At 43.9% G+C, this 111,889-nt stretch overlaps 1 protein-coding gene, 2 long non-coding RNA genes, 10 other non-coding genes and 1 pseudogene across 13 annotated transcripts; 9 read left to right on the forward strand and 5 right to left on the reverse strand.

The window, feature by feature from the left end:
* Positions 1–4,196: 4,196 nt before the first annotated feature.
* On the forward strand, positions 4,197–6,315 carry LOC148664188 (zona pellucida sperm-binding protein 3-like). The gene is made up of 6 exons (XM_088630900.1): positions 4,197–4,945; positions 5,047–5,162; positions 5,235–5,341; positions 5,421–5,595; positions 5,673–5,790; positions 5,989–6,315. The coding sequence occupies exons 1-6, from the start codon at positions 4,310–4,312 to the stop codon at positions 6,313–6,315; spliced, it is 1,479 nt and encodes a 492-aa protein (XP_088487026.1). The 5' UTR covers positions 4,197–4,309.
* Positions 6,316–6,411: 96 nt separating this feature from the next.
* LOC148664189 (uncharacterized) lies at positions 6,412–81,308 on the forward strand. The gene is made up of 2 exons (XR_015937145.1): positions 6,412–6,590; positions 81,217–81,308. It is a non-coding gene; the product is annotated as an uncharacterized LOC148664189 (long non-coding RNA).
* On the forward strand, positions 13,972–14,082 carry trnal-caa (transfer RNA leucine (anticodon CAA)). Its single transcript has 2 exons — positions 13,972–14,009; positions 14,037–14,082. It is a non-coding gene; the product is annotated as a tRNA-Leu (tRNA).
* Positions 18,929–19,065, forward strand: LOC148664191 (U1 spliceosomal RNA; annotated as a pseudogene).
* LOC148664192 (5S ribosomal RNA) lies at positions 20,600–20,718 on the reverse strand. The gene has a single exon (XR_015938344.1). It is a non-coding gene; the product is annotated as a 5S ribosomal RNA (ribosomal RNA).
* Positions 22,397–22,469, reverse strand: trnaa-ugc (transfer RNA alanine (anticodon UGC)). The gene has a single exon. It is a non-coding gene; the product is annotated as a tRNA-Ala (tRNA).
* Positions 26,545–26,657, forward strand: trnal-caa (transfer RNA leucine (anticodon CAA)). Its single transcript has 2 exons — positions 26,545–26,582; positions 26,612–26,657. It is a non-coding gene; the product is annotated as a tRNA-Leu (tRNA).
* trnal-caa (transfer RNA leucine (anticodon CAA)) lies at positions 29,374–29,486 on the forward strand. The gene is made up of 2 exons: positions 29,374–29,411; positions 29,441–29,486. It is a non-coding gene; the product is annotated as a tRNA-Leu (tRNA).
* On the reverse strand, positions 67,280–67,351 carry trnad-guc (transfer RNA aspartic acid (anticodon GUC)). The gene has a single exon. It is a non-coding gene; the product is annotated as a tRNA-Asp (tRNA).
* Positions 68,374–68,446, forward strand: trnaf-gaa (transfer RNA phenylalanine (anticodon GAA)). Its single transcript has one exon. It is a non-coding gene; the product is annotated as a tRNA-Phe (tRNA).
* Positions 80,222–80,786, forward strand: LOC148664198 (uncharacterized). The gene is made up of 3 exons (XR_015937144.1): positions 80,222–80,334; positions 80,533–80,633; positions 80,711–80,786. It is a non-coding gene; the product is annotated as an uncharacterized LOC148664198 (long non-coding RNA).
* A 7,127-nt stretch (positions 81,309–88,435) lies between the features above and the next one.
* trnal-caa (transfer RNA leucine (anticodon CAA)) lies at positions 88,436–88,546 on the forward strand. The gene is made up of 2 exons: positions 88,436–88,473; positions 88,501–88,546. It is a non-coding gene; the product is annotated as a tRNA-Leu (tRNA).
* A 10,324-nt stretch (positions 88,547–98,870) lies between these two features.
* trnak-uuu (transfer RNA lysine (anticodon UUU)) lies at positions 98,871–98,943 on the reverse strand. Its single transcript has one exon. It is a non-coding gene; the product is annotated as a tRNA-Lys (tRNA).
* Positions 98,944–100,260: 1,317 nt separating this feature from the next.
* Positions 100,261–100,332, reverse strand: trnaa-cgc (transfer RNA alanine (anticodon CGC)). The gene has a single exon. It is a non-coding gene; the product is annotated as a tRNA-Ala (tRNA).
* Positions 100,333–111,889: the final 11,557 nt, after the last annotated feature.

The following is a 111,889-nucleotide window of genomic DNA, read 5'->3' on the forward strand; positions in this document are numbered from 1 at the left end:
AGTTCGATTTTGGTTTCATCTGACCAGAGCACCTTCTTCCACATGTTTGGGGTGTCTCCCAGGTGGCTTGTGGCAAACTTTAGACGAGACTTTTTATGGATATCTTTGAGAAATGGCTTTCTTCTTGCCACTCTTCCATAAAGGCCAGATTTGTGCAGTGTAAGACTGATTGTTGTCCTATGGACAGACTCTCCCACCTCAGCTGTAGTTCTCTGCAGTTCATCCAGAGTGATCATGGGCCTCTTGGCTGCATCTCTGATCAGTCTTCTCCTTGTCTGAGCTGAAAGTTTAGAGGGACGGCCAGGTCTTGGTAGATTTGCAGTGGTCTGATACTCCTTCCATTTCAAGATGATCGCTTGCACAGTGCTCCTTGGGATGTTTGAAGCTTGGGAAATCTTTTTGTATCCAAATCCGGCTTTAAACTTCTCCACAACAGTATTACGGACCTGCCTGGTGTGTTCCTTGGTCTTCATGATGCTCTCTGCGCTTTCAACAGAACCTTGAGACTATCACAGAGCAGGTGCATTTATACAGAGACTTGATTACACACAGGTGGATTCTATTTGTCACCATCAGTCATTTAGGACAACATTGGATCATTCAGAGATCCTCGCTGAACTTCTGGAGTGAGTTTGCTGCACTGAAAGTTAAGGGGCCGAATAATTTTGCACGCCCCACTTTTCATTTTTTTATTAGTTAAAAAAGTTTCAAAAATCCAATAGATTTCGTTCCACTTCACAATTGTGTCCCACTTGTTGGTGATTCTTCACATAAAATAAAAAAAATTATATCTTTATGTTTGAAGCCTGAAATGTGGCAAAAGGTTGAAAAGTTCAAGGGGGCCGAATACTTTCGCAAGGCACTGTATATATATAATTGCTTTGATATGGATGTTCATTTGAAGGAATTGAGGAAACTATGAAGGATCGCAGAACAACCAAAGATACATTTGGGCATCTGCTATTGGTAAAGATTAACGAATACAGTAAGTGTGAAGCTTGCACATACACGAGAGAAAAAGATCAGTTTAAATACACTTCATTAGACTGACGGTGTGTATAGCAATGGATGGTTCCGATACATCGACCTCTGGGTTATGGGCCCAGCACGCTTCTGCTGCGCCACTCTGCTGACAGCTGTCGTAGTGTGATTCAACACAACTGCTCTATCTTTGCTTTCTAAAAGTGCGCCCGAGATGAAAAGTTTCAACGGCAAACACAGACGTCACTTTGAGCACTTGGTCTTTTATAGTACGAATCATCACACGCTGCTCTACATGGGCGTGTCTTCAAGATCGTTGAGAACCAAACCTTCTGCTTTCCGAGGCAACTGATTCTTTCCTTGTTAATTCACAAATCTTCAATGGGAATCAGTGAAACGAAAACCAAACACATGTACACACTCGCGTCCTAGCCTGAAAGAAAAATGATGGAAGCATTTGAGAAATAACAAGAGTAGTCTGAACAGCTCCAGTCTATCAACTGCTCTACAAAGTGATCGCTACTTCCACACCCAGTTTATAACGCTGAAAATGATTCAGGAAGCACAGCAAAGTTCTAAAAGCAGTGGTTGAAAAGCGTCTAGATACATAAAATGACAGTTTCTCAAAAGTAAAATCTTAAGCTTTTAAATATTGTCATCCATATATTTTCGTTTTTCTCTTTTTTACATAACACGCTTTCGAGAAATAGACTGTCTTGTAATGAAGGCTGCATTAGAAAATGTGTGTCTAAATTAAAATCGGGTTTATGACTTCTGCGTTTTTCAGCTTTCTTAGCGCTTGGGTCTCGATTCAGATATTGCAATGAAAGCAACAGAGGAGTAAGTTTTCCTTTTCTAAATCAAAGGTGATCTGCTCACAAGGAAGTATAAAAACTTCAGCGTTTACTTTTTGAAGACCGCAAATTGTCGAAACACTATTGCTTCATAAGCTAATAAGTAAGGTTTCTGAGCACGCATTGTATTACTAATGCTGTTATTAATAAAAAAAAAAGCTTAAATTCACATAATGGAATTTGGACGGCTCAAAGTAGTCTATTCTTTGTACAACTTTACTTGCCTGCTGAGTAGAGTTTAAAGCAACGGCAGCAGAAGTAGCAGTAATAGCAACAACGTGGTTAGAGTGTCATAATACACTCTATGAAATTATTGCGGCTTCAGATCGTTTTGTTCTGTTGAAGCTGCCTACAGGCTCTGAATTGCTGACATTGGCTGTGATCTTTTTTCAGGTTTCATGAAATTCTTCACATATTTGAAATATTTAATTCGGGTTCGCCTAATACACGGTGCAAACCGTACCTGTAGCAGAATGCTGTGGCACATGAAGCCGTTTTGTTTATCGGTTGTAAGGATTTAGGAGCGTACTACAAATCGAGCAAGCGAAAAGAAAGTTAAACAGGAGTCACTTTTTGGATTGCTAATTCATTGTGCTCTGCTCGTCTAGGTTCAAATCCTATCCTTGTCATGGTTAAGGCCTGAGACGTGTGTGTTTTTTCTAAACGGTGTTTGCATTTGTTTCCTCTTTACTCCTGTAAACTCAGGATTTTTTTTCCTTGGTGGCAACAATACGCTTCTGTAAATGGTAGACTCTGCTTTCAAATTAGCTGCACCAGGCATTCGGATACAGAAAAACACAGGGATTTAAAATTCAGGAATATGAATGGCCAATTGCTTACAGCTAGGGTTTTTACGTTTTCTTATTTAGCGATTTGTGTATCAATCTTTTAACAATTCATTAAAATGCTAACAATATGTAAAATCAAAACAACAGCACCGTTAAATGCTGGGGAGACAGGTAGTTTTTTTTTTTCCATCAGATGCCAATCTCTAATGCTGTGTGTGAGAGCTTACGTACCTTTCCTTTTCTCACATTTTCTGACAACTATTCCAAAGGGGCACCCTGTCAGCTCCTAATACTTTTTAAAAGTCTGCCTGCATGTTTGATTATTGTCGTTTTATTTAGAAAAAGTTCAATATTGATCATAACTAAAGAAAATTAGGATCACGAATAAAAAAAGGGCTGAAGATGCGAGTCGCTCTTGAATCAGAGCTGGGCGACACGGGCTTCTGTTCTGATATGATTGTACGAGAAGCAGGAGGAATCTCTTCTCTCCTATGGAGCATGAGCTGAATCAGGAGTGAGACATTTCGTATGCTCGTGCATATGTTAACACATGACCTACATCGTAAAACTAAATTAAAAACTAACATTAAGTTGTCAAAGACATTCATTTATATACAAACAAGAGACAGACATAGTAATGATTCTACATTAACTTGTCCTGCACTGATCAGACTAATTGAAATGTATGAAAGCCCGTTTCCGCCAGGGAGTTACAAAACAACGCGCTATGGTATCGCAGACTTCCGACTAAGTAACTCAGAATTGCGACTTAGTAACTCACAACTCCGACTTTATATCTCACATTTGCAACTTCGAAATAGCCCATATTTCATTGTCTGTCCTTTTGTTATTGTAACGGATTCGGGTTCTAGCTAGCAAGACCTGGGTTTGAGCCAATAGAGTGAGGCACGAAGTAGGGTGGGAGCGGCGAGGGCACAAGCCCTAGAACCCGAATTCGTTAAAATAACAAAAGGTCAGACAATGAAATATGGGCTTTTCGAAGTCGCAAATGTGAGAGATAAAGTCAAAATTCTGAGTTTTTAGGTCGCAATTCTATGATTCTAAGTCACAATTCTGAGATACCATAGTGCGTTTTTTTTACTCCCTGGCGGAAACGGGCTTCCATAGGTTCTCGGTGCTGCGAAGCAAAAGCAATCTCTGGAAAATCAGACAAATTATTATCAGATCATGTCAAAAGCTGATCAGTATTTCTTTACTGGGAAGCAAAGAAATGCTTGTATTACACATTTTAATATGACATGCAATTACACATGAAAAATAGTAAAATTATTTTCATTGCGGTACGTGTTGATAGAACAGCCCCCTCGATAAAAGAAAGTGTGGACGGACGTGTCGCATGTTCCGTACTCTGTCTGACAGCGAGTTTAACACACTTTCCTCGGAAATTAGAAACTAATTGAACAATAAATTAATCTGAGCAAATTTTACACGTGTGGGTGATTTAATTCTGTCGAAATTGCGTGGAACTCCTCCGCTGAGGTCAGATACACACGGGAAAATGTTCAGGCGGCTTCACGGAGTCCCGCCTCAGACTGAAATCAGGTTCTAATTAGACGCTGAGAACAATCCGGATCTCTGTATGTAATTGATTGTGTTGATTGTGTGACCAGGTGTGCGGTAACAGGTCCTGCCAGTATAAAAACCTAGTCACCGCGTTCACACTTTATGCTTTCTTGCTTCAACACAGTTTTGTGGTTTACTTATTTTACTCCTGTAGCAATTGAGCGGGACGTTAATTTGGCGATGCGCTCGTTTCTCTTTATGCTGTGCCTGTGCACAGGGGCCGGGCTCCCCGCACTGGTTTCCGCCGGGCCGGCTGGCTGGGACTCTCGGGAAATGGCGCTCCAGGCCGACCTCCCGGCTCCTGAAGACGCAGCCCAGTTGGAGGACTTGAACCTGGCAGATGCGCCCTCCGAAGACCTGTCTGCAAACGAGAACGACTCGCAGTCCTTGGCTCCCGACTTTCGCCGCCTTCCCGTGTCCAGAGACGCGTACTCGCCCTACTTCGACAAGGAGAAGATGAAGCCCGAAGCCGGCAGCCGCCCCTTACCCGCCTACATCAAGAGCGTCCTGTTTCCTCCCCAGCGAGGGCGGCAGCCGGCTCGCCCGGCCATCGGGGGCACTCGAGGAGTGGCTGTGTGGTGTGACTCCAGCAGGATGTATGTGAGGGTCAGTCGGCTCCTGTTCGGCTTCAGCTGTCGGCCATCGGAGGTGACCTTGGGCAACTGCAGCGTCAGCCGAACCACACGCCGTTACTTCTACTTCATCTACGGGCTTCACGAGTGCGGCACCGAGCGATCGGTAAGCAGGTCTTCATCTACAGGCAGTGTATCGATGTGAGCTGTAGGGCCAGTGTCGGGGTTGCCTTTCCTGGGAATATCCCTTCCTCCGTGACCCTGCAGGTTGTCCAGGGCCGCCTGGTGTACTCCAAAACTCTCCGCTATGCCCCGCCCTCCTCCAGTGCACCTGTGCATCGCTTCATTCCCTTCTCTGTGCCTGTCAAGTGCTCCTACAACAGGTAGGCAGGGCTCTGCTGCTGAGAAGCCGCTAGGAAAGTGTCCAGATGCCCCTCATCCCCTCTGTCCTGCAGGTTCCACTACTCCTACAAGGTTGGCTATGTCCCCACGTGGGCCAGGAGAAGGACCTTCTTCAAGGACCTGAAGAACAAACACAGCTTTGTGCTGCTCACCACCAACTGTAAGCTCCTTGAGTGAGTGGCTCCTCCTGCCTGCAGGGGGTGCTGTGTGCAGGTGTAATGCTGCCTCTCTCTCTCCAGCCCGCTGGGTCCGGCTCTCTCCTAAGGATGAGTACTTCCTGGGTCAGCCCATGTACTTCCAGGCCACTGCCTACTTTGCCACAGCAGAGCAGAGGCTGTACATCCACTCGTGTTACGTAACGGAGAAACCAGACCAGCACTCCCAGCCCCGTTTCCCTGTGATCGACAACTTGGGGTACGGCCCCTTCTGGGAGGAGAGGTGGGCAGGAGCCCCGAGAGCCTGCAGGGGTTCATCCTTGTCCTTGTCCCCAGGTGCATGGTGGACAGCAAGGCAGATGGCTGCCTGTCCAGGTTTGTCCTCTCCAAGCAGAAGGATGTGCTCCGCTTCACAATTGATGCCTTCCTCTTCCAGAAGAAGCTGTCCAGGAAGGTACTGCTCTCAAAGGCTGCTCAGCCTTCTTGCTCTACTGATCCATGGTCTGCTTTCACATCCATGATCTAGATGTGAACCAGACTGTGGCAGCTGTAGTGCCTAGAGCTCCCAGCTTGCCTTCACTGATGGCAGAAGGTCCTTCTCTGTCCCTCTATTGGCCTTGATCCCTTAATGCTGTGACTTTCCCTCTTACAGCATGAAGTGACTGAGCTGTACATGCACTGTGTCATGGCTGTGGCTCCTGCTAAAGCAACACCAGGGACCAAGTCCTGCACCTACAACAGGGAGGCGAAGAGGTACTTCTGTGAGGAGCCTGCTGAGGGTGCTCTGGGACATGCCAGGTGGAGGCCTCACCTGTCCTCCTCTCCTCCAGGTGGGAGGAGCTGTATGGTGACCATGAGGTCTGTGCCTGCTGTGAGTCCAGGTGTGCTGGCAGTTGGAATGAAGGTGGGTCTGGTTCTCTATCCCTTGTGGATGCATCTCTGCCCAAGAGACAACCATGCTTGGACAACTGAGGAATGATCCCATGCTGGACAAAGGGACTGTGTAGATGAGTAGACTGTGGGTCTCTGGGTATAGCGGATCCCTCACTCCTGGGTGCTGCTTGTCCACAGGTACCAGGAGCCTGGTGACCAGTAGTCGGGTGGCTGTGGCACCAGTAGAAGCTCCTCTGGATGTGGGAGCTGACTGGACTGAGGATGAGGAGGGAGACCCTCAGAGCTCCAGTGAAGATGCAGAGAGCACCAGTGAGGATGTGGAGGGAACAGAGGACTTTGGAGATGTTGGCCAGTGGACAGGTAGGGTCTGGCAGGAGGAGCTCCTGTAGGGGTGGTGTCCTGCAGTTCAGCTGGATTGTTCTCCTTCTTTCTCCCCAGGTGCCTGAATGAAGGCTCCAGCCTGGCCCTTGTGACTCTCCTGCCTCCACTTGCCTTGTAATGGCAACATTTCAATAAAACTGTGAAAGACCCTTCTGCCTGCCCTTGTTTCTTTATGGTTTATAGGTTTGAATGGGGTGGAGGAATTCAAGGGAAGTGAGACCCATTAATCAATGGAAGTATTTGTGGGGGTTCCCCTTTCAAGAATGCTTCCCGTATTGCTGCCAATGAGGACTGAAAATGGCTGGAGTAATAAAGCGTTGTAGTGGGGGAAGATGGCCGCACTATTCCTTGGGCAGGGCAGTGTGATCTTTTACTGTGAGAGAGACGGAGGTGTTCAATATACTGGAAATCCTCCTGTTTCCGAGATGGGTAGTGCTTATGGAGTGTGAGTTGCTACTGTAGTGCCCAGTAAGAGTGAGATCTGGTGTCCTATTCTAGGCTGCACAAACTGACTAAAAGAAACGCAAGGAAGGAATTGTCAACAGGGGCTTGGTGTAAAGTAGGCCTTCCCATCCTTAGCAGAGGAACAATTCTGGTGCACAGTGAATAATTGTGCAGTTAGAATCTCTGAGATCTTGTCTTATGGGTGTTGGTTTCACAGTAGTGGTATTGGACAGTCATGGGGAAGTATTAGGAGTGAGACTGGAGATCCCAGTACTTGACTGGGAAGGCGGGTGTTCACAACTACCTCTGCCAGCAGCACAGACTGTGTAGATTGAGACTGAACGCTTACTACACAAAGCCTCTCCCCTGTTTCAGTGTCCCATGTCATGAATTTCAAGTGAATCCTAGTCTTCCTTTGTGCCTACCTATAATTTGCACAAATCCTGCTGGCCCACTAACACTGTCAATTCTTAGCCCTACTGCACTGCCCTATTAAAGCTTCAAGGATTTAGGATAAACTATTTTATATAATGGTTCTGAAGGTGGCTTCTCAAAGCACTTGACAGAATTACAATAAGAATACACAGGATAAAACAATTCCAATAGACAGAGGAGACCATGGATGGTGGTACTAAGGAAAGTAGAAGCAGAGGGCTAAAGAATGGAACCAGTTCAGTAAAGGCTCTTCTACAGAAGAAGGTGTTGAGTCTGAATTTGAAGGAGTTTAGGGAAGCTGACTCTGCTATCCTTGGGCAGAGAGTTCCAGAGCCTGGGGGCATAACAGGAGAAGGCCCTGTCACCCATACAGTGTAGACGGGCTTGGGGGACAGTTAGGAGACCAGAATTAGAGTGAAGGTTATGAAGTGGAGAGTAGGGTGATAATAGATTAAACTGCAACTGAAATGTGAAGGCACGTTCTACAGTTTATGCAAGAAAGGGTAATGTTAGGCTTTTATGGGACGGGGGTAATGGCAGCACTTTTGAGGACTGTTGGTACAACAGCAGTGCTCAAGGATTCATTTCTAATATTGAGGACAATGGGTTATATACCCATCGTTATTACCAAAGGCTCAGAGACCTTTTGATATATAAAAAGACTCCTTTCCACCACTAATTTATTCAGGTTTGGTTCATTTGGGTTTTATCAGTTAAACATTTAATATTGTATGTCAGTTTGTTGATGCCTGTATATCACAGTGATCTGCACACACACCTTTGACTGAATATAGGCTGCCAAACCTCTCCAGCAAACTTATGTATCACGGTAGGTACACAAGAAGTTTATTTGTAATAACAGGGTTGTTGGTGCCAGTAGTCAGATTGGGTCAATTGCAAGGTAAGAACAGCATCGCATTAACTGGAAATGATCCAGAGATTAGCATGCAGCTCTGTACGCCAGATTAATACCGATTTGCAACTCGCTCGTCTGCTGACTTTAGTCCCCTGCTCAGTAATCACAATGTTCCCAATTGCAATGAGCCCAAGGAAACAGCTGCTGCTCTCTAGAGGACACTACAGGACAGGACTAAGTACAATTCCTGCAATAGACTAAGCAGTTTAGTGCCAAACTAATGGAACACTGAATCCTATTGGACAGTTCCGAATGTAGTAACAGCTTAATACTGAAATAATATCGTAAACACCTCGTGATCTTAAGAATCTGTCGCTGTTAAAAAGTATTATAATAATAAGCTAAAATTGTACTGCAGCCACAACACAGTGGACTTGCAGCTCCTGTCCTGATCATACAGAAAGATGTCATTACTATAATACCTGTTAACAAACAGCGCCTGCAGTCTGTGAAAGAGAGCTCTGAGGTGAATATTCCTTGCAGGGAAGTGAACTGTAAACAAGGCAAATACATCACTCAGATGAGGAGCAACGACTGTTGCTAAAGAAAGTGAGCGAGGGTACACCTATAGTAGTTCATCCACAGAAATTCAAACATAAATTTGTGACGCACCAGAGTACCGCAAAGCTAGAAGCATGCCTTCAACTGGAGTACTGTAGCACGACTGTTTATTTTTTAAAGTAATATTAACTTATTCCAGGCGTTCATCTGGTTTAAGAATACAAATCGATGCCTTCAAATAGACCTTTAACAGTCCTTTGATGTAGAATTAAGAAAATGGGGAATTATTTGATCCCATTCTCAATCCAGTAGTTTATGGACAGGCGCTCTCAGCGGACTGTGCGCAGGAGTGATGGGTGATATGGAATTCTATGGGCTCAGTGGGACTCCGGGAGTCAACTCAGGGCTCTGCTGTAGATTCCTGTAGAACCGGTGTGAAATGATAATGTATCGTTGGCTGGTATTGTTAATGTAAAGTTTACTGGTACGTTTCGGCCAAAACATATTTTCTTTCTTCTTTTTTTCAGCATGGAATAAACCTATTACTTGTTCCTTTGCAGCCTACGCATGCTGACGCAGCTACCCACCTGAACTACAAATTGTATGTTGGCCGTTCCGTTACACTATATTGATGAATCGTACAAGATCATAGGATCTATAAGCCTGAAGACTTGTCTTGTACAGTGCCCTGATAAAAATCAAATTAATTACACTAATTTTTATGGAATCCCATTTCCGGTAGTGAGGCTTCCATAGTACACGGATGGAATAGTGGATGGTGGGCTTTTAAATTCTTTTTTTATTTAAACACCAGAAATACAAAAACGAAGAAAGAATATGAAATAAGATACAGAAATAGACACTTCACATCCAGAAGAATTCACAATTATAAAAGCTGAAACTTATACTTTTTAAATATTTCCATTGTATGTCATTTTTTACTTAAAAAAGAAACTCTTCTTTAGCTCAGCTGGCAAGGCCTGGGTTCGAGCCAATGCAGTGAGGCACGAACTAGGGTGGGAGCGGCGAGGGCACAAGCCCTGGAACCCGAATCCGTTACAATAACAAAAGGACAGACAATGAAATATGGGTTATTTCGAAGTCCCAAATGTGAGATAGTCGTAATTACGAGATATAAAGTCGGAATTCTGAGTTTTTAAGTCGCAATTCTCAGTTACTAAGTCGGAATTCTGAGATACCATAGCGCGTTTTTATTTTTACTCCCTGGCGGAAACGGGCTTCCATAGAAATGGTCAGATTCAGAGCCATTGCAGTTCGTGCTAATTAGAACAACGCCAGAACTGAACCCTCAGCACCGTACTGACTACTGAGCACAAGATCAGCTGCTCGCCAGCTTTGTTTCGCACAGTTTTGCATTGCTATTGAGCTCAGAGCAGGAGCTGATCTTCAGACAGTCAGATGCGTTATACATTACGTCACTGGCCCTAATCTTACGGTGCTCAACTGCACCATAGTGACCTCAGCGCCACTACTAGTAATGCATCGCCCCCGGCCAAAATTGCTTAGTAAAAAAAAACGTTTTCTATACTGTCTGTTTAAAAATATTATATCTTTAAAAATGACAAAGGGTTTGTGTGTCGCGCTAAAGTTTCGATTCATTTCGAATGCAAAGAAAAAACATTTTCTTCCAAGAAATCATAAATTTGTCTCATCCTCCATACTATAATTCTCTCTTGTAGTAGTAAAGCATTTTGAGTCAAACCGAACAATATATTAAAGGAACAAGTAATAGGTTTATTCCATGCTGAAAAGAGAAGAGAGAAAACACAACGTTTCAGCTGTGAAACCTTCTTCAGGTTTGTTTTCTCTCTTCTCTTTTCAGCATGGAATAAACCTACAATATTACTTGTTCCTTTGCAGATACGCATGCTGACGTAGCTACCCACCTGAATATATTAAATGTTTCATCTATATGATTAACATAATGTTCTCCTGAATAACTACAGTAAATGACAAAGCCTTAGAGCCACAGAGAAAAACAAATTGCATTTAAAGTAATTTTAAAGGCTCGAGATAACATTGCACTATAAACGCAAATGTCTGTCTTCTTTGTGGCGCTTAGTTTTTGTTGCTTTAGCAAATTTCATGCAGTTTATTTCTGACACAAGACATAACAAGCTTGTGTATTTATGACAAAAAAGCAGGGCAACAATTTATATCGGCCTTGAAATTGAAATTGTTAAAAAGTGAGTTAAATGCAGATATAGTAAATATATTTTCTCATATAATGGTGTGTTTTTTTGTCTAAAAATCCTTCATGAATGGTTTAACAGACACTTTGCATAATAAAAAAAATATATATTTACGAATTTTAACTTTTTATACAGTAAAGTTTTGTTGTGAACATGAGCCCTGTTTATCGATATAACCAACACAGTTCTGGATTTTATTCTGCCTTCCTATGGACATTGGAATTTTCTTTCACACAACAGCTCGCATGTATGGTAGCTTATTAGCGCCAGGGAGAAAAAGAATATTGTTGGCTTTTAAATGAGAAACCATTTGCGTTTATACAAAATCACAATGCGTTGTCCCAGACATTGGGACATCCTCTGTTTAAACACCTGTCGTTTTCTCTAATATTGGCTCCTGTGCTTCGGTCCATTTGAGAGAGAAGACACTGAAAAAGTCTTGTGAAAGTGGATTTTGCACCTGCGCCAGTGCTGTAGTGGTATCATACAGACACCCATACAAATCCATCACACGTTGGAAGCTCTGGAAGGCAACGTAAAATATTGCTCTGTCCGTTGGTGGATTAGGTATGCATGCTACATTTCAACGTAAAATGCAATGTAAAAAGATCAAATTTGTTTCAAAGTCGATTAATGTAAAAACCGATAAAGCTCATGTTTTTTATCTAGTTTTATCTATATCTATATCTATATCTAGTTTTTCAAAGGTCTTAAAAAAATGTTTATCGCAATTGTGAAAGTTAGAGAAGGTGTACCAGCGCGTGCCTTTATATCGCCAGCTTCAGTCTCGCCTGTAGCTGCGAGAAGGTTAAAAGCGTACAAGTGATCTGTCTTTCGTTAAAATAATTGCTGGAGCAGCAGGACGTAGAGTACCATCCAGCAGCTGTAGATGGTGCTCGGGTAAGCGCTAATTCTGTTTTCAGCACAGGGAGCAAGAATGAGCTCAGTCCGGCTCCCAGCAGAATCCATTCTGGTTTGGTTGCTGTCAGACTGTGCATCTGAGGCTTTTTGGATCGCAACGTGAAAAAAAAAGAACAAAAAACAATTGCTCACATCGTGTTACTTCCACCAGAGGAAGGGAAGATATCACTTTAAAAAAATCAGAACTGAATATTTGGATCCGGGGCCTCATACTTATCAAATTATTAAAATAATAATTATTTAACTATCAGATTGTGTTTCTGCAACATTTCGTGCATAGTACGCCATTTTAATCTAAAACAGTCACAACGAGGCCTTTACACCCAGTCTGGGGTATTTTCCCCTTTTATATTTTTGCCACTTTATATCGAACCTGTTATACTCCCAGAAGTGCGCAGTAGCTTCTACTTAATAAAATATACAATTCACCGCTGGTATAAACAGATGTGTGCCATGTCTGCTTTTGTAAGCATTTGTTTCAAAAATAAGTTCACAATATGTTAAAAACACAAAAAGCACAAACTTAATAATACAACGATACAAAATCAAAACCAAATCATAAAGCCAATTAAGTACCTATCCTTTGAAAACAGAGAACACCTTTATATCTACAATAAAAAAGTGACATTTGTATCTACTTTTGAATTACTGTACAAAGCAGACAGAGTATTCCCTGAATTCAAAGATCAGATCTTGGCCAAAACAAGACAATCAGACATGAGCTGAATTCGGAACAAGAGCCTCTGCTTCGTCGTTTATTGAGCTTTTGATCTAAGTCTGAGTGAAAAAAGATCAGCTATTTTAACAAAATACACAAAGGGCACCTTCCTTCAAGCCGGAGTCAAACTGGTGACCTAAGGATTCCCTCTTGTTTCAACTACAGTCCTCCACTCTACCAACTGAGTTATCAACAGATGTCAGGAGCTGCTCTCTGGCACATACTGCCCAATGTAGTGAAATGTTCCGGATGATTTAAATCCCAGATTGACATCGTTTCCAACTCGTTTCCTTAGTCTTGTTTACCTTGAATTTAAGCCACAAACCAGGATTCTACTGTATAAACTTCCGGAGATATTACAAAATGTTTGATGGAGCATCAATCATTCCAGGCGGAAATTGACTCCTTTTTCTTTCTCGAGGGATCATATTAAACATTTAATTTGGATCGAGAAGAGGATCACCATGAGACACAAAACAAACAGTTTCATTCTGTCTTTATTAGAATCTGTATCACAGCTAATGCATGTAAAGCCTTTAGTATGCGAGAGTGAGAGTTCAGTTATGCCAGGGAGTGTGAGAAAAGAGAACTGAAATTTAGTAAATTAATATTTAAATAGAGTGTAAATCTTCAAAGTGTCACTGCAAAATTATTACAGGGGTCTACCAGCTGCCGGACGTACTTGTTTTGGGACTATTTCCAATAAGTACCGCATTAGTAGTTGTGTGTCCTTACTGGTATCTTTTAAACATTCAGTTATATACAAACGGGACAGAGACACAGTAATAATCCGATTTTAACGTGTCCTGCATTTTAACTTACTGAACAGATAAATTGAAATGTTCTGATTCAGAGCCCCTGCAGTTCGTGCTAATTAGAACCACAACAATACTCCTGAGTCCTGACCACCACACTGAGCAAAGGTTCAACTCAACTCTGACTTTGTTCAGCACAACGTGTTGTTGCAGTTGAGCTCAGAGCTGGAGATGATCTCCATATTCTACCACACTAACTAGTCCTAAACGTAGTACACACTTTTTTAAAACAATTTAAAATATTACACAAAGGCTGTAAAGCACACTCTAAATCGATCCGAATATTTGATTTCCGTGATCCGTTTAGGCAACATTAGGCAACGTGGTGTTTCTCCAGCAAAACATTTCTCAGTTTTGTGAACTACTGGTGCTTTTAACACCCCAACTTACATACCTCGTCAGGATGGCCGAGTGGTCTAAGGCGCCAGACTCAAGAACTCCTGTCTTTCCATTGCTTGGGTGTTCTGGTCTCTGAATAGAGGCGTGGGTTCAAATCCCACTCCTGACAGCTTTTCCCTCTCTTGCATTTTTCCTGTCTTGTGCTCGCTGACAACGACAGAAAGAAGAAAACGGAGAAACCGGCTTGCGGGCACATGATGGGCAGGGAAATGCTTCGTGAACACTTCAATGTGATTAGCAGAAAGTCAAATAGGCTTCGATTTCTCCCTTAGGAACTGTTTGGGGTGCCTGTAATCGAGTAAAGATTTACGGTCAAGGTATGCATTCAAAGGTGAAAGACCGAAATATAAATCCAGAAGAAGATGTATTAAAACATATTGTTTTCCCTGCGGTTTCCCCTGTATTTCATTAAATGTGGCATTGTGAAATCAGCCTGTAGCCCTACGGAATACAGCCACTCTCCCGGTGACAGCGGCAGGAGCCGAGAGGATTAAATCAGAGCTCGAACAGAGAGTTTAAAATATATGGGCAACTAGAACATAGATCATAGAACATTTTTATTAAACTTTCCTTTGTGCTCGGCCTTACTGAAGTATTTTAGCTGCATTTTAGCTTCTATTTATATACTTTACAGTAGATAGTGTTTAGTAAGAGAAGAGAGATACAAGCGCTAAACCCCCACAATAACCAAACCTTAACTAAAGCAGGAAGATCAGTTTCTGCTCAAGACAGCCGTTTTCTGAACTGTAAATCTCCAACACTGGCTGGAGACGCTGTGTGTCCGGACTCAGAGGTTGTATAAGAAAAGACTCTGAGAGCTGCAGGTGCGGCTCATTGCTCTGCGCTCCCCGTGCGGAATGCGCGTGTCCTCCCTCCTTCATTACCTTCATACACTCCTCTCAAACCACAGCAAACTCCTGAAATATTTTGGTGAACAGATACTGGGTCTTTCTTTCCGAGATATCATAGGCAGAAACAATAAACACTGTGAAAACAGGAAGGTATTCTGATCGTATAGAGAAATGCGCAAAAATACATTTCCTAAAATCCAATAAAATCTAGTTACATTCTGATGCTATTCTGATGTATCTGAATAGTTTTGGCACAGTTGTTACAGCAAAGAGACAAATAAACTTTTTTTTTTAATTTCATTCAAACTGTAGTTTTGAAAATGTTTTTTCAGTTCTCTAAATAATACAAACACAAACACCCGTTGTAAGCGTCTGACCATTGATATTCTTGAATTATAAGCCCGTACACACGCTGGCAGGCAGTTCAGCGAATATGATGCCCCTGCAGGGGCCGAATATTAGACAGACGTATACATACAGTCATCGTGTGGAGTTTATTCCTCCTCTACCGCAGTCTTTGCCTCTTGTCACATTTGCGCTTAATTGTCGATTTTTTGTATAGAACACCGAATATCTTGAGGAAGCCTGTCAAGCGAAGACTGATGGATTATTGAGGTGCAAACACTGGTTCAAAATCAACACCTTCTGCTATTGCCGTTGTTTCTTTGATAGTTTCTTCAAATTCCTCATCTGACCTTCAATATCGAGGGATATTGAGCATAATACCATACAAATTGTAACTTTCTTTTGATTGCCAGTTTTATTAAAATGCCATCCCCTTTTACAGTTATTTTAGATGTTTGGCAAGGCGTAATATCCCCCCTCTCACCCTCAGCTAAAATATTTTAAAAGTACAACAACATTACATTATATTGAACAGCACTTCGGTTAACATTTATATTCAAATTAAGGTAAATATACGAAAATAGTTAAATAGTAAAATAGAACTCCGGCGATCTGTTGTTTTTGCTTGTCAAGTTCTCGAACAATTTTGCATTGTTTTTTAAATTACTTTAGCTGAAGATGCAACGGGAGTAGAAGTGAATTTTCCAGCCACCCATTGGAACATAAATGAACATGGGTGAATACTATCTGCTTGGAAGTTGCCGATGTCGGTAATTATTGGAAATTCCCGGTAATGTTGACTCTTTTCTCAATTGTTTACTACTGCAAATATCAAAATAGTTCAGGTTTTGCGGAAAAATAAAATTTTTGCGGTGATGATGTTTACTACAGGAAGAAGTGCGTCCCTGGGTGGGTTCAAAACACCCACCTTTGGGTTAATAGCCGAACACGCAAACCGATTGCACCACAGAAATGCTTGCACCTTGCTTTTTTTTTTCATTTACATGCTTTTGGTGAACAAAAAATTCGCTCACATTTCATCTTTCGTAAGCTATATGGTTAAAAAAAAAGCAAGATGGGTTCCGCAAAGGAAATAAATACACGCATTAAACCAAATCAAGACCTCTGTGAGTGTCCCAAATTACATGTTCTGTAAAACAAGACAGGAAGAAAGGTACCACTGGAATTCGGATCCAGTATCTCCTCTTTATTAAACATGTGTTTTACTCAACTTTGTCATGGCGCTGGCAGAGCGCTCTTCTTTTATAGCAGCTTGGACACACCGCAATGAGACATCTGCGTTCGGTGTGCGTTGAGCCTACTCATCAAGCAAGTTGCCTCCTTTAATGCACTAGCAGCCCCGATGGTAAGAGACAGGATGAGAAATGGCTTTTATCTGTCACTTTTCATGTCCAAGGAGATCAATGTGCTTTCCGTGTACAACAGGGTGTCCTCTACACCCGCCACTGAAGCATAGCACAGGCTTGGTGACTTGACATCTCCCAAGGAAAATAGTGAAATTACAGGTGGAAGAGGAAAATGACCCTCAAGAATGCAGAAAGATGGTCATCTTAATGGCACCAAATCATGTCTGAAGGGAGTGGGTTTCTAGGTGAGGTGGCTGAGTGGTTAAGGTGATTGACTACTAATATATTGTGCTCTGCATGTGTGGGTTTGAATCCCATCCTCATCAGTGACAATTTCTTTTTCTTTAACGTAACCTTACATTTGCCCATAAAGTTCATATATTTTTCTGTAGCCGCAAATCCCCAATATTTCTGCTGTCTCCCGAGAAACACAAGCGTGGAGTCAAATCATATTAAATAACACAACACATCTATTACTTTAACACCCAGATGTGACAGAACACATGTAAGACTTACACACAATGTGTGTATTTTTTTAAAAACAAGTTGTGCCAAAAACTAAATGAACACCTCCATTAAACTTAATGCAGAAGCATGTTGTCTATAATGATAAATGGTGCAAAAAGACAGGAATAAAAGTACCACTGGGATTTGATCCTAGGATGTCTTGTTTACTAAGCAAACACTTTTACCAAGTGAGCCACAGCAAAGCACTACCTTTTTTTAATTGGTTGTGTTTTCATTTCATTTTTCGCTTTTGTACTAGAGTAGTAATGTTTCTAGATGTGCACGAACGTGGTATAGTAGGCTGACAGCAGGAACACGTGGCCCACAAGCAGTGACGGTATTAGAGGTGCCTGCAGTATGTTGGTTTGTGAGAAGCGATAAAGTAACTTGCCGAGGAAGCAGGTGTGCCTGATTTAATAGAGGCCATCGAGCAGAAAAAGTAACAGAAGAACCAACATAAATTCAACAGCGATCTTCTGCAGCTGAAAACACAGGCGAGACTTCTCCAGGAAACTCACAACCTGGGCATGACTTCACTGCACACTGCTGTTAGAATGATTGGTGCAGTGGTGCACTGGAGCTGTGCAAGTATTTCTCTCGACACTGACTGACACTGCAGAAACACAGGGTTTGGGCTGTGGATCCATTTCCTCGTGGAAGAAAGAGACAGTAAAATAACAAGGAAAATACAAGAGAAGAAACTGAAAGATTTGTGCCCCCTGCAAAGTAGGAAGGACAGAGGTGGCCGGATACTTAAAACAGCTCAGCAGATAATTTGTAACGACATTCTTCGGTGACAATCAGCAGATGGATTCAGGTTCTGTTGCGCAGTTTGAACGTTTGTTCTCCAAAATCTGGTTCGTTATATGAAATGAACTGATATTAGATAGGAATAATCATTGATATAATAATTGATGTCTGGCGAAGGCAAATAACCTTTGTTCATGATTTGGGATGTGACTGGTTACATTTCAACAGTTACAACCCCCTTTATAAAGGGTTTGCACGTTCCCATGTTCTCTCTCTTCACTGCCTTCGTCCCCGCTCTATTTCACTTCAGCCTTTCACTCTTGCTTCCTTCGAATGAGGACGGAGCTGCGGGAGAAAGGGCGCTATAGAGGATCGCTGTTGAGAGCTGCTGCTGTGCTTTGACATCTGAGCTCTGTGGAAAACGATCTCAATACAATTCTGAAAAACGCGACTCCCCGAACGCCAGCCGAACAAGTCTCCACAGCCGAAGCGCTGTGTCTCTTTTCAGCTGGCGATAAACCTTTCCTCGATCCTTTGCGGACTTGTAAAACTGTTCCTGATCAGAATAAAAAACACTCACGCTAATACACAAGCACCACAGAGATGGAGGGTGAGATGGGGCCTCATTTAGGACAGCATACCACCGCTTAATTCTGTCTAATTAACAAGCATTGCCGCTACAACGGCATCTCTCCTGTCAAACTTCCTCCTGACGTGTTTGACAGGATCTGGGCCGTGGTGAACAGTGGGAAAGACGCCCTGTGGAGAGTGAGGAACATGGGGCTGTTCAAAGGCATCGAGGTCCCAGTCAAGGCAGCAGGTAGCCTGGCCCTGTTCATCACCCGAGAGAACTACTACCTCAGAGATCTGTGGAGAGAAAGGAGGGAGGAAGCAGAAAATCTGTGGGAAATAGAGAGCACAGGTCAATATCTCAAGAAACTGTGAAAAACATTATCATTTTTAAGTAAAGAATGTGATTTGCACCAGAAAAAAAGAAATTGTTGCTATGTAACTGGTATTGTGTCAAAAAGTAATGAGATGTGATCAAATATACTGTTTTAAGTATGTATATTAATGTAAAGCTTTCTAATTTGTGATGTCCTGTATTTTTTTTTAAAAGAAAATAAAGTTCTTAAAAATCGAAATCGGTTCACCCAGAGCGAGGCTCGGCCATTGCACTCTGGCTGTGCTGACCCCTGCGAATTCCCCAAATGTGGGAATCTCGACTGCATAATTTCTGGTAGTGGGGGACTGCATTCGCGCTCTTCCCTGATGTTCTTGGTCCAATATTGGATACGGAAGAGTTAAGATTCGATGCCACTGCTGGTTCCCGGTTTCTTTTAGTTAGAGGTCCGGAGAAGCATTTCAGGCTGGTTACACTACTCCTTCCGGACATTCATTCCCTTTTCAAAGTCAGTCGTTTTGCTGTAGTCTGCATTATTTAGGCTGATTATAGAGGTTAGCCTTTATTTGGTCATGGGGGCCTCGGTACTGTATGCTAATTCTCAAGACAGTTTCACCCGTTTTCTGATTGCTAGGTTCTGTACCAGTGCAGACATGTCAAACAGTGAATGGCTGTACCTCTATTGGTGCTCAATGAATGAAATCAGTAATAAAGGAATATATGTATAGTTATACGAAAAACAAGTGGTTTATCGACTCATCTTCATTTGCAGATTTAGAGGCAGCTTCGATATTCGTTTTACAAACGGGTTTTTTTTTTATATGGGTCACACACATGCCATAGCAACAAAACATCTCTAGAGATAAGGCTACAGATTACCTTTCCATCCTCCAGGTTTTCCTCCCAAAGCCTACGGTACCAACGGTGACCCCTGCTGGATCGTTCGTGTGCAACTCTTTGGAAAGGAGCCTCTTTCCAAATCGCATTGCGTACCTGGATGTTGGCGAATGTGCTCCCTTGTGTTGGCTTGTCCCGCACTGGAGGAGAACAAACAAACTGCTCGGAGGAGCACAAGGCAAGTCTTCACAAGACAAAAACCTCCAGTGCACAGCACTCAAAACATTTCTGGGCTGTCGCGTGTTTATTTCAGCACATAAAGCGCACCAGTCCAACACGTCGGCCGGGCGTGCGGCGCCTCCGCCCTCCTGTGGCCTTGCGGCGTCAGAGCAAGAGGCTCCTTCTCGCTGCCTTTCCGCTGTGTTGCAGAGCCCCGAGAGGGAACCTGGAGCGCACACTTTGTGGGGGGCGGGGGACCGCGTTCGCGCTCTGGTGTGAGTACTAAATCTCACGGCGCCAGCCAGCGGCCAGGAGACAAGTACAATATCGCGGGACAGGGGGGCCTCGTCATTGATTGTTACATATGAGACGGGGATTAGGAGGAGACCCCGACTGATTGGTAAAGGGGAACACTAACACCAGAGTGACACCCCCGGCGTCTCTTTTTGAGAGATGCCCTGGGATTTCTTAATGGCCAAGGAGGGTCGGGACCTCGGTTTTACACCTCCCCCGAAGGACGGCGCCTTCGTGCAGCAGAGTGTCGCCATCAGGATGTTGGGGCATAAGAAAGCCACACAGACTGCAGGGTGAGCGCTCCCTACTGGTCCCAGTCACACCTCTTGCAGGAGCAGCAGCAACCTGAGCTTTTCCGGGGGGAAATTTGCAGATTTAGAGGCAGCTTCGATATTCGTTTTACAAACGGGTTTCTTTTTTATATGGGTCACACACATGCCATAGCAACAAAACATCTCTAGAGATGAGGCTATAGATCACCTTTCCATCCTCCAGGTTTTCCTCCCAAAGCCTACGGTACCAACGGCGACCCCTGCTGGCCGAGAGAGCAAAAGCTTGGAGCACCTGGTATTCCCAGGCGGTCTCCCATCCAGGTACTAACCAGGCCCAACCCTGCTTAGCTTCTGAGATCAAACGAGATCGGGCACATTCAGGGTGGTGTGGCCTCAAGCGAAAGCCATGGCGCCTGACTCGCTACTTGAAGCTGTGTGTGGCTGGGGCTCCGTGCCCCCTGAGCGGGACTGAAGGAACGTTCGTGTGCAACTCTTTTGAAAGGAGCCTCTTTCCAAATCGCATTGCGTACCTGGATGTTGGCGAATGTGCTCCCTTATGTTGGCTTGTCTGGAGGAGAACAAACAAACTGCTCGCCTGCCCACAAGGCTCCGTCTCTTACCCGCTCTCCAGAGCCTGCTGCCTTCTGTGCTGTTCTCTCGGCACCGCTGCAGCGCACACAACCTCACCTCGTGTCGCGTGTCGCACCTCACCTCACCTCGCACAGCCCCCTCCTTGAATGTCTGGCGCTGGGCATGCCCCGCTCTCCTCCACCTTATCTTATGGTGTGTGACCACCGACAATGGCCACAATGCCGGGGAATGGCACCTGTAAAGTGTTAATTGGGTCACAGGAACAGCCCGTCTCGTCTCGGGGGCCGGCTTCAAAGACAATACAGCAAACACAGCGGGGCGGGGGAAGTAGACGACACGACACATGCAGGTACATTCAGCTCCGGCGGGAACGAGTCATTTGTCGGTCTTTTCAAGTGCTGGGAGCCGAGTAATCCTTCGCTTGTATCGTTTCTCCCCGGTGACTAGATCTCACCCTGCGACTCTCGACAGGGCTCACCCATGGCAGCTCAGCAGGTGTGAGCCTAGCCGGCACCCGGATGGAAGATTCCCCCTGGAAAAGCTCAGGTTGCTGCTGCTCCTGCAAGAGGTGTGACTGGGACCAGTAGGGAGCGCTCACCCTGCGGTCTGGGTGGCTTTCTTATGCCCCAGCATCCTAATGGCGACACTCTGCTGCACAAACAGGCGCCGTCCTTCGGGGGAGGCGTAAAACCGAGGTCCCATCTCTTCTCCAAAATACACCCCCAGGACCTTAATTCTCTTCTCTTGCAGCCTGAGATCATGTCCTTCTTTTGGCTCCCTCCAGTTCTGATATAAAATCTCACTCTTAGATTTGTTAATTTTTGCAGAGGAAGCCAAAGAGAACCAATCACAGCACTGCAGAGCTCTGCTAATTGAGGCATTGTCAGAGAGGAGCAGGGTGACGTCATCCATGTATAGAGACGTATTTACCTCCATTTCTTTCACAGCGCCGTGCACCTTTTCATTGCTCTCACTTTCAGAGCCTCCGCATGGCACACGACTCAACATCAGGACGCGCATTGAAGTGAAAGCAGGAAACATGCACTGTGCAGATCCCTCATTAAGAGGTGAGTGGGTCTGTTCGATGCACAAAGAATGCTTTGAAAAGCATCAAAAGCAAGTCATTCCGAGTTGGTCATTTGTGTTTTCCATTCACATGCGAAATGCTGAAATGATCTCTCGGCTCTTCGGTTTTCATTTCTGCTCCATAAAGGAATCACAGCACGCGTCGGCTTCCAGCATGGTTGGTCGGGACACAATGCCGGGGGTCGGAGAGAGCGATGTCTTCCTCGTTAGTATAGTGGTTAGTATCCCCACCTGTGACGCGGGAGACTGGGGTACATCAGGAAGCACATTGAGGTGAAAGCAGGATACGCTGCGACATGCACTGTGCAGATCCCGCCACACTAAGAGGTGAGTGGGTCTGTTCAATCACAGCGCTAGGCGAATCCCCAAACAGTGTGCGTGGAGACAAAAGAAGCCGGTCTGTTTCCACCTGGTTTTGAACCAGGGACCTCTCGCGTGCAAGGCAAACGTGATAACCACAACACTACGGAAACGGTGGGAAGCTGTTCCCAGTGGCCCAGTGCCGAGCTTCGCCAATGCGATTCAGCAGCTTCCAGTGCCTTTATTGGAGTGCGCTGATGGACCTTGCTCATTCTCCAGAGACCAGCATGCCTGTCATGGACAGAGCAGGAAAGGCGGTGCCACATTCTACAGCCCTCTCCACGCAATCGACGAAATCGGGCGACTGAAATGGAGAAAATCTCCTCTCCAGAAAGTGCAAATATCATCTTGGAGAGTATAAATCCTCTTGCCGAAGGTCAGCACTGTCTACGAGAGTACCCCTCCCACCTCCTGCAGGTTTCCGAGCTGCAGCAATGATCAGTTCGTCTCACATGCGAGAAGTCTTCAGGTGGAAACAAGAGCCCCCTCTTCTCGCACGTTTTGCACATGTTTGAGTGGTTTTAATGCGTCTCTTTCGTACATGGTGCTGATCTTTTGGAAAGCAAGAGCAGGTGACTCCTGTCACACGAGAGAGCACAACCCTTTCCACCCCCAGCGTGTGTTTTGGTAACTTGCCACGATTGTATAGTGGTCAGTACTTTGTATTGTGGTCGCAACAACCTCGGTTCGAATCTGGGTCACGGCACAATTGGGCATCTGCCTGTACTACTTGCATGAATGAAGGCAAAAAAAAGCCAATCGATGTGAACAAACAGCACTTTACAGAGGAGTGCTGCCTGAGTGGATTGTTGATGAGGCCACTCTGACATCTTCTGTTTTCTTCAATGACTTACTCAAAGTGAAAATATTCAAGGCGATCTTGTCACTGTACTCCACGTAGATGATCTAAATGAAATCACAGTAGAGTACAGGACACATAGTGAGGAGCTCACGCAGTCAGTACTCTTGAATACGACAAGAGGAAAGGCACATTGTACATCTGTAGAACAGATTTAGCTTAATTGGCTTAGCTGGCTAGTAAACACGAGATCCTGCGTCCAATTCCCAGCGGTGCCTTTCTTCATGTCTTACTGTACAGAGTTTATCGTTATAGGCAAATCCCATGCCTTTTAATTTATGTGAATGCAAGTGTTCGTTTCCTTTTTCCAAAACTTGTTTTTAAAGAAATCTATACAGCTTGCGAAAGATGAAAGACAAATGTTGAACCCATGCCCCCAAAGAACCTGGAGCCTTAAGCCAGCACCTTAGACTGCTCAGCCACACTACCCGCTGTGCCTTGTCTCTTTGTCTAATTACTTGCCTGGAGGAAGCCGGGTGGCTCTTGCTCTTGTCATCCAACTTAGTGGCTTTATGACTGTGGAACCGACTGCACCTGCTTTTTCTGAGATGCTTCCCCTCTCATGGCGAGATCTCGACTTCTTTAACATAAAGTTTCTGGATAAAGTTTTCCTGTGGAGCAGGCTTCAGACCTCTGCGTACAGCACCCTTGATTTTTTTACAGCAGCTGCATCCGGAAAATTGTGCTTTTTACTTTGTATTTGAACAACAAAAATACATACAATACAAACAAGAGCACATATAACGTATCAAGAAAATCGCCAGGGGTTCATGCTATAATACAATTACATTTTATGAAAAACGATTGCACAAGGTAAATAAGAAGTGGGCAGTGATTCGTTGAATATACGTATATATCACGGCGAAAATACGACTATATGTATACAAATGCAGCCACTCAAAGTACACGGCACAGACACATACCGCGGGTAATTGGCTACGGCCTCACGCATCATGACGCAAAATACCGCGGTACGTGATTGGTTGACCGACAGTGGCACTCGTGGTGCGATATTTTGCATCATCGCGCTTCGCGATGCGCGAGGCCGTAGCCAATAACCTCCGGTACATGTCTGTGCCGCGCACTTTGAATGGCTGCATCTGTATGTATTGTACTATGTTTATTGTATCATTCGTTACACTGTGGCTGTGTTGTATATGCATTAGTTCATCGGATTGTGATGTTGTTTGATCCTGTTTGTAGGCTTTAAATTCTTTTAAAAGACATAATGACACAGGCTTCCTGGTTGACATGTGTAGCGGCAATGCTTGTTAATAAGACAGAATTAAGCGTTGGTGTGCTTTCCTAAATGAGACCCCATCTCACCCTCCATCTCTGTGGTGCAGCCACAGAGAAAGTATTCATGCAGGCTGATTTAAGATGTTTTCTTTTGATAAGGGACAGCTCCCAAACGGGGATGCATTTAGCTAAGCCTGGCTATCATGATCAATGGTCATCCATTGGCGCCTATCTGTCTAGGGAGTGCCGAATGGACATCTGGACTGCATTCCTAAGTGTCAGGAGTAAGTGACTCATATCTCACCTTGATCAATCAATCAGGGACTGGCAGGGCGTGGTAATACCCCGTGGGTCTCCAATGCCCGCCAAACTCTCAACCAATCAGCACACATCTGTGTCTTGGTCAAAAAAGGAGTGCAAGCCCAGATCAGGGCTCTCCTTGGCCATTTTCGCGCATCCTCAGAGACAATCACGTCTCTTTGTTCTAAGCGCGAGGCCGAGGATCCCGTACGTACTCAGAATTCTACCAATGTGAATGCTCCGCTTGATCAACGGCAGCCTACAGTTGGACCCTCGTCGACAACCTGAATAGCTTATTCAGAAGCAGCGCTGGACCGGGAACGAACCAGCTTCTTCCCGGGCAAAAGAGTGACTTGTGAGGACTCGCGGTCACACTCTGTGCATAGATACTTTCTACTAGCCAGCCGGACTGCTGGTAGATCCCCTCGGAGCAACGACTGCCCTGCGCGCCGCAGTCAGATTCCTCCACCCGTCCTACTCTGAGCTGCACCTCGACTGGTTGGCCCGTAGCCAGAGGACGCCGGGACAACGCCCATTGGACAACCGCTGGAACCGAGGCTGCAATAGAGCCTGTCAGCTGGTTTGGTGTTCGTGCCGGGAAATTCCAAATCCATACACAGTGGATAAGTAAACCCCATGTTCTACATTGCGTCTCGAGAATTCAATTGTACCTCAACACAAGTTGTTATCAATTTAATTCATGAGTATTGCATTTACTTCCGAATTTAGAGTAACAGTGGGTAATAACACTGATTAGCGATTTGGTAACCGAACGATATATATTGACATATATTCTTTGTTGTGTATCTCTTTGTGTTTGCATCTCTTCGAGATTATATACCTTGTATATTGATAACCCTCACAGTAAGGTCTGCCGCTTATATCCAGGCAGACTGGTATATGTTTGGTGCACAATTTATATTAATAACTGTATCTCGTGTATTGAACCCGTGTGTGTGCGTTGTTAGTTGTTCTGACGATTGATTTTCTAAAAGCCACAACGAACCACCTCGTGATTACTGCTACAATTAATAATTGTCTCAGTAAACCCATCAAACCTCTACACAGCTAAGGAAGAGTAGCTCGGAAAATACCCAACTCAACAAGCGAGCGCGTTGGTTGCTCTTGCTCTTAATGCAAGGAGCTATTTTTTTTTTTCGCATTAATCATTATTAACCAGAAACAGCTGCATATCTGGTCGCATTTGTGATTATGTCACTTCTCTGCTTCAGCAAGGTCAATAAAAGACTCTGAAAGTAGTAGAGAAAAACTTAATTAAAATCATATTAGCAATTCTGAGCGATATCTGCATACAGGCAATCCAATAAGAACGTTGAAATCTTTGAATATCATCTCTCTATATATTGCGATGCTTTTTACTTGGAGTAAAACTATTGGATTGAAGGGTTAAAATGTATTGTTGTTATTTGGAGAAATCAATGAACTTGTGATTTTATATGTTTTAAAAGACGGTCATGTGCACAGAAAAAAGACAGTTCTGATTATTTTTCTGGAGACGGAGCACTGATGACTTATCGAGCCAATTGATAAAGCCCACCCAGTGGATACTCACCTTGTGCAGCCTCCCGACAGACTAACAAAACGTGCCTTTTCACCAACTCAATTTATAATACGCCCCTCAAAACTCACAACCGAATAACAATCCATCCGTATATTTGTTTTCCAAGATCCATTCAAGGCAACTTGGCTCTTCGCAAGCAAATAATTTCAGGGAAGAAACTCAGTTTAGTCAACTACTGGTGCATTCAGCACAACACTTGCATGTGCTTGTCAGGGTGGCCAAGTGGTCTAAGGTGCCAGACTCAAGGACATGTGTCTTTCCAGCTGGCTTGGGTGTTCTGGTCTCCAAATGGAGGCGTGGGTTCAAATCCCACTCCTGACAGTTCCCGTTTTTACCTCTCTTGAATTTTTCCAGTGCTAGCTCACAGTGAATGACTGAAATATAAAAGCAGCAGAAGAAAGCAAGCAACTCAGTGCAATTTGTGAGTATTCTGCACTGTTAAAATGCACAGGTTTTCATACTTTTTGGAATTCGTAGCTCAAGAAGTGACTCCTGTTTCATTTTCTATTCACCAACTCGATTTGCATTCCGCCCCTCACACCTCACAACAGAATAACAAACGGCTTCATGTGCCACAGCATTCCCCTGTAGATTCGGTTTGCACTATGAATTAGGCGACCCCGAATGAAATATTTTAGTGTTGGCTCAAATGTGAGGAATTTCATGAACCCTCAAAAAGGAACGCTTGCAGAAAATGCCAGCAATTCAAAGCGTGTAGGCAGCATGAACAGACCAATTCTGCAATTTCTTTTATCGCGGGCGGTGCTTTCCGAGTCGATGGCTCTGCATTAGAAATGAGAAGTCCTGAACTCTAAACACGTTCTTGCCATAACTGCTACTCCTGCTGCTACTCCTTCGTCCTCGAAAAAAGAAAAGACAGGCATGTTTTGAGTCTCAAAATGATCTTCTGGATCCACAAGAAACATGTAAATTTGATTGATTCCGCAGTATTTTGGATGTACTGTACTTATAACTTCCATTGAAGAGAGATTTCATCAGTTGCATGAAATTGAAACTTTCGACTTTTTGTCTGGTATTGAAAATATGTTTAAAAAAAAACATAAATAATTTTCTAACAAACAACTCATGAATTATTGCCAGGATCTATATTTAGTGTTCGGTAGTGATAACACTGCTGATATTGATTGAGTAGAAATCTATGATGTATTGACAGCTTTATCTGAAGCGAGAAGTCCTAGAACGCCATCTATGAAGTTTAAGGATTCATACCAAGAAATGCCTTTTGTTTCCCACCCCAACTGCTGCTTTTGCATTACACATTATGTGAACATTACCAGTTTTGGTAGCTTCTGGGCACGATTTTCCTAAACTGAAACTTATTACAAAATTCTTTAAGATGAACCATGTCCAAAAATCAGGACTAATTTTAATATCAAATGAAATTACTACCGAGGAAAAGGCTTAACTGAAATATGAATAAGACTATGCAAGCCTGAAAAATAGAACAATTCAATTTATAGAACTTATTTTTTTATTTTTTGAGAGATGGGCTCACACACCGGAAGACACTAACGTTTCTCTTCGTTAGAGTATGTGAATAACAGTTTAACCCCATTTGTTTGTAATTGTGATTCTGTTAAAATTTAAAAAAGCATCTATCAATAGTAAGAAAGTAAGAAATTGTGTTATTTCATAAACTGTAAGACATGAAGACATTTACAGGTTATATCCTTTGCTTTGTCTTTTAACGCAAGCGGTCAGGATCCAAGCCCATGTTTGGACGGTTGTGTTTCTCTTGTAATCATCAAATGTCATTATTTTGTCCTTCAGTTCTTTCTCGAGTTGTACCATGGATATTTTATACCATCGATACTTTTCATGCTCTTTTGCATTTTCCTTCACATACGGAAAAAAACTCAAGGCGTTCTTGTCACTGTGCTACACAGTACAGGACACGCAGTGAGTAATTCGCGCAGCTTTCAGAGGAATCCAGAGGGAGGACTCTTAATGCAAGGAGCTGTTTTTTTTTTTTGCATTAATCATTATTAACCAGAAACAGCTGCACAACTGGTTGCATTTGTGATTATGTCACTTCTCTGCTTCAGCAAGGTCAATAAAAGACTCTGAAAGTAGTAGAGAAAAACTGAATTAAAATCATATTAGCAATTCTGAGCGATATCTGCATACAGGCAATCCAATAAGAACGTTGAAATCTTTGAATGTCATCTCTCTATATATTGCGCTGCTTTTTACTTGGAGTAAAACTATTGGATTGAAGGGTTAAAACGTATTGTTGTTATTTGGAGAAATCAATGAACTCGTGATTTTATATGTTTTAAAAGACGGTCATGCGCACAGAAAAAAGGAGCACTGATGACCTATCCGAGCCAATTGATAAAGCCCACCCAGTGGATACTCTAGCAGAACGTGGAAGAACGTTCACCATTGTAACCAAGGCAACCACAGGAACAACATCAAGAAGCACAATCAATTCCCCATTTAAATCTTTCGTGTAAGGTATGCCATGTGAAAGCATGAAGTAAATCCCCTGATCTCTTTTGAACATGGACAAGGTATTTCTGATGGAGCGCAATGAGCAAAGATTTAATAAGCTACTCCTGCCGATGATTCAGCTTAAAGAAGTAAAAGCTTCACAAACAAAAGCAGCTCGCTACCACAGCCAATATTAAATGTACTTGGTGGCACATTACCATTTGCATTGGCTCAAAAGTGGTCTCGGCAGACGTTGTTCCCTACGTAAAGCTGAAAGCGCCAAAGAGCATTTCCATTGAGAAAAAAAAATCTTTCTTGATGTTAAACATAGAGAGCCTGCCTTTTAGAAGTTCTCCCTCTAAACACCTTGTGCAGCCTCCCGACAGACTAACAAAAAGCGCCTTTTCACCAACTCAATTTATAATACGCCCCTCAAAACTCACAACCGAATAACAATCCATCCGTATATTTGATTTCCAAGATCCATTCAAGGCAACTTGGCTCTTCGCAAGCAAATAATTTCAGGGAATAAACTCAGTTTAGTCAACTACTGGTGCATTCAGCACACCACTTGCTTGTGCTTGTCAGGGTGGCCAAGTGGTCTAAGGCACCAGACTCAAAGACATGTGTCTTTCCAGCTGGCTTGGGTGTTCTGGTCTCCAAATGGAGGCGTGGGTTCAAATGCCACTCCTGACAGCTTCTGCTTTTACCTCTCTTGAATTGTTCCAGTGCTACAGTGAATGACTGAAATATAAAAGCAGCAGAAGAAAGCAAGCAACTCAGTGCAATTTGTGAGTATTCTGCACTGTTAAAATGCACAGGTTTTCATACTTTTTGGAATTCGTAGCTCAAGAAGTGACTCCTGTTTCATTTTCTATTCACCAACTCGATTTGCATTCCGCCCCTCACACCTCACAACAGAATAACAAACGGCTTCATGTGCCACAGCATTCCCCTGTAGATTCGGTTTGCACTATGAATTAGGCGACCCCGAATGAAATATTTTAGTGTTGGCTCAAATGTGAGGAATTTCATGAACCCTCAAAAAGGAACGCTTGCAGAAAATGCCAGCAATTCAAAGCGTGTAGGCAGCATGAACAGACCAATTCTGCAATTTCTTTTATCGCGGGCGGTGCTTTCCGAGTTGATGGCTCTGCATTAGAAATGAGAAGTCCTGAACTCTAAACACGTTCTTGCCATAACTGCTACTACTGCTGCTACTCCTTCGTCCTCGAAAAAAGAAAAGACAGGCATGTTTTGAGTCTCAAAATGATCTTCTGGATCCACAAGAAACATGTAAATTTGATTGATTCCGCAGTATTTTGGATGTACTGTACTTATAACTTCCATTGAAGAGAGATTTCATCAGTTGCATGAAATTGAAACTTTCGACTTTTTGTCTGGTATTGAAAATATGTTAAAAAAAACCATAAACAATTTTCTTACAAACAACTCATGAATTATTGCCAGGATCTATATTTAGTGTTCGGTAGTGATAACACTGCTAATATTGATTGAGTAGAAATCTATGATGTATTGACAGCTTTATCTGAAGCAAGAAGTCCTAGAATGCCATCTATGAAGTTTTAGGATTCATATCAAGAAATGCCTTTTGTTTCCCACCCCAACTGCTGCTTTGGCATTACACATTATGTGAACATTACCAGTTTTGGTAGCTTCTGGGCACGATTTTCCTAAACTGAAACTTATTACAAAATTCTTGTAAATCAGGACTAATTTTAATATCAAATGAAATTACTACAGAAGAAAAGGCTTAACTGAAATATGAATAAGACTATGCAAGCCTAAAAAGTAGAACAATTCAATTTCTATAACTTATTTTTTAATGTTTTGAGAAATTGGCTCACACACCGGAAGACACTAACGTTTCTCTTTGTTAGAGTATGTGAATAACAGTTTAACCCCAAATATTTGTAATTGTGATTCTGTTAAAATTCAATAAATCGTCTATCAACAGTAAGAAATTATAAAGAAAGTAAAAAATTGTTTTATTACATAAACTATAAGACAATGAAGAGAGTTTACTTCGCTTTTGTTCTTTTGACTTAAGCGTTCAGGATCCGAACCCATCTGCGGACGGTTGTGTTTCTTGAATCTCTTGTAATCATCAAAAGTCGCTGTTTTGTGCTTCAGTTTTTTCTCGAGTTGTACCATGGATATTTTATATGATCAATACTTTACATGCTCTTTTGCATTTTCCTTCACATACAGAAAAATTCAAGTTGTTCATATCACTGTGCTGCACATTTACGCTGGACCACCTGTAACAGTACAGGACACACAGTGAGGAATTCGTGCAGCTTTCAGCTCAGTGCGGAGTCCAGAGGGAGGACTCGCTCACTGAATGATCTCTCAGGAAATCCCGGGTGAGATTCAAAAGGTAAACCTGGCTCTCATGAACACGAGCAAAGAGTTCTCACTCAACAGAAGATTTCGATGTGAGTACAGTTATATAAAACACCTGAAGATGCCAGGGATTGAACCCCGGTCCTGTGGAGCAGTAAGTGACTTGTAGCGCTGACATAAGAGATACTTACATAAAGTGCTTTTACTGACCATATTACAAATCACAGGAAGTAAGGTCTTGAAACATTGGGCAGTAGTGGGATTTAAACCCACGCCCCTGAGAGAGTGGAGCCTAAAATCCAGCATATTAGACCATTCAGCCACACTACCTCTGGCCCCTTCTCCTTTCCTCTCGTTGCTGAGTATAGGTGCCTTCATGCAATTGAGCCAGGTTTGAATCCCAGCCAATGCATCTCCAAATCTTTTCAAATGAATCTGTGATCTTGTAGCACATCCTCTGAAACCAGCAATCGAAATTGGAAACGTCTTCTTCAACACTGAAAAGCTCAATTAGGATGAAGCAGTAATACACAGGACAGCAGTACCATATGTGTTCTTGATTGATTCAGACTCGTTCTCAGTGGTTCTTGCTCACCAAATAACTAAAAAGCTGAGGAAGAACTCTACGAAAAATACTAATCAAAATACAAAATAATAATCAGTATTAACCAGAAACAGCAGAAAAACTGGTCACAATTGTGATTATGTCGCTTCCCTGCTTCAGCAAGGTCAATAAAGGACTCTCTGAAAGTAGTAAAGCACTAAAGCACTGCAAAACTGAATTCAAAATCATATTAGGAATTCTGAGTGGTGCCTGCTTACATGCAATCCAATACAAATGTTGTCTTTAAATAAGAATTCTCTATGTTTCCCTGCCTTTTCCCTGGAGTGAAACTATTGGATTGAAGGAATTCTTATGACAGGTTTACAAGGTGCCGTTGATATTTGGATAAGTCTATGAACTCGTGATTTTTATATACTTTAAATAACGGCCATACACACAGAATAAAATGACAGTACTGATGATTTTTCCTGAGATGAAGCACAGCTTATCTTTCCAAGACTGCTTATAAAGGCAAGCCAGTGGATACTTTAGCAGAACATGGAAAAACGTTCAGCTTCGTAACCAACAAATTCCCCATTTAGATCTGACATGTGAGGTATGCTTTGTGATTGCTTGAAGTGAAACCCACAATCTCTTTTGAACTTAGACAAGTTATTTCTGATGGAGCGCTATGCGGAAAGACATAATCAGCTCTACCCCTGAGGATGACTCGACTTGAAAATGCAGAACATTAACGTTTCACAGAAAAAAGGAGCACAACCGACATTAAAATTGAGGGCGCACTGTGATTTGCACTGACTCAAAAGTGATCTTGGTAGACAAACTTCCATGCCGAAGGTGGAAACGATAATTTGTGTTGAGAAGAAGAAGCACTTTTTTCTCCCTGCTTTGATGTTAAGCTGATAAAGTAGCTTTTAACACATTGCTCCATTTGGTGGTTGTAACACAAAAACTCCTAGCAGCAGTGGGATTCAAGCCCACACCCCAAAAGAGACTGGAGCCTTAACCCAGCGCCTTAGACCGCTCGGCCACGCTACCCGCTGGGCACTGTCTCTTTGTCTCATTACTTACCCGGAGGAAGCCAGGTGGGTTTTGCTCTTGTCGCCCGAATTAGTGGCGTTATGACCGTGGAACCGACTGCACCTGCTTTTTCTGAGATGCTTCCCCTCTCATGGCGAGATCTCGACTTCTTTAACACCTCTGGATAAAGATCTTCTGTGGAGCAGGTTTCAGACCTCTGCGTACAGCACCCTTGATGTCATTTTATTTTTACAGCAGCCGCATCCGGAAAGTTGTGTCTTTTACGTTTTATTTGAACAACAAAACTACATACAATACAAACAAGAGCACATATAACGTATCAAGAAAATCATTAAGGGCACATGCTATAATACAATTACACTTTATGAAAAACGATTACACAAAGGTATTCGGGTTTGCTTGAACCTTTAAAAAAAAGTGATCTGAAACTACCCAGCTTACAATCTCTGAGGTAGTTGTCACTAAACTCGGACGTGATGTGCCACACATGTGCCATGTGCCATGTGCCTTTACTTTTGTAAAAAACTGGTATCGGGAAAATTAAAGTCGAAACCCAAAACAGTAACATATTTAAGAGTAAATGCCTCCTAATAGCTAGCAAGCGCTCCTAGTTAGTAAAGTTGTTTGTGTCCCAGCCTGTCACGCGGGAAACCGGGGTTTGATTACCGACGGGGAGCAGCCTCTACTAGTAATACATCGCCCCTGTCCAAAATCTCTAGGTAAAAAAAACACATTTTATACATTTGTCTGTTTAAAGATATAATCTCTTTAAAAAAGACAAAGGGTTTGTGTGTCAATTGTTTCGAATTAATTTCGAACGCAAAGAAAAGTAGTTTTCTTCCAAGAAATCACACATTTGTCGCATCCTCCATACTATACTTCTCTCTTGTAGTAGTAAAGCATTTTGATTTAAACTGAACAATATATTAAATGTTTCATCTATACACTTACGATTAACATAGGCAGCCTTGAACGGATTGCGGAAATCAAATATACAGATGGATTCAGAGTGTGCTTTCCAACTTTTGTGTAACATTTTCCTTTGATAGGGCGGAGTTGTTTTTAAAATCTGGATTAAATAAAAAGGAGTGACGTCAGTGTAAAACAGCTTTCCTCCATGGGAAACAACAGTTGTGTTCCATATTTCTAATTATTTTGGTTTCAAGATAGCAATTTAGTATGAAACATAAAAGCCAGCTGGATAAATCTGTTACACGTCATTTACAATGGTCTTTCAACTAATAGCCCGTGCAGGGATCAAACCCCAACTGTTGTTGCGAGTTGCATAAGGCTCTGTAACATGCAGATGAGAAACTAACCTCCGCTTCTTCATTATATACACAGTGAGCTATATTTGCGAGCCTACTGCCCCCTGCGGGCTCTGTATTTGATTGCGGTACAAGACCGGCCGTGGAGGTAAAGTGAGACGGGTGTGTACATTAAAAGGCTCATAGCGTCCCTGGGAAGGCTCAAACCACCACCCTTTTTGTTAACAACCGAGCCACAAAGACTCATGTACAGCTTAACACTCCTCGGTCTCAGTGAAAGTGATACACTCCGTAAAATTTCTGGAGAATCATTTGTCAATTTCCCTACGGGATTAATAAAGTATTATCCATCTCTCTTAAAGGAAAATCGCCAACAGTGGCCGATATCTATTGGAGTTTTTTTCATTCTATACTGCAATTTCTGAAGGGTACAGGCTTGGGGAATTGGACCTTATGGTGAAGGCTGCGGGCTCAGCAGCAGCAGAACCTGATCAGTATCGGTTGACTCCGATATACTTTGACAACTTAACTTCTGGATTTAGAGACATTTACCTTAGTCTCGGTATACTAAGATGTTTGGTAACGAGGAAGGACGGACAAAGCAAATTGGCAAAATGTGTGCTATTTTGTTGACTACAAGTCCTCACATGCCAGAGGGTCAAAAATTAAAAAAAAACGTAACAGTATAATCTCTTGTACTTCACAATTTAATAGTGTCTGTTACATTGTGTCTCACACCTCAGTCTCAGAATTGTGAGACGAGTTTGTAATCAGGAGGGAGGGCCATAGCAATTCAGCAGAAATTGCATTCATCTTTTCCCAATGCATTCTCACATGCCATTTTCTCACATGCCATGCTCAGAGGGTCATATTTTTAAAATGGTATCATAAAATGTCCTGAAGTTCAGGATTTTGACAGTCTGTTATATTGTGTCTCACACCTTGATGTCAGAAATATGAGACGATTTTAAAATCAGGAGGGAGGGCCCTAGAAATATAGCAAACATTGCATTAACCATTTGACAATGTATTCTCTCATGCCATGTTCAGAGGGCTGTATTTAAAAAACGGTACAGTACAATGTCCTGAAGTTCAGGATTTTGATAGTCTTTTCCATTGTCTCTCACACATCTGTGTCAGAATTTTTAGACATTTTTATAACCAGGAGGTAGGTTCGATCACCCTCTGCTCATCCTCAGTTAACCATATAGTCTCATATACCATGTTCTAAATGTCCCATTTAAAACTGCTATATTAAAATTTCTTGTAAAATGCAAGAGTTTGAGTCTTTTTATGATCAGAAGGCAAGGTCGTGGAAAATATGCAGAAAGTGCCAGTGAATTTACGTTTTGCCTTTGTCTTATTTACTCGTGGTATAACATGCCAGTTTGTTTTATTGTGAGTTGTGTTTCTGAAATGTGTTTCATACAAAAATGCAATTTGGACAGTCTCTACTTACATATTCCCCTTTACTGAGGAAATATACAGTAATACATCCGGATAAGTATTTTTAAAAATGACTGTAGAGAGCCATCTACAGGCGAAAGACGACATAACATCACAGCAGCAGCATTTAATATGGAACGAAAAACGCAAAGCAGCAGCTGGCGAATAAGAAGCCAACTTCAGCCTCGTTAATGCAATAGCATTAGGTGAGGTGGAAAAATATTTCTTGCTCTGAATCTTAACATTTTTATAGGAGGTGTTCTAGGACTTCTTGCCTCAGAAAAAAAAAAACTGCCAGATATTTCTACTCCATCAATAGCAGCAGTGTTATCAGTACTGAGCCCTAAATGTAGGTCCTATCATCATATAAAAAGTCGAAAGTATCGACTGCATTCAACTGATAAAATGTATCTTCTATGAGAGTTATATCTTATCCAAAATACATCGGAAACAAATTTGCACGTTTTTTGGGGGGGATCCTGAAGACTGAGACTCAAAACTTTTTTTTTCCTTCTTTCCAGGAGGAAGGATTATTCAGATGCAAACATTGTCCCAAAATCAATGTACTCTCCATTGATATTCAAATCCTCAAAATCTTCATCTGAACGTCGATATTGAAATATGATATCGTAAAAATTGTGGTTTTCTTTTTAAAGCAAATGTTATGCTTTAAATTAAATTTTATTTATTATGAAAGTGCCGGAAATTTTTCAGTACTTTAGAGGGTTCTGCCATTTTAGATGTTGTACTGTGCCTGTCTGATTTATCAAACGTGTCATTTAAATCTCCCGTCATTTCTATATCAGTCTGAAGGCCTTGCAGTAAAGATTGCAATTCATCCAAAAATGCCAAGTTTCCCACTGGTGATACATACAAGGAAATGAATGTATATTTTCCCCCCAAATCAACAAATTTAAAATCAAATACCTCCCTCATCTGCAGGTGGAGAGAATAATGTCAGAATAAATACAGGTTTAAAAGTCAGGACCATTGATAGTCCTATTTTAAAATGACACTAAAATGCTCACAATATATTAAAAAGCTCTGTAAAATGCAAAAATAATAAAAAATATTAAAACAAGGTAAAAAGAAATAATACACAGTTATAAAGCTTAGGAATTATCAATGTGAAGTTACAATGGGTTGATTGTGTTTCATGTGATTTAAAAAATAAAATGTTTGCAAAAAATCCACTTACAATATGCTAAAAATGGCAAGAATACTTAACCTTTTACTACCAGTGACATATTTAGCCAATGTCTGCCTGGAATTTCCTCCCCCTTAAACATTTGTTATATCTCTGCAGCAGAACATAGCAGGAGCCTGGTTCAGGTCTTAAATTGAAGCTAACCCCCATAGCTTTGAGTTTGAATAGTCAAATGTCTTGTATTTCTTAATGTGTCCACTCAGCAGACAAACATATGAAAAAAAAAAAAGCTGGCGAACATTTTTTTTTTGGTCTTCAGATGTCAGATTTTTCAACTATATGCATGTCAAGGGCCTGGGAATGATTTGAAAACCTTGTTCTAGGTGGCTACTAGCTTGGATAAAATTTGGGACAAATTGATCAATTAGAAAAAATTCTACATCATGTTTTGTGAAGACTGGACCTGGAATGAAATTTCACGCCTATAATAAAAAATCATAAAAATATTGAAAATAATAAGAATAAAAACCATTGCAATTGCTATAAAAACCTTAAGACACTGCTAGAGAGCCTTTATCTGCTGTTATGCAATGAAAAAAAACCTCAGAGTTGCCTTCTGGTGTGAAAAAAAGGAGCACTGATAAGAAACTGATAAAAAACTGATTGATTATCCCTTCTGAGTCAATGATTGACAGCTAAAAATGCAGCCTGAAGCTTCTAGAGGAAGTCTCACCCCCTAAGGGCTCTGAATGGCTGAAAATACAAAGAATGACAGCGATTTTTACCAATCAAATCGCCTTATTTCTGGCGCTCGTTCTTCAAACATTTACTACGTAATCAGTAACGTTTACTAGTCTCTAGCTCTTGAGATAAACTAGTCTGGGTTATTTTGGATATATATCATGCTCCAGAATAAGGTAAAAACATGGGATATATATATATTTGCTGGTTTTTGCTTTTGCGGTTTTGTTGGTAAAAATGTATGATATTGACATGCTGTGCTTGCCGGGTTGCCATGTGTTTTGGGATTCTGCTAGTTCATTAATTTATTGGTTTATTGCATAATAGTGTCATGTCTGTGGAAACAAACTTTATGGTTTTGTTGTGGTGATATTGGAGAATACGTGCATGTGAGAAAATTTGTGGAGCAGTTTCAAACAAACGTTTATCTCGCGTTTATCTTAAAAATAAAAAGTGTCATCTGGGGAGACAGGAGTGGTCCTCGGTGACCGCGATCCGGACTACGTTAACAGGTGTGTAATTTAAAAAAAATAAAACAAGTTAAAAATAAATAAAAATAAATAAATAAAATAAATATAAGACTAAATGGGTTTAACATTCAGCAATGTAATTGGTCAGATGCTTACGATAAGTGATGCTGGTGTTTCGTGTGATTTAGCTAATTCAAAAAAATATTCATTTTAAAAATGGCAAGAGCTCGTATGAAAAAAAAGTTCGTAAGTATCTTTGTTACAACAGCCGCGCCAGAACTATTCAGATACTGTACATCAGAAAAGTACCTGAACTTGACTGGTTTATATTCAGTTATGTGCATTGGGAACGAAAGGGAGACTTAGATGGATTTTATTAGGGTTTTAGGAATCAGAAAATGTATTTTTACACGTTTATGCCTACGAACAGAAATAACTTCCTGCTTTCAGCGCTTTTTTGGTTTCTGCTTGTAATCTCGAACAGAGAAACCCAGTACTGACTCACAGAAACCCCGGAGTTTCTGTGTTTCTGGGATTTAAGAGGGATGTACAGTATGCAGCGGTGTTACGAGTCTGGAAGGAGGAGACGTGCATTCCGCACGGGGAGCGTAGAGCAATGAGCCGCACCTGCTGCGCGCTGAGTCCTGTCCTGTATAACCGCTGAGCACGGACACACAGAGTCTCCAGCCAGTGTTGGAGATTTATGATTTCAATGTTTTTTTTCTTTTGAGCAGAAGCTGGGTTTCTTCCTCTAGTTAAAGTTATTGGAGTTGTGGTTACTATCAAGCAGTCTGTTGTATACTGTACGTGAAATAAAGATAAGAGTGCTTTCTTGATACTTCAGAAGAGTATACATAATTCACGAGCTGTATTAAAAAAAATGAACTGGAAGAAAAGCAATAGGGCTGGAGTTTATAGACTGTGATGCAAATACGAGAGTAGGAGAGGAGGGGACTAGTTCAGGAGCACAACCGGCCCTCTCCTGCCCATTCTCCCACCAGGGTCTGTTGTAACCCAGTGTGAAATTCAGCTCCTTGCAGTTCAGCTTTTGATCACTCAGCTGCTTTGCCCTGGGAATATAGGGCAAATAAAGGAGATAGCAACCAGACTAGAGGGAGAGTTTTTATTCCTAAGGGATGACTTGTTTTACAACAGCAGACAACTTAAAGAAACAAAAACCTCTGTTCTGCTGCTCCAGGTTGGTTCCACTGGGAACAAGTTTGGCCAGGAGCTCATGAACAGTAATTAGGGGTTGTTTCCACAAGGGGGGCTGGAGTAAGTTAGATGTCAAGGGCAATAAAACTCATTAGTGTTACGATCCCTGCCTCCCGGCAATGGAGGAGGCAGAAATAGGCGTAGCCCCTATCCATCAGTTCACCTATCAGTTTTCCCATTCACCACCACACCCCCGTCTCATCCTACTTAAACACCTGTCCTTCCCTACCTCGTTGCTCAGTATTGGTTTTCCCTTTCGAGCTTCCTGGTTGCGCTACTTCTACTCTGTGTTCGTCTTGGCTTTCGGTTTGCGGTTTTTCCCTTTGGACTTCGGCTTTTCGGATCTCGGCTTGGATTGGTTACTTTCGCTCTGTTTGGATTACTGGCTACCCCTGGATTCTCGGATTGCTCTACGGACTACGACTTCGGATCTCGCTTCGGCTTCGGTACTCGTTCCCTTTCGGATTTCTGGCTTCCCCTGGACTCTCGGCTCGTTCCTACGATTACGGTTTGCTTTCGGATTACGACTTGGTTTTGTTCGCTCCTGCAAGTGGGTTCACTCACTGGTTCGGTCCCTATTACCGAACCCATAACAATTAGACCTAATTGACCAGTTAAAGTGAGTTGTTCTGCTTTCTGCACAGAAACCAGTGCTCTCTTCTCAATGTGTGGGTGAGTCTGTCAGTGATATAACAGCTAGGCAGGACTGCCATTGTGGTCTATTTCATCACCTGTGACCCCATCTTCCAAAGACAACAGTCCAATCTAGCATAGAGTGTCCCGGACTGCTCCGTCAGTGACAGTGAGAGGTTTATCTTGTCTCTTGTTCCGCCAGAATGTAACAAATAGTGACCCCTTAATGGAGGAAACTTTAGCTTTTGTAGGTAATTATACCACTTGACAATGTTACAGGTGTTGGGGGGGGGGGGGGAACCCCTAGTGATCCCACAGTCTCACATAGACAATGGCCAGTCTACACATACCTCCAGTCAACACAGCCCTAACCCCTGTTATGTCACCCAGGTCTACACTGTAAGACAATGATTATTTAGGAAAATTGTAAGAAATGCATTCCAAAGCAGTCAATGGAAGTATGGAATTAAAATAGTCAAGTCTTGATAAATAGAGTATATTATCTATTTATTATACCTTTACATTGTGACAAAAACAAATTTCAAGTCCATTATGAGCACACACAGCATATTAAAGATGGGTCTCTGCACTGTAAAGGAATCTGTTCACTTATAAAAACTTTAGCTAATAAACCTGAAATGTCATTTCTTTTACTGCTTGTTCTTTAAGGTACTAACTCATTGACATTATGTACATTAAAATAAGACTATTCACAAAGAAAAAGCATTTATCACAAATGTATCATGCCAAATAAACTCTAGTAATCAAGAGCAATTAAGAAAAGGAAACAAAACCATCTTTTGAGGATGCCAGATAGAAATGTAAACACACACTCAAACGTGGGGCCAATCTTACCAGAAATCAATTAACCCACCAATAATCTTGGACTGATGTCTGAAAACCAGAGCAAACAGTACAATATTGAGGTACTAAAGCTATTAGTAGAACAGATCTAGCTTCTCAATATAATACTTATGTCTGAACTTCATTGAATAGTGACACTTCAATCTTTCATATTCAATATTTTTCACAAAATCAACAGCTGAGAACAGACCGCCATGTACCTTTATCCAGTGGTTTTCAGAGCAGAGACATCCGTGTGGGCAAGAGTTCTTTCCCTGAGGTCCACTGCACATCAGCTAGCCATGTTCTGGCTGGGTCGTGTGTACTCCTGGGAACGTCGCCTGTAATGAATATTGGAGACTTTGTACAAATTAATAATGTGAGCATATTAATATGATTTGTGTTGAGGCCAAACATAGACAATCACTGTTAAAACTTGAATTCAACCTCCAGTGTCTGCTTTTGAAATGCTGATCATCACCCGTCTTCTGGCTTCTAGATGCACGTGTTAATGGATATTTCTTGTCTTCTTTTTTTTCCCCCCATATGCTCTTCTCTGTATCATTAAGTACTTCTGGGTCATTTCATGTACCTCGTGGCATCTTGGCTGGTGGTGAATGGCAGGCAGCTGCTCTAAAAATAACATGCCTATTAATATGATGTTGAAGACAAAACCAAAACAATACAACTTTGTTTTGCACTTTAAAATTTATCACAAGCTTGTCATATTTACAGTCATCAACTGATTTAGGCTGCTGTTCCTGTGAAAAAAGTCCTTTGTTTAAGAAAGATTCAATTTAAAATCTTTAGGTTTTAAATATAAACCACTGGCAATATGGTAATCACTTTTACAACTTTTAAGAAGTTGCAAGATAGCTCTACAACTATGTTGTCCTTAACCTATTCAGAAACTACCACTAATATTGTAAGAAATTGTTCTCTAGACTCTAGATCTTGTGGGCTCTGTTCTCGATGAATTGGAAAGGTGTTGTTCATGAAGTCCAGTACTCTGTCGATCTCTCTCTTACCAAGAAACTACCCATCTAACGCTGCAGGAAACTCCAGTGCCTGGTCTGGGAATGCTGTGCTATTCAGATTCTGTCAATAAATTTCAAGAATGGTTCACCTTTTTGTTTACACTGTGGCATTTCTTTGCAGTAACAATTGAGTGGGATAGTTATCTGCCTTCTATACTCTCCTGAAAATCATGTATCTTTTTAGCAGTCCCATATCCCTTCCTTATATCCTTGCTGATGAGAATGAGAAATGCTATTTTCAAGACATTAACACGAATATAATTTTTACATTAATTCCAAGGTACAAGAAAATGAATATCTTCAAAATATGCACTTTAATATACTTACTTAGTTTCTTTTTTGGAAATGGTCAGTGAACCAACCACTCCAGAGCTTGTCCTTCACCTTGAAATGATTTCCTGGAAATGCTGTAATCACAGAGGAGCTCTTCTCCCCTCAACAATGTCCCTTTTTGTCACAGACAGAATTATGACAGGCTGTTCGTTGATTATAAATGACTTTCTTACAGCCCTTACATTGTCTTTTCTCTTTGATGGATTTATCCATCTTCCGATTTGCCTCCTTATCCAGGAGGCAGGCTCAGTGTTTTTCACGAGCATCAATGCAGTTTTTGTGCAGGTTCATCTGAAAAGAAAAGACATCTCATCTCTCCCTGTGAGCTTCAGCAGTTGTCTTTGTGATGACCTTGCCATTGTTATCACACACCACCTCTCCCTTCTGGAAACACCTGGAAGTCACAAACTTCTTCCCCTTCACAGGATCGTCAGTGATGCTCAGGCCTTCCCAGATTTGATACTTTATCAACTTTTTAATTTGCATGTCATTTGGTGGCAGTCCTGTGTTGGGCTTCCAATTCTCTAGCACTTCGACACTGTTGATACATTGGCTGACCAGTCCATCTTCTTCGTCTCCTTTCGCAGCTGCTGACCTGGGCATTACAGCGTAGTTTAGTGAAGTAAAGATGAAACGGCTGATAAAACACAAATAAAATGCAATTAAGGTACATTCCAGATTTTCTTAAATACTGTACATGATTGGAGCTATGCAGGTGGAGGTCTTTTGTTCGGTATTAACATGGATTTTAATTGGCTTCTATGAAAATTGGCCATGGTGTGAGTGAGTCCTGTGATGGACTGGTGTCACATTATGGGTGATACAGTACTTTGCATCCACTGCTTGCCAGGATGGTTCCAGTTCTACCACAACCCTGAATTGAGTGGATGGGTATATCAATGTAGCCATCAACTTGCATGTTCCCCTTCTTCACTAAATGTAAAGGAAGCCAGCTGCTGTTTTAGGTTTTGTGCTCTTTAACAGGAATTATGACCATTTTTGTGCCCACTTGTTGAGACAACACTTTCTTTGCACCCACTTCTCGAACTGTAATAGCGAGAAAATAAAAATGAATACACCAAACTGTAAAAATCCCATATATGTAATTTATTACTTTTGTTGTATGAAAGTATCCTTACTCTCATGTTCTTTACCACCCCTGGGTGCTGCAGGTGCTTCAGGTGGAGAAAGGCCTGCAGGTAATACAGTACAAGAAGCTGCTCAGGCAAGGTGATGTCTTGCCCAGTCTGTGCAACACATCTCTCTTTGCAACCATCAACACCTTCCAGCAATCCTTCGTACTTGGTTCTGGACTCTGCAACTGTCTATATCTGTGGGAGAAATTCGTACTCATCAACTTTTTTTGTATTCAAATTAAAAGTACAACTGAAAGAAGTTTTATAATGAAAATGACCTAATTTTAGTAATCTCTTGGCAACATTCTTACTGTTCTTCTTCTGAATATCCTTTAGGATACTTTGGAAGTTGATGATGAGGTTAGCCAGGCTGGGATCCTCTACTTTCACACTGATATCATTTAGGATGTAGCCCGGAAAATGGTTTATGTTCTTAATATAATTAGCAATGATTTGGTGAGACAGTCCAGTGGTCTTCATTTGGTTACAATAATTGTTGTTTTGGATAGGCCCTTTACAAAGTTTAAGGAAGATGCAGATGGATCCATAAAAACAGGAATCTGGAAACATTTTCTACCTGATAAATGTAGAGTCACTATGTTTATGGCTGAGATTTCACATGGGTGAATTTTAAGCTAAGGAGTAAAAACATGTGCTATGGAAATATCACTGCTCAATTTTAAATGCCTTTAAAAAATAAATACCTCCTGAGAGCAATCTGCCACTCCAAGATCCTTGGTAAGGTCCTGTTTAAACCCAGCCAGGTGAGGAGCATCCAGGGAGTGCGTTCTGTCCAGTCCAGCCTGGGTCACCATCTTCCTGAAAGCCTGCTGATGGCTTTTAAGAACTGGGGGGACAGAAGGAATACAAAATACACATTTAAACATTTTTACTTCTAAGACAAACTAGAATACAAGTATAAAACAAAAGATACATTTGGAAAAAATAGAAAGTTCTCCAGAACTCACATCTTCCCCTTCCTCTTCCACTTCAGTCTCTGGCATCTCTTCCTCCTGGACAGCAGCCTCTTGCTCAGGGCATCTGGACCACTGGTATATCATTTTAACATACCCTTACATAAAGGTAAAGGTTAGAAATGAAACAGAAGAACCCTTATAAATTCTAAATATCTTACCTTGCTGATGTGTCTTCAAGATTCCACATAAAACAGTCCATGGACTCCGCCAGTCTCACATTCTCACCACACATGAGCCCTATGCTCTTGCAATCCCCGACCTGCCGATTCCTCAAGTGATTCAACAAGTCCTTCCTGGCCGGGAGAAGGACCTTGCTGATCTCCTCTGCTGAGGCTCATTTCATACACACCCTCTTTAGGTGAAGAGGAAACTGGTCAAATGTCTTCAGGCAGGTCTTGCACACCAGAGGAATCCTCATGGGTCTCTTTTGAAAATAAATAACTTTTGTGTAAAGGAACAAGTCAAGACTGTTTCAGTTTCTTAACCGAGCCTTAATTTTCTCTCCAATAGCTTCACCATATTGTTTATTGTATTTTTATCAGAATTATACCTTGCTCTAAAATAATGACTTTATAAAACAACTTAACTCTTACTTGGTCTTGTTCGCAGTCTTTCCAGTAGAAGTCGTTGTAGAATTTAAAAACTGCTGTGATAATTTGATCTGCCCGAGTGTCCTTCCCTAACCCAGTATTGATAGTTTGTGTACTGTAGGGTCCAAAGGTGGTGTTCTGCAATTTCCTCCCATAATGTTTCTTTGATCAGTTGGAAGTAAGTGTGAAAGCTTCCTCCCAGTGGGGAAGCTCAAGATCCTCTAGTTGTATGACAGATTTTCGTCCTAGTGCTCTTCGAGGATCTGCAGTGTGGTGTGAAGCCAATTTTTGGCATTGCTTACCAGCTTCAGATATGTGAGTTTAGGTGGCTTGGCAGGTTTTATAAGTTCCTCAGTCTTCCATCGTAGGCTGGCGGGTGCTCGGTTCTACCGTCCAATAAAACTGCTGTGTTTTGTAAATGGTGGACTGTTTGGATCATTTTGTAGATGATCCTGGTTCCTTGGTGGAAGGTATCCTGTCTGACATGTTTGTTGTGTAGGCAGTGTGGAGGGTGACCATACGGTTGCGTGCATTGTCAACTCTGGATTGATCCATACTTACCATTTAAATGCCTAAAGCTTCGTTGACACCGTTAGGTTTCCACTGTTACGCAGCTTTAACTCTGTAGAATCTGTGGCTCCATAGGAAGACTATCTTGCCTTTCTGTGTGTCGCTATGTTTCTGCCTGGGTCTTCTTCAGGCATTGTTCTGGAACACTGTGTCCATGCTGGCTTGTTTTTATCCTGTTTTGTAAGGGGCAGTGTGTTGTAGTTCCTCCTAGGGGGCTAGTTTGTATCCCATGGTCTGTGTTCCTTCTGTACGTTTCTGTATGAGTAGGTGCAGTTTCAGTTGGTGAATGGGTTTCTGCTTTCCCTGGTGGGGATTATGCATGGACCATTAACATCTCAATAGGCAATCAGGGTCTTTTGTTTTCCTCCCTAGTAGGACTGTGCAAGCTGTGTGAGTTTCCATAGCTGATTGGTTTCAGTTATTCTTCTGTTTGTTGCGTGTTAGTATGGTGAAGAGTTCCAGTCCCTGTAGGATCTGGCTAGTTAGGAGAGGGGAACGAAGCTCCTTCTCCCAGACTTTATCCGAGAGGGGACCATCTGGGACAAGGAGAGGACTCTCCTTCCAACGACTAAAACCCTCCCGGTTTTTCTGATGTACAGGTCTTGTGTAAAGATAGTATTAAGTCTTTTGATCCACTCCCTTTCCTTTTTCTTTCTTTCTGTCTCTGTCCAGTTGGGGTTGCTTTCCAGTCCCATGGTTCCTGATGTACCTGTGTTGTGTCAGCTGGGTTCGGATGGAGTTACCCGTTCCCCCCACATAGGTCACCCCGCACTTTTTGCACTGGATGCTGTAGATGGCGTTATTGATGTTTTCTGAGAGTGCCCTTTGCAACTGGAAGATTTCTTTAGTTTCTTTGTTTTGGATAGTTGTTTTCTGTTATGAAATGTTTGGCTCTTGGTGTATATGATCTGTTGTGTACAGGTTTTAGCTTGCTTTGGTCTAATTAATGCTAAAGGTTTTTGTTTTTTTCTGTGTGCAGATATGATTTTGTGCTCCCTCAGTATGTTTGTGTTTTCTAATATCATGGTTTTTGGTTGGTTTTTATGCTGAGTTGAAAATATGATGTGTTGAGGGGTATTTTTCTGTCATCTGGAGTTTTTCTATTTAGAAATGTTTGTGCCACATTTTTGAGGAAACTTTGTGTGTATCTTCTCTGGCATAAAGCTTGGAAGAGTGTTTATTTGGCTTCCTCAAAGTCTTGTTGTTGTGTACAGATTTTGTGGAAGTGTAGGAGTTGTGATTTTACCAGTTCTTTAAAAGTATGTTTTGGGTGGAAGCTATCCTTGTGCAGTAAGCCGTGTGAATGTGTCTTTGAAAAATACCTTGATGTCCAGTTTGTCTGTGTTGTTGAAGGAAGAAACTTTGTATGTGGTGGTGTCTAGGAAGTCTATCAGGCTACCATGCTTGGTGTATTTGAGTTTAATGGACCTGTGGTGTGTGTTGAGGGTGTTAATGATTTCTTGTAAGGCTTGATATGTGCTGCCTATATGTTTATTTTTTATATCTTTGCCCTGTGATGGACTGGTGTCCTTTCCAGGGTGTAGCCTGCCATGTGTCTATTTCTTGCCACATTTTAAAATGGAGTTATAATCTTACTATTTGTACAGTTTTAAATTGACATTTACAAATGTATATTAAAGCAGCTACCCACCTGAACTAAACTATGTCAGCATGTGTAGTCTGCAAAGGAACAAGTAATAGGTTTATTCCATACTGAAAAGAGAAGAGAGAAAACTCAACGTTTCGTCTGTGAAGCCTTCAGGTGTGAGAAAGACAGGGCAGGTTACAAAGATTAAATAGCACAGAAGAACAAAAGCTGGGAGAGGGGAGGAGGCAGGAGCGGCAGAGAGGCCACTCAGGAAGTGCAAAGTGGAGAGAGGTGAAGAAAGGTATGAAGTCAAGACCTGCAAGAGAATAGAGAAGATTACATTAAAATAAGTCAGTCATTGAGAGATCCTGGCCATTTGAGGTGAAAAGAAAAACTATGGGCTTGGAGAAATCTTTAACCTTCCCAGCCCTAATATGTTCTCTGAAGCGTTCTCCTAGACTCCTTTCGGTTTCCCAAATGTAGATAGCTGGGCATTTTTTGCAAGCGATACAGTAAATGAGATACAGGATGTTGTCAGGGTTATCCGGAATTGTCCTGTGATGCCTTGAATGTCGTTAGATATGTATTTGCAAGTGATGCAGCGAGTGCTGTTGCAGGGGAAGGTGCCAAGTGCGAGGGAGCTGTGAACAAGAAGCTTATGTGGTGGTCAGCGATAAGAGATGATTGGGCGGTCGGGAAAAAAGAGTACCGATGGAGGGATCGTCCTGTAAAATGGAGTCATTGTTAATGATGGTCCTGGGGATAGAAATTGGGTTAGGGTGGTAGGAAAGCACCGAGGGAATGCGGTTGTGAGACCAGGAGTTCCGGATTGAGTTGATGAGCCGAGGGCTGTTTTTGGCCTGGGAGTAGAATAAAGTGACACCTTTCGTCAAACTTTTTGACAGGTACCACGCCCCCTTTTTCAGGCAATGGGAGGCCGCCATGGGCAGATGTCCTGCCCCCTTTTTGGCTATTGGTGCATCATTACGAGAGGATGTCCCGCCCCCTCCAGAGCCAATGGTGTGTCATTATGAGTGTTGTAGTCCCGCCTTCCACTCCCTGGGCCTCAGGGTCCAAATACCCACCATCGCATCCCCCTCAATTTATAAATAAGTGTATGAAAGCACGTATTAGCGACGAGGGTTGGAAGGTGATCAAGTCTGCCGTAGGTTTCAGCGCGCTCTATTATAACCCTAAGGAATCGGGGCGTTACGGCGGTGTGTGGGGAGTCTGGTGAGGGCCGCGAGTTCCCGGGGTGTAAGCGGCACCAGCCGCAGCCAGGTGTCAGACTGGTTGACCCTGATAGCATGTCTCAAAAAACATCAAGCGCGCGCGCGCGCACACACACACACACACACACACTGAGTAAAGTGGGCCGCGAGATCCCGGGGTGTGGGCTGTTGCAGCCAGGGTCCGGTGACAGTGTGGTTGACCCTGACAGCAAGTCTCAAAATACAGCAAGGGCGTGTAAACACACACACACACACATACACACGCAAAGTCTCACGGAAAGAACTCGCAGGACAAATAACATGTGAAATGTGAACCACTTTACTTCATCAGTAGGTTTTCAAATACAGAAACATCAAAGGAAACATCCCAGTATACACTTTTGAACTTTTCACACACGTTACAGACTACTGCTTGCAATCACCAATTAAATGTTGGTGCAGAAAATCAGTTGTAGCTATCACCCCAACATTGTTCAGAAACTCAGCAGCATCTGAAAAAGCATTCATAAGGCCCTTTCCCTCGCCATTTCTATAGCCATGAACACCAAACTGGGCAACTCTGTCTAACAGATCAAATAAATTTGCCTGAGTGATCAGAGGGACGGTGTAACCACAGGTTCTATATAAAATACGTTGTATTTTGGAATACACACCGCTGAATCCGCCAGGCTTCAGTTTCTAATCTGAAAACATCAGAATCACAGTAATTTCACTCATGCTCTTTACATACACATCTATCTCTTTAACAAATTCAAGGACATGAGCATTCTGTTTATTGATTTTAATTTCAAGCTTTGCAGAAAGAAGGGTGTAAAGAACTCTTTGTAAGAATTCTAACGTATATATTCGGAATTCTTCATTCTTTGGACGATGGCTCACCCGTCTCTAAAACACAGCCATGGTTTTACATAGATCTTTTTTTCTCTTGTGTAAAAATAAGTATAATGTTTCTTTTGCAATGCACCAAAAGTCACGTCTAGTATTTTTCCATCTACCTTTTCAAGTAAGGAGCGTACACACTCATATGGCGATCGGTTGTCAATTATGTTTCTCAGCAAGTGTTTTATACTCCGCTCAGTATGATTTGTAATGGTATAGGCACCCAGGTCCCTGGCGATGTACAGAACAGCCGATAAAATTTGGGCTAAACTGAGAGACGTATAAATTTCTAACGCAGCAAACGACACATCTTCGTACCCATCCGCGCACCCGTCAACCAGGCATGTGTGACCCCGTTGACCTGGATGATTAATCAAACAGGCCTCGCATTCATCAATCAGAACCCCCTTTAAACAATGGCTGAAGATGCAACATTCCACCGACTTTACAATCTGATCCATAGCATCAGGCTCATTAGAGCCATCATTAGCTAAACTAAGTTGAACATCATCATTATTAACATTTTGGCGAATACATATGCACAGACACGAAACATTCAAGCTCGATGGTAGTTAGAAGATTGATGCGTCAACCTCTTCGTTATTCTATTAAAGGAAAAAAGAAAAGGAAGGCTTAACAAAATAAATAGGCATGCTTTTTACCTAAACTATTTACCATTTTAATGCCTCTTTTGTGTTAGAGTTTTTCGTTTCCTCCAAACTCGCCGCGGTTTAATATTGACTATTTGTAGCGACTCTTTATCATCAGTCGTTGACAGTTCACCAACACCAGATTCCCCGTACGTGCTCACATGACAGCCACTGTCACACACCACTGAGTGTGGGGTCAGCTTTTGCTAAAAAGAAGACGAAGTGTTGAAAATGATATACGCTAAGCGCAGATTGAAACAACAATTCCATTATCAGAAAAAATATTTTAGCAACTTACCTCTTCAGTTTGCATAGCAGAGGAATCCGATGATTCACTACTCAAAGAACCCATCTTCGCAGCAGTCAATATCGGGGCCTGACAGCTAAGGTGTCACACTTCAAAACCGGCAAGTCGGCTCATTTAAGCATAAACTCCAAATCCGTAACCATGCCTACATAGCTCAAGACAGTTTTCAAATGGTTGTGATGTTTTAGAATGCCCCACCATATCCCCCTGCCCCAAAATCACACGTGTTTTATCGAGAGCGAAAAGTAATCACGTTGAATTAAAATACGTATAGCTTATTTTTAATGAGAAATTCTCAACAGCTTTACAAAAGTTTGAAATACTTTTCCACATACCGTGAATGTAAAGTCTTTAAACCTTAAAAATATTCACATGCAACCCAAACCTCAAATGATGTGTGTTTGCCTAGAAAAGAAATTACATTGAATCAAAAAATGTAACTTATTTTATTTTTTGAGAAGAGCATTGTGGGGCTGGTCTTTATATTTTAATGGATAGGTCATAAAAGTGTTAAAATAATTGAATAAGACACATTTAGCAGCGATAACTTTTAAGCACAAGCAAAAAATTGATATTTATAATGCTTTTAGATTTTAACAATATAACGGACTTTACTAAAATGTTTACTTTTAAAATAAATCCTCACCCAGGCATCTGCCGTTAAAGGTTATGGGATGTAGACCCACGGTATCCAAAGAGGAACAGCTCTTTCCAGGGCACCCCGTCAAGAACAGCTCCTCGGACAGCGTGAAGCAGGCCATCCAGCAGATCCGTCAAGCACGCCCTCAAATCCTTCAATCCATCACAACTGAAAAAAAAGAGGTGCAGCAGCCCCTCCGTCCACTTCCTGCACACAGGGCAGAGGGAGTCCTCCTCAGCATGGAAGCGCTGCAGTACCATCTTGGTGAAAACGCAGTTGTGACGGATGAAGTCCAGCTGCTTGCATCTCTAGGGCAGGAAAGGCAGCCTCAGACATGCCCAGATCCATGTCGGCTCGAGGTGGCGGAAGATCTTACCACAGAACTCCTCAGAGATTGGCACACTGAACCGTTTCGCCACCATCAGCCTGTAGAACATGCTGGTGGTGCACTCCAGGAGGTCCACCCCACGGTCCCCCCACTTCACCCTCAGCTCCAGCCAGGCTGGGCCTGCTGCCTCGTCTTGTGGACGGAGCTTCTCCAGCCAACTGTCCGGGAGACCGAGTTTGAGCTGCTCGTAATCCTGATGGATCTTACTGACAGGCAGCTTGTTGTCGACCTCTCGGACAGCGTCGACAATAGCCTGGGTGGGCAGAAAACTGTCCTTTACTTCATAAAGAAGATCCTTGACCTTGGATATGCCAGCCTCGTAGAGCCGCCTGTTCCATCGAGACCCCAGCAGGGGGTTGAGGAACAGAGGCTGCTCCAGAAGCTGGGCCCGGGTCTCCGGCGTGTAGGAGACATGCTGGGACATGAACTCCCCCCACGCCAGCAGGACCTCCCTGTAAAAGGGGGGCAGATGTTTTACCAGCCCCGGAGTCAGCCTCATCAGGAGGGTCTCCTGCCCCAAGCCCCCACAAGTCATCGAGGTAGCGTACCATTAAAAATCTTCCAAATGCCGACATTATCCAGGTCAAGGAATTTCTTCACTACTTTCAGCCTAAAGCTTTTCAGCTTCAGGCCTACATCACACAGCTTCAGCCCACCCCTGGAGATTTTCCCAATGAGGGTGTCATGAGCAACCCGTGGAGGCTTCCCCTCCCACACGAATCCCACCACAAGTTGCCTAATCTCGTTCTCTACCCATTCAGGAAGAGGCATCACAGACACTGGGTACCACAAGAGGCACAGGCACAGTGTGTTAACGAGCAGGACCCTTCCCTTTAGGGTCAGGGACCTGTGTCTCCACCGATTTAATTGGCCCTCATCTTAATGAGCTTCTCCTTCCACAGGAGAAGCCCAGTGGCCTGCTCATCAGCGCTAATGTAGACGCCAAGGACCTTCAGGTGACCCGTCTCCACCCTGAAAGGGTAGCCGAGGAGCGGGGCAGGGTCTGCCCTCCCCACTGGCATGACCTCAGACTTCTCCAAGTTTACCTTGGCGCCCGAGGCAGCGCAGGGGGCCTGCACCACCTCCAAAATGGCCGAGATCTCCGCCACCTCTGCCAACGTCAGTGTGGTGTCGTCAGCATATTGGTATATCAACGAGGTGACACCGCACACCCCCTCCTTACTGGGGATCGCCAGACCCAGGGGCTCAGCCACTAAGGAGTAGAGCAGAGCTGACAGAGGGCAGCCCTGCTGCACTGACCTGGTCACTGGAAAGAAGCTCGTGAGGGAACCGTTCACCTTGACACAGCTCATGATCCCCTTGTACACGAGCCTCACCCAGGAGATGAAGGCCTCGCCAAAGCCGAAGCTCTTCAAGACCTCAAACAAGAAGGAATGCTCCACACTGTCGAAGGCCATCTCCTGGTCCAGTTTCAGGACGTATCCGCCCTTCGGCTGCTCCCGCATAAGGTCCACGACATCTCTGATGGAGCACACCGTGTCCGCGATGTCTCTCCCCTTGACGCAGTAGGTCTGCGAAGGCGACAGGATCCTGGGCAGAACCTTCCCGAGCCTGAGGGAGAGAACACGAGTTAGGATCTTATAGTCCGAGTTCAACAGGCTGATCGGGTGAAAGTTTTTCAAAAGCGAGGGATCCCCCTGCTTTTTGTAGACGAGAGATCACCCCCCTTCTCATAGATGGGGTCAGAGCGCCGGTCCTGGCAATCTCCTGGAACACCTCCAGAAGGAGGGGCCCCTGGGACTGCTGAAAGTGTCTGTAGAGCTCGGAGGAGAGCCCGTCCCACCCTGGGCTCTTGTTAGGAGACGAGCCCCGAAGTGCCTCAAGCACTTCCTCCAAGTTCAGCGCACTGTCACAGAGCTCACGATCGCTCTGTGACAGGCAGGTACTCACCCTGGCCAGCATGGCCTGGGTCTGCTGCTCATCCACCCATTCGGACCGGAACAAGGCGCTATAAAAAGAAAACACCTCATTCCTAACGGCCTCAGGGGCAGAGAGCCGCACACCGTCCTCTCCCACCAGCTCCTTGATGAAGGAGCTGCGCTGCCTCTCCTCCTCCAGGACGAAGAAGAACCTCGTGCTCTTCTCGCCCTCGGCCAGATACTGGGCTCTGCTGCGCACCCTGGCTCCTCTCCACTTCTCCTCCTCCAGGGCTTGCAGCTCACCCCTCAGCTCCAGCAAGAGCTCGCAGCCCCCGCCGTGATCTGCCAGGAGCCCGAGCTCTGAGGTGATCCGAGCCCGAAGCTCTCTCTCCCGCCTGGCCTTCTCCCGCCCCCGGGACAGGCCATACGAGATACTGAACTCTTTGATGGCGTACTTGAGATTATCCCACCAGACCAGCTTTTCTGACCTTATTAAAGCACCAGAGGCCGGGGCCCCGGTCCTCCTGTGCCCCTGCTAGAGAGAAGTGAAGCACAGCATGGTCGCTCAGGGTCGTGAACACATAGTGCATCCGGCTCAGGCACGGGAAGAGACTCATGTGCCCCAGCAACAGGTGTCTCAAGACACCTTCGACGACCTGCCGCCGAGAAAAGTCCCTCCGTGCACCATAAGCCTGACGCCACGCATCCACGAACCAGTGAGCTTCCGCACTGCGCTCCAGGAAGCTGCGAGCAGCGCTGCTCTTAAAGGTCATCCCAACCGCGACATCGAGCGCACTCAGTGCACAGTTAAAATCTCCGACGACCAGCCCTGGCTGCTGAAAGCAGCTCGCCTCCAGCTGCTTGAAGAAGGCGAGCCGCTCAGCTTCCCCATTGGGGGCGTAGATGTTGCTCAGCAGCACGGACTGTCCAGGAAACCCAAGACAGACCTGCAGGAGCTGGCCCTACGTGTCGCGGTGCAGGAGCCTTACGCTCTCGTACACTCCCCTCCTCACCAGCACAGCCACCCCCCTCCTGCACAGGCTGGAGGCGTTGCTGTAAAACAGCTCCCCGTCCCACTGTGCTCGCACCTTCCGGACACACTCCTCGTCCCAGAAGGTCTCCTGGAGGCAGACAACATCCGTCCGCCCCAGCAGAGCTAACACTGCCCCCAGCTTTGCTCAGTCCCTCAGCCCGTTGGCGTTTAAAGAGGCGAAAGTTGCCATCACGCATATGGCCATAAGAGTGAAATTAATTCTCCAGCCCGCGCGACAGTTCCCCCGCCCTTTCTGCCACATTCTCATTGCCAACACTTGCCGCTTCCTCCCCACCTCCTGTCTCCGCCACCGCAGAGACATCAGGGATGGGTCTGCGGACAACTCTTGAACTGGGCTTCAGGTTGGGCTGAGGCCTGACGTGGTGCCACTGGATCCCAGCCTTCGAGGGCCCAGGCGGTTGTACCCCGGCTTGCCCACTCCCCTCCCCCTCCTCCCTGTCCTCCCTCTCCACCCCATCCATCTCCACCACCTCCCCTTCCCCCTCCATCTTCATGCCCTGTAATACCCCTCCTCCGTCCCTGCCCCATCCATCTCCAGACACCCATCCTCCATTCCTACTTCCACCACTTCCCCTACCTCTCCTCCCATGACCATATCCAACTCCCCTTCCTCAGTCTCTGCCAATGGTGCCTGACCGAGTATTGAAGAGGCTCCCTCACCTGGCAGGCCGGTGTCTTGTGGCCACTGCAGGGCAACCGGGCGCTTCCCCTCAGGCTCCTCTGGGTCCTCGGGCGTCTTTTCGTCTGGGCCTATGTCCACCTTGCCAGGGTGTTTTCGCCGTTGCCGCTGCCGCTTGGTCACACGCCTCGCAGCAGCGCCTTTGCTGACCCCAGCAGGCTTCTCATGCCTGGACGCAGAAGAGGGCCCTGCTGGCTCACTGGTAAGCTGGGGAACCGCTGACGGTGATGGTGGTGGTGGTGCTGGTGCCGTCGCCTCCTCCCTCTGCCTCTCTCCCTGCACAGGCTGGGGTGTCAAAAGCCCACTGGTACGCTGAGGGGCCGCCTCTGGTGGTGGTGGTGCCCGTAGGATCTCAGCTGCACCACGCTGCACCGCCGCATGTTGTGGAGCAACCTTCCTCCGCTTCTCTTGCGGCACAGAGTGGGATGCAGCAGGATTGTTAGGGCAACGGGGCGCCCCTGCTGGTGGAGATGCTGGCTGGTCCCCGGCTCCTTTCTGCTGCGCTGTACCCAGGATTGGAGGGGCCTCCCTCTGCCTCTCCCCTATCACCGGCTGGGGCGTTGCTGGCTCACTGGGGTCCTGGGGCGCCACTGCTGGCAACTCTCCATGCTCAGCTGCAGCGGCCACTCGTAGTCCATCTTCAACCCCCTCGGCGTTGCGGGCAGCTGCTCCTGCTCCGGCTGGATCTTCCAGCTCCGGCTCGCAGTTGCAGCTCATGAGCGCATGGAGGCAGTCCGGGCACTTGGCAGCGGTGCAGTTCCTGGCGCAGTGGCCGGGCTGTCTGCACTCATAGCAGAGGAACTCGGGGCAGTCCTTGGCAATGTGCCCCGAGTCCAGGCAGACATGACACACCCTTTGTTGCTGGTCGTGGAGGACCCTGAAGTACTGGTCCCCCTCTGCCGTGGCGAAGCGGGTGCTGTATGGCAACGAGGCTACATGCCATCAGCAATGGTGGTCCCAGGGTAGTGGCGCATCCTGATGTCCGAAATCACTCTCACCCCCCAGCTACTCAGCTTCTCCTTGATAGTCTCGTCTGAGATATATGCCGGGAGGTGGAGGAAGGAAACCACTACCTCCTTCTGCTCCAGCCAGCGGCAGGGTCCGCGTGTTCTTTTGAGTACAGAGTCAGTTCAAACTCTTTTGGCGTCTGGGGGTGGCAGGCAAAAAGAGAGCCCTCCCCACAGACGCCATGTACCACTGCGATAATAGCACCCGCAGATGGTTTCTCCACACCGCTCACATCCACCACAACAGTATGCGCCCTTGCAAAAACCCGCCGGGGGGGTCGATCCGAATTCCTCATCCTTCTCTTTCCTACACCACTCTCCTCCTCCACTACAATAACATTCTCTGCCTCCATGTTTTTTCCTTCCATTAAAACACAAACAGGACTCAGAAAGCAACAAAAAAGCAATAACAAAAAACCAAAAGTCTCTCCCCTCCCCAAACAGCGCTAGGCTGAAGGGGAGGGCTTCAAAAATCAACCAAAAATTCACAAAAAAACACAAAAATTCACAAAAAACAAAGTCTTACTTGAGACAAACAAATGCTCTATTCCTCTCCTTCTTCCTGCTCTCACGCTGACCACGGCCCCTGTGACGTCAGAGGGCCTGCTCAAGGGGGTGTGGCCGTAAGCGAGAGCAGGGCTCAATGGCACCTTTCTTATAGAGAGGACAGCTCCGTCACCTCTTTTACGACGCTGATTTTTTCCCTTGCGTTTTTCTCTTCTTCCCACGTTCTCTCTCTTCACTGCCTTCATCCCCACTCTATTTCACTTCAGTCTTTCACTTGTAGCGGCAATGCTTGTTAATAAGACAGAATTAAGTGTTGCTGTGCTTTCCCAAATGAGGCCCCATCTCTCTGTTCATCTATGTAGTGCAGCCAATGAGAAGCTATTCATGCAGGCTGATTTAAAGATGTTTTCTATTGATAAGAGACAGCTCCCAAATGGGGATGCACTTAGCTAAGACTGGCTATCATGATCAATGGTCATCCATTGGCGCCTATCTGTCTAGGGAGTGCCAGATGGACATCTGGACTGCATTCCTAAGTGTCAGGAGTAAGTGACTCATATCTCACCTTGATCAACCAATCAGGGACTGGTAGGGCCGAGTAACCCACGTGGGTCTCTGATGCCAACGAAACTTTCAGCCAATGAACAAGCTGAAGTTCCTCCAGGTAAAAACAGGCAACACAGAACTATTCAAAGGAGAACTCCAGGGGTGCGAGACAGTTCCAGGGCAGGACAGCCCAGGTGCAGAAAGGCTCCCAAGGGCAGGACATTCTCGCAGCGCGCCTCCTGACCGTCCTGAGACTCAGCCCGGACAACCACGGAACGGCCAGTGTGTCAGAGTGCCAGAACTTTCCTCTATTCTAAGAGTCTAGAGCGGAGGTTACCAGAGAGTAACCAGAGGATCCACACGAGGTTAGCACCAGCAGCAAGCCTCGTGAACAGGTCAGAACTGTGGACAGCTGAATCACTATTCAGAACTAGCGCTTCATCAGGAACGAACCGGTATTCTTCCTCACCTGCTGGGACCCACACTCATCTTTTCTCCTGTGCACAAACTTTGCTAGTTAAAGCCAACACTAACTAGCCGGTCAGTGAGCATCAGCAGCGCACAGTCGCAAGCCACACAGCACAGCCTGGCACGGAGCCAGAGAGCCCGCAGGATATCTACATCCCCAGAGATTGGATGAGCATTCAACTGCACTGCATCACAGCTCGAGAATTCAATTGTTATTCCAACCAGTTGATATCAATTTAATTCCTAAGAGTTATGTACTTGTTTTGAGTATCTAATGTAGAAGTTATAACCAAGTTCATTTACGAAATGGTCTAAATGAATGATATACTGAACGTATGTCCTCTTGATATATGTAACTCTTCGTAACTGATTGAATATATACCTTTTGTATTCTGATAACCCTCTCGATAAGATCTGTTAGGTTTACATGCATATTTTATGTATAAATATTTTATGTATAAATATTTTATTAATAAATATTTCCTCGTGTATTAGTACCTGTGTGTATGCGTTGTTTGAGTTATATCGCATGGTTGGATTCTAGCCATTAAAATAATCATTTTATTATTTACTGCTACAATTAATAATTATCCCAGTAAATGCCCAAACCCTACAGAACTGGTGCCTCGTGAGAGCACACTACAACTGTATTATTATTATTATTATTATTATTATTATTATTATTATTATTATTATTATTATTATTATTGAGAGACAGGCTCACTGTCTGTTCCTCAGGCTGGGACAGGAGATCACACACTGTATTTTTATTATTGAGAGACAGGCTCACTGTTCCTCAGGGTGGGACAGGAGATGACATACTGAATTATTATTATTGAGAGACAGGCTCACTGTATGTATTTTTATTACTGAGAGAGAGGTTCACTGTCTGTTCCTAATGCTGGGAAAGGAGATCACACACTGCATTATTATTATTGAGAGACAAGCTCACTGTTCCTCAGGCTGGGACAGGAGATCACACTGTATTATTATTATTGAGAGACAAGCTCACTGTTCCTCAGGCTGGGAGAGGAGGTCACACACTGTATTATTATTATTGAGAGACAGGCTAACTGTCTGTTCCTCAGGCTGGGACAGGAGATCACACACTGTATTTTTATTATTGAGAGACAGGCTCACTGTTCCTCAGGCTGGGACAGGAGATCACACTGTATTATTATTATTGAGAGACAAGCTCACTGTTCCTCTGGCTGGGAGAGGAGGTCACACACTGTATTATTATTATTGAGAGACAGGCTCACTGTCTGTTCCTCAGGCTAGGACAGGAAGTCACACACTGTATTATTATTATTGAGAGACAGGCTCACTGTCTGTTCCTCACGCTGGGACAGGAGATCACACATTGTATTAATATTATTGAGAGACAGGCTCACTGTTCCTCAGGCTGGGACAGTAGATCACACTGTATTATTATTATTGAGAGACAGGTTCACTGTCTGTTCCTCAGGCTGGGACAGGAGATCACACACTGTATTATTATTATCGAGAGACCTGCTCTTTCCTGACTGTTCCTTAGGCTGGGACAGGAGATCATAATCTGCTTTATTATTATTGAGAGACTGGCTCACTCCTGTCTGTTCCTCAGGCTGGGACAGTGGATCACATACTATATTATTATAACTGAGAGACAGGCTCACTTTCTTTTCCCCAGACTGGGACAGAAGATCACACACTATATTATTATTGAGAGACAAGCTCACTGTCTGTTCCTCATGCTGGGACAGTAGATCACACACTGTATTATTTTTATTGAGAGACAGGCTCACTGTCTCTTCCTCAGGCTGGGACAGGAGGTTACACACTGTATTATTATTATTATTGAGAGACAGGTTCACTGTCTGTTCCTCAGGCTGGGACAGGAGATCACACACTGTATTATTATTATTGATAGACAGGCTCACTGTTCCTCAGGCTGGGACAGGAGATCACACTTTATTATTATTATTATTGAGAGACAGGCTCACTGTCTGTTCCTCATGCTGGGACAGGAGATCACACTCTGTATTATTATTATTGAGAGATAGGTTCACTGTCTGTTCCTCCGACTGGGACAGGAGATCACACGGTTTATTAATATTATTGTTGAGAGACATGCTCACTGTCTGTTCCTCTGGCTTTGGCAGGAAATGACACACTGTATTATTAGTAATGAGAGACAGGCTCAGTGTTCCTCATGCTGGGACAGGAGATCAAAAACTGTATTATTATTATTGAGAGACAGGCTCACTGTCTGTTCTTCAGATTTGGACAGGAGATCACACACTGTATTATTATTATCGAGAGACTTGCTCTTTCTTGACTGTTCCTTAGGCTGGGACAGGAGATGATAATCTGCTTTATTATTATTGAGAGACTGGCTCACTCCTGTCTGTTCCTCAAGATGGGACAGTGGATCACACACTATATTATTATTACTGAGAGACAGGCTCACTTTCAATTCCCCAGACTGGGACAGAAGATCACACACTGTATTATTATTATTGAGAGACAGGCTCACTGTCTGTTCCCCAGGCTGGGACAGGAGATCACACAATGTATTATTATTATTATTGAGATACAGGCTCACTGTCTGTTCCTCAGACAGGGACAGGAGATCACACAGTTTATTAATATTATTGTTGAGAGATATGATCACTGTCTGTTCCTCAGACTGGGAAAGGATATTCCACACTGGATTATTATTATTGAGAGACAGGATCACTGTCTGTTCCTCAGGCTAAGACAGGAGATCACACACTGGATTATTATTATTGAGAGACAGGTTTAGTGTCTGTTCCCCAGGCTGGGACAGGAGATCAAAACCTGTTTTATTATTATTGAGAGACAGGCTCACTGTCTGTTCCACAGGCTGGGACAGGAGATCACACAGTTTATTTATATTATTGTTGAGAGACATGCTCACTGTCTGTTCCTCTGGCTGGGGCAGGAAATGACACACTGTATTATTATTATTGAGAGACAGGCTCGCTGTCTGCTCCTCAGGCTGGGAAAGGAAGTCACACACTGTATTATTATTATTGAGAGACTGGCTCACTCCTGTCTGTTCCTCAGGTTGGGACAGGAGATCACACACCGTATTATTATTATTGAGAGACGGGCTGACTGTCTGTTCCTCAGGCTGGGACAGTGGATCACACGACGTTGCGCTGCTGATGCTCTCTGAAGACCGGCTAGTTAGTTTTGGCTGAAACTAGTGAAGTTTGTGCACAGGAGAAAAGATGACTGTGGGTCCCAGCAGGTCAGGAAGAAGACCAGTTCGTTCCTGATGAAGCGATAGTTCTGAATAGTGATTCAGCTGTCCACAGTTCCGACCTGTTCACGAGGCCTGCTGCTGGTGCTAACCTCGGGTGGATCGTTTGGTTAATCTCTGGCAACCTCCGCTCTCGACTCTTAGAACAAAGCAAAGTTCTGGCACTCGGACACACTGGCCGTTCCGTGGTTGTCCAGGCTGAGTCTCAGGATGGTCAGGAGGCGCGCTGCGAGAATGTTCTGCCCTTGGGAGCCTTTCTGCTCCTGGGCCGTCCCGCCCTGGAATTGTCTCACAGCCCTGGAATTCTCCTTTGAATTCCCTTTAGAATAGTCTTGGAGCTCTGTGTTGCCTGTTTTTACCTGGAGGAACTTCAGCTCGTTTATTGGATGAAAGTTTCATGGGCATCAGAGACCCACGTGGGTTACTCGGCCCTACCAGTCCCTGATTGGTTGATCAAGGTGAGATATGAGTCACTTACTCCTGACACTTAGGAATGCAGTCCAGATGTCCATCTGGCACTCCCTAGACAGATAGGCGCCAATGGATGCCCATTGATCATGATAGCCAGACTTAGCTAAATGCATCCCCATTTGGGAGCTGTCCCTTATCAAAAGAAAACATCTTTAAATCAGCCTGCCTGAATAGCTTCTCTGTGGCTGCACCACAGAGATGAAGAGAGAGATGGGGCCTCATTTGGGAAAGCACAGCAACACTTAATTCTGTCTTATTAACAAGCATTGCCGCTACAATTAGTAGGAAGAAAGATACAATATTTTAAAAATGTAATATGTTTTAAAGGATTAAAGGGAAAAGAAATACTTTATATACGCAAACTAATTCTACTGAGCTCCTCTAAACAATATCGCCTGAAGAATTGTCAAAGCACAGTGTATCAATTTGGGTGACAGTGGGGGAAAAGGATCACAACATTGAAAACCACAAGGCTTATTTTCAACAAAAAAAATTGTGCTTGATAATATTTGACAAAAAAATTAATATTACACGCACGGAAATCAATATTTACCATTAGGGTAGAATGCAGCATAGAACAGTTGGATAGAAGGTTAGTGTAACTCTATAGTGCATCACAGAGGCTGGTCTCTTCCCCTCATTATGCAGGCTGACTTGTTCACAGTGAACTGTCCTCCAGCGATAGTCAGCTGTAATCACTGATGCAGACATGATGTTAATACTCTGACAGCATCTTGGCTGATTTGGTTAAAGTGTTTTCCTATTAAACAGGAGATTCTGTGTTCAAATCCCAGCAGTGTCTTTCTTCTCGTCTTGTCTTACAAAATGTATCACTATGGATGATTACATGCAGCTTGATTTTGTTTAATGCAAGTTTTCATTCCCTTTCTGATGGCTCTCTACAGTAATTTTTAAAAGTACTAATCGGGATGGATTACTGTACATATCCTCAGTAAAGGGGAATATATAAGTAGTGACTATCCAAATTGCATTTTTGTGTGAAACACATTTCAGAAAATCGAAAACCAATTTTCAAAACTCACAATAACAAGACAAAGGCAAAACATAAGTTCACTTGCACTTTATGCATATTTACCACAACCTTGCCTTCTGATCATAAAAAGTCTTAATTTTAATATAGCAGTTTTAAATGGGACATTCAGAACATGGTATATGAGAATATATGGTTAACCGAGGATGAGCAAAGGATGATCGCACTTTCTGCTTATTGCTATGAACCTACCCCTGGTTATAAAAATGTCTCAAAATTCTGACACTGAGGTGTGAGACACAATGTAACAGGCTCTCATAATCCCGAAATACAAGACATTTTACTGTAGCGTTTTATAAATTTGACCCTGTGAACATTGCATGTCCCTCCTTCCTCATTACCAAAACATCTCAATGTCCCGGCACTATGTACATTTGTAATTACAACACTTCACTGTTTCATTTATGAGTTGTGACATTGTGAACATGGCATGTTAAAGTATATAGAAAATCTAGATCAGAACAGGCTAAATGCAATTCCTAGTGATTTATCATTTTCTTACTTTCTAAATGAAAAAAATATTTTTTCAGTGATTATGACACTTCAGTATGACATAAAATATGCTTCAATGACAGAATAAATAATAATAATAAATAATCATGGAAAAAATACCCAAAGTGGACATTCATAGTTGTGATTATAGAATGTTAGATATCGGGTGGGTAGCTGCGTCAGCATGCGTAGGCTGCAAAGGAACAAGTAAAGGACTATTCCAGCTGAAAAGAGAAGAAAAGAATCACAATGTTTCGGCTGTGGAGGCTTCTTCAGGTGTGAGAAAGACAGGGCAGTAAGCAAAGATAATTTTCTTTTTATCTTTGCTGAATGCAGTTTATCGCTGATGACAACATCAAAGACATTAAGGACATTAAGGAGTTTTTACGGCTAACAGCTCCACATCAACTTCCTTTCATAACTTTCATAACTAACCTCATCAGATCCTTCAACTCTTTTCTTGGGTGAATATGGTTTTCTGGGGAGTTGCGATGTTGGGCATACAGTAACTGGACATTTCCCGGTGATTCTGACACGTGTTAAGCACTCGCATTTCCTGCAAATATTAAAATGGTAAAGGTTTCGCTGAGAAATCCAATCGACCTTTGCGAAGAAAATGTTTACATCGCAACAGAAACCCGTCCTTTGGTGGACTCAAACCACCGACTTTTCAGTTAACAACCGAATGCGCCACACAGACGGAATGGTGGGTGCGTGTCTCACATCACAACTTTCCGGTTAAAAAAAAAATATTTTTTTGCCAGCTGGCAATATTTCTTCTGCACTGATAATCAAGAATTGAATTTAATTTCTCGCAAGCTGTGTGAATTTCTTGAAATACAAGTTTTCCAGAAAGGAAATGAATACATGCATTTAACGAAATCAAGCCCTTTGTGATAGTCCGAAATGGTACGTTATGTACCACAAGATAGGAAAAAAAACATGACTGGGATTTTAAGATACTGTACGTGACCTATGGTACCAGACCGGGGTAAAGTTAGCTTGAAGTTCGAAAACGATTTTGGCACGCCTGTAGCGTTTACACGAAACCTCTTAGAATCGCGAGAATACTTGCTTTGTGCATAAAATACATTGTGAATGCTTTCTCAGCCTTTACTTTTTCGTTTATATTACATTTTTTTGGACCAAGCACGAATATTCTTTTGTCCATATCTTCGCAACGGAAGCACAGAACGCCTTCAAACCAAATGCATTTTAAAGACCACGACGTGGATATTTCCACAGCCTCTACATCAAAGTATCAGTGAGCTAATTATCTTTTTTTAAACCTCCGGTTTTTCATCGATGAGTAATTACGCACTAACTGGAACCCGGGGGACCGCTGTATACACAAGTTCACAACGCGAGAAATACTGTTCAATACGGCTTCATGCGAAAAACCCGTATATGACCATAGGAAGCATAACTGTGCAGTCTCCAATTACCCAGACTGTAAGCACGGGAATAAAGCTTTGTCTGAATTCTGAAACCCTTCCTTTACGTCCTGTTTTCATTCAGGTAAGAGTCAACTATATGCAAAATACTACTGACAGCAAGAAGATTAAAATATTCTTTACTCAGCAGCTTATTAAACACAGCTCCCATGATGTTCAAACCGATTTTTTACACAGAACACTGACACAGCTTTGCGTTCTGAATCTCTTTTTCTCGTGTGTTTATTTAATGTGGCACAATGTACTGGGATAGGGGTATTCTGTTCACAAACCAATAGCATTTAAACCACAGCACCCACAATGCTGCAAGTAAGTGTTTTGCACACTAAGCAGAGAGCGATGTCTTCCTCGTTAGTATAGTGGCAAGTATCCCCACCTGTCACGCGGGAGACCAGGGTTCATCAGGACATGCATTGAAGTGAAAGCAGGATGCGCTGCGACATCCACTGTGCAGATCCCGCCACACTAAGAGGTGAGTGGGTCTGTTCGATCACAGCGCTAGGCGAATCCCTAAACAGTGTGCGTGGCAACAAACGAAACGGGCCTGTTTCCGCCCGGTTTCGATTCGGTGAAATCGGGCCCAGTAGTGGCGGGATCTGTACAGTGCATGTCGCAGCGCTTCAATGTGCTTCCTGATGTCCTACCCCGAGTGCAGAAAAGACAGCATCCACAGCAACAACAGCTCAGGTCTCTGCTCAGGAGCTAAGCTGCCCTCATCTCCTCTGCTCTGCGGCTCCTGCGGAGTGGAGTCCTGCCTGGAGCCGTGTTTGCAGGCGGCGGCTCCCCGCGCCCTGTCTGTGCGTCGTGTCCAAGAGCTCCTGGGAGGAAGAGAGAGCCCTCCCACTCGGGGGCTTTTCCACGGTCTGTGTGAGGAGGGGCGGGTGTGTCCAGTAGCTTATCGAGCGGAAGCCTGGGGCGGCGGAGAGCTGTGATCGTGCAGACCTTGAGGTGTCACCTCTTTGTCTGCTTTCCCGCCCCCCCTCCGCCCAAGCTCTGCTCCAAAGTAGCCCGTCAACCCCTCACACCTGCACTTGTCACAACCTAAGGTGCGGTCATGAGACACCCATGGGGTGTCGTTCTGTTCTTGCTAATTGTTTCCTACCCGTCGCAGGCAGGAGTCCATGCGAGGAAGATGCGCTGGACAGAGCTCAGAGGGCGCAGCTGGGTGGCTTTCCTTCTGAGTGACGTTCCTGCAACACTCTCCCGCTACTCTTGGTGCGCTCATGCCACAACACAGGAAGGCTGGAGCAGGTGGCTGTGGGCTTTGCGCACCGCCGAAATAGCTCAGTTGGGAGAGCGTTAGACTGAAGATCTAAAGATCCCGGGTTTCGGTATTTTGTTTCATCGCGCCCTTTGTTCCTCTCTCCAGCGCCCCCTGCCTAAAGTGACGCGTCCCTTTCTCAGCCCGAAACGCAAGCGAGACACCAGCAGCGGTCCCTGCAGGTTTCCGTAGCGTAGCGGCTATCACGTTCGCCTAACACGCGAAAGGTCCCCGGTTCGAGACCGGGTGGAAACAGCCTCGTTTTGCACGCTCCTGTACTTCACAGAGGTCTTGAGCGACCGGTCATTTGTTCCCAATGTATTTCCGGTGCCTTCGTGCACTCTTGTACCAAACGCACGTTCCTTCTGTACGCGGAGCCGATCATTTGCAATTGGGCTGTGCCGACAGACCAGGACGAGCTCTGTCGGCTCAAAAGCAGCGCAGGACCTGCAAGAACAACAGAAAGATTAGCATCCAGCGGGGGCCTCTTAGTGAGCCCAAGAGCTCATCAAGAATCGGCTCCAGCAACAGGGCTGGGCGCATTGTTCCATTCTCCGCCCACTCTCGGTGTAAACAAGTCCCTCCTGGTCTCTGCTTGAAATGCACTTTCCTGCGTTTGCTTTGGTGTAACTGGCTTCCCCTGCATGGGCGAATGTGAAGAAGATCCTTAGTAAGTCATTGAAGAAAACCGAGAAGAGGTCGGAGTGGCCTCTGTCGTTCATCAACGATCCAGTCAGGCAGTACTCCTCTGTAAAGCGCCGTTCGTTCACATCGATTGGCTTTTTTTTGCCTTCATTCGTGCGAGTAGTAAAAGCAGACACCCCTATTCTGCCGTGACCCGGATTCGAACCAGGCTTGTTGCGGCCACAACGCAAAGTACTGACCATTATACGATCACAGCGAGTTACCGAGACACACGCGGCAGGGCGGAAAGGGCTGTGCTCTCTTCGTGTGACATAATTCGGAAAAGTCCTGACGTTGCATTTCAACTGAGCCCCAGTATACATCGACCCTTCGACACTCTGAGTGACAACTCTCTTGCGTGTTTTCTAATATTTATGTAGTTTACTTGCATGATGCCGGGAACAGCATGGTTGTTCGCTGCCATATAGTCTAGCGGTTAGGGTTCCTGGTTTTCACCCAGGCGGTTCGACTCGGTTTTGCCTCCTGCTTTCCAAAAGATCAGCACCGTGTACGAAAGAGCCGCATTAAAACTACTCGAACGTGCAAAACGTGCGAGAAGAGGGGGCGCTTGTTTCCAACCGAAACTTCTCGCGTGTGAGACGAGCTGATCATCGCTGTGGGAGGGTTACTCTGGTAGACAGGGCTGACCTTCGGCAATAGGATTTATAGTCTCCAAGATGATATTTGCACTTTCTGGAGAGGCGATTTTCTCCACTTCAGTAGCCCGATTTCGTCGATTGCGTGGAGAGGGCTGTAGAATGTGGCGCCGCCTTTCCTGCTCCGTCCATGACAGGCGTGCTGGTCTCTGGAGAGAGAGCACGGTCCATCAGCGCACTCCAATAAAGGCACTGGAAGCATCTGAATCGCATTGGCGAAGCTCAGCGCTGGGCCGCTGGGCACGTCTTACCACCGTTTCCGTAGTGTAGTGGTTATCACGTTCGCCTCACACGCGAAAGGTCCCCGGTTCGAAACTGGGCGGAAACAGGCATCTTTTGTCGCCAGGCACAAAAGGGGATTGGGGATTCGCCTAGCGCTGTGATCGAACAGACCCACTCACCTCTTAGTGTGGCGGGATCTGCACAGTGCATGTCACAGCGCATCCTGCTTTCACTTCAATGCGCGTCCTGATGTACCCCAGTCTCCCGCGTGACAGGTGGGGACAGGTGACAGGTCCTATACTAACGAGGAAGACATCGCTCTCTCCGACCCCCCGGCATCGTGTCCCGACCCACCGTGCTGGAAGCCGACGCGTGCTGTGATTCCTTTACGGAGCAGAAATGACAACCGAGGAGCCGAGAGATCATTTCAGCATTTCGCGTCTGAACGGAAAACACAAACGACCAACTCGGAATGACTTGCCTTTGACGCTTCTCAAAGCGTTCTTTGTGCATCGAACAGACCCACTCACCTCTTAGTGTGGCAGGATCTGCACAGTGCATGTCGCAGCGCTTCCTGCTTTCACTTCAATGTGCTTCCTGATGTCGAGTCGTGTGCCGTGCGGAGGCTCTGAAAGCGAGAGCAATGAAAAGGTGCACGACACTGTGAAAGAAAACAGAGAAGTGAAAGGCAGTCATTTCTCTAAGGAGGTGAAAGAAAAGCTACTCCCCGTCGGGGAATCGAACCCCGGTCTCCCGCGTGACAGGCGGGGATACTTGCCACTATACTAACGAGGAAGACATCGCTCTCTCCAACCCCCGGCATCGTGTCCCGACCCAGCATGCTGGAAGCCGATGCGTGCTGTGATCCCTTTACGGCGCAGAAATGACAACCGAGGAGCCGAGAGATCATTTCAGCATTTCGCGTCTGAACGGAAAACACAAACGACCAACTCGGAATGACTTGCCTTTGACGCTTTTCAAAGCGTTCTTTGTGCACGACGACTGCGCCGCCTAGCAGATACAAATGGGTTGTACAACTTTGAACTAGCAAATGGAAGAGGGCTAAGCCCCCTCTCTTTTAGCCCAGGTTCGATCTGTCTCCCAGAATCACCAGGGCGCACACACACACACCCGTGCCGTTGAAGTGCTCTGCTTCATTTCTAAGGGCAACTCAACATTCACTCCTACCCCGAGTGCAGAAAAGACAGCATCCACAGCAACAACAGCTCAGGTCTCTGCACAGGAGCTAAGCTGCCCTCATCTCCTCTGCTCTGGGGCTCCTGCGGAGTGGAGTCCTGCCTGGAGCCGTGTTTGCAGGCGGCGGCTCCCCGCGCCCTGTCTGTGCGTCGTGTCCAAGAGCTCCTGGGAGGAAGAGAGAGCCCTCCCACTCGGGGGCTTTTCCACGGTCTGTGTGAGGAGGGGCGGGTGTGTCCAGTAGCTTATCGAGCGGAAGCCTGGGGCGGCGGAGAGCTGTGATCGTGCAGACCTTGAGGTGTCACCTCTTTGTCTGCTTTCCCGCCCCCCCTCCGCCCAAGCTCTGCTCCAAAGTAGCCCGGCAACCCCTCACACCTGCACGTGTCACAACCTAAGGTGCGGTCATGAGACACCCATGGGGTGTCGTTCTGTTCTTGCTAATTGTTTCCTGCCCGTCGCAGGCAGGAGTCCATGCGAGGAAGATGCGCTGGACAGAGCTCAGAGGGCGCAGCTGAGTGGCTTTCCTTCTGAGTGACGTTCCTGCAACACTCTCCCGCTACTCTTGGTGCGCTCATGCCACAACACAGGAAGGCTGGAGCAGGTGGCTGTGGGCTTTGCGCACCGCCGAAATAGCTCAGCTGGGAGAGCATTAGACTGAAGATCTAAAGGTCCCTGGTTCGATCCCGGGTTTCGGCATTTTGTTTCATCGCGCCCTTTGTTCCTCTCTCCAGCGCCCCCTGCCTAAAGTGACGCGTCCCTTTCTCAGCCCGAAACGCAAGCGAGACACCAGCAGCGGTCCCTGCAGGTTTCCGTAGCGTAGCGGCTATCACGTTCGCCTAACACGCGAAAGGTCCCCGGTTTGAGACCGGGCGGAAACAGCCCCGTTTTGCACGCTCCTGTACTTCACAGAGGTCTTGAGCGACCGGTCATTTGTTCCCAATGTATTTCTGGTGCCTACGTGCACTCTTGTACCAAACGCACGTTCCTTCTGTACGCTGAGCCGATCATTTGCAATTGGGATGTGCCGACAGACCAGGAATAGCTCTGTCGGCTCAAAAGCAGCGCAGGACCTGCAAGAACAACAGAAAGATTAGCATCCAACCGGGGCCTCTTAGTGAGCCCAAGAGCTCATCAAGAATCGGCTCCAGCAACAGGGCTGGGCGCATTGTTCCATTCTCCGCCCACTCTCGGTGTAAACAAGTCCCTCCTGGTCTCTGCTTGAAATGCACTTTCCTGCATTTGCTTTGTTGTAACTGGCTTCCCTGCATGGGCGAATGTGAAGAAGATCCTTAGTAAGTCATTGAAGAAAACCGAGAAGAGGTCGGAGTGGCCTCTGTCGTTCATCAACGATCCAGTCAGGCAGTACTCCTCTGTAAAGCGCCGTTTGTTCACATCGATTGGCTTTTTTTTGCCTTCATTCGTGCAAGTAGTAAAAGCAGACGCCCCTTTAGGGAGCCTGTCAGCACCCGGAGTTTTCCCCTTCTGTAAGCTCTCCATAGCCTCTCAGCTCTTCTACTGTCAAATCCCCCTCAAGTACTTCCCTATCTTCTTCACTCAAAATGTTTTCTAGCTTTGAGGTAAAAAAATGAATTTCTTCATCCTTTACCTCTGTAGAGCTTCTCTGTCCTGTCCCTAGTTTCTGGTCTGCTGTCCTTCCTGTCCCTCTCTTTCCCTTGGGCTATATATTTCCGGTTCTTGCACTCTGTCCTCGCTCAGCACTGATGTTCGGATGTCCTGAGACCCGCCTAGCACCAGGGCGCCCCACGTCCGCTCCCTGAGGGCACAGGTTTCTATACGGCATTCCTGAACTCTTTGCACTAATGAGCCCGGGCCTTTTTCCCGTCTCGCCGCTACACATATGGGTCTTTTTCCGCTCTCCTGCTCCCCACGGTTAGTCCCTTTGGACGTCCGTGACAAGAAGGCCTCGATGCAGGAGAGGATAGCACTCAGCTCTGTACTCTCTCTTCCCTCCTCATCAACTACACTTTCCATGACAGACTTGGAGCCTACCACTTTCCTGAAAAAGAAGCGAGTACACTTCTCATTTTCTTCCAAGAACTGCACTCAGCTTCTTAACAGCACTCCTCAACTACTTTCTTCCGCTATGCTCCGGATGTCCTTTTTTAAAAGGGCGATATCCTCAAGCACATTGAAGCCACTGTGCAGCATCGTGTAGGGACGCTGCAGCTGCCTCTGTTTCCTGGCTAGCACTCCTCTCCGTCTGGCAGCAGCCTTCCTTCCCTCAGCCATGAAAAAGGCCCTTGTCCTCACCTTCACCTCCTCCCACTACTCTCCTACTGACCCATACAGACACTGCAAGGACACCCACTGTGATAGTTTCTCCTTGTAGCGGGATACTACCCCCTCGTTCTCTAGCAGCTTTGTGTTGAGTTTCCAGAGGCCTGGGCCAAAGACAGTCCCACCCTTGAGTTCCACTCTACACCCTAAAGCCTGGTGATCTGAGAAGAAGACAGGCTGAAGAGTGACCCCAACAACTTTCACTCTCTCTGAGACAAAGCAATAGTCAATTCTGGAGCTGCTATTCCCCTCTGACCATGTATATCCTGCTGTTGTGGGATATATACATCTATATGTGTCTGAGAGTTTAAAGTCTTGAACTAAGTTTTGCAGGGCCAGTGAGCTGGAATCCAATTTTATCGGGCTTTTGGCTAAGATCAAGTTCAAGTGGCATGCCCGTAGTTCCTGTCTTTCCAAAGTTCTAGAAGGTGATCGAAGATCCTGAAGAGTGCTTGAGCTGGTATCGCCCCAGGTTGAGACTAGGGGGTTAAGGCCAAGCAGCAGCTGAGCTGGGTGGGATCCGGCAGCAACGTTCTCTCTCTCTGCTCTCTCCTCTCCCCTCCCCCTTTCTCTTGCTCCGCCTCCTTGGCCTCTTGGCTGGGAGTAGGTACTCGTGGCCTGCCCGCGGTGCTTGCTTTCTTCCTCAAGACTCGGAAGCGCTATCCGCTCCCTCTCCCTCTCTCTCTCTCTGCCTCCTTGGCCTCTTGGCTGGGAATAGATACTCGTGGCCTGCCCGTGGTGCTTACTTTCTTCCTCGAGACTCGGAAGCACTATCCGCTCCCTCTCTCTCTCCTCCTGCGCCTGCACCTAGCTGGGCTTTGCCCACAAGGACAAAGGCCAGGGCTCCCTTGCTGCTCCTTTAGGAGGGCAGCTAAACCGTCCTCTCCACAGGACCTTGCTCTCTCTCTTTCTCTCCTTTTTTCTTTTTTCTCCTTTCCAGATGGCAGACAAGAAGACACTGATCCGGTTCCACTGGACTAAGAAAACAGATACGATGCCAACTGCGAAAATCCTTTTTCATTACCTTCCTGAGAAGGATCCTGCAGTTGGTGGCCGGAGATCTCTACTGCCTGCAAGACAACAAGGCAGAGAGATACATGGAGGCCTACATGGCCACGGTCGCCTCATATGAAAAGGCAACGAAAATTATCAGAGAAAAAGGTAAGCACCCCCGTTTCTCTGATTTCAGGCCGGAGCCTATGAGGAAGACAAACCAGAGGACCATCACAGTCCTCACAACCAACCCCTACATACCAATGGAACTGGTAACAGCTTACCTAGAGAGGTATGTAACTGTGGTGGGCAAACCGACGGAGATCAGGGACAGTTGCGGCGTCTGGTATGGCAAACGCCAGTACCGAGTCCTCCTGAAAGAGGACCTAGAGGGCGTCAACGGTTTCCAGCACCCCCGGCCCGCTTAAACATCGGAGACGACAGGGGGTACCTTTACTACCCCAGGATGCCGGATTTCTGCAAGAAGTGCAGACAGTCCGGCCACAAGGAGAACACGTGTGACATCGTCAGATGTCACAACTGTAACAAAGAGGGGCACCTGGCAAAAACCTGCCGGGCAGCCAAAAAGTGCGATGGATGCGGCGCCGAGGGACACCTCCTTCACTAATGCAAGGTAAGCAAACCTTCGTTTGCGCAGGTGGTGGAAGCCGACCAGCAGAAACCGGTCTCAAGACAAAGGGAGAGAGGTGAGAACAAAGAACCCGCACCTCCCCCACAGAGAACCGAAACTGCCGAGGCCACACCCCAGCCGCACCAGTGCCTCAAGATGGCCGCCAGGACGACGGACAAAATGGCTGACCGGAGGAAGGGCCCTAATAACTCCCAGCAAGAAGGGAAAGAGAAAGCGGAAGAAGAGATGCAGGGCGGATCCGCCTTCGGAAGGACAAAAGAAAAGAGTGGTAAGGGAGAACCGTTTCCTCGTCCTAGAGGAAACGGAACTTTCTTCCCCCGAGGCCCAGGAACAACCGGAGGAGGCAGCCCAGGAAGAGGTAACCCCCTCCCCCGAGGCCCAGGGACAACAGGTAGAGGCAGCCCAGGAAGTCGGAACCCCCTCCCCCGAGGCCCAGGAACAACAGGAAGAGGCAGCCCAGGAAGTGGAGCCCCCCTCCCCCAAGGCCCAGGAGCAACTGGAGGTCCCCAAAACTCCTGGAGAAAGGGAAGAAAAAAGCCTTCCCGAAGCAGTGGCGGAGAGTATCCTCGAGGAAGACGAGGATTACTTTGAAGCCGCCGTGGAGCCGGGACTGATGGTAGGGCTGGACCTGTCCAGCTTGTTTACCTTTCAGTCCCCAGCGAGACCTGGAGGGAGCCCAGCATATTCCCCCCAGGACCCAAGGAGAGGAGTTACATCTAGGCTAAACAGTGCCCAGATGTAGACTCCCAAGTTTTCCACTGTAAGCACAAAGAGAGGAGGTTCAACTTTCACTTGTTTAATCATGACTGTGAAACTTACCTTTCTAACAACTAACGTGAGAGGGCTAAGAGACCCGGTGAAAAGACGGGGAGTCTTTCATGATCTGGCCTCAAAGTCTTTCTCAGTTTGTTTCTAACAGGAGGTCCACCTGAAGGATGAAAGTGACAAGCTGACATTCACCAGGGAATGGACGAAGGGAGAATCATGCTGGAGCGTAGGAGGGGTCCACTCTTCCAGAGTGGGAATCCTCCTCGGAAACCAAGAGATGACGCTGGTTTCCTCCTTCTCGGTGGTGCAGGGCAGGATCCTGGTTGCAAACATCGACTGGAGGGGGCAGAAGTTGAGAGCAATTAACGTCTATGCTCCGATGGAACCCTCTATCCGGAAGGAAGTGTTTGCTGACCTGGCCAGCTGCTGCACCACCAACAGACAGGTGGTGCTTGGCGGGGACTTCAACGTCGACTGGGAGAAGGGGAGCGCCGCTAGCTTGGCAGAGCTGGAGTCGCTACTCAAGCAGTTCTCCCTGGTAGACGGTTTCAGACGGTGCCGCCCTAACGACGCCGTAACGACATGGAAACACTCCCGGGGAGTGTGCAGCCGCCTGGACTACATTGATGATGGCAGCTGAGTATCGCTGGAGGACAGTTCATCATGAGTGGGTAAGCCTGCATAATGAGGGAGAAGAGATCAGCCTCTCTGATGCAGTGTCCAGTGACACTAACCTTCTGTCCTACTGTTCTCTGCTAATGTAGAGGGTGAATGCTTATTTAGGTGAATGTAAGGTTTCATTCTTGTAAAATATTTCCGAGCACTTTTTTTGTTGCTGAAAATTAATCTTGTGCATTTGAATGAATTCCGATATTGTCACCTAATTCTATACATTGTTTCATCAGACTAGAACTTTTATAGGAGTTCAATTGCATTTATGAATTGCATAGTGATAGTATTTCTTTCCGTTTAAATACTTCAGTCAAAAATGTAGAGAAGGTGCTCCTGTTTTCACCATTATAAGAACTGTGATGCACCAGTAATATTTACTCTCACAAAAGTATTGTAATTGTATTGTTCTGTTCTGTAACAATCTTGAGTGACACAAACCTTCTGTTTTACTGCACTACACTTCTCCAGAGGCCAGTTCAGCACACAAGGATCCTCAGTCAAACAAACACTGCAATCGCTTGATAAAAGCCATTCCTCATCCTTTCTCTTAGTATTGGTGCAACTTTTGTATCCAAAGAAGGCGATTTGACAATGAAAGGTGCAATCATCTTAAAGAGAGTCTTCATGAAGGCATGCACAGCTTAAGGCACATGAAGCTGAATCTGTGAGCTGATTGACACAAAACAATGTCACTTCACATTATCCGCAAAGCTGTTTTGCTTGTCTGACCACCTCTTCGTACTTTACAGTGAGCGCATATATTTCAGTTTCTTCTTTTGTATTTTCCTTACTATTTTACTGTCCCTTTCCCCCATGTGGAGATGTATCCACTGCCAAAACTGCTGTCTGATTATTTAAATTATCTGTAAAACTGTTACATGACTTCATCTAATTGTAAATTTATAAGACAGTCTGTGAGACATTTGTGAGAGTAGCTGAATCCCAGGGCTGGTGTGGAATCACACACAGACAGGTCTTCTGTGTGATCTGAATCCCACTGCCCAGAGCTACAGACTGGTCAAATGGTCACAATTGTAGACACGACCATCGGACAATCGGCTACAAATAATCAATATACTGATCATATTGTCACTACTGGTGTTTATTACATAAATACTATATATAAATAATAAGATAATTCCACACTCATGTGTGTTATAAAACATTTATAAACATTTTGGGAGGCTGACATACAGTAAAGAAAGTAATACTGAAGGGCTGGAAGTCCTGGAAAGCGTTAATAGAACCTTCTTGCTTTCGACCTGGAACAGAGCCCACAACTGCCAGATCAGTGACCCCTGAGCCCAGTTCACAGAGAGGAGAACCAGGGGCTCTTCTATGTCTCTAAGAGGGCTGGGAGGAAGGATAAAAGGGGGAAATGTGACATGAGTCCAGGCTGTTCTGTCTGATATTGTTCATGTAGCAGCACTGATTGTCTGAATATCTTCTGGTTCTGGATTGTGAGGATAGAGAGCAGTACGGAGTTGAGATCCTGTCTGAGTGTGAGTCTGAGCAATGAATCTGACTGAGAAAAGAATAATGATTTTTTATTCTGCCTGAGAATTTTCCTGAGAATTTTTCCTGATAATTTTTCTTCTTTTCCAAGTGGTGTTACATCCCCTTCAGATACTCTACACAGACTGCCAGAGAGAAGAGGAGCGAGAGATGGACAGATAAGAGCACACACAGCAAGAGACACATACGTCTTGATTTACTTTGAAGCAAGTGTTCATTTCTTTTCAGGAACAAGTTGTTTTTGAACTTCAAGAAATTCATACAACTTCTGAAAGATAAAATACAAATCTTGCTTCTCAGGACAGAAGAAAAATACAAAAAAATGCCAGTGATTTGTGAAAAGCAACGGGAATGTGTCCCTCTGCAGCTGTTAAACAAAGGGCTGGTGGGTCAAACGCACTCAGGGACGTGCTTCAGATTGTGATGATGTAAACATAATCTCCGCTAAAAATTGAAGGGATTTCTTCGCAAACCCTCTTGAATGTTGCAGGAAATCTTCGTGTTTTACTCGTGTGCAACTAAAACAAGTAAACAATTCAGTACCTAAGTCAATGTCCAAGAAAACCATCCTCACGTGTGGAATTTTTCTTTAACTGGCTGTTGGGAGAATTCATTTATACACCCGTTGTATCCTTAGCAAAAAAAATTTAAAATTAGAACACAGATTTGTTGGAGAACTTGACAATCCTTGACAATCATTATTAAATGAGCATTATAGAAATGTGCGTTGATATTTTTAATATATACCTTAATTGTAATATATATATATAATTGCTTTGATATGGATGTTCATTTGAAGGAATTGAGGAAACTATGAAGGATCGCAGAACAACCAAAGATACATTTGGGCATCTGCTATTGGTAAAGATTAACGAATACAGTAAGTGTGAAGCTTGCACATACACGAGAGAAAAAGATCAGTTTAAATTCACTTCATTAGACTGACGGTGTGTATAGCAATGGATGGTTCCGATACATCGACCTCTGGGTTATGGGCCCAGCACGCTTCTGCTGCGCCACTCTGCTGACAGCTGTCGTAGTGTGATTCAACACAACTGCTCTATCTTTGCTTTCTAAAAGTGCGCCCGAGATGAAAAGTTTCAACGGCAAACACAGACGTCACTTTGAGCACTTGGTCTTTTATAGTACGAATCATCACACGCTGCTCTACATGGGCGTGTCTTCAAGATCGTTGAGAACCAAACCTTCTGCTTTCCGAGGCAACTGATTCTTTCCTTGTTAATTCACAAATCTTCAATGGGAATCAGTGAAACGAAAACCAAACACATGTACACACTCGCGTCCTAGCCTGAAAGAAAAATGATGGAAGCATTTGAGAAATAACAAGAGTAGTCTGAACAGCTCCAGTCTATCAACTGCTCTACAAAGTGATCGCTACTTCCACACCCAGTTTATAACGCTGAAAATGATTCAGGAAGCACAGCAAAGTTCTAAAAGCAGTGGTTGAAAAGCGTCTAGATACATAAAATGACAGTTTCTCAAAAGTAAAATCTTAAGCTTTTAAATATTGTCATCAATATATTTTCGTTTTTCTCTTTTTTACATAACACGCTTTCGAGAAATAGACTGTCTTGTAATGAAGGCTGCATTAGAAAATGTGTGTCTAAATTAAAATCGGGTTTATGACTTCTGCGTTTTTCAGCTTTCTTAGCGCTTGGGTCTCGATTCAGATATTGCAATGAAAGCAACAGGGGAGTAAGTTTTCCTTTTCTAAATCAAAGGTGATCTGCTCACAAGGAAGTATAAAAACTTCAGCGTTTACTTTTTGAAGACCGCAAATTGTCGAAACACTATTGCTTCATAAGCTAATAAGTAAGGTTTCTGAGCACGCATTGTATTACTAATGCTGTTATTAATAAAAAAAAGCTTAAATTCACATAATGGAATTTGGACGGCTCAAAGTAGTCTATTCTTTGTACAACTTTACTTGCCCGCTGAGTAGAGTTTAAAGCAACGGCAGCAGAAGTAGCAGTAATAGCAACAACGTGGTTAGAGTTTCACAATACACTCTATGAAATTATTGCGGCTTCAGATCGTTTTGTTCTGTTGAAGCTGCCTACAGGCTCTGAATTGCTGACATTGGCTGTGATCTTTTTTCAGGTTTCATGAAATTCTTCACATATTTGAAATATTTAATTCGGGTTCGCCTAATACACGGTGCAAACCGTACCTGCAACAGAATGCTGTGGCACATGAAGCCGTTTTGTTTATCGGTTGTAAGGATTTAGGAGCGTACTACAAATCGAGCAAGGGAAAAGAAAGTTAAACAGGAGTCACTTTTTGGATTGCTAATTCATTGTGCTCTGCTCGTCTAGGTTCAAATCCTATCCTTGTCATGGTTAAGGCCTGAGACGTGTGTGTTTTTTCTAAACGGTGTTTGCATTTGTTTCCTCTTTACTCCTGTAAACTCAGGACTTTTTTTCCTTGGTGGCAACAATACGCTTCTGTAAATGGTAGACTCTGCTTTCAAATGAGCTGCACCAGGCATTCGGATACAGAAGAACACAGGGATTTAAAATTCAGGAATATGAATGGCCAATTGCTTACAGCTTGGGTTTTTACGTTTTCTTATTTAGCGATTTGTGTATCAATCTTTTAACAATTCATTAAAATGCTAACAATATGTAAAATCAAAACAACAGCACCGTTAAATGCTGGGGAGACAGGTAGTTTTTTTTTTTTCCATCAGATGCCAATCTCTAATGCTGTGTGTGAGAGCTTACGTACCTTTCCTTTTCTCACATTTTCTGACAACTATTCCAAAGGGGCACCCTGTCAGCTCCTAATACTTTTTAAAAGTCTGCCTGCATGTTTGATTATTGTCGTTTTATTTAGAAAAAGTTCAATATTGATCATAACTAAAGAAAATTAGGATCACGAATAAAAAAGGGCTGAAGATGCGAGTCGCTCTTGAATCAGAGCTGGGCGACACGGGCTTCTGTTCTGATATGATTGTACGAGAAGCAGGAGGAATCTCATCTCTCCTATGGAGCATGAGCTGAATCAGGAGTGAGACATTTCGTATGCTCGTGCATATGTTAACACATGACCTACATCGTAAAACTAAATTAAAAACTAACATTAAGTTGTCAAAGACATTCATTTATATACAAACAAGAGACAGACATAGTAATGATTCTACATTAACTTGTCCTGCACTGATTAGACTAATTGAAATGTATGAAAGCCCGTTTCCGCCAGGGAGTTACAAAAAAACGCGCTATGGTATGGCAGAATTCCGACTAAGTAACTCAGAATTGCGACTTAGTAACTCAGAACTCCGACTTTTTATCTCACATTTGCAACTTCGAAATAGCCCATATTTCATTGTCTGTCCTTTTGTTATTGTAACGGATTCGGGTTCTAGCTAGCAAGGCCTGGGTTTGAGCCAATAGAGTGAGGCACGAAGTAGGGTGGGAGCGGCGAGGGCACAAGCCCTAGAGCCCGAATTCGTTACAATAACAAAAGGTCAGACAATGAAATATGGGCTTTTCGAAGTCGCAAATGTGAGAGATAAAGTCAAAATTCTGAGTTTTTAGGTCGCAATTCTATGATTCTAAGTCACAATTGAGATACCATAGTGCGTTTTTTTTACTCCCTGGCGGAAACGGGTTTCCATAGGTTGTCAGTGCTGCGAAGCAAAAGCAATCTCTGGAAAATCAGACAAATTATTATCAGATCATGTCAAAAGCTGATCAGTATTTCTTTACTGGGAAGCAAAGAAATGCTTGTATTACACATTTTAATATGACATGCAATTACACATGAAAAATAGTAAAATTATTTTCATTGCGGTACGTGTTGATAGAACAGCCCCCTCGATAAAAGAAAGTGTGGACGGACGTGTCGCATGTTCCGTACTCTGTCTGACAGCGAGTTTAACACACTTTCCTCGGAAATTAGAAACTAATTGAACAATAAATTAATCTGAGCAAATTTTACACGTGTGGGTGATTTAATTCTGTCGAAATTGCGTGGAACTCCTCCGCTGAGGTCAGATACACACGGGAAAATGTTCAGGCGGCTTCACGGAGTCCCGCCTCAGACTGAAATCAGGTTCTAATTAGACGCTGAGAACAATCCGGATCTCTGTATGTAATTGATTGTGTTGATTGAGCGGTAGTGTGACCAGGTGTGCGGTAGCAGGTCCTGCCAGTATAAAAACCTAGTCACCGCGTTCACACTTTATGCTTTCTTGCTTCAACAGTTTTGTGGTTTACTTATTTTACTCCTGTAGCAATTGAGCGGGACGTTAATTTGGTGATGCGCTCGTTTCTCTTTATGCTGTGCCTGTGCACAGGGGCCGGGCTCCCCGCACTGGTTTCCGCCGGGCCGGCTGGCTGGGACTCTCGGGAATTGGCGCTCCAGGCCGACCTCCCGGCTCCTGAAGACGCAGCCCAGTTGGAGGACTTGAACCTGGCAGATGCGCCCTCCGAAGACCTGTCTGCAAACGAGAACGACTCGCAGTCCTTGGCTCCCGACTTTCGCCGCCTTCCCGTGTCCAGAGACGCGTACTCGCCCTATTTCGACAAGGAGAAGATGAAGCCCGAAGCCGGCAGCCGCCCCTTACCCGCCTACATCAAGAGCGTCCTGTTTCCTCCCCAGCGAGGGCGGCAGCCGGCTCGCCCGGCCATCGGGGGCACCCGAGGAGTGGCTGTGTGGTGTGACTCCAGCAGGATGTATGTGAGGGTCAGTCGGCTCCTGTTCGGCTTCAGCTGTCGGCCATCGGAGGTGACCTTGGGCAACTGCAGCGTCAGCCAAACCACACGCAGTTACTTCTACTTCATCTACGGGCTTCACGAGTGCGGCACCGAGCGATCGGTAAGCGGTCTTCATCTACAGGCAGTGTATCGACGTGAGCTGTAGGGCCAGTGTCGGGGTTGCCTTTCCTGGGAATATCCCTTCCTCTGTGACCCTGCAGGTTGTCCAGGGCCGCCTGGTGTACTCCAACACTCTCCGCTATGCCCCGCCCTCCTCCAGTGCACCTGTGCATCGCTTCATTCCCTTCTCTGTGCCTGTCAAGTGCTCCTACAACAGGTAGGCAGGGCTCTGCTGCTGAGAAGCCGCTAGGAAAGTGTCCAGATGCCCCTCATCCCCTCTGTCCTGCAGGTTCCACTACTCCTACAAGGTTGGCTATGTCCCCACGTGGGCCAGGAGAAGGACCTTCTTCAAGGACCTGAAGAACAAACACAGCTTTGTGCTGCTCACCACCAACTGTAAGCTCCTTGAGTGAGTGGCTCCTCCTGCCTGCAGGGGGTGCTGTGTGCAGGTGTAATGCTGCCTCTCTCTCTCCAGCCCGCTGGGTCCGGCTCTCTCCTAAGGATGAGTACTTCCTGGGTCAGCCCATGTACTTCCAGGCCACTGCCTACTTTGCCACAGCAGAGCAGAGGCTGTACATCCACTCGTGTTATGTAACGGAGAAACCAGACCAGCACTCCCAGCCCCGTTTCCCTGTGATCGACAACTTGGGGTACGGCCCCTTCTGGGAGGAGAGGTGGGCAGGAGCCCTGAGAGCCTGCAGGGGTTCATCCTTGTCCTTGTCCCCAGGTGCATGGTGGACAGCAAGGCAGATGGCTGCCTGTCCAGGTTTGTCCCCTCCAAGCAGAAGGATGTGCTCCGCTTCACAATTGATGCCTTCCTCTTCCAGAAGAAGCTGTCCAGGAAGGTACTGCTCTCAAAGGCTGCTCAGCCTTCTTGCTCTACTGATCCATGGTCTGCTTTCACATCCATGATCTAGATGTGAACCAGACTGTGGCAGCTGTAGTGCCTAGAGCTGCCAGCTTGCCTTCACTGATGGCAGAAGGTCCTTCTCTGTCCCTCTATTGGCCTTGATCCCTTAATGCTGTGACTTTCCCTCTTGCAGCATGAAGTGACTGAGCTGTACATGCACTGTGTCATGGCTGTGGCTCCTGCTAAAGCAACACCAGGGACCAAGTCCTGCACCTACAACAGGGAGGCTAAGAGGTACTTCTGCAAGGAGCCTGCTGAGGGTGCTCTGGGACATGCCAGGTGGAGGCCTCACCTGTCCTCCTCTCCTCCAGGTGGGAGGAGCTGTATGGTGACCATGAGGTCTGTGCCTGCTGTGAGTCCAGGTGTGCTGGCAGTTGGAATGAAGGTGGGTCTGGTTCTCTATCCCTTGTGGATGCATCTCTGCTCGAGAGACAACCATGCTTGGACAACTGAGGAATGATCCCATGCTGGACAAAGAGACTGTTTAGATGAGTAGCATCACTGTGGGACTCTGGGTATAGCAGATCCCTCACTCCTGGGTGTTGCTTGTCCACAGGTACCAGGAGCCTGGTGACCAGTAGTCGGGTGGCTGTGGCACCAGTAGAAGCTCCTCTGGATGTGGGAGCTGACTGGACTGAGGATGAGGAGGGAGACCCTCAGAGCTCCAGTGAAGATGCTGAGAGCACCAGTGAGGATGTGGAGGGAGCAGAGGACATTGGAGATGTTGGCCAGTGGACAGGTAGGGTCTGGCAGGAGGAGCTCCTGTAGGGGTGGTGTCCTGCAGTTCAGCTGGATTGTTCTCCTTCTTTCTCCCCAGGTGCCTGAATGAAGGCTCCAGCCTGGCCCTTGTGACTCTCCTGCCTCCACTCGCCTTGTAATGGCAACATCTCAATAAAGCTGTGAAAGACCCTTCTGCCTGCCCTTGTTTCTTTATGGTTTATTGGTTTGAATGGGGTGGAGGAATTCAAGGGAAGTATTTGTGGGGGTTCCCCTTTCAAGAATGCTTCCCGTATTGCTGCCAATGAGGACTGAAAATGGCTGGAGTAATAAAGCGTTGTAGTGGGGGGGAAGATGGCCGCACTATTCCTTGGGCAGGGCATTGTGACTTTTTTTTTTTTTTTTTTTTTTACTGTGAGAGAGACGGAGGTGTTCAATATACTGGAAATCCTCCTGTTTCCAAGAGGGGTAGTTCTTATGGAGTGTGAGTTGCTACTGTAGTGCCCAGTAAGAGTGAGATCTGGTGTCCTATTCTAGGCTGCACAAACTGACTAAAAGAAACGCAAGGAAGGGATTGTCAACAGGGGCTTGGTGTAAAGTAGGCCTTCCTTCCTTAGCAGAGGAACAATACTGGTGCACAAACATCAGTGAATAATTGTGCAGTTAGAATCTCGGAGGTCTTGTCTTATGGGTGTTGGTTTCACAGCAGTGGTATTGGACAGTCATGGGGAAGTATTAGGATTGAGACTGGAGAACCCAGTACTTGACTGGGAAGGCGGGTGTTCACAACCACCTCTACCAGCAGCACAGACTGTGTAGATTTGAGAGTGAACGCTTACTACACAAAGCCTCTCCCCTGTTTCAGTGTCCCATGTCATGAATTTCAAGTGAATCCTAGTCTTCCTTTTTGCCTACCTATAATTTGCACAAATCCTACTGGCCCACTAACACTGTCAATTCTTAGCCCTACTGCACTGCCCTATTAAAGTTTCAAGGATTTAGGATAAACTATTTTATATAATGGTTCCAAAGGTGGCTTCTCAAAGCACTTGACAGAATTACAATAAGAATACACAGGATAAAACAATTCCAATAGACAGAGGAGACCATGGATGGTGGTACTAAGGAAAGTAGAAGCAGAGGGGTAAAGAATGGAACCAGTTCAGTAAAGGCTCTTCTACAGAAGAAGGTGTTGAGTCTGAATTTGAAGGAGTTTAGGGAAGGTGACTCTGCTATCCTTGGGCAGAGAGTTCCAGAGCCTGGGGGCATAACAGGAGAAGGCCCTGTCACCCATACAGTGTAGACGGGCTTGGGGGACAGTTAGGAGACCAGAATTAGAGTGAAGGTTATGAAGTGGAGAGTAGGGTGATAATAGATTAAACTGCAACTGCAACTGAAATGTGTAATGGCAGCACTTTTGAGGACTGTTGGTACAACAGCAGTGCTCAAGGATTCATTTCTAATATTGAGGACAATGGGTTATATACCCATCGTTATTACCAAAGGCTCAGAGACGTTTTGCTATATAAAAAGACTCCTTTCCACCACTAATTTATTCAGGTTTGGTTCATTTGGGTTTTATCAGTTAAACATTTAATATTGTATGTCAGTTTGTTGATGCCTGTATATCACAGTGATCTGCACACACACCTTTGACTGAATATAGGCTGCCAAACCTCTCCAGCAAACTTATGTATCACGGTAGGTACACAAGAAGTTTATTTGTAATAACAGGGTTGTTGGTGCCAGTAGTCAGATTGGGTCAATTGCAAGGTAAGAACAGCATCGCATTAACTGGAGATGATCCAGAGATTAGCATGCAGCTCTGTACGCCAGATTAATACCGATTTGCAACTCGCTCGTCTGCTGACTTTAGTCCCCTGCTCAGTAATCACAATGTTCCCAATTGCAATGAGCCCAAGGAAACAGCTGCTGCTCTCTAGAGGACACTACAGGACAGGACTAAGTACAATTCCTGCAATAGACTAAGCAGTTTAGTGCCAAACTAATGGAACACTGAATCCTATGGGACAGTTCCGAATGTAGTAACAGCTTAATACTGAAATAATATCGTAAACACCTCGTGATCTTAAGAATCTGTCGCTGTTAAAAAGTATTATAATAATAAGCTAAAATTGTACTGCAGCCACAACACAGTGGACTTGCAGCTCCTGTCCTGATCATACAGAAAGATGTCATCACTATAATACCTGTTAACAAACATAGCGCCTGCAGTCTGTGATAGAGAGCTCTGAGGTGAATATTCCTTGCAGGGAAGTGAACTGTAAACAAGGCAAATACATCACTCAGATGAGGAGCAACGACTGTCGCTAAAGAAAGTGAGCGAGGGTACACCTATAGTAGTTCATCCACAGAAATTCAAACATAAATTTGTGACGCACCAGAGTACCGCAAAGCTAGAAGCGTGCCTTCAACTGGAGTACTGTAGCACGACTGTTTATTTTTTAAAGTAATATTAACTTATTCCAGGCGTTCATCTGGTTTAAGAATACAAATCGATGCCTTCAAATAGACCTTTAACAGTCCTTTGATGTAGAATTAAGAAAATGGGGAATTATTTGATCCCATTCTTAATCCAGTAGTTTATGGACAGGCGCTCTCAGCGTACTGTGCGCAGGAGTGATGGGTGATGTGGAATTCTATGGGCTCAGTGGGACTCCGGGAGTCAACTCAGGGCTCTGCTGTAGATTCCTGTAGAACCGGTGTGAAATGATAATGTATCGTTGGCTGGTATTGTTAATGTAAAGTTTACTGGTACGTTTCGGCCAAAACATATTTTCTTTCTTCTTTTTTTTCAGCATGGAATAAACCTATTACTTGTTCCTTTGCAGCCCACGCATGCTGACGCAGCTACCCACCTGAACTACAAATTGTATGTTGGCCGTTCTGTTACACTATATTGATGAATCGTACAAGATCATAGGATCTATAAGCCTGAAGACTTTTCTTGTACAGTGCCCTGATAAAAATCAAATTAATTCCACTAATTTTTATGGAATCCCATTTCCGGTAGTGAGGCTTCCATAGTACACGGATGGAATAGTGGACGGTGGGCTTTTAAATTCTTTTTTTATTTAAACACCAGAAATACAAAAACAAAGACAGAATATGAAATAAGATACAGAAATAGACACTTCACATCCAGAATAATTCACAATTATAAAAGCTGAAACTTATACTTTTTAAATATTTCCATTGTATGTCCTTTTTTACTTAAAAAAGAAACTCTTCTTTAGCTCAGCTGGCAAGGCCTGGGTTCGAGCCAATGCAGTGAGGCACGAACTAGGGTGGGAGCGGCGAGGACACAAGCCCTGGAACCCGAATCCGTTACAATAACAAAAGGACAGACAATGAAATATGGGTTATTTTGAAGTCCCAAATGTGAGATATTAAGTCGCAACTACGAGATATAAAGTCGGAATTCTGAGTTTTTAAGTCGCAATTCTCAGTTACTAAGTCGGAATTCTGAGATACCATAGCGCGTTTTTATTTTTACTCCCTGGCTGAAACGGGCTTCCATAGAAATGGTCAGATTCAGAGCCATTGCAGTTCGTGCTAATTAGAACAACGCCAGAACTGAACCCTCAGCACCGTACTGACTACTGAGCACAAGATCAGCTGCTCTCCAGCTTTGTTTCGCACAGTTTTGCATTGCTATTGAGCTCAGAGGAGGAGCTGATCTTCAGACAGTCAGATGCGTTATACATTACGTCACTGGCCCTAATCTTACGGTGCTCAACTGCACCATAGTGACCTCAGCGCCACTACTAGTAATGCGTCGCCCCCAGCCAAAATTGCTTAGTAAAAAAAAACGTTTTCTATACTGTCTGTTTAAAAATATTATATCTTTAAAAATGACAAAGGGTTTGTGTGTCGCGCTAAAGTTCCGATTCATTTCGAATGCAAAGAAAAAACATTTTCTTCCAAGAAATCATAAATTTGTCTCATCCTCCATATTATAATTCTCTCTTGTAGTAGTAAAGCATTTTGAGTCAAACCGAACAATATATTAAAGGAACAAGTAATAGGTTTATTCCATGCTGAAAAGAGAAGAGAGAAAACACAACGTTTCAGCTGTGAAACCTTCTTCAGGTTTGTTTTCTCTCTTCTCTTTTCAGCATAGAATAAACCTACAATATTACTTGTTCCTTTGCAGATACGCATGCTGACGTAGCTACCCACTTGAATATATTAAACGTTTCATCTGTACGATTAACATAATGTTCTCCTCAATAACTACAGTAAATGACAAAGCCTTAGAGCCACAGAGAAAAACAAATTGCATTCAAAGTAATTTTAAAGGCTCGAGATAACATTGCACTATAAACGCAAATGTCTGTCTTCTTTGTGGCGCTTACTTTTTGTTGCTTTAGCAAATTTCATGCAGTTTATTTCTGACACAAGACATAACAAGCTTGTGTATTTATGACAAAAAAGCAGGGCAACAATTTATATCGGCCTTGAAATTGAAATTGTTAAAAAGTGAGTTAAATGCAGATATAGTAAATATATTTTCTCATATAATGGTGTGTTTTTTTGTCTAAAAATCCTTCATGAATGGTTTAACAGACACTTTGCATAATAAAAAAATATATATTTACGAATTTTAACTTTTTATACAGTAAAGTTTTGTTGTGAACATGAGCCCTGTTTATCGATATCACCAACACAGTTCTGGATTTTATTCTGCCTTCCTATGGACATTGGAATTTTGTGTGTGGTAGCTTATTAGCGCCAGGGAGAAAAAGAATATTGTTGGCTTTTAAATGAGAAACCATTTGCGTTTATACAAAATCACAATGTGTTGTCCCAGACATTGGGACATCCTCTGTTTAAACACCTGTCGTTTTCTCTAATATTGGCTCCTGTGCTTCGATCCATTTGAGAGAGAAGACACTGAAAAAGTCTTGTGAAAGTGGATTTTGCACCTGCGCCAGTGCTGTAGTGGTATCATACAGACACCCATACAAATCCACCACACGTTGGAAGCTCTGGAAGGCAACGTAAAATATTGCTCTGTCCGTTGGTGCATTAGGTATGCATGCTACATTTCAACGTAAAATGCAATGTAAAAAGATCAAATTTGATTCAAAATCGATTAATGTAAAAACCGATAAAGCTCATGTTTTTTATCTTGTTTTATCTATATCTATATCTAGTTTTTCAAAGGTCTTAAAAAATGTTTATCGTGATTGTGAAAGTTCGAGAAGGTGTACCAGCGCGTGCCTTTATATCGCCAGCTTCAGTCTCACCTGTAGCTGCGAGAAGGTTAAAAGCGCACAAGTGATCTGTCTTTCGTCCAAATAATTGCTGGAGCAGCAGGACGTAGAGCACCATCCAGCAGCTGTAGACGATGTTCGAGGAAGAGCTAATTCTGTTTTCAGCACAGGGAGCAAGAATGAGCTCAGTCCGGCTCCCAGCAGAATCCATTCTGGTTTGGTTGCTGTCAGACTGTGCATCTGAGGCTTTTTGGATCGCAACGTGAAAAAAAAAGAACAAAAAACAATTGCTCACATCGTGTTACTTCCACCAGAGGAAGGGAAGATATCACTTAAAAAAAATCAGAACTGAATATTTGGATCCGGGGCCTCATACTTATCAAATTATTAAAATAATAATTATTTAACTATCAGATTGTGTTTCTGCAACATTTCATGCACAGTATGCCGTATTCAACAATAAAACAACAGTCACAACGAGGCCTTTACACCCAGTCTGGGGTATTTTCCCCTTTTATATTTTTGCCACTTTATATCGAACCTGTTATACTCCCAGAAGTGCGCAGTAGCTTCTACTTAATACAAATATACAATTCACCGCTGGTATAAACAGATGTGTGCCATGTCTGCCTTTGTAAGCATTTGTTTAAAAAATAAGTTCACAATATGTTAAAAACACAAAAAGCACAAACTTAATAATACAACGATACAAAATCAAATCCAAATCATAAAGCCAATTAAGTACCTATCCTTTGAAAACAGAAAATGTGACATTTGTATCTACTTTTGAATTACTGTACAAAGCAGACAGAGTAGTCCCTGAATTCAAAGATCAGATCTTGGCCAAAACAAGACAATCAGACGTGAGCTGAATTCGGAACAAGAGCCTCTGCTTCGTCGTTTATTGAGCTTTTGATCAAAGTGAGTGAAAAAAGATCAGCTATTTTAACAAAATACACAAAGGGCACCTTCCTTCAAGCCGGAGTCAAACTGGTGACCTAAGGATTCCCTCTTGTTTCAACTACAGTCCTCCACTCTACCAACTGAGCTATCAACAGATGTCAGGAGCCGCTCTCTGGCACATACTGCCCAATGTAGTGAAATGTTCCGGATGATTTAAATCCCAGATCGACATCGTTTCCAACTCGTTTCCTTAGTCTTGTTTACCTTGAATTTAAGCCACAAACCAGGATTCTACTGTATAAACTTCCGGAGATATTACAAAATGTTTGATGGAGCATCAATCATTCCAGGCGGAAATTGACTCCTTTTTCTTTCTCGAGGGATCATATTAAACATTTAATTTGGATCGAGAAGAGGATCACCATGAGACACAAAACAAACAGTTTCATTCTCTTTATTAGAATCTGTATCACAGCTAATGCATGTAAAGCCTTTAGTATGCGAGAGTGAGAGTTCAGTTATGCCAGGGAGTGTGAGAAAAGAGAACTGAAATTTAGTAAATTAATATTTAAATAGAGTGTAAATCTTCAAAGTGTCACTGCAAAATTATTACAGGGGTCTACCAGCTGCCGGACGTACTTGTTTTGGGACTATTTCCAATAAGTACCACATTAGTAGTTGTGTGTCCTTACTGGTATATTTTAAACATTCGGTTATATACAAACGGGACAGAGACACAGTAATAATCCGATTTTAACGTGTCCTGCATTTTAACTTACTGAACAGATAAATTGAAATGTTCTTATTCAGAGCCCCTGCAGTTCGTGCTAATTAGAACCACAACAATACTCCTGAGTCCTGAGCACCACACTGAGCAAAGGTTCAGCTGAACTCTGACTTTGTTCAGCACGACTTGTTGTTGCAGTTGAGCTCAGAGCTGGAAATGATCTCCATATTCTACCACACTAACTAGTCCTAAACGTAGTACACAGTACACACTTTTTTAAAACAATTTAAAATATTACACAAAGGCTGTAAAGCACACTCTAAATCGATCCGAATATTTGATTTCCGCGATCCGTTTAGGCAACATTAGGCAACGTGGCGCTTCTCCAGCAAAGCATTTCTCAGTTTTGTGAACTACTGGTGCTTTTAACACACCAACTTGCGTATCTCGTCAGGATGGCCGAGTGGTCTAAGGCGCCAGACTCAAGGACTCCTGTCTTTCCATTGCTTGGGTGTTCTGGTCTCTGAATAGAGGCGTGGGTTCAAATCCCACTCCTGACAGCTTTTCCCTCTCTTGCATTTTTCCTGTCTTCTTGTGCTCGCTGACAACGACAGAAAGAAGAAAACGGAGAAACCGGCTTGCGGGCACATGATGGGCAGGGAAATGCTTCGTGAACACTTCAATGTGATTAGCAGAAAGTCAAATAGGCTTCGATTTCTCCCTTAAGAACTGTTTGGGGTGCCTGTAATCGAGTAAAGATTTACGGTCAAGGTATGCATTCAAAGGTGAAAGACCGAAATATAAATCCAGAAGAAGATGTATTAAAACATATTGTAACGCTTACGGCCGACAGGCACTGTGTAAGAGCCGGCGTACCAGAGCAGGTGATGTCACCGCCCTTCCCTGTGATAGCAGGACTACAGCTACTGGGCTAAAGAGAGATCTCTTTAGCTACTGGGCTAAAGAGAGATCTCTCTTTAGCTCACGGGGCTGGGTCGCTGCAGAGAGACGCGGGAGTCCCGGGTTCGAGCCTCAGTCGGGATGGGGCCGACCTAATGCGGCAAGGGCGCCTGCCTGAGCCCCCGTTGCGTTACAATATCGTTTTCCTTGCGGTTTCCCCTGTATTTCATTAAATGTGGCATTGTGAAATCAGCCTGTAGCCCTACGGAATGCAGCCACTCTCTCGGTGACAGCGGCAGGAGCCGAGAGGATTAAATCAGAGCTCGAACCGAGAGTTAAAAAAATATGGGCAACTAGAACATAGATCATAGAACATTTTTATTAAACTTTCCTATCTGCTCGGCCGTATTTTAGTTGCATTTTAGCTTCTATTTATATACTTTACAGTAGATAGTGTTTAGTAAGAGAAGAGAGATACAAGCGCTAAACCCCCACAATAACCAAACCTTAACTAAAGCAGGAAGATCAGTTTCTGCTCGAGACAGCCGTTTTCTGAACTGTAAACCTTCAACACTGGCTGGAGACGCTGTGTCCGGACTCAGAGGTTGTATAAGAAAAGACTAGGAGAGCTGCAGTCGCGGCTCATTGCTCTGCGCTCCCCGTGCGGAATGCGCGTGTCCTCCCTCCTTCATTACCTTCATACACTCCTCTCAAACCACAGCTAACTCCTGAAATATTTCGGTGAACAGATACTGGGTCTTTCTTTCCGAGATATCATAGGCAGAAACAATAAACACGGTGAAAACAGGAAGGTATTCTGATCGTATAGAGAAATGCGCAAAAATAAATTTCCTAAAATCCAATAAAATCTAGTTACATTCTGATGCTATTCTGATGTATCTGAATAGTTTTGGCACAGTTGTTACAGCAAAGAGACAAATAAACTTTTTTTTTTAAATTTCATTCGAGCTGTAGTTTTGAAAATGTTTTTTTCAATTCTCTAAATAATACAAACACCCGTTGTAAGCGTCTGACCATTGATATTCTTGAATTACAGTATAAGCCCGTACACACGCTGGCAGGCAGTTCAGCGAATATGATGCCCCTGCAGGGGCCGAATATTAGACAGACGTATACATACAGTCATCGTGTGGAGTTTATTCCTCCTCTGCCGCAGTCTTTGCCTCTTGTCACATTTGCGCTTAATTGTCGATTTTTTGTATAGAACACCGAATATCTTGAGGAAGCCTGTCAAGCGAAGACTGATGGATTATTGAGGTGCAAACACTGGTTCAAAATCAACACCCTCTGCTATTGCCGTTGTTTCTTTGATAATTTCTTCAAATTCATCATCTGACCTTCAGATCGAGGGATATTGAGCATAATACCATACAAATTGTAACTTTCTTTTGATTGCCAGTTTTATTAAAATGCCATCCCCTTTTACAGTTATTTTAGATGTTTGGCAAGGCGTAATATCCCCCCTCTCACCCTCAGCTAAAATATTTTAAAAGTACAACAACATTACATTATATTGAACAGCACTTCGGTTAACATTTATATTCAAATTAAGGTAAATATACGAAAATATTAAAATAGAACTCCAGCGATCTGTTGTTTTTGCTTGTCAAGTTCTCGAACAATTTTGCATTGTTTTTTAAATTACTTTAGCTGAAGATGCAACGGGAGCATAAGTGAATTCTCCCGCCACTCACTGGAACATATAATTCCATGCGTGAATACTAACTGCTTGCAAGTTGCCGATGTCGGTAATTATTGGAAATTGCCGGTAATGTTGACTCTGGTACTCAATTGTTTACTACTGCAAATATCAAAATAGTTCAGGTTTTGCGGAACAATTAAATTTTTGCGGTGATGATGTTTACTATAGGAAGAAGTGCGTCCCTGGGTGGGATAAAAAAACCCACCTGGGGGTTAAAAGCCGAAAACGCTAACCGATGGCACACAGAAATGCTTGTACCTTGCTTTTTGTCATTTACATACTTTTGGTGAACAAAAAAATTCGCTCGCATTTCATCTTTCGCAAGCTGTATGATTAAAAAAAAACAAGTTGTTCTGCAAAGGAAATGAATAAACGCATTAAACCAAATCAAGACCCCTTTGAGTGTCCCAAATTACATGTTCTGTAAAACAAGACAGGAAAAAAAAGGTACCGCTGGAATTCGGATCCAGTATTTCCTCTTTATGAAACAGGTCTTTAACCAGCTTTACCACAGCACTGGCAGAATACTATTCTTATATAGGTGGGTACCCACCCTCAAACCTTTGTTCTCTCGCTATTTTACCTTTGCCTACTGCCATGTCTCTCTCACACCTGAAGAAGGCTCCACGGGCGAAACGTTGTGTTCTCGTTCTTCTTTTTTTCAGCATGGAATAAACCTATTACCTATTCTTATACAGCCTCTTGGACACACCGCTCTGAGACATCTGAGGTCGATGTGCGCTGAGCCTGGTCGCCGAGCAAAATCATGCTCAAGGGGGGTCGCTTTTATGACGAGGTGGCCGAGTGGTTAAGGCGATGGACTGCTAATCCATTAATCCACGCGTGGGTTCGAATCCCATCCTTGTCGGTTTATGTTTTCGACTTGTGATCCGTTTCTAAGTCGGACTTGCTTTCTTTAGCTACTGTAGTAGAGCAGTAATATTTCTAGCGTTGGCTGAACATGGCTTACAGCAGTAGCTGACAGATATAGTCTCTTAATATTTAGGTTAAATTTATGCTTTGTACTGCTTTCACCTGATATTAATAGTAGTCCTGATGAACGATGTAGGGACATGGCGCATCTTGAAAATGTTCTTGTTAATTTCAGTTTGGAAAAGATGCACTCACCAGAAGCAGAAACTGGTCGTATCTGCAAAATGCGCAATGCAATAGCAATGTCTTGCTATGAGTCCTTACCTGTTACAGGAGGCGCTGTAGGACTTTTTTAGTTTAGAAAAAGCTATCAATTCATCTTACATTTCTACTCCATCAATATTAGCAATGCTATCTTTACTAAGCTCTAAATATAGCTCTAAATAAATGCAAATTTTAAAATACATTTTAAAATAAATGCTATTCCATATGTTGTAACTTTGTGGTATTTAGAAATTTTATCTGAGGATGCAAGGGAAAGTATTATACAACTGTGAAAGAGGCTTGTATTTTAATACAATTTTTGATCAAAAGAAAACCAAAGTCCCTATGATATTACCTTCAATATCCCTTGATATCAACGTTCAGTTGAAAGATTTGAAGAAACTCTCAAACAAGCAACTGCAGTAGCAGAGAGTTTTGATTTAAACCGATGCTTGCAGCTCAATACTCCATTCATCCTTGAAAGAAGCAAAGACAGGGATGTTTTGAGTGTCTCCATGATCCTCTTCTCAATCCAAAAGAAAGGTTTTATATGATCCTGATCCCACTAGAAAAAGGGTCAATTTCAGCCTGCACTGATGTCCCTTCAAACGTTTTATAAGAACTCTGGACGTTTATACAGTGGAAGCCTGGTCCATTTCTTCTTCTGAACGAGACTATGGGAGTGAGTATTTTGATGTCGAACTGGGATTTAAATAGAGGAACACTACACTACATTGGGCTACACGTGTGACAAAGCGTTTACTTTCTGACTTCTCGATAGCTCAATTGCTAGATCTTAAGATTGTAGACAAAAACAGTGGGCATTTCTTATGTCCCTGGTTTGAATCCAGCTCGAAGGATGGTGTTTTCGTGTTCCTTAATCAAAAAGTGAAAATTGCGAATTTGTCTTTCACTTTGATGTTCACCCGAAAGCTCAGTATACAAAGAAGTAAAGGCTCCTGTTCTGGATAATCCTCACGTCTGATTGTTTTGCTTAGACCTTTAAAATGTACACTGTGGACTGTTTGCTCTTCCTAACACAATTAAAAAGCCGCCGACAAACTTAACGATCGGGAGTTTAGTTCAGTGATAGCGCGCACTTAAGACGCTCCGTTATCTATCGCCGGCATCTATTCTTTTTAAACGCGATATTTTTTATTCTTCGTGTGTGAATTTCAGGGAGACTCATAAACCCTTTGTCTGTTTTAAAGATACATTATTTTAAACCAGACATAATGAAAGACGTAGTAATTAGACACACGTACAAAACACATGAATCTAATTGAGAAAATTTTGACCGGGGCGATGTATTTCTAGTAGCGGCTCTGAACTCAATGTGGTGCTGTATAGGATTGCAATACAAAGCCAATGGCACATTGGATAACGTGTCTGATTACGGATCAGAAGACTTTAGATTTCTACTCCTTCCTGGTTCGTGAAGAAGCTTTTAAACCACACTACTCAACACTGACATCGAAGTGTGTGCGGTCCTACACAACCTTACTATCGACTGGATGAGTCTTCTGTTCAATCTCCGATTCTTTCCGCACATTCCTGCTATTTCACCACCGTTATTGTAGGATAACAGCCACAGACACGAGAAGATATACTATTCCGAACAAATGTCTTAAAAAATCACGTTGAAAAAGGTGACAATACGTTTTTGTTTCTTTAACGTAACCTAACTTTTGCCTGTAAAGTTCACATTATTTTCTGTAGCCGCAAATCCCCAATATTTCAGCTGTCTCCTGAGAAACAAGCGTGGAGTCAAATCATATTAAATAACACAACACATCTATTAATTTAACACCCAGATGTGACAGAACACATGTAAGACTTACACACAGCTTTTAATATGCTCTAGTGAATTTGCAGGTGTCCTGGGGAGGGAAGAGAACTGATATTAAGGAAATACATATTTAAAGGGGATGTAAGTCTTAAATGTGTTTTGTCACATCTGGGTGTTAACTGAATAATTTTTTAGCATTATTTATTGTGTTTTGACTCTATACTTGCGTTTCTCAGGAGACAGCAGAAATATTGATGTTTACATTTCAATTCACATTCCCGGTGATATTGACTGAGGTAATGCAGAAGCATGTTCTCTATAACAATAAACGGTGCGAGAAGACAGGAAGAAAGGCACCGCTATGATTTGAACCCAGGATCTCCTGTTTACTAGACAGGCGCTTTAACCAACTAAGCCACGGCGCCGGCAGAATCCTCCTCTTTTACTGCGACTTGGACACACCGCTCTGAGACACCTGCGTTCAGTAAGCGCTGAGTCGGCTGCCTGAGCACGTTGCCTCATTTACATTCAATAGGAGCCCCGACACCAAGAGAAACGTATAGAAATGGGTTTTATCCGGCACTTTTCATGTCCAATGCGCTTGACATCTCCCACGGGCGACAAAGTTCATTTACGACACCTTTCTTTCTTTCTTCTTTCAGCAGGAGTACAATAATGGCAAAAACATGTTTGGAGTTCGGCATTTCATTTAGTCTGCGGAAACATCGTATCGGAATGAACTGCCCGAGATAAAAGAGTAATTGCGGCTTCAGATCGTTTTTACAGAGCATTGCGTTGTTCTGCTCATGCTGACTACACGCTTTAGATATGTCATTTACTGCAAGCGTTGCTTTTCCAGGTTTTTCTGAAATTCCTCGCATTTGAGCCAGCACTAAAACATTTCATTCCCGTCGCTGAATACATCATGGAAACGGTATTTGCAACGGAATGCTGTCACACATGAAACCTTTTCGTTATTCGGTTCTGAAGTTTGAAAATGAAAATAAAACGGGGGTCACTTCATAGGCTTGAAAGAAGTCCAAGCAGCATAAAAACCCGCAAATTCTTACAAAGGCTGCACCTTTCTTCTGCTGCTTTTATAAATCAGCCTTAAACATTTGAATGCATACCTTACTGCTGCTAACCACATTCACGTGTTTACGAAGCTTTTTTCTGTCCGTTATGTTTTTGCTAAGCAGTTTCTCAGTTTTCCTCGTACTGTGATTGTCAGCGAGCACAACAAGACTGAAACAGTGTAAAGGCAGGTAAAAAAGTCAGGGTAAAACGCCTGATTGTCGGGAGTGTGATTTGAACCCGTGCCTCTATTTGGAGAGCGAAACACAAAGCTTATAAGACACGAATCTATAAATTTGCTGTTTTAAACCGCTCAACTATCCTGAAGAAATGGGTGCGGATTGTATCAGTCACATCCGATTTTCCGTAAATTTAGGACGATTGATACAACTGGACGAACAATTTGTGGCGTTTAGCATGACATGGAAAACGGCACCGGAGCGTTCGGGTCCGGACTACAAGACTCAGAAACAGTTTTTACCCCCGCACTATCAAACTATTAAACTCCCAGCCTCTCTCACTCTCTCCTCACCTCTCACCTATGACCTGAACCTCACAGTGCCTTCTTTCTTACCAAAAACCCAAACACACATTGAAAATCTACCTCTACCATACATGTCAAAAGCTCACTCCCCATCATTTCTATCCCTTTATTTCATTCTTTTGATGCATGTTTTTGCACATAACCTGTTACCTTTTTGTTGTTTTGCACACTGCCCGTTGTTGTTTTTTGCACATCGGCTGTTGTCTCTGTCTTTCTTTTGTTATACAATTGTATTGTTGTTGTGTTTTTTTCTTGTACTACTTATGTCCGAGAGCTAGCTAAATAGCATTTCGTTATACCATATACCTGCGTATGAGTATAATGACAATAAACTTGAACTTGAACTTGACATAGTCTTGCAGGCAGTATATTATTTTATCGTTTACTCGTTTAAAAAAACACGGTCTTCTTGTTCCTAAGTCAGATTTTTAGTGCTTTCGAACGTTACTTCCAACCTGGACTGACAGCTCACCAGATCTGTTTGTGATCAGACCATGGAGCCGGGGGCTGTACCAAGCGCACGTTCCTTCCCAACGCTGAGGCGATCATTCAGAAGATGGGTGTGAAGAGAGACAAGCTTTGTCGACTAAAAAATAAGGCAGGATATGCACGGATACTAATCACTGGCGATAGTTATGTTCTCTTACTATTGAGACTCCTTTATTGCAAGTTTTTTTGAAGACTTCGAAACAGGCACGGGTGGGGTTTGATAAAACGATCGTCGATTTACGAGACTGACGCCTTACCACTTGGCCACCGCACCTTCGAAAAAACGTGGGAATAATGTTGTTCAAATGATTTTTTTTCTGAATCTGGTTTACATCGCCTGGAGGTAGCAACAACAATAAAAGGGATACTTAACAAGGCGATACACTGTAGCAGTGTGACTCCAACAGATGCTCCTGAAGAGGCTGGAGGTTTAAGCCAGCTCCTTAGAGCGCTCGGCCGTGTTACTCTCAACAGCGGCTCTTCAGCTCTTGTTGTTTGACCTAGTGGTTTTATGAGGCGTGGAAATGACCGCAACTTCGTTTTCTGAGATGCTTTCTCTCACGTGGTGAAATCTCGACCTCTTTGGCATCTCTGGCTATAGTTCTTCTGTAGAGCAGGCTTTCACACCTCTGCTTTTAGTGCCCTTGAAGTCATTTTATTTTTACAGGAAGACGCATTCCCTAACGGTCTCTCCTGTTTTAGAAATGCTTCATAAGGCGTGTTTGATTCAACGGACAAACAGTATACTAATTGTACAATGCAGATTTATGTGGCATTCGTACTGGATTTGAGTGGGATTCTGAAATACTTCTTGCAAAGGTATTCAGACTTTCTTGAACCTATAATAAAAAAACAGACCTGAAACTCCCTAACTTCCAATCTCTGATGTTGCTGTCCTTAAACTCGGGCGTGATGGTCTGCAGACGTGTGCATAATGTCCTGTTTTCTTACAGTGTAGACATTTTGGTGTTCACGCTCCGCATTCATCTGCTTTGTGCATTGTTAGTCCGCACCTGTAACATGTAATGTCAGCCGTCCCCTGTTCTTCTATATCTCTAGCATGACTGCGTCCGGCTGCTCGGCTTTTGTTTGTAAAGTTTGAGCGAGCGCCCCGTTCAGTGTCACTTTGTCACTGTGGTCAGAAAGCATTCTTGATTCTGCTTGAGCTGCTTCATGAATTCTAGCGACTGTAAGAGCTCAGCCCTGTCAGCCCTTCCTCCTGCAGCAATTTATAGTCTCTTATGTGCACATTTTTCCACAAGTTGATATCTTAACATGTCAGTTTCCAATACTCCAAAGTCACAAGATTTAGCCAGTTCTCTTAGTGCAGTCACAAAAGCAACAACAGATTCGTCCTGAGACTAAGTTCTCTGCCTAAATGTATGCCGTTCCAAAACCACATTTCTCCGCGGTGTAAAGTAAGCGTCTAAGGCAGCTACAGTCTGTTCATATGTACCTTTTTCTCCAGGGAGGTTGGCGAAAATCCGCTGCACGGGAGCCCCGATACAGTGCAGTAGTGTAGCCCGTCTCACGGCATCCTGAGCTTCTGTAGATCCACTGGCTATTTAAAAAAATCTGTACGACTCCATCCATATCTTGTATTCCGTATACAAATACGGAGGTCCGAGGTTCAGTAGAAATGGTGGAAAAAGCTGAGCATAAGCAAAGCTTCTCGGCGCGGCTACCATATCTTCCATGGCGAAAGCTAAACGAAAAGTCCGAAAATTCAGAAGTTCGTTTCTACCAGCAAGAGAACTAAAATCAGCAGTGTTCCGCTCGCTTTGAGTCCGTCAAGCACTCATCTTTCGTCGCCTTCAATGTTGTGTATCTTAATAAAGAGACGTTTTTATATCATTTTAACTATTTTATTAACTACACAGATCACGCCCTTACACCATATATCCCTGCCTTCTACTCTCTCGTTCTGTTGTCTGGCGATGTCTACTCACTATTCTACATTTAGCATGACTTCTTGTTGCAGTTGAGCTCAAAGCTGGAGATGATCTCCATATTCTACCGCCGTAACTAGTCCGAAACGTAGTACACAGTACACACTTTTTAAGTGAACTCAGGTTGTTAAAAAATTAAACCAGCGCCCTGTCACAGAAACGTACCCCAGTCTCCCGCGCAACAAGCGGGGGTACTCAGCACTATACTAAAGAGGAGCGCTTGTCTGCAGCTGAGCGTCAGCTCTGTTTACTGTCAGCTGTCATTTCCTCATTTCCAAATACTTTTTCACCTGCTTTCAGCTTTTAAACTAAACGCTCAAGAAGTAATTAATGTCAGTTGGAAGTCTGTTTCTGTTGTCTCAGCTCTTGATAAAGAAAAGCCGTGCATGGGAGACTCCCTCTCTGAAGAAGTTTGCCGTCACCCTGCGAGGGAGAAGAGCCATCAATCACCGAGGCAACTACTGAGACAGTTAACATTAAACACGTGAAATGCGAGATGTTGTGATTTTTTTTCCCGCTTAAGGCTTCTATCGTTTCTACTCTAACGAGAAAGACCTCTTTATTAGAAGTGAGATTTTAACAAACGTCTCCAGGGTTAACTGCGACCTGAACGCAACGCCTTAGACCACCAGCCATCTGGCCTGTGGTACTTAGAGCAGTGCTCAATAAAAATGATCATAAACCGAAAGCGCTTCTTATGCGGATCAGTATAATCCGATACCACTGGTTCTGCAGAAGAAATAAGAAAAGCCGAACTCAAAGCAGTGTGTTGCAATTACGGGTACTCTGCAGCTGCTTTAAGATCTACTCACACCGTGTTGCCATTAAGGCTACCTAGTTAAAAAAAAAACTTATCGTCATCTTTTTGAACGTGATTATTAGACACCCGTTAAATCTCCACCGAGGTTTCTTGAGAGATCGTTCAGCGAACGAGTATTAAAAAACTACGTCGCTTCCAATCTCTGCTCTCACTGTAAACTCGGACGTGATGTTCTGCAGATGTGCAGTGTGCCTTTCCTCTTGTCGTATTCAAGAGTACTCACTGTGTGAGCTCCTCACTGCGTGTTCTGTACTCTACTGTGATTTAATTTAGATGATTACGTGGAGTAGAGTGACAAGATCTACTTGAACATTTTCGGTTTGTGAAATGAAACACTAAATACACTACTGTAAATACAAGTAATGGACATTTAAAATAACCACAGTACAGCTAGAAGAGTGAAAGATAAAAGACTATTTCGAATGACATTCACAATAGACACAATAAGAACAGCACAACCGCCCGAACAGGGACTTGAACCCTGGGCCCTCAGATTAAAAGTCTGATGCTCTACCGACTGAGCTATCCGGGCTCTGAAAGAAAGTCAACACTGTCGGGATCCTCGCAAGTCACGTGTCTCTTGTTCCGAAGAGCAGTCATACCTGACCCGTCTGGAATGACCACTGACAGACTTTATCCAGAAGCGACGGCACCACTCCCAGTAGAATGAGTGAGAAATACAGCATGACATGGGTAGTTAAGGGGCTCCCACAATCCATCTTTCCTCACATTACTGATTTTTTTCAATAGCATTTTGACCTTTTTTCACATTCAGATTTTTTTCTCATTTAATAAAATCTTTTAATCAACAACATTAAAAAGAAAATAAATGGAACGTTTTTTGGAACAATAATTAAAAAAAAAATTTCAATGCCGTGGTTGTATACGTGTGCACACCCTTTATAAAGGGAGTTGCAACAGTGCTGAAATTTAAAGAGCATTTCTGTAGAGAAAACAGCCTTGATGTTCAGCTTAGGGAGCTTGTCTTTTCGAAATTCTATTTCTTAACACCTTGCACAGCCTCCCGACAGACTAACAAATATTTTTTGGAGAAATTGGCTCACACACCGGAAGACACTAACGTTTATTTACGTTAGAGTAAGTGAATAACAGTTTAACCGAAAAAGTTTGTAATTGTGATTTTGTTAAAATTCAATAAATCGTCTATCAACAGTTAGAATTTATTAAGAAATTGTTTTATTTCATAAACTATAAGACAATTCAGAGAGTTTATAGGTCATATCCGTCGCTTATGTTCTTTTAACTCTAGCGTTCAGGATCCAAACCCAGGTGCGGACGGTTGTGTTTCTTGAATCTCTTGTGATCATCAAAAGTCGATGTGTAGTCCTTCAGTACTTTCTCCAGTTGTGCCATGGATATTTTATACGTTCAATACTTGTCATGCTCTTTTGCATTTTCCTTAACAAACGGAAAAAGTTCAAAGTGTGTTTATGGCTGTGCTTCACATCTACACGACAGCACTTGTAACAGTACAGGACACGCAGTGAGGAGTTCCTGAAGCTTTCAGTTTAATGCGGAGTTCAGAAGGAGTTTTCGCACGCTGAATGATCTCTCAGGAAATCCCGGGTGAGATTCAACAGGTGTTTTCTGCAACAGCCATGACAAGTGTGAAGCAATCTCAGGATTTCCTGAATTTGAACTAAATTATTAGTTCAAATAATTTAGGATTTAACAGAACTAAAAGAGGTACATTTAAAACAGCAGCGCAACTCTGCAGCACGTCGAGTGTGCCTGCATTTATTTGTGTAAACCTGGCTCTCTCTGAACACAAGCAAAGAGTTCTCACTCACCAGAAGATTGCGATGTGAGTACTGTAACATAAAGCACCTGGAGATGCCAGGGATTGAACCCGGGACCTCATACATGCGAAGCATGCACTCTACCACTGAGCTACATCCCCGATGAAAAAGTTTACGGAACAGACTAAGAGATGTGCTAATGCTCACTGATCACACCACTCATGAAGAATGCCTGCAGTTTCCCACTTTCGCGTTTCTTCTACTACAGAGTAAATTCATAGGAATGAAAAAATAAGGAAGGAAAAATAATGGCATCGAAGCTTCAAGAGACTGTGCACAAATTAATCTGTTATTTTTACATCCAGTTACATGGGCGACGGTGGTTGATTCCCAGACGGGGGAGTGCTTTTTTTCTACCTCCTTACTCGACTGTCTTTCAATTCTATTTTATTTGTAAGCTTTTTGCATCTTTTAAGTGCTCTTGATTAAACTATGCATAGAAAAACAGCAGTGCTGATGATTTAATGTAAAAGGGTGAAACGACGCCCCAACTACAGGAATGGTAACAGGAAGGATCGTGTTCTTATTTAATATGTCCTTTTGAGGTGTCTTGTCAATGCACACAGGCGGTAGAGCTGAATAATTTACTTTTAGTGGTGTTTTTAAACAAAGATGGAACACGTTCTTTCTATACCAGGAAGAAAGGAGCAGACTTTACCTTTTTAGAGGCAAAAATGACACCTTATCAAAGCTAATATTAATTAAAATGACATCACAACAAAAGAGTGGAGCCTTGAGTGAATAAAGCCTTGAGTGGAGCCTTGAGCTTTCATTGGACGTCTGTGTCTCCATAACTTTGTAGGTGAGAGAGAGGAGTGTGATAATTTGCAGGTGCTTCTCGGAAGTGCGTTGGTGGTACAGGCGCCTTCCAAATAATTGAGTCAGGTTTGAATCCCAGCCAGTGCAAACCCAAATCTTTTCAAGATAATCTGTGGTCCGCTAACACATCTTTTGAAACACTACAACAGGTAACACCCGTGTGAAACATCATGAGCATCTGTTAAACCTCTCTACCTGCCCGTTCCTCACAGAGACATGACGAGGGTCTACGGGGACATTTTGAGCCGTAGAAACATTTTATCATTCCGTACTTTCCTGTGCAGTCAGGCCAGTTCCACTTTAACTGCGCCCGACAATGGAGGTCGTTTTGAAAACAACGAGAGTAAAGGCACACTGCACGTCTGCAGAACATCACGTCCGAGTTTAAGGACAGCAACATCAGAGATTGGAAGCTAGGGAGTTTCAGGTCTGTGTTTTTATTATAGGTTCAAGAAAATCTGAATACCTTTTCAAGAAGTATTTCAGAATCCCAGTCAAAGAGAGTACGAATGCCGCATAGATCTGCATTGTACAATTAGTATACTGTTTGTCCATTGAATCAAACACGCCTTATGAAACATTTCTAAAACAGGAGAGATCGTTAGGGAATGCGTCTTCCTGTAAAAATAAAATGACTTCAAGGGCACTATAAGCAGAGGTGTGAAAGCCTGCTCTACAGAAGAACAAAAGCCAGAGATGCCAAAGAGGTCGAGATTTCACCACGTGAGAGAAAGCATCTCAGAAAACGAAGTTGCGGTCGTTTCCACACGTTATAAAACCACTAGGTCAAAAGAGAGCTGAAGAGCCGCTGTTGAAAGTAACACACTTAGGAGCTGGCTTAAACCTTGAGCCTCTTCAGGAGCATCTGTTGGAGTCACACTGCTACAGCGTATCTCCTTGTTAAGTATCTCTTTTATTGTTGTTGCTGCCTCCAGGCGATGTAAACCAGATTCAGAAAAAAAATAATTTGAACAACATTATTCCTACATTTGCTTGAAGGTGCCATGGCCAAGTGGTAAGGTGTCGGTCTCGTAAACCAAAGGCTGTGGTTTCAAACCCCACCTGTCCCTGTTTCAAAGTCTTCAAAAAAACTAGCAGTGTGGGAGTCTCAATAGTAAGAGAACATAACTGTTGCCAGTGATTAGTGCATATCCTGCCTTGACTTTTAGTCAACAAAGCTTGTCTCTCTTCACACCCATCTTCCGAATGATCGCCTCAGCATTGGGAAGGAACGTGCGCTTGGTACAGCCCCCCACTCCATGGTCTGATCACAAACAGATCCGGTGAGCTGTCGGTCCAGGTTGGAAGTAACTAAAGCACTAAGAATCTGACTTAGGAACGAGAAGACCGTGTTTTTTTAAACAAGTAAATAAAATAATATAAAATAATATACTGCCTGCAAGACTAAGTCAAGTTCAAGTTCAAGTTTATTGTCATTATACTCATACGCAGGTATATGGTATAACGAAATGCTATTTAGCTAGCTCTCGGACATAAGTAGTACAAGAAAAAAACACAACAACAATACAATTGTATAACAAAAGAAAGACAGAGACAACAGCTGATGTGCAAAAAACAACAACAGGCAGTGTGCAAAACAACAAAAAGGTAACAGGTTATGTGCAAAAACATGCATCAAAAGAATGAAATAAAGGGATAGAAATGATGGGGAGTGAGCTTTTGACATGTATGGGAGAGGTAGATTTTCAATGTGGGTTTGGGTTTTTGGTAAGAAAGAAGGCACTGTGAGGTTCAGATCATAGGTGAGAGGTGAGGAGAGAGTGAGAGAGGCTGGGAGTTTAATAGTTTGATAGTGCGGGGATAAAAACTGTTTCTGAGTCTGGTAGTCCGGACCCGAATGCTCCGGTACCGTTTTCCATGTCATGCTAAACGCCACAAATTGTTCGTCCAGTCGTATCTATCGTCCTAAAGTTACGGAAAATTGGATGCGACTGGTGCAATCAGCATCCAGCTTTTCAGGATAGTCGAGCGGTTTAAAACAGCAAATTCACAGCTTCGTGTCTTTTAAGCTTTGTGTTTCACTCTCCAAATAGAGGCACGGGTTCAAATCCCACTCCCGACAGTCAGGCGTTTTACCCTGTCTTTTTTACCTGCCTTTACACTGTTTCAGTCTTGTTGTGCTCACTGACAATCACAGTACGAGGGAAACGGAGAAACTGCTTAGCAAAAACATAACGGACAGAAAAAAGCTTCGTAAACACGTGAATGTGATTAGCAGCAGTAAGGTATGCATTCAAATGTTTAAGGCTTATTTATAACAGCAGCAGAAGAAAGGTGCATCACAATGCAATTTGTGAGAATTCGCGGGTTTTTATGCTGCTTGGACTTCTTTCAAGCCTATGAAGTGACCCCCATTTTATTTTCATTTTCAAACTTCAGAACCGAATAACAAAGAGGTTTCATGTGTGACAGCATTCCGTTGCAAATACCGTTTCCACGATGTATTCAGCGACGGGAATGAAATATTTTAGTGCTGGCTCAAATGCGAGGAATTTCAGAAAAACCTTCAAAAGCAACGCTTGCAGTAAATGACAAATCTAAAGCGTGTAGTCAGCATGAACAGAACAACGCAATGCTCTGTAAAAACGATCTGAAGCCGCAATTACTCTTTTATCTCGGGCAGTTCATTCCGATACGATGTTTCCGCAGAATAAATGAAATGCCGAACTTGCCAAGCAAGTTTAATACTTGCTTGTGAGCCCTAGATAATTTGGCTGCTGCAATTTCAGCAAGCGGAGTTCTGCTCAGCTGCCTGTAGTACACATTGCTGATTCCTTTTGTGAGGGCACGGGCAATCTTTCAACGATAAGGCTGACGTGCCTGTCGAAATTGTGTTTCCCTTTCACTGTGTTGTATTTGCCCTACTAGTACAACATCAATTGTGATGTCATCATTGCCCATTGGTTTGTCTTGTTGTCATTGTGTATTTTACATTACAGGAACTGAAAGTACTGAACTGAAGGTACTGAAGGTAGGAACTGAAAGTACAGACTGCTTTATAAGAAAGTTTTTTTTTCTGCTGTTCTCTTTCCTGATGTATTGGTATTTGAAGGCTATTGGGCAGCAAGGATTTATCTTCCTGAACTCTCTATATAAGATATGGGTCCATGATCATCTTAGTTTAGATGTACCTTTTAAAGGTGGTATTATTCTCCATTGTTCAGCCTTCAGACATACTTGGAAAGTTTTAGGCACAGACATAATCTTTCTTAATCCCCTTTTATCCTGAGGTGACGTCCCAGACGAGCTTGCCCCTGGGAATATTCACTGTGCTCTTCAGGCTTTTTTTCTGATTCTACACAGATTTTTTCTCCTTCAAACATGTCACCACTGTCTGTGCTGCCGTGTGCAGCCCATGCATCTTCTGTATCTCCTGATGAACTTCTGAGCTCTGTGTTGCCTTCCAAACTATGTCTCTCACTTTGACTTGAAATATGGACTATAGATTTTATACTGTCATCTGGTTTTGAATCCTTACCAATACTCACCTCCTTCTGTGCCCTAAGCACTTGGATTCTTAATTTTTTTCTATCTTCATGCCAAATCACTGATAACCATTTCTTGTTGCTGGAGCAATCCTCTCCAAGGACTCTGTTTGACAGTGTTGACCACATATTGTCATGCCACCTAATTTTTTTTTCTAGCTTAAAAAACTTCAGAAATTCTTTGATCTCATTCCCTACTCCACCATCCACAGGTCTGGCCTCCTACTTCTCTGTCCTCCTTTAACATGTGGCATTGCCAACAATCTGAAAAATAGGGAACACATCTGAATGAAGTGGAAACATAATTGAAATTCAACTCCCAATGGATGTTAATAGTGTAGGAGTGCAACAGATGTACAAATCCATTCAATGTTTTTATTTCTGTGTTTAATTTTTGAGGGACCCTATATTTTGATATAGCATCAATCACAAAACAGCATTCTGTCAATGTCACGACCACCAGCCAACTGGTGGAGATCAACATGTGTTAATCCACCAGCACATGCTCTACTGTGCGGCAAGCAGCACTGTTTTAACCATTCAAACCCGCTTCCCGCTACTCGGTATTGAGTCTTCTCTTTGAGAGCTCTACCTCGCGTTTACTCTGAATCTCACTTACTGGTTATGGACTCTCTTTTGCCTCTCAACCTTGGACCTCGCCTGACGTTCTGGATTGTTCGCCTGTCTCAATAACTACTTACATCTGCACAGGATCTGCATACCTTTTCACTGAGGATTTCTGACAGTCACAGCCACATAAAAAACTAGAAAAGAAGTATGTGTTTCTTAAAAAAAAAATACCCCCCAAATTGTTTTTGTTTTTTTTAAAGTCAACATATCTGGGTTGTGTTTGCAAGATTTTTAAAAATTGCAAAGTTTGTGTGGGTATGATTGTAAAAAATCAAATCATAACTGAAGAAGGCTCCATGGTCAAAACATTGTGTTTTCTTCTTCTGTTTTCAGCATGGAATAAACCTATTACTTGTTCCTTGAAGATTACCATGTGCCAATAAGATATGATCACTGTATTGACCATATACAATTTCTTGCATTAGGAATTCCTATTTTGCATACCCCAGCTTGCTCTCCTTGAGACACACATACAGGGAGAGAAGCTGGGGGTCAGAGCACAGGGTCAGCCATTTATATGGCACCCCTGGAGCAGTTGGGGTTAAGGGCCTTGTTCAGGAGCCCAATGGAGTAGGTGTCACGCCCTCTGCAGCCAGAGGGCGCTCCTTCTCTGTCCCGTCCCTAGTTTCCGGTCTGCTGTCCTTCCGGTCTTTCTCTTTCCCTTGGGCTATATATTTCCGGGTTTTGCACTCTGTCCTCACTCAGCATTGATGTTCGGATGTCCTGAGACCCGCCTAGCACCAGGGCGCCCCACGTCCGCTCCCTGAGGGCATAGGTTTCTATACGGCATTCCTGAACTCTTTGCACTAATGAGCCCGGGCCTTTTTCCCGTCTTGCCGCTACGCATCTGGGTCTTTTTCCGCTCTCCTGCTCCCCACGGTGAGTCCCTTTGGACGTCCGTGACAGTAGGATTCCTCTGCCGACCGTGGGATGTAAATCAGCAACCTTCCAGCCACAGGTGCAGATCCTTAGCCACAGAGCCACCGCTCTGCCAAATGTGCCAATTCTTTAAAGGAAGTCCAAAAAAATGCTAATTTATTTTTAAAAATAGTTGCTGTAAATAACATCAGTGGCTATTGAAGAGTACATACAAGCACAGAGACAAGTTAATAAACTTGGAATGACTACTTACAGCTCTGGAAAGACTGAAGATATTGTTTCCGGTTGTTAAGGAACAAGTAATAGGTTTATTCCAGGCTGAAAAAAAAAGAAGAGAGAAAACAATGTTTCGGCTGTGGAGCCTTCTTCAGGTGTGAGAGAGAGAAGGCAGTAGGCAAAGGTAATGTAGTTGGAGAAGAAAGGCTGGGAGGGAGGAGGAGTGAGAGATGGGAGCAGGGGACAGAAAGAGAGGGCAATCAAGAGGTGTGAAGTCAGAATAGGTGTTGAGATGTGTGAAATACAACTTCCAATGAATGGAGAAAATTTAGTAGAATAGCAGTCTGTTGTTTAGAGAAGGGGGAAGGTGTGATCCTAGCTGCAGGATAAGTTTGGTTTCGGTAGTCTTTCTAATGTATGAGTTCAGAAAACCATCTTTGAGAACACAGATGGAGAGATTAGAGTGGTCATGGCCATCAGAGGTGAAATGAGAAACAGTGGTTTTTGGAGAGATCTTCAATCTTCACAGCCCTGACATGTTCTCTGAAGCGGTCTCCAAGTCTCCTTCCTGTTTCTCCAATATAGAGAGAAACTGGGCATTTACGCAAGAGATACAGTAAATAAGGTTGCTGGAGGTACAATATGCCATCTGGGTGATCCAGAATTGTCCTGAGGGGCCTTGAATGAGTGTGGTGTTGGATGTGTACTTGCAGGCGATACAGCGAGCTCTGTTGCAGGGGAAAGTACATGGTGTGGATGGTTGCTGAGAGTGGTCAAGGGAGCTGTGAACACGAAGGTTGCGCAGATTAGGTGATTGGCGATATGAGATGATGGGGCGGTCAGAAAAGAGGGCCCCAATGGAGGGATCATCCTGTAGGATGGAAAAGTTGTCATTAACAGTCCTGGGGATAGGAAGTGTGTTAGGGAAGCACCAAAGGAATGCGGTTGTTATGGTGGGAGTTCCTGATTGGGTTGATGGTCCGAGGGGTGTTTTTGGCTCGGGCAAGGGCCCTGTCAATAACACTGCTGGGGTATCCTCTGTTGATGAAAAAGGAGTAGATTTTGAGGGTTTGATTCTGGAAGTCGATGTCGTTGCTGCATATTTGTTGTAGCCGAAGGAACTGTGAAAAAGGGAGAGAATTTTTAGTATGTTTGGGGTGAAAACAAGAGATAGCTGTGTGAATCCGTGGGTTTGTAATAAACAGAAGTGGAGAGTCTGGGGTAGTTGATGGAGAAGTTGATGTCCAGAAACGGAAGAGTAGTGGAAGATATGTTAACCATATATTTGAGGGACAGGTGGAAGTTGGTGAAATGGTGCAGGAAGCACTTAAGCTGATCGTTGGAGCATGTGGCGGCACTGACGCAGTCATCAATATATCGCTTGTAGAGGTCAGGGACATAGCCAGTGTAGGAAGCGAAGAAGCATTCTTCTACCCAGCCAACAAAGATATTGGCATAGCTGGGTCCCATTCTGGTGCCCATGGCAACTCCACTCACCTGTTGGTAAAAAAGATTATTGAAGGAGAATGCGTTCAGTCTGAGAACCAGTGTTTCTGGTTGTTGTCCTTTAATTGATCTGGCACCAAAACATTAATCCTAAACAGTCAAACAAGTCCATGTGATGAAAACCCTTATGCTCTTTAATGTTTTTTTACGCACTAATTTCCCCCCCTCCCACTCATCAGCTTTTGGATGAGAGATTCTGACCACTATATAAGATCAGAAGCAGTAGAAGAAACAGGCTTCTTTTCTGCTTATTTAACACACTCCTAATGCAAACAACACATTACGAGTACAACGGAAAGGTTGCACCAAATGGGATCAAGCAATTTAAAACATATGTTCAGGGTACAGGAAAGTTGTTATATAGATGAATGGTATTCATGAAACAAATAATGTTGCAAAAAACTTTGCCAAATGTCACAACCCATTTAACATTCATCAGACAGGTTAATCAGTTGGATATCTCTTAGGTTCTAAATGCACTTAACGGCTGTATAATGCAAGCAAAAGAGTAAAAAGAACAGTAGTGAACTACAGTTCTTACAATAATAAACAGCCATTTGATCTTGTGAATGATCTATCATACACCCTTGAAATGATGTTAAAGATTTGGAAGTTTGCACAGCTTGTAGTCTTTCTAACTCCATGAGACACACAGACATGGAGAGAAGCTGGGGGTCAGAGCGCAGGGTCGGCCACTGTGCTCTTGTGTCAAACAGGTCATACAAAGACCGCCATTCCTTATATCTTTCCCTGAATCTGTGCGTCACTTCCTCACCTTCCAGAAGCAAAATATCGAGCTTCCACACATCCTTCCCCACAGTAACAGCTGTTGGAATAGAAATTGTACATGACAGCAGACAATGGTCAGAGAAAAAAAAACAGGGGTTAGGCCTGCGGTCGTGCAAGTAAAATCACGTATCAAACAAAATGCGTGAGGCTTGGGTCCCATTAGACTAGTCCCATGTGAAACCTGCCCTCCCCTGACTATGAAGTTTGAAGCCATCTTTCAGTTTAAAATCTTTACATAATGTTTGCAATAATATTGATGATTTATCAAATTGGACCCGTCTCTTGCCCCTCATTCTGCCTTCTCTTTCTAAAAGAGAATTAAAATCCCCAGCTAAAACCACTGGTTCCCATCCCAATAAATATACTCAGTTCCTGAATTAGGACATATCTGTCATGTGAGCAACTCAGACAATATATATTTAAGAGTTTAAATTAGACATTCATGAAACCCAGATACACCACCAGTGCTCTCCCTGGTTTCACTACAAGGTGCTGACGTACCTCTACCATCTTATTTTTAATTAGAACAGCTATACCATCAGATTTATTTTCTTTGGACCCACTCCAGATTGATGGGCCCAATGTCCCCAGTTCTTCCATATCCTTATGGCAGTTTTTAAAGGGTAACCCACACTCCTGTAACAACACAATATCAGCATTTACCTTCCTCACAAATGATAGTATATTCCTTGCCCTTAACTTGGAGCGAATGCTTCTCACATTTAGTGACACAATATTAAGAGCCATACTTAAGTAGGACCAGGGGAGACTTAAAGCTCTGGCTACAATCATTCAGTAGGTGACACCTACTATACAGGCCTCCCCCCCCTTTTGCTGTAATTGTCTCCTCCTCCACCACCCCCACAATCCATAGGATATATCTCCACCTGCCTTCCTTGAGTCTCTGGTTCTAAAGCTTGGTCAGTAAGATCACATATATTGGAGACATCTAAACCCATGGGAGAACCTACCTGAGGACTCGGAAAATGATCTTCCCTCACTCTTCTGCTCAGAGTTAAATCATTTTCTAAATCTAATGTCTCTTTTAGACTGCACCCTCTGTTCTGTACATTTCATTTGAGCACTTTCAGTCTCCACAGGTGGCAGGCCATTGGAAGAGATGCTACCAATCAATTCAGATTCCACCTCACTTTTTGCAACATCATCATTCTCTTTTACCTCCCCCTCATCCCCTTCACTCCATTCTGAACCCTCGCTCTCTTTTTCACCACTTTCTTCAACATCAACCACATCCAGTTCCTGATCCATAACCACTGCTCCAGCCCTAAATGCCTCTTCAAACTCTTCCCGTTTTTGCATTGGTCTTCCCAGTTTTGTTTTATTTGCAAAGGAATTTGGACAGTCTTTAAACACATGACCTTCACACTCACAGAGATTACATTTCCTCACGCTTGTACATTCAGTATATGCATGTCCAATTTCCTTGCACATACCACACACCACTTTTGTACAGGCATCCACAAAGTAACCCAGCTCCCCACATCTCCTGCACGGTTTTGGCTGCCCTTGGTAGAACACAAGGCCTCTATTTTCACCTAATCCAATCAAAGAAGGAATGTGTTTAAATCCACCATAACCATTTTTTGTCTTCATGCAATGAAACAGGTACTCTCCATGCACAGTTCCAGATGCCATTATCATCCAAGACTTTCTGAAGCTCACCTTTCACTAAACAATACTTAGACAACCATGTCACAACATCTTCCTTCATCACCATCTCATTAAACATGCGAACAATCACAGTCCTATTAATTAATAATAATTGCTTACACTTATATAGCGCTTTTCTGGACACTCCACTCAAAGCGCTTTACAGGTAATGGGGACTCCCCTCCACCACCACCAGTGTGCAGCATCCACCTGGATGATGTGATGGCAGCCATACTGCGCCAGAACGCTCACCACACATCAGCTTTCAGTGGGGAGGAGAGCAGAGTAATGTAGCCAATTCATAGAGGGGGATTATTAGGAGGCCGTGATTGGTAAGGGCTAATGGGAAATTTGGCCAGGACGCCGGGGTTACACCCCTACTCTTTTCGAGAAACGCCCTGGGTTTTTTAATGACCACAGCGAGTCAGGACCTCGGTTTTAAGTCTCATCCGAAGGACGGCGCCTGTTTACAGTATAGTTTCCCCGTCACTATACTGGGGCATTAGGACCCACACAGACCACAGGGTGAGCACCCCCTGCTGGCCCCACTAACACCTCTTCCAAGAGCAAACCTTGGTTTTTCCCAGGAGGTCTCCCATCCAGGTACTGACCAGGCTCACACCACATTAGAAAGATCCATCAGCTTCTGCCATTCAAACATTCTAATCAGGCCCACATCTTTTTTTCCTCCTCTATTTTCATCCAAAATTCTTCCAGTTACTTCACCGATTGAAACTAATGTCAAAACCAATTCCCTTCAGCAAAGTGATTAAGCATTTGACATCATTTGACTTTCTGTAACACCTTCCTTGAAAAGTCCAACCATGAAATATCACCCGAGTGAGCCGAAACCTCACCACCCTTATACACCAAACGTGCGCAAAAGTAACAGCACATGCCGACTCTACAGGCCGCCATGGCCGTTACAAATGTGTCAAAAGCAAACTAAACCTAAACCGAAACCTCATCTGTGCACCAAACCCACCAAAACCCTATTCCCTTAATCTTACACTTATACAAAAACTCCACTCTCGACTTCTGGGTTCAACCCTTTACATCTCGAACACTGGTTAGAGACTCAGTGTGTCCCAGGCTCAGGGGTTATATAGGACAGGACTCGGCGAGCTGCAGGTGAAACTCGTTGTTCTGCGCTCCCCATGCGGAATGCGTGTCTCCTCCCTCCAGACTCATCAAACCGCCTTCATACTCTACAGCGGGAAAAAAAAACTCCCTTTACTGTCTTCATACAGTACATCCCTCTTAAATCCCAGAAACACAGAAACTCCGGGGCGTTTCTATGAGTCAGTACTGGGTTTCTCTGTTCGAGGTTACAAGCAAAAACAATAAAAGTGCTGAAAGCAGGAAGTTATTTCTGCTCGTAGGCATAAACATGTAAAAATTAATTTTCTGATTCCTCAAACCTAATAAAATCCATGTAAGTCTCCTTTTCGTCCCCAATGCATATAACTGAATATAAACCAGTCAAGTTCAGCTACTTTTCTGATGTATATGAATACACTAGTTCTGGCGCAGCTGTTACAACAAAGATACTTAAGAACTTTTTTTTCATACGAGCTCTTGCCGTTTTTAAATTGAATATTTTTTTCATTTCGGTAAATCACACGAAACACCAGCAACACTC

The sequence above is a fragment of the Lepisosteus platostomus genome, chromosome 5 (genome assembly GCF_059453375.1).
Source record: "Lepisosteus platostomus isolate fLepPlt1 chromosome 5, fLepPlt1.hap1, whole genome shotgun sequence".
Classification (NCBI taxonomy): domain Eukaryota; kingdom Metazoa; phylum Chordata; class Actinopteri; order Semionotiformes; family Lepisosteidae; genus Lepisosteus; species Lepisosteus platostomus.

Bases quoted from the DNA above. Each gene is read 5' to 3' on its own strand.
- LOC148664188 (XM_088630900.1), top strand. From the start codon at position 4,310: ATGCTTTCTTGCTTCAACACAGTTTTGTGGTTTACTTATTTTACTCCT. The intron at 5,342-5,420 runs GTAAGCTCCTTG...CTCTCTCTCCAG, and splicing joins TGTGCTGCTCACCACCAACT to CCCGCTGGGTCCGGCTCTCT. The intron at 5,791-5,988 runs GTACTGCTCTCA...TCCCTCTTACAG, and splicing joins AGAAGAAGCTGTCCAGGAAG to CATGAAGTGACTGAGCTGTA.